Raw genomic sequence first — 142,950 nt, forward strand, 5'->3', positions numbered from 1 at the left:
CCCCTTTGGGGACTTGAATCTGCTATTGTCTGATCACAGACACAGCATCACTGCATATAGCAGAAATCACAGTCTCCTTTGAAACTCGGCCACAGCCAGGGTTTCAAAAGAGCTCTGTAAAGAAAGGCATGGGTGTCATCAGAAGACGCCTGGTTGTCAGGACAACCCATCGGCGAGCCGCGATCACGTCACGGGCGAGCCGATGGGCGGAGAGAATGACGCCCCCCCCGGTTCGTGTTAAATGCCATTGTCAGAGATTGACAGAAGCATGTAAGAGGTTAACAATCACCGCTCCACCAGCGTGTGTTAGTGACAGGTCCTGGCTGTAATACACAGCCATCACCTGCTGGGTATGGGGCGGGCTCTCTGCGGGAGCCTGCTGTATGCATACACCTGCTTCCGACTTGCGCCGTACATGTACGGTGGATATCGTGAAGGGGTTAAGTAGCTCTTAGGCCTGAAAATGCTGGTGTGTTTACTTTGAAAATCCATGTCAGTATAGCTACATAATCCTTTTTGAAAATTTCCCTGCCTAATAATAAAATAATGATTTACATTTTCTTTAATTGATATACATTTTTAAAGCTGCTGCTATTGGGGGTGGTGCACACACATTTCTATCTGTCTGAGCCTCATGCCTTTGGAATAACCTCAGACAGAAGTAATAAGAGCACAGCATCCCACTAGCAGACACTGATTGTGAGGTCTCGTGAACCCTGCAGCCAAAGTTGCATGAGCCCTGCAGCCAATGTCAGGTGAGCCCTGGGTGATAAGGAGCCAATATTACTGGAGCAGTGCCAGGCCGGGCGGTGAGTATATGGTGTTTATATTTTACAAGGCAGATTACTTCATTTGAAAAAGGGTTTTCTGGGTAGTGGATAATTGTGAATAATGGCACCAGAGAGATCCTGCAGAATCCCACCACTGCTACCACTTGTGATGAATGTACACCTCGCCACCCACCTGACATCACAGTTACGTCAGACGGAACACATGATACGGATCTGTCCTTTGCACCAAAGTGACGTTCCACATCTCTCGGGGACATGTAACGTCAGATTTGTACAGTTCTACACAGACACCCTCTGTCCACACGGGTACAGGAAGGCACCAGGAGTGAGAAGAGGTGGCCCACTCAGTCACTGACTTGGCACCACACTCGCTCACACCCCTGACAGGCTAAGAGGTCCCTTCAATAGCTCCAGTGAAGCAGAACCTTGTCAGCCTGGTAGAGCTGCCACCAGTTTCTATTAGATATAAGTCCCGGTCCGTTAACGGAAATTATATCGGGCCAGAAACCCACCCCGGTAGCATGAGGATTAAGCCGAGCAACGGACGTGTGGGTTCGTGGATCAAGGTAAAAGAGCAGCCCAAGGTTAAATTATATATTTAATTGCCTTAAGGGCACCCTAGAGAATACACTACATACATAAGGGTTATACATACATAATGGTCAGAGATGCAAACACAATAGTAGTGGTACGAACGATATAACCAGTTATTAAGAGTCAGTTACCAGTCAGATGGAAGGCCTGGCTTGCAGGGGAGGGGCTGCCACATGGGAGGCTTGTGGTCCCCTTTGTTGCGGGACTTCTCCCACACGATGTATCGTCGCGTCCTCCCAGGAAAAAGACACGGAGCTAGGGCCACTAAAACTCTTAACCCCTCTGGGTCACTACTCCTCCTGCCACCTGGCTAGACCTAAATCTCCACCCCTGGTCTCTCTCAGCTAAAAACTCCAAAAACTAAAATGGGCTATTCTTCCTTAATGGACGGTCCTAGGAAGCCAGTTCTGGTGTCATCGGTTCCAGCCAGGCCCCTGCTACGCATGGAGAGCAAACACAGTGCCCCTAGAGGTTTCCGAAAGGCTGTGCTGCATATCTCCCTATCCCTGCTTGCTAGACTGTGCTGGAAGTTAGGGTGACATTCTTTATGTTCGAGTGGTCCCAAAAATCTGTTTGGTGTATCACTGGGATGTATCGTATTCCCATAACTCGGTATTGAATTATAGTATCTGACACCAAGGGAGCTGCATGGCTGGGTTCCACAGGGGGTCTTACTGTGGCAGCTCCACAGCTGAGGGTGAGAGTTTTGCCACTCACTGTCCCTCAGCCACCTCCCTTATTCTTTAGCTGGAGAAGTATTGGATTACAGCTGTACATTGTAGATCTGTGTAATCCCCCCACCAAACAGGGCACAACAATTGACATGGGATAATATTTTGCATATTCTTCACACCTCCCCCTTTTAGAGGGCGCTAGGGGTCAGCACCACCCGGTGTTCCCCCACATGCCCGTCCGCAACTTCCCCTTGTCAGGATAAGCCGTCGGCATTGCCATGGTCACGGTCCTTTTTGTGGTGAATGGTGAAGGGGTACTGCTGGAGCGAAGGGAGGCTGCTACGCTGGAGCCTATTTGTTCCGGATACGGTGTGTAACTAGCTGAGGGGATTGTGGTCTGTTTCCACGGTGAATTGGCGTCCGTACAAGTATGGCTGCCGACGCTGCAGGGCCCACACAATTGCCAGACATTCCTTCTCCATCGTGGAATAGGCCACCTGCTTCGGCAGGAGCTTCCAGCTAAGGTACAAAACAGGGTGTCCATGGCCCATAGTGTCGACCTGGCTGAGCACAGCGTCGAAGCCAAAGCCACTGGTGTCGGTCTGCGCTACAAACGGTAGCATGAAGTCGGCTGCCTGTAGTACCAGATAAATCCCGCAGAATCCCACCGCTGCTACCACTTGTGACGAATCCACACCTTGCCATCCGCCTGACGTCACAGTTATGTCAGACGGAACACGTGATACGGATCTGCCCTTTGTTCCAATGTGATGTTCTGCACCCCTCGGGGCCACGTAAGGTCAGATTGGTAAAGTCCTACACAGACACTCCCTGTCCACACGGGTACAGGAAGGCACGGGGAGTGAGAAGAGGTGGCCCACTCAGTCACTGATGTAGCACCACACTCGTTCACACCCCTGACAGGCTGAGAGGCCCCTTCACTAGCTGCAGTGAAGCAGAACCTGGTCAGCCTGGTAGAGCTGCCACCAGGTTCTATCCGATATAAGTCCCCGGTCCGTTAACGGGAATTATATCAGAAATCCTCCCCGGTAACATGAGGATTAAGCCGAATAACGGACGTGTGGGTTCGTGGATCGAGTTAAAAGAGCAGCCCAAGGTTAAACTATATATTTAGTCAACCATCAAAACACCTGGTCCTAGTCTGATAAAAATGTCAGAGACCAAATTTAACAGCAAACAAACGTATTTATTAGTATAATACATAAACAAGAACATAATACGATAGAAAGTACCTCCAAACTGTGAGGGGTAGCAACTTAGGTACAGTGTCACAGTATCATAGTAGTATATAACAATACAGTATATGTACCGCCATATGGTGCTAAACTGCAAGTAGACACCCCCTGAGGAAGTCTGTATAGATGAAACGTGCGTAGGGGACTGAGGGGTCTTGCACTATAAGGTTACCCGTTATATGACCAGCCTCTAGGTATGTTTACCACCTTTTTTACTGTTTTGCATCTGCTATGTTAGAGTTGTTCATACTCACTACTTGCAGTTTAGCACCATATGGCGGTACATATACTGTATTGTTATATACTACTATGATACTGTGACACTGTACCTAAGTTGCTACCCCTCACAGTTTGGAGGTACTTTCTATCGTATTATGTTCTTGTTTATGTATTATACTAATAAATACGTTTGTTTGCTGTTAAATTTGGTCTCTGACATTTTTATCAGATTAGGACCAGGTGTTTTGATGGTTGATGATTATGAGTAACAGCAATTATTTATATCTATAGGACACTATCTTTCTTTTTTGATCCTAATTTATATATTTAGTCACCTTAAGGGCACATTAGACAATACACTATATACATAAGGGTTCTACAAACATAATGGTCAGAGATGTCAACACAATAGTAGTGGTACAAAATATATAAGCAGTTATTAAGAGTCAGTTACATGTCAGATGGATGGCCTGGCTTGCGGGGGAGGGGCTGCCACATGGAAGGCTTGTGGACCCCTTTGTTGCGGGACTTCTCCCACATGATGTATCATCGCGACTTGCCAGGAAAAAGACACGAAGCTAGGACTGCTGGAACTCTTAACTACTCTGGGTCACCCCTCCTGCCCCCTGGCTGGACCTAAATCTCCACCCCTGGTGTCTCTCAGCTAAAAACTCCAAAAACTAAAATGGGCTATACTTTCTTAATGGACGGTCCTAGTGAGCCGGTTCTGGTGTCATCGGATCCAGCCAGGCCCCTGCTGTTATGATCTGCAACATGTACTAAGGAAAGATAGTGGAAAGCTGTCCCTACAGTAAGACTAAGCTGAATCCCTATGATGTAGCGGGCTGCCTGTTCCTAGCAAACAGACCCACCTTAGTCCTCGGCTAGTCTGAATGAAGACCTATAGCATAAGGGGAGGGGTCCCTAAAAGAACTAAGGACTGGAACAAAAATGGGACACCTCCTAAACAGAGAAGTTGTTGCAGAACACAAAAAGGCAAACAGACGAAAAGGTACTAGAGGTCCCAGAAGGACCAAGCGAACTGACAGATATAGGCACCGAAGCACCTGGCTAGAAAGACAGTCAAACAACACTGAAGTCCAGCACAGCCAGAAGGGCGGAGCTGGAATATAAAGGCAGGTGGTCACGTGACCGCAAAACACAAGATGGAAAAAACAAACAGGAGGGTTCTAACAGTACCCCCTCTTTTATGAGGATCCTCCGGATCCTCCAGGCCCAGGCCTATTAGGCAACCTCCTGTGGAAAGCTCTAACAAGCCTAGGAGCAGAGACATCATCAGCCCTTACCCAGGAGTTATCTTCGGGACCGAAACCCTTCCAGGAGACAAGATACTGTAATCTCCCTCTATGCCATCTAGAATTCAAGATACGAGAAATTTCATATTCGCCGTCTTCCACCACAGTCATTTCTACAAGGAAACATGAAACACAGGATTAATCTTCTAGGAAGTAGGGACATCCAACCTAACCGCAGACGGGTTAACAACCTGAAGCACTTTAAATGGACCCAGAAACTTAGGACCCAGTTTTTTAGAGGGAATCCTCAACCGCAGGTTCTTTGAGGACAACCAAGCCATGTCACCCACAGTAAACAAAACCTCCTTACCTTTCCTGTCAAAATACTTCTTGGACTTCTTGTTAGCCTCTTGAAGGTTGCAAGGTACATTAGTCCAAAATCTCTCAAAATTACCGGAAAAAATTCTCCTCCTCCGGCACAGCCGACCCCAATTTGGAGAACGAACCAAAAGACGGATGTCTCCCAGTACAACAAAAAAAAGAACACCCAGCAGAGGAGGATGTATGATTGTTAAGATCAAATTCTGCGAGAGGCAGAAACTCAGATCACACCTCTTGATTGTCCGCCACAAAACAATGCAAAACTGTTCTACATCCTGGTTCTTTCTTTCAGTCTGTCCATTATACTCAGGATGATACCCAGATGAAAATGACAAATGGACTCCCAACCTGTCACAAAAAGCACGCCAAAAGCGAGCCACAAACTGAGGTCCTCTATCAGAAACAATATCCGTGGGAACGCCATGAAGCTTGACAATCTCCTTAACAAACGCCTTAGCGAGTGTCTTGGCGCAGGGCAACTTAATGAATGGAACCAAATGACACATCTTACTAAAACGGTCCATGACCACCCAGATGACAGTAAAACCCTCGGACACAGGAAGATCAGTAATAAAATACATTGTGAGATGCATCCAAGGCGCCCTAGGAACCTACAGAGGGCAAAGCAACCCCGCAGCAGGAGTTTGTGAAGCCTTTGACCTAGCACACACCGTACATTGACGCACCCACTTGATAACTTCCTTCTGCCATCCAGGCCACCAAAAACTGCGACTGATAAGTCTCTTAGTCTCCCAAATTCCTGGATGACCTTCCAACCGAGACTCATGACACTCCACAAACAAATCTCTCCTAAAGGTTTTAGGCACAAACAACCTCCCATGGGGAGTGTTAGATGGGGCATCATCTTGAGCTTTCAGAATCCCATTCTCCAAAACGGAGTCCAATGCCACAACCACAACTCCTTTCTGTAAAATGCTCTCCTCCTCCTCGGCACCGACCGTAGGAGAGAAGCTGCGAGATAAAGCATTGGCTTTAACATTCTTAGTACCAGGGATATAGGTAACAGAAAAATGAAACCGAGAAAAAAAAAAGTGCCCACCTAGCTTGACAGGCATTCAAGCGCTTGGCAGCATCCAGATAGATCAAATTCTTATGATCTGTGAACACCTGAATAGGAAATCTAGCACCTTCCAAAAAATGACGCCAATGTTCAAACGCGAGTTTAATAGCCAGCAACTTCCGATTTCCAACATCATAATTCAGTTCGGTTTCCGAAATTTTTTTCGAAAAGAAGGCACAAGGATGTACTCCATCCCTGTTCTCCTGAGACAAAACTGCTCCGACCCCCACCGATGAAGCATCGACCTCTACCAAAAAAGGCATGGTCTCATCAGGCTGCATAAGAATAGGGGCAGAACTGAACCTCTCATTGAGAAACTTTAAACTCTTCAATGGCCTCAGTAGTCCACTAGACTGTATTTGCACCTTTCCTGGTGAGATCGGTTAGAGGCTTAACAATTACAGAAAAATTCTTAATGAATTTCCTGTAATAATTGGCAAAACCCCAAAATCTCTGTATAGATTTCAAACCAATAGGCCTAGGCCATTCCTGCACAGCCTGAACCTTCACCGGGTCCATCTCAAAACCCTCGCTGGAGACCATGTAGCCCAAAAAACAAATTTTCTGCACAGCAAACTCACATTTCTCCAGCTTAGCAAAGAGTGAATTATCACTCAATAACTGCAAAATTTCACGTACACTCTGCCAATGGGACTCTAGATCTGGTGAATAAATCAAAATGTCATCCAAATACACAACCACATTCTTACCAATAAAAGGTCTCAGGATGTCATTAATAAGGTTCTGAAAAAATGCAGGTGCATTGGTAAGACCAAAAGGCATCACCAGATTCTCAAAATGACCTACCGGAGAGTTAAAAGCAGTTTTCCATTCATCACCCCCCTTCACTCGCAACAAATTGTATGCCCCCCAGAGATCAATTTTAGAGAACCACTTGGCCCCCACTAACTGGTTAAACAAGTCAGGAATTAACGGCAATGGGTAGGAATTGCGTACGGTAATCTTATTAATTTCACGAAAATCCAGACATGGACGTAAACCCCCGTCCTTTTTTTTTAACAAAGAAAAATCCAACTGCCAGAGGCGACTTAGAAGGTCTAATGTGACCAGCAGCCAGGCTAGTCTGTATGTACTCCTCCAAGGCCTTTCTTTCAGAGATCGTCAGATTAAACAAGCGACTCTTGGGAAGAGTAGCTCCCGGAACAAACTCAATGGCGCAATCATAATCCCTATGAGGAGGTAAAACTTGCGACTCCTCCTCCTAAAAAACCCTCCAAAAATCTTGAATAGGTACCGGTAATTCCCCTTTTTCCACAGCCGCAATGCGACAATTACAACATTTATCATAGCACTTCGGACTCCAAGACTTAATAACATTAGTAGACCTGTCCATTAAAGGATTGTGCAGTTTTAACCAAGGCAAACCTAGAACGACCGGAGAGGGTAAATTATCTAATACAACCAAGTCCAAAATTTCTTGGTGAACTCCATTGATAGTGGGGGAAAATGCAGCAACCTTGTGAGTAATACATTTCAAGGGAGTGTTATCAATTGCAATCACAGAAATAGGTGATGACAAAGGTTTGGATCTCAAATTTAAGTTTTTCCAAAAACCCTTTATCAATCACATTAAGTGTTGAACCCCAATCCACAAATACCTGAAATTCAATCAAATTTTCCTGCAAAGTAGTACTCCCTGAAAGAAATACTCCTGCAAAGCATAAACAAGCTATACGGGCGTACCTGACCTTTTTTTTTTCTTTACTTAAATGAAGCTCACAATATTTAATCAAATGGTCAGCTTTACCACAATAAAGACACACTCCCTCGGCGAACCTCCGGTCTCTTTCCTGAGAGGAGAGCGACTTCGCCCCAACCTCCATCGGCTCTCCACCATCAGAGAAGCTTTTATGGGGACTAGGAGCTGGCATTACAGGAGTCTTTACCTCATTCTGCCTATATCTAAGCCTCCTATCCACATGAACAGCTAATTGCATGGCATCCTGCAGAGTCTCAGGTGCGGGGAATGCAATCAGCAAATCCTTAACCCTTTCACTCAGACCAGCAAGAATAGACATTTCAGAGCAGGATCATTCCATTTGACTTCTGAAGCCCATCTTCTAAAGTGTGTGCAATAATTTTCAACATCACCTGACCCCTGATTCAAACGCCTGAGCTCTGCCTCAGCAGATGAGATTCGATCTGGATCGTCATATAATAGACCCATAGCCGAAAAAAATTCTTCTACAGACCTTAAGCATGGATCATTAGGTTGGAGAGAAAAGGCCCACCCCTGTGGTTCTTTGTGCAATAGTGACATAATAAACACAATGCGCTGTGATTCATTCCCAGAGGACCTTGGTCTCAATCGAAAATATAACAAACAAGCATTTTTAAAGGAAAAAAAATCTTGCTGTTTACCATAAAAAACATCAAGCAGTCCTACCTTGGGTTCCACAAAATGTGCTCCAGAACAGCTCTGCACGTGTTGCTGGAGTTCGGCCACCTCCAGAGACAATCCCTGCAAGCGTTGAGCCAAAACTTGGACGGAAGCCATACTGAGCCCCGAATTTCTTTCCTTTTAGTTTTTTTTGGGCTGGACTTACTGTTATGATCTGCAACATGTACTAAGGAAAGATAGGGGAAAGCTGTCACTACAGTAAGACTAAGCTGAATCCCTACAATGTAGCGGGCTGCCTGTTCCTAGCGAACAGACCCGCCATAGTCCTATAGCAAAAGGGGAGGGGTCCCTAAAAGAACTAAGGACTGGAACAAAAATGGGACACCTCCTAAACAGAGAAGTTGTTGCAGAACACAAAAAGACAAACAGACAAAAAGGTACTACAGGTCCCAGAAGGACCAAGCGAACTGACAGAGATAGGCACCGAAGCACCTGGCTAGAAAGACAGTCAAACAACACTGAAGTCCAGCACAGCCAGAAGGGCGGAGATGGAATATAAAGGCAGGTGGTCACGTGACCGCAAAACACAAGATGGAAAAAACAAACAGGAGGGTTCTAACACCTGCTACACGTGGAGACCGAACACAGTGGATCTAGAGGTTTCCAAAAGGCTGTGCCGTGTATCTACCTAACCCTTCGCGCTAGACTGTGCTGGAAGGTGGGGTGACATTCTTCATTTTCGGGTGGTCCCAAAAATCTGTTTGATGTATCACTTGGATGTATCGTATTCCCAGAACTCGGTATTGAATTATAGCACCTGACACAAAGGGAGCCGCATGGCTGGGGTCCACAGGGGTTCTTCCTGTGGCAGCTCCACAGCTGAGGGTGGGGTTTTGTCACTCACTGTCCCTCAGCCTCCTCCCTTCTTTTTTAGCTGGAGAAGTGTTGGATTACAGCTGTACATTGTAGATCTGTATAATCCCCCGCCAAACAGAGCACAATGATTGACATGGGATTATATTTTCAATATTCTTTACAACAACCCCTTTAAGTTTTTTTTAGACTTTCATCATTAACTTATGATAATAGATACTGTTCTGGACATTAGTTTATTTTAAGTTTTTTTTTGTACCCAGCAAGGAAAGATCTGTGAAGGAACCGTGATACTTTACGATTCCTTAGCATAGCTCGTCAATATCTGATTGATAAGCATCTGACTCCTTGCTCTCTTGCAGATCTATTAAAGAGCAATTGCAAGTGCCACATCCTCACCATTTACTAAGCAAGGCACCGTATATGTGATATTATCTGTGCCTGGTACTGCAAATTACTGCAGCTCATTCCTATGGAAGTGAATGGATTGCTTCAGTACCCGGCATAGCCGTGGTCAGATTTACAATGATCGCTGAGGTTGGGATCTATCCTGAGAATTGCCCATCAATATTCTAATTCCAGAAGGCCCCTTTCAATACCAATTCTGTCTTGTGACTTGGGTATATGGAGGGAAATAATGCAAATGAGAATGCTCATAAAGCGGAACTGAAATTTCATACATAAGAAAAGTGTAAAAACCCAGGTTATTAAGTGTGTAAAGTTTGTTTACGTTTGCCGCCGTATACTAATTTGTTGGCACAGTCTATACAGGTTTTGCGCTATTTTCAGCATTCTCATTTCCTTTTAATGAGCACGGCGAAGATTTATGCAGGGGAAATTTACTACAGAAATCTTTTTCGAGAAGAGAGGCTGTCAGGGAAATCCAGCCTCTTTGACAAGTTTTGACATTTGGTGATGCCTGAGATGTTCTTGTTGTTCATTTGTGAACAAGTTCTAGGCCATGTCAACCTGCCAAATTAAAACAAAATCGCCATATATTTGTATGTACGTCTTACTAGCAATCATAGCCACTGACCTCTTGTATCCTTTCCGAAAGACAAGATTTAAAGGTATCTTAGGTGTCTAAGAATTTCAGGAAATGTTATAAATACAGTACAGACCAAAAGTTTGGACACACCTTCTCATTTAAAGATTTTTCTGTATTTTCTCGACTATGAAAATTGTACATTCACACTGAAGGCATGAAAACTATGAATTAACACATGTGGAATTATATACTTAACAAAAAAGTGTGAAAGAACTGAAAATATGTCTTATATTCTTGGTTCTTCAAAGTAGCCACCTTTTGCTTTGACGACTGCTTTGCACATGTGGCACCCCAGGGGTCTGGTCTCCACAGTAATAGCAATGTTATGTCTGAGAGCAGGTGGGAGGTCTCTTGGTCAGGAATCCTATGCATGCCACACCTCCTGCCCAGTCCTGGGAGGGGAAGAACTTCCCCTATATAAAACTGGGGCTGAGGCAGGGTTAGTGAGAGTAGAGTAGAGAGAAGAAGAGGAGCAGCATAGGAAAGAAAGATCAGGAGCTCAGTGGGAGCAGTGCTAAAAGGAATCAGGGGCTGGCAGCTGAAGAGCTCGCCCTGATTGAAGAGTTACCACCGGACCCGGAGTCCGAGGCTGTGGGGATTAACCCAGACCCAGCAGCAGAAATCGCACGGCAGGGGATTTCAGGTCCTCTGGCCAAGAAACCCGAAGGCACGGTCACACGCGTGGGACCAGCACCGCCGTCGTAGAGCGGAAGCCACTAGAAGGCCCCGAGTCACCGGCCATACGGGTGAGCACCACACGGTACACTCAGGGACGTGGGCTACCTTTACCCGCCTCTAGCAAGGAAGCCAGAAGAGTACAATTAGTTGGGGAGGCCTACAACTCCGCCTGGCCACGGGGGATCCCATCTGCTCAAGGACTGACCAGGCCCCGACCGCTAGCCAGTACTCCGGGAGGGTCTATCTTTGTCACCAGTAAAGACCCTGAACTACACCGCATCATCTCTGAGTGGTTCCTACTACCCCCATCATCCACGTCGGCTTGCCTGAGGCCATACCCCTCCCGTTGGGGGTTATACCATCCACGCTGCACCATCCTCCCACCGGCCTCAGCGGTCTGCCCTGCAGCGGCAGCTCCATAGCTGCATTCAACGGGTGGCGTAGTCGTCCTACATCTACTGCTAATATTCCGCCACTCAGCTTGACTTCCTGGGCACGGACCGGGTCACCGCCACGAGACTACTACCCCTATCAGATCCGGCTCCGGGTAGGCTCCCGCGTGCGCAACGCTACTCAGCACAGGCCCAGGGGCGCGTCACACACTCTTGGCATTCTCGTGATGAGCTTCAAGAGGTAGTCACCAGAAATGGTCTTCCAACAATCTTGAAGGAGTTCCCAGAGATGCTTAGCACTTGTTGGCCCTTTTGCCTTCACTCTGCGGTCCAGCTCACCCCAAACCATCTCGATTGGGTTCAGGTCGGGTGACTGTGGAGGCGAGGTCATCTGGCGTACCACCCCATCACTCTCCTTCTTGGTCAAATAGCCCTTACACAGCCTAGAGGTGTGTTTGGGGTCATTGTCCTGTTGAAAAATAAATGATGGTCCAACTAAACGCATACCGGATGGAATAGCATGCCGCTGCAAGATGCTGTGGTAGCCATGCTGGTTCAGTATGCCTTCAATTTTGAATAAATCCCCAACAGTGTCACCAGCAAAGTCCCCCCACACCATCACACCTCCTCCTCCATGCTTCACAGTGGGAACCAGGCATGTAGAGTCCATCCGTTCACCTTTACTGCGTCACACAAAGACACAGTGTTTGGAACCAAAGATCTCAAATTTGGACTCATCAGACCAAAGCACAGATTTCCACTGGTTTAATGTCTATTCCTTGTGTTCTTTAGCCCAAACAAGTCTCTTCTGCCTGTTGCCTGTCCAATGTTTTGTCGGATCGCACTTGGACTTAAAATACGACAATGTGCACAAGCCCTAAGGTATTATAAAAAAAATAACAAACTGATGCCAGAGCTTCCTAAAAAAAAAGAGTGGTCCTATACCAAAACTGTACAGTATACAGTGCAGACCAAAAGTTTGGACACACCTCATTTAAAGATTTTTCTGTATTTTAATGACTATGAAAATTGTACATTCACACTGAAGACATCAAAACTATGAATTAACACATGTGGAATTATATACTTAACAAAAAAGTGTGAAACAACTGAAAATATGTCTTATATTCTAGGTTCTTCAAAGTAGCCACCTTTTGCTTTGATGACTGCTTTACACACTTTTGGCATTCTCTTGATGAGCTTCAAGAGGTAGTCACCGGAAATGGTTTTCACTTCACAGGTGTGCCCTGTCAGGTTTAATAAGTGGGATTTCTTGCCTTATAAATGGGGTTGGGACCATCAGTTGTGTTGTGCAGAAGTCAGGTGGATACACAGCTGATAGTCCTACTGAATAGACTGTTAGAATTTGTATTCTGGCAAGAAAAAAGCAACTAAGTAAAGAAAAATGAGTGGCCATCATTAAGAAATGAAGGTCAGTCAGTCCGAAAAATTGGAAAAAATTTGAAAGTGTCCCTAAGTGCAGTTGCAAAACCATCAAGCGCTACAAAGAAACTGGCTCACATGAGGACTGCCCCAGGAAAGGAAGACCAAGAGTCACCTCTGCTCTGAGGATAAGTTTATCCAAGTCACCAGCCTCAGAAATCGCAGGTTAACAGCAGCTCAGATTAGAGACCAGGTCAATGCCACACAGAGTTCTAGCAGCAGACACATCTCTTCAACAACTGTTAAGAGGAGACTTTGTGCAGCAGGCCTTCATGGTAAAATAGCTGCTAGGAAACCACTGCTAAGGACAGGCAACAAGCAGAAGAGACTTGTTTGGGCTAAAGAACACAAGGAATGGACATTAAACCAGTGGAAATCTGTTCTTTGGTCTGATGAGTCCAAATTTGAGATCTTTGGTTCCAACCACCGTGTCTTTGTGCGACGCAGAAAAGGTGAACGGATGGACTCTACATGCTTGGTTCCCACCGTGAAGCATGGAGGAGGAGGTGTGATGGTGTGGGGGTGCTTTGCTGGTGACACTGTTGGGGATTTATTCAAAATTGAAGGCATACTGAACCAGCATGGCTACCACAGCATCTTGCAGCGGCATGCTATTCCATCCGGTTTGCTTTTAGTTGGACCATCATTTATTTTTCAACAGGACAATGACCCCAAACACACCTCCAGGCTGTGTAAGGGCTATTTGACCTAGAAGGAGAGTGATGGGGTGCTACGCCAGATGACCTGACCTCCACAGTCACCAGACCTGAACCCAATCGAGATGGTTTGGGGTGAGCTGGACCACAGAGTGAAGGCAAAAGGGCCAACAAGTGCTAAGCATCTCTGGGAACTCCTTCAAGATTGTTGGAAGACCATTTCCGGTGACTACCTCTTGAAGTTCATCAAGAGAATGCCAAGAGTGTGCAAAGCAGTCATCAAAGCAAAAGGTGGCTACTTTGAAGAACCTAGAATATAAGACATATTTTCAGTTGTTTCACACTTTTTTCTTAAGTATATAATTCCACATGTGTTAATTCATAGTTTTGATGCCTTCAGTGTGAATGTACAATTTTCATAGTGATGAAAATACAGAAAAATCTTTAAATGAGAAGGTGTGTCCAAACTTTTGGTCTGTACTGTACATAGCCAGCAGCTTTTGTTTTGGCCAAAAGATTTTTTATGTCGCCACCAGGATAAGGTAGACTCTTCTGGCCGGGCCGTACTCTATTATAACCTATTAAACATTTCTTATAATATCCAATACTCTTTTTAAGTATATTTTTAGTTAAGGGAATGTGTCACATACATTTTTTATAATGACCAATAATATCACATAAAATTATATCCCTGATATAATTCAAACTGCAGCCCGTCCTAGTCATGTGTAAGTGCAGACTGAAGACTTACAGCTCTTTACACCTCTGTCTCAACTGACAGGTACTGTATCACACATAGCCCGTTGGTGGCCAGGTGCACGGCTGAAATCTGTGAATAAATATGTTTTAACTCACGCTGTGCTAGGCAAGATCTCCAGGGTTATCCTCAAACCCCCTCCCGTCCATCAGCCTGGCAGCTTTATAGCAGTGCACAGGAGACTGTGCCCAATTGGAAAAAGAATAAACATTGAGGAGGATTGTAAGGGTGTGGACTGCCCAGTCCCTGCCCCTGAAGACAGCGGTGTATTATAATAAAAGTGTTGTACAGTTTTACTGAATTTTATTGTGCCATGTGAACTGTCATGCGGTTTTTAGTAATGTATTGTAAATAATATGTAATGTTGTAAGGTACTGATGCTGCTGTGTAAATACTGTAAAGGTAATGCCTATTGTGAGTAACATGCACTCAACTCAGGTGTAGGGAAAGTATAGGATATAGTTTAGTGCTTAGGATAGAGTTAATGACTGTAGTTAGTAGGTGAAAGACTGACAGACTGCTGGGGCAGACAGAGTAAAGAGACAGTTAATGATTGGTCCAGCCCAAAGTGGGAGGGGTTAGAGCCAGTAAAAAGGGAACCGCTTCCTGGTTTAGTCAGTTAGTGAAAGCATAGTGAAAGTGTTAGTTGGGAGCAAGGTGAAGCACAGTGTTGTGAAACCGTTCTGGCGGTATGAGCTTGTACAAAACTCTCAGCGGACATTGCTGCAACATCTGGAGCCTAAGGCACGAGTCGGGGGCTATGGAGAGCACTGACAACCCTTCTGTACAAAGGAAGATGGACGTGGAACCGCGTGAGGGAAATGTACTGCGGTGCCGGATGGGGAATCCCTAGGGCTAACAGGATCTGTTAAAGTAGGGACAGTCTGAGTTGAACGTGAGCAATGGCTTGAAATGTACTGTCTTGATGGAACTGGAATTGAAGAGTTCTGTGCCCGATACTGGGTGTTAAAAACTGATGTACTTGAACTGTCCAGTAAAGTTAAACTTGTTAAAATTTGCTGCGTGTTCCCTGATGTGTGTGCGGCTGGTCCTGGAACTGAGGACGTGGAGACAGGGACTGCTCTGGGCACCGTACAGGATCAAACTGAAGATAATCCCCTTTATACACAATGAGGAAGAGATATATTTGTTCACATATCGCAGCCATGCTCCCAGTCGATGACTGAGATACCGAGTATGTGTGATACAGCTCTTCTCAGCTGACACAGAGGACTCGGAGGCTGCATGTTTTCAGTCTGCTGCCTATCCTGGTACGTGACTAGGACTGGCTGCAGTTTGAATTATATCAGGAGCGCTATTTTATCTCATTCTTGCAAATCCCCTTTAAAGGGGCACTGTTGCTTGTGCTACTGTGAGCACCCTTTGTGCCTGAACGCACTACCAGGGCCTGCAAAGTCTCCGGACTTGTCTCCCCTCTATCACATCTGAGGTGTCATTGGGCAGATCTTAATGATTTGCGCAAGTGCATTGATAAGCAGATGATTCATCAGTCAGCCATTAATAGCCTCACTGATAACAGCGAAGGCTGTAAGAGCCGGGATCTCTGCGCAAGACGCTCAGACTAAATACTGAATAAATCAAGATGTTTTGAAAATGTTATATCCATTTCTTCCTCATTTGCACATTATTAACATGGCTATTCATCCTGTGATTTCTAGAATTGCACGACTTTTCCTTGTTGGTGCTGTCATTTCAATGTTGAAAGTGTTTATAAATCTTATTACTATGAAATTAAGGGATAAAGGAAACCTACTTGTCACTGCCTGCAGCACAGTGCTAGTTTGGCTATAGTCCTATATAATCTGTACCGAATACACATTAGGTGAAAGTTGGATGAATTTGCCAATTATGAAAGTCAGCATAATCAGCTAATATGGCTGTCAAGTCCAACCTTATTACATACCTCCCAACTTTTGAAGAACAGAAACAGGGACAGATGGTGCGTCTCTCGGAATGTAAATTTTGGCCACACCCCAATCACGCCCATTTTGTCGCAGAGTGCATCTTCTTACAGTCACCACTGTACTTACGAGAGCTTCAATCAGCAAGATATCTTGAGTAAACAGTATTTACTTCATACTGGTTAAACATGAGATACAATTCAGTGTCACACAGTCCGTGTGCTGCTGACATAACACATTCAGGAAAAAAAAAAAAAACACACAGGAAGTAAAAACAACCACCATTGAGAGCTTTCCTCCCAGACATTACAGCAAGCATATAACTTTACACACTATCGCCATCTGCTGTCTGGTTAGTATAAAGTCCTCCTTTCACTTATAATTAGTCCTAATCTGTTGCATATGCCAACACCCTTTCTCAACAGTAAGGACTTATTCAATCAAACCCAACTTTTTTTTTAGTCTCTTGTGTTTATCAGCATTCAACGCCTTCGTGAAGATGTCTGCTGTCATTTCTTCAGTAGGACAATACTCTAAATTCAAGACTCCTTGTTCCTGATGATCTCTCAAGAAATAATATTTCAGATCAATATGCTTGGTTCTTGGATTGACTCTTTCCATCTGAGCAAGAACAAGACATCCTTGATTGTCCTCTTTCAGTTTTGTTGGTTCCAACTGTGGTTGTCCTAATTCTGTCAACAATTGTCTTAACCACAGTACTTCTTGACTCGCATGTGCTGCGGCAACATATTCTGCTTCTGTTGAAGCCAGTGTCACAATTGACTGTTTCTTACTTGTCCAACTTATTGGTCCACCTGAGAGAAAAAAAATATGTCCACTGGTAGATCTTCTGTCAGTTGGATCTCCAGCCCAATCAGCATCAACATATCCTGTTAAAATGCAATTATCACTTGTGGGTAATTTCAGCTTAACATTGCTAGTTCCTTTCAAATAACGCATTACTCTCTTCACGGCATTCCAATCAGCTTTATTTGGTTTTGATACCTTTCTACTCAGGATTCCTACTGCTGCTGCGATGTCTGGTCTTGTAACGGTCGCTAGATACAGTAGTTTTCCTATTGCTGTTCTGTATTCTTCATTATTTGGTAGCATATTTTTTTCACTGTTCATCTCTTTGAGATAATTAGTTTCCATTGGAGACTTTACTGTTTTTGCATCCTTTAATCCAAATTTTTCTGTTATGTCTTGAATCATGTGATTTTGATTCAGGAGGAAACTTCCGTCTTCTTCTCTTTCTACCTGTATTCCTAGGTACTGTTTTACATTTCCCAAGTCTTTGAGATAAATCCAGCTATTAATCAGCCTTTTTGTGTACAAGCATGGATCAGCTTTGCTTCTTTGAAATTTTTCATTTCTAAGTACTTCCGTGATTTTGTCATTCCACGCTTTAGCTGCTTGCTTTAAACCATATATGCTTTTCTGTAGTTTGCAAACTTTGTTTGGATTTCTTTCATCTTTAAATCCTGGAGGTTGTTCCATGTAAATGTCTTCTGTTAAATCTTCATTCAGAAAAGCTGTCTTTACATCCAGATGTCTCAGTTCCATCTGTTTCATTGCTGCAACTGTAAGTAAAGTTCTTATTGTAATGTGTTTGACAACTGGAGCAAATGTCTCATCATAGTCTTCTCCATATTTTTGAGAATACCCTTTAGCTACGAATCTTGCTCGGTATCTTTCAGCTGTGCCATCTGTTTGGTATTTTACTTTAAAAATCCATTTACATCCTATGGCTTTTCTTCCTTCTGGCAAACCTGTTAGTGTCCATGTATTTGAATCATGCATGGATTTAATTTCTGTTTCTGTTGCTTCTATCCATTTATTAGCTTTTTCTTCAGGAAGTTTAGATATGTCTTCCCAAGAGGTAGGCTCATAGATTTTTCTTATGCTCGTCTTGTATGAGAGACGTTTTGGTGGTTTTCCTTTGTTCTCTCTCATTGAACATCTTGGTTCTGTGTCTGTTTGTAGTTGTGATTCTTCACTTTCAGTATTTTGTTCTTCATTGATTTCTACTTCTTTCTCATCAGATATTTCTTCAGTTATGTCACTATTGTTTTTCTCATTTTTTGTTTCAACTGAAATCATAATGTCTTCATTTAAATCTTCAATGAATGTCACACTGTTACTCACCGTAACTCTGTCTGTTTTGGGATCTAGGATTCTATATCCTTTGCAATTTTCACTATATCCAACGAATATTCCTTCCATGGATCTGTTTTGAAGTTTGGAACGTTTTTCTGTTGGAATGAATATAAAAACTTTACATCCAAAAACTTTTAAATGATTGACACTTGGTTTCATACCTTGCCACAGTTCATATGGAGTTTTCGTCCGTTTTCTGGAAAAAACTCGGTTCTGTAGATATGTAGCGGTCATTGCCGCCTCACCCCAATATTTCTCTGGTAGTTTGGAATCTGTCAGCATACATCTTATCATTTCTGTTAGAGTTCTGTTTTTCCTTTCTGCTACTCCATTTTGTTCAGGTGTGTATGGAACAGTTTTCTGGTGTTCTATTCCATTTTGTCTTAAGTAGTCTTCTATTCTGTGACCTGTAAATTCACCTCCATTATCACTTCTGATGACAATTGGCTTCCTTTGAAATTTGTTACTTGATCTTGTTACATAGTCTACAAGTTTAGCAAAAACTTCACTTTTGTTCTTAATTAAGTATGTGACTGTGTATCTTGAGTAGTTGTCTATAAAAGTCAACATGTATCTATTGCCTCCTGATGTAGTCACTTTCATGGGTCCACATACGTCAGTATGCACCAAATCAAGTGGTCTTTTGCTTTTCATCTCACTTTCTTTTGGAATAGATATCCTTGTGGCTTTGGATTTTATACAACATTCACATCTTACGGTATTTGAGCAATCTGATATCTTTAAATCTTTTGTCAATTCTTTTCTCTGTAGTTCCCTTATACTGTCAGGGTGTCTATGTCCTAGACGTCTATTCCACATGTGAATACAGTTTTTGTGATCATGTGTACATACCTTCATCTGTTCCTTTGGTGTGTCAAAATGATATAATTGTTCATCTGCCTTGACTTTGGTTATCACTTTGTTTCCTACAATAATTGCACACTCATTGTCTTTGAATTTTACTGTAAGTCCTTTTGCTGTTAAATGTTTCACAGATAATAATCCGCCTTCCAATTTTGGAACATACAACACATCCTGTACAAGTATCTTTGAATCTTGTCCGAACTTGTTTGAACAATTTAGCATACCTTGTCCGATACCTTCTGGGGTTATTTTGCTTCCATCTGCAAGATAAATGGCTTCTTTCTTATCTAAATCAACATCAGTAAAGAAATTCTTGTCACTTGTCATATGACTCGTTGCTCCTGAATCAATAAACCAACCAAGTGATGATTTCTTGTCTGTTACTTTAAATGTACCATTCCAATTATTCTCACATGAATCGGAAATTGTGTTTTTTACTTTCTGTGTATGCTTTTTATGTTGTAATTTTTGTTGTTCTGCGTTCCATATGGTACAGTCTTTCTTTAAATGACCTTTTTTCTTACATCTGAAGCATTCTCTTGTCTCTTTCTTATAGGGTTTTTTAAATTCTGTAGCTTTAAGAGCATTTTCACTGTCTTTTTCAGTAGAAGAATCATTTCTTTGTTCTTTTCTTCTCTGATATTCATCTATTAGTCTTGTTTTCACAAAATCTAATGTAATGTCAGTTTCTGGTCTCATCTCAAGGGCATTTATCAAGGCTGTATATGAATCTGGTAAACTGCACAATAATATAGCTGCTACATGACTATCTTTAATGTCTTCACCAATAGATCTTAGCTGTGATATCACTTCCATCATTGAGAATATGTGCTTCTGCATGTCGTCATTTGCACTCAATCTCATACTGTAAAGCTTTCTTAATAAAAATAACTTGTGATTCAAGCTAGGTCTTTCATACAGTTTTCTTAATTCTTCCCACATTCCTTTAGCTGTTTCTTCATTTCTTATATGTATTAATTGAGCATCATCCACTAATAAGCTAATGGTGGCTCTCGCTTGCCTATTCTTCTTATCCCATGTCTGATTATCTTGATCTGGTCTTTCTGTAACAATTACTTCCCATAAATCATCCTTAGATAACAACATCTCTACTTTGAATTTCCATAACTGATAATTTTCACTATTCAGTTTAGCTACTGTGAATTTCAGTTCTGTGTTACTCATCATCTTTATGTAGTCTTACTTGTTTAGAGAGTTGTACTGAAGATATTCTCCTGTTTTTTTCTTCTTGCTGATAGTTCCTGTATGTCCTGCCTGTGTTGAATTCTTTGTAATTATATCTAGCTCCTGGGATCATGAATTCCTCTGTCACTCTGTATCTGGATTTATTTCCTTCTGTTTACAGAGCTTATCTGTGTGCTCCGTTATCTGGGGTTATAAACCAGGATCCTCTTGTAGTGCAGGCCTGTAGTGTCTGGGCTTTAGTGTCTGGGTTCCGGCCTGGGCCCAAAACCTGTCGCAGAGTGCATCTTCTTACAGTCACCACTGTACTTGAGAGCTTCAATCAGCAAGATATCTTGAGTAAACAGTATTTACTTCATACTGGTTAAACATGAGATACAATTCAGTGTCACACAGTCCGTGTGCTGCTGACATAACACATTCAGGAAAAGAAAAAAAAAACACACAGGAAGTAAAAACAACCAACCATTGAGAGCTTTCCTCCCACACATTACAGCAAGCATATAACTTTACACACTATCGCTATCTGCTGTCTGGTTAGTATAAAGTCCTCCTTTCACTTATAATTAGTCCTAATCTGTTGCATATGCCAACACATTTACCATTTCTTTCTCCCCTCACAGGAGAAGTTGTCAGAGGGGCGGTGGCAGTGAGGGACATTCAGCAGACGCCCGAGACTGCAAGGTGTAGACCCAAATCTGGGACAGTTGGGACTAGAGATAAGTTGACCAATTCACAGGACTCTGGTCCAGCGTCCAGGTTAGTGCTAACTGGCGGCTGGACAGGAGGCCGTGAATCTCTTACCTTCCAGCGTTCCCTGCGGCTTTTGATCACCCAGGGCCGGTGCGACATCATCTGTGCGCCCTGCTCATCTCTCGTTGGGACCTGTAGATTATTTTTTGTTCCTCATTCACATTTGGAGGCGCCAGAACTTTCTCATCTTTATGTAGCTTCACTGTACATCTGGATTTTTTTGTGTCTGTAAGCCCGTGTTCACACATAGCGTAAATACTGTGTTTTTTGTTTTCTGCAGGATCCGTAACAACCTACACAATAACAATCTTCTCTGGTTATTGCTGGCATTTTTTTTACGCCATCTCCCCCTTATTTTATGCGTTTTTGGTGCAGATGTGAAGCCGCGTTTTTAATGTGTTTTTTTTATAGTACAGAAAAGCTTTGATTCTGCACTTAACACATGTAAACTGCAGATTCAGCCGCGTCTTTAGACCATAGGGGGCGCAGTTCTCATGAAATCACATCCACATTGCTTGGACAGTTAAACAGCAGCATTTCTGTGAAAAAAGAAACCAGCAGAACATGGCCTCACCGTTACATTTTTAATACATTTTTTATGGATTTAATAGAGAAAAAATATATGATGTCTTTGTGGATTTTAATTTTTCTCTATGACACAGTGCATTTATGTCAAGAGAGGTGACCAGGAGAGGAGGCTGACAAGCGTACGCAGTGTGCAGTGCTGTAATGCAGTGACACAGGGGTGGTGTTAGAGTAAGCAGGAGGTCTGCTCAGACTGCAGTGTCACCAGTGCACAGTGCTGATGATTATGTCACTCATCTAACTCCGTTGTTGCCTCTTGTAGCCTCCAAGCACATTGCCTTTTAAAAGACTTTGCAACCATCAAGTTTGTTGCCTCTTTTTGAGTAACATTATCCTGAACTTTCTCCTGCGATTGTCTGCATTTCTTCTGTCAACCCTGACTAGGACACCACACCCCACTAATATCTTCATTTTATGTAAAGGGGCACATCACCACCCATATACCTGTCACGCACAGTGTGGGAAAGACTAAGTGCAACACGAAAGGATGAGTGGGAGGAAATCCAGACACTAGGGAAAGGGGAAGTGGAGACCCCTAGGCAGATCTAATAACACCCTAACTACCCTACCATCCCTATATTGGTTCCACGCCAATCGCCGAGCAGGAAACCTAAGCCCTGTATATCGTTAGAGCTAGGACCTGAATAGGGAGGGGATGAGCACCGGTCAGTCCCCACTATAAACTAAAGACAACAAGGGAGACAAACAAAGGGGGAGAAACTTAGCTTGAGCAGACTCCAGAGAGATAACCCCAAATGTCCTCCAAGTGCACCAGAGAGGAAGTAAGCAGACTACTATAGCTCCAAGCCTTCACAAGGGAACGTGTGAATATCACCAGCGAACTGCTGCAGCAAACTGACAGTTTTTAACTCCCATGCAAGGGTGTGTCAATTAACAACAGGAGGGAGGTAGCGGCTGGGTCCTAAAGGCAGAAAGGTTAAGAAGGCATCTGCAATGCCAGGTGCAGCGACCTTCTACAAACAGATCCAGAGCGACTGTCTGTTACACCAGACACACCCGTGACAATACCCCTGTACAATCTGTCTATCTATGCAAGGTGCCAACCTGATCATGTCACAAAGACTCACTGTGCTCTCTGCCATTGGTGTGAGTTTGTGGTTTTATATTAGGCATGGCCCTCTCCTGATTGTGTGTGCACAGTAGCAGTGGCATGCGTGCTTGTAACAATGTGGCTACTGCCTGCCACTTGTCTTGTTACATCAAAGTATTAAAGGGATGTCTAGCACTGGACAACTTCTTTAGAATGCTGGCAATGTGCAGCATAAAATAAAGAAAAGCATACTTGCCTCCTGGACTGGAGCCGCTACTCTACGCTTAGTGCTGTATCCACCAATAAATTAGGTTTTTGTTATGTAATCTGAGAGCACCATAATGTAACAGCCGAGACCCTGATTCCAGTGATGTGTTGCTTACTCGGCTGTATTTTGCTGTTTCAATACAATCAGTGTTTTATCATCAGGACATTATCACTACGGAACTAACAGCCTTGTACCTTCTAGTACAACCATGCCCCAGCAATGATTATCAGCTCTCTGTCACTACACAATGTACACAGAAAGCTGTGGTGTGGGCCCTGGGTATACAAGGCTCAACAACTGAGCTCTGCTGGATCTGCAGCTGAGAAAACTCTATCATCATTACTGCCCAAAGTAAACTAAGTGATACATCGCTGGAATCAAGGTCTCTGTCCCTACATCATGCTGCTGTCAGATCACATAGCAAAAAAACTGCTGACAGCTTCCCTTTAGAGTTCGCTCACACTGGCGAGTAGCCAGCGTATAAGTCGTATGAGGGCTGTGATGATTCCTTGGATAGCACGCTCGCCAATGTTATTCTATAGAGCAGTGCCGAGTCAGCATGAGAAAAAAATTACAGCATGCTTCAATTGGCAGCTTATATTTGACAGGGCGTACCCATACAAGTCTATAGGAGCATGCAAAGCATCGGACTGCACTTGGATGTCATCTGAGTGCAGTCCAATATACGCCGAGTCACAAGGTGGAGAAAATGGAGAAATTAAGTTCTCCACCTTCTCCGCACCTCCGATTTTTGCATGCGAGAGAAACAGAGCACAGAGAACTGACACTCGGCTCACTCTCGCAGCAGGGTTTGAGCAGAGAGTGATTTGCTAGTATGAGTGAGGCCTTAAGACAACACTCTGCCTGGTACTCCAGCTCCAATACTCCAAAAATATAACAAAAGGTTAAATGGGTTCTTATTAAATTGTCCCTAGTGTGTACCCTGAGAGATCAAGGAGATCAAATGTGAGCTCCTTTGAGGACAGGGACGAATGGGAGAACATGTTTGTAATATTTATGAAATGAGAGGAGAAAAAAATCTTATAGGGCTGAAAAATAGACTCTAAACTTTTATTTATTTTTCATATACCGGTATATGAAAATAGTAACATCAGCAAAGATATGGCAGCGAGTGATCCCGAGAGGGTGACAAGAGGGAAGTGAAACTCATGTAGTCAATCACATATATGAATTATGCAGTTACTTTATCTATTACAGTGTGAGAGATACAATGGTAGAAAGTAATTGTAGCTCTTTATTTAAAGATTTAGGCTATGTTCACACATTGCGTTTTTTCCAGGGGGTTTTCTGCAACAAAACCTGATCTCTTGGCAGGAAAGAAGCTGCATCAAAAACGCAGGTTTTGGTGAGTTTTTTGGTTCATTTTTGGTGTGTTTTTCAGAATCCCAAATTTCAGCTTTGCTTCTGCGACAGAAGCATGAACACAGGTCACCAATGCAGGACATATGTGAAACCATATTAACCAGAATTTCAAATGTAATAGTGGGGGAGGTGAATTGTTCAGGAATAGTTTAGACACTGGCAGAGCATTGAGTTTGTAGGACACTATTTACTTGCACACTATGGGGTCTGCCATTCAGTTGCACAGGCATTGTACAATTTCACACCTTCCTGGGCCACAGGTATTGTTCAATCTCACATGTAGCTCAGCTAATGTTTACACTCTACACATCACTAATTTAATTAAACTCTCTTAATACAAACAACCATCTCACAAAAATAAATGTGTTTCACATACTGCTGTACTTGCTTATTTTCACTAAAAACGCAGCACAATCTCATAGCAGAAATTCTTTTGTAACTTTGGTCAGAACCTTGCATTACTATGCAATGTAATGTTATGCTATGTTCACACTAGGCATTTTTCAGTATTTTTTGCACTACCCATTACTTCCAATAGGTAAAAAACGCTGAAAAAATGCTGAAAGGAGCAACATGCTGTATTCTGCAAAATAAACATGTAAAGCACAAAATCCTGATAAAAAAACCCAAAGCTGTGTGCATGAGATTTCTGGAATCTCTTAGACTTTGCTGGTACTGTAAAACGCAGCTGAAAATTTGCATAAAAAAATGATGAAAAAAACAAGATGTGTGAACATAGCCTTAATGCAAAGATTTCACGCCTTCTGATTTTCAGGGCCCATGCTGCCCTTACCGGTACCATTTCAAGCACCACTGACCGAAGCTCCAACTGATGATGCAAGCTGTAGGTAGAATCAATTTGCCTTTCTCCAAACACTGGTTTTGTGTTTAATGGGATCAGTATCTCATATCACCTACTAGGACTTGGTGGACATACTTTCTCAGGCTATGTGCCCACGTTGCATTTATGAAGCAGAAAATTTCTGCTGCATAAATGCAAGTCCTCTCCCGGAAAAACGCATGCGGAATTCCGCACGCGTTTATCGCGCATTTTTCGCGCGTTTATCACGCGTTTTCCACATGCGGAATTGCCTTGCGTTTTTTATGCATTGGACTAAGGCAATTCCGCTTGCGGAAACGCAAAATTAAATGACATGCTGCGGATTTTTGAACGCGGCATAAACGCTGCGGAAAAATCCGCAGCATGTGCATAGAACTTGCGGAATCCCATTGGGGACCATGGGGTGCGGATATACATGCGTTTTTCAAGCGTTTACGCTGCGGAAATTCCGCAGCATATACGCTTGAAAAATGCTACGGGGGCACACAGCCTCAGGCTTTGTGTGCCACAATGCGTTTTTGGTCCATTTTTTGGGGCAGATTTGCAGCGCGGAAACGCTCCAGAAACGCATTGCGTACCTTATCCCATGACTTCCTATGACATTCTGCAAGTTCTGTGCACATGGTCAGGATTTTTTCTGCGCGGATTTTACTCGCAGATAAAATCCGGACATGACCAATTCTTGTGCGTTTCTGCATGCAGATTTGCCTATACAATGCATTGGAAAAACGCATGGCAAATACGCATGCAAAAACGCATCAAAAACGCATGTAAAAACCGCATGCGTTTTTCTGCCAAGGAGATGCAGAAATGCTCAGGAAATTTTCTGCTTCATTTCTGCATAGTGGGCACTAAGCCTCAGGCTATGTTCACACGTTGGGTTTTTGCAGCATTTTTTTTGCTTCATTTTATTATACAAATTAAAAGCTGCCTTTTACATTACCAGGAAAAGCTATGAGATTTCAGAAATCTCATGCACACTATTGTTTGTTTTCCTGACTGAATTTAGGAGCTACAGCATTTGTGAAAACTGCACTATGTCAACTCTTTCAGTGTTTTTTCACTATAAAAAGCAATGAGAAAGTGAAAAATACGCAACAATGCACTATTGCTGCTTTTTTGGTGAATAAAAACCACTATCTTAAACATGGACTGCAGACAAATGACAAATTTGCAGCAAAAAACGCAGCAAAAATGCCCTAGAAAAAGCATCAAAACCTTCTTTTTGTAAGCCGTTTCTTTCTGCCAAAAGAACAGGATTTGTCTGCAGAAAGAAACGCAGCAAAAACACGAGTGAACATAGCCTGAGGGACATCTATCTTATAAAGAGTGCCCTGTAAAAGTCCATTATTAAATACCATTTAGTTTTTATTTTTAGCTCAAAATAGTTCCAAAATTATGGCTTGGGTAATTTCACAATATATCTCATTAATACGACGTTATACTATCCTAAGCGACCAGTAGTGGTGGCTGCAGGAAGCCCAAATTAAATCTCTAAAAACACCTTATGCCTCTAGTAAGTGTTTTAATATCTTCATCAGTGCTGGATTCACAGCAACTCTGCTAGTTGCTGGTGTCTGTGTGATCTCCTTATCTTTGTGTGTCCGGTGTGTCATAAACATCATAACAAAGAACAATTATAAATGTCTCACTTCCGTGCTGGATTCACAGCAACACTATGTATGTGTGTGTGATCTCCTCCTCATTGTGTGTGCTGTGTCTCAATGACAACATAACAAAAGACAATTGTAAATTGTCTGCAGGCTGTGTAAGGGCTATTTGACCAAGAATGAGAGTGATGAGGTGCTACGCCAGATGACCTGTCCTCCACTGTCACCAGACCTGAACCCAATCCAGATGGTTTGGGGTGAGCTGGACCGCCGAGTGAAGGCAAAAGGGCCAACAAGTGCTAAGCATCTCTGGGAACTCCTCCAAGATTGTTGGAAGACCATTTCCGGTGATTACCTCTTGAAGCTCATCAAGAGAATGCCAAGAGTGTGCAAAGCAGTTGTAGCACCCCGAGGACTCGGCTGCTACAGGGGTATTGCACCTCAGACCAGAGGTGTGATATTCCACTCCCGGGTAAGGATGGAGTGTGGAACTGGGCTCAGATAGCTGCATGCACCACACTCACCCCATTTCCGGGGGACAGATCAACGGTACTCCCACCAGATAGATGTGCAGGTACGACAGCTTCTGTCCCTGGCTGGAGTGGGGAGGGGGGAGGAACATCCTAGTGGTGTAGGAGCAGATAGGGGAGGGACTCTGGGCATAGGTAGGAGCCCATTGGTTGCTCGTCACCTGGGCTCGGGTGTCAGAGGGAGTATATAAGGGGGGCACCATCTTAGGACAGGGTCTTTTTGGTCTGCTCTGTGCAGAGAGGAGCTCAGCCAGAGAGGGCTGACAGGGAGCTGTGGCTCAGTCTGGGCCCAGCTCCAGAGTCAGGCCTGGAGTGGAGGCCTGAAGCAGAGAGAGAGAGAAAGGAGAAGAAGGAGGAACAGAAACACCAGGAGGGGCCCAGAGACGCAAGAGAAGAGGGAACCCTGAGATCCCACGAGTTAACGGGTGAAGGGTTGGCAGAACAGGGTACCGGATCCCAAACTGGTGGAGGCCAATTATCCTCAGCCAGGAACCGGAGGTCGTGGACAAGTTTTGGCGCGACCCCTCGCCATATCCACCAGGAAGGCATACCACGTATAGGGTCAGGGAAGCCGGGAGAGGTTTCACCACCAGAAGGCCCGAGGGAGCTGGACAAAGGTGGATCCTTGGTGGGGACGGCCAGTAGGAAGGAAGAGAGGGGAGCTCAGGACCACGCTCTGGAACTGCCTGGGAGTTGGCCGAGTCCCGCACCTGGTGGACGCAGCACGGCTCAGGTGGTCACTCTTGGCCGAAGTGATCTGAACACCAACTGTGAGTAAAGCTGTGAAAACTGCAATGCACGTCTCTGAGCTTCCTTGTCACACCACTACCACTATCATCTTTTCCTGCTTCATCAGCTGCCCTGAGGCTATACCCCTCCCGTTGGGGGTTATACCATCCACGCTGCACATCCGTACCACCGGCCTCAGCGGACTGCCCTGCAGCGGCGGCTTCATAACCGCATTCAACGGGTGGCGTAGTCGGACACTAATACCATCATATCAATAACGCCACTTAGTTTGACCACCCTGGGCACGGACCGGGTCACCGCCACACGAAGACTACTACCCCCATCGGATCCGGCTCCGGGTATTCCCCGCGCGCACGCGCGCCGCACTACAGCACTGGCCCAGGGGGGCGCGTCACAGTCATCAAAGCAAAAGGTGGCTACTTTGAAGAACCTAGAATATAAGACATATTTTCAGTTCTTTCACACTTTTTTGTTAAGTATATAATTCCACATGTGTTAATTCATAGTTTTGATGCCTTCAGTGTGAATGTACAATTTTAATAGTCATGAAAATACAGAAAAATCTTTAAATGAGGTGTGTCCAAACTTTTGGTCTGTACTGTACGTGTTTGATCTCCTCCTCCTTGGTGTGTGCTGTGTATCAATGACAACATAACAAAGGACAATTGTAAATGTCTCACTTCAGTGCTGGATTCACAGCAACACTATGTAAGTGTGTGTGATCTCCTCCTTATTGTGTATGCTGTGTATCAATGACAACATAACAAAAGAGAATTATAAATGGAGCCTACCGAGTGTGAAAATTACTAAAAAATGCAGAATATAATAATTAGACTTATCATCCATACACACGGATTACAGCTGATCTGAACATTCACCCAGAATGGTAGGTGCACTTTAACAAATTTGATTTTTTTTTCTAACCACACACATACACATTAGCCTGCACAGATACATCCTGTGTAAGAACTTCCTGTGTTAGCAACAACATAGAAAACTTATATCCCACGCACGTCTTTTGCATATTTGCAACAGTCCTATTAACTTATCTGAGACTATTGTCTTACCTGAGCCTAAAGGTGCCCACACATTTATTTCGCTGATAGTGAGCATACCGGAAAAAGGGGAATAAGCCACTGCAAGAAGCCTCTGGAAGAAGCTTATCTCTCACAGGAGAGAAGGATTGGGCATACTAAAATCTAATATGCCCGACCTTAATTTGCCCTGACATCAGGAGCGTCATTCTCATAAACATTTAATAGTTGATGAGTCTGGTTCATCACCTTAACATTACTGAAAGGTATTTTCTCTATTTTTTCCTTAAAAATTGTATCTCATTGGTAGATAAAAATAAAAACTTGCCCAAGCTTCCCAAGGAGCGATCAATGATAATTTGCTTTTTACTAAGTGGAGACAGACATTGAAAAAGTTAATTTCAATAAATTCTAGAGCAGTCTGTCTCATTTACTGGAATTTATTGCTTCCAGTGAATGTTACAAATTTGTGCATTTTCTAAATGTGTTTTACCCAATGGCTTTTCTCAAATAATTCTTGTTTACACAAGAATATTAGCCATATGGTGTTATTACATGGTAGAGACAGAGCAGGGGTGACTACTCACGGAGTCCCTTAATGGCTGTAATGCACTAGTATCAGGCGCAGCGTGGTAGGAGGACATATTTTTAGAGAATGTTGTGTATTATGTGGTGTGAGCTTGGCTAATGCATAGTTAATTTTTTAATTATTCCAAAAAGTGACAGTTCTAATCATAAAATAAGTTTAGCGTTGTGTCCTACAGAGTTTTACATTGTGACTAGTGATGAGCGAGCATGCTCGTTACTCGAGATTTTATGAGCATGCTCGGGTATTTTCTGAGTATCTTCAGCGTGCTCGGATGTTATGTTTGAGTCACTCCGTGCTCATGATTTCACAGCTTTAATACATGTGAAGAATGCCTGTTTCTTAGGCATTCCTCACATGTATTAAAGCTGTCAAACAGTCGCAAATCATGTGCACGAAGTGACTAAAACATAACGGCCGAGCATGCTGAAGATACTCGGCGAGCATCTGAGCATGCTTGCCGAAAGGGTTAACAGAACATACTCGCTCATCACCAATTGTGACCAAAGCAGAAATTTACCTACAGAAAGTCTGCTGTACTTTTTTATCTTTTAATTATAAAAGCCCATCTGCTACAGAGAAAGGGACTCTCTCCGAAACCTTTAAATGGCCCTCTGCACTATGACTATAATAAAAAATATTACACAGATGCCTCCGGCCACGTGATGTGAGCTCTACATGTATATCTATAAGTGAAACCTGCAAATCCACTCGCATTAGCCAAGCTGCAGCAATGTCTCTCCTTCCCCCACTTCTATTTTCCATTACCTTGTCTATCTTCTAGTGCACACTCAGGCTTGATTCATCATCACCTTTACGCCTATCGCTTCATCTAGTTTTGTGCTTTGCACTTTTTTTTAAGTCTATTTTATATGTACTCGTCTGTTCTTTCTCTCTTTGTGGTCAGATATTAGTAATTCCAGATGTTTTCATCTGATTTCTTTTTGCGACTTCATAAAAAGTTGCAAAACTTTGATCGAATCCAGTCCAGTACACCTCCCCCAAAACCCCTGCTTATGTTTTTGAGTACATTCGTTTTTTGGTGCATTTTTTTGCAACGTTTGACTTTTTGAGCTAAAAAGTTGTAAAAACAGTTCAAGACAGAAAAAAAAGACAATTTTTGACTTTGCACAAAATTTATGAGCCATATGTGCTATTTTGAAGAATTTGGCGCAAAAAAAAGGGCATCTAATACCACAAGACATAAAAGGAAAAAGGCTTTAAAAAACCCACGAATGATGAATCGGGGCTTCAATGTCTCTTGATCTCTTCATCAGTGATCACTAGCTGTACTTCAGCTTCAGGGCTCCTTTTACATTGCAGATGGGTCCATTCAGCAATTGGATTCTGTGTGTGGTAGTAGATCATTTATGGTCTTATTCATTCACAGTCTGGTTGTATTATTCAGTCACTGGATGGTAGTATTATTATATATATATATATATAGCTGCTAGTATTATACCATACCCGAGAATGTTGGCTCTGAAGAATATAATGTAAATGGAGCGGAGGTCGAGGTCGACCATGCGCTCTGCGGCTCCATTCATTAATATGGGAATGATGAGACAAAGACCAGCCGAGTTCTGAGCTTGGTTATCTCTGGTGGTCACTTTAAGAGTGCGTGGAGATGCCGTGCGCAAGATAGACAAACTCTCCATTCACATGGGGCCCTTCAAACCTGATTCTAGGAATCAGTGGTGGTCCCAGCAGTCAGACCCTCAGCTATTGGGAAGTTATTTGTGGGATAGGGTACAACTTCCAAACTTGAGAACATATCTTTAAAAGAAGACAAGAAAAAAATTAAAGCCAATTCATCATTAAAAATACAGCACATTATAAATTCAACTAAAATGTTGCAAAAATATATATAATTTTATTGTGACATTTGTGTAATACCTCACTTGAAAGAATACAGCAAATAAATGTTTATGAATTCTCCCCCTACTGCCCCTCCCCCTTTCCCCTGAGTGACAGCAGAAAGTCAGTAAGATGGCTAAATCTACCCCAAAGAAGTTGCAAGTCACTTTTTTTTTTTTCGCAGTGATGTTTTCAAAATCTCATTGGTAAGACAAACTCAAAAAACTCATTGTTTGAACAGCAAAGCGTTTTTTTTTCCATTGAAAGACAGTATTTAAAGGGTATTTGAAGTAAATTCTCCGCTTCAAAATCCTCCCCCAAAAAACTCATGAGCCTAGCCTAAAACTCTGTGTTACAGTAAGTAAGTAGATGAATGTGTATGAAAGTGTTCTCGTGGTCTATGCAAATATAAACCATGTTTCACACCTGAAACTTTCTCTTAACTCCTGTGCTGGATGAGTCAGAGAGGAACCGCTCTATACCAGGTTAGACACTGGCACTGGAAGAATTCACAAAAAAGTGAAGGAAATTAAACCTAAAGCAATAACTTTAGATTACCCAAATGTATTAAAGGGAAACTATTGGGCTATGTTCACACGCTGCTTTTTTTTCTGCAGCCAAAACCTGATCTCTTGGCAATAAAAAAGCTGCAGCCAAAACACAGATTTTTCTGCCTTTTTTGCTGTGTTATTCAGGATACCAAAGGAAGAACAATACAAGATGTTAGGCCTCCAAGGCAAGATGTATGAGATACCATGAAACATTTTTTGGAGAAAATAGCTATTTGATCAAATTATTTAAGAGAAAATGTTTTTTATGTCTGAAAAAAAATTGACTATTCTGAAAAAAAAAGCTGGATTTGTGTTTGCATTTTGCATAGAACTAAGGTTATATGAGTTCATGAAAAAAAAACAATTGCAAATGTAAAAACAGTGGGGAAGTTGAATTGGTCAGGCATTGTTTATGTAAAACATTTTGTGGGACATTCAACTGGTAGGACACTGTTTACTTTCACACACTGGGAGGGCATTGTATATTTGCACACATTGGTTGGGCATTGAGTTGGTCAGGCAGCTCGGGTGCTCCCCCAGTTTCTTCAGCGTGCTCGGGTGTTATGTTTGAGTTACTCCTTGCACATGATTTGCAACTGTTTGACAGCTTTAATACATGTGAGGAATGCCTGTTTCTTAGGCATTCTTCACATGTTTTATAGCTGTCAAAGAAACAGGCATTCCTCACATGTATTAAAGCAGTCAAACAGTCGCAAATCATGCGCACGGAGTGACTCAAACATAACACCCGAGCACGCTGAAGATACCCGGAAAACACCCAAGCATGCTCGTAAATCTTGAGTAATGAGCATGCTCACTCATCACTAGTTTTCACATCTTGGTGTGCCTGCGTTTTTTTTTTTCAGCAAAAACAATGCAAAAACTGATAGCAGCAGTTTTGCTGCTTTTTGCACTTACTCATTGCTTTCTATGGGTGAAAAGATGCTGCAAAAATCCAGCAATAACACTGATAGAATAAACATGCTGCCGTTTTTCAAAAACGCAGAAGTTTTCCAGTTCCGTCAAGAAAAAAAACTGTGTGTGCATGAGATTTCTGAAATGTTATAACATTTGTAAAAAGCAGCTTGTAATATGAATGGAAAAACGCAGCAAAAACGCAACGTGTGGACATAGGTTTTTTTTTTGCTAAGGTGTTTACATGCAGACATGAAAATCTGTAGGTAAATACTGTTTTACATACGTTTAGCCGTTTCGCTGGAAGAACGGCTACAAGAAGATTATAAAGTTATATTCTCCCCACAACCATTTGCTTCCAGTCATTTGGGGCATTGTAGGGAGCAGTTTAAGTCACCACTCATTAATACATAGTGAGAGTGCTGTAAGAGAGATTACAGCAACACTCACTGTGTGGTGAGCGGTGACTGACAGCCCCTGAAGCCCCCAATGACTGGAAGTGAGTGGCAAATATGAATATAACGTCATTTTCTTCCTGTCGTCACTCTTCCAATTAGACTTCCGAACAGAAGACACTCAAGAGAATGAACATATTCATTTCTATGTAAAAACCACTTGCACTTCATATGTTCAGTCTTTTATGCCTCCTTTATCCTGACCATTCTTTAAGGGTTTTCCGCTCTGAAGACCCTCCATACTTTACAATCCAGGTCAATGGGAAGGTTTCGAAGACTCCTGGGCATCTTTTTGAGTGTTTTGGCAGCGCTTTTACTAGTGTTTTTTTCATTATTGAATGGATCTATTACTACTAAAAAAGATGCCCACAAATTGCTGAAAAAATGCTCAAAAATCTGCCACCTGTCAAGAATATTGAAAAAGTACTGGCAATGACCAATAAAACCTCCAAAAATGGAAGGAGGTGTAGGTGTTGGCCACATTTCTCCTTGAAGACACATGTATTGTTACAATGTATTTGAATGTGTTTAGTGATGTGCGTTATTAGCAATAGAGTTGTGTATCAACAGGTAGTTGATAAGGGCAGGCCGATTTAATGGTTGGGACTAGTCAAGAGTGGGAGGGGCTAAAGAGAAGGGACAGAGAGAGCTTCCTGTCAAGAGGGCAGATAAGGCCTAGCCTGCAATGGAAGCAGACCTACGGTCTGACTAGTCAGCAGAGCCACATGAAGTGGGTGTCCTAAAGTGAGAGGAGACCGAGGTAACGGATAGTGTGATCCACAGTGGAGACCAGGATTAATGTTAGAAGGAGAGAGTGCCTCATGCGGTAGTTTCAAGGTGTCGGCAATCAGAGATGTTAAGTAACTGCCATAAAGGCACAAGTATCTCCCTTAAGGGGAAAAGGATGCCTACCCGCTTGTTGAACAATAAGACTCTCGCTTATTGGTTAGTGGTGCTGCTGTTGGAGACTGAAGTGTAATGCTAGGTGATGGTGAACCTAGAGAGAAAGGCTAATGGACAGAAAGAGAGGAGTGAGCACAGGAAGGAGCAGAATGTGTATGTGTATGAAAATGTCATATGTTCTAAGAGAACATCCACCAAGTGTTGTATCCGCTATCCACTGTACATACTTCTTCCTACGTTATTGTTCAGTAAAAGACAGTTTATTTTTGAGTGGTGGTCTCCCTCATTGAACTCTACAGCATATGGTCCTGGCCAGCCGAAGTCACCGGCATCATGCGGTCTGCAAGGGCGTAGCACCCCCATATCTAAAGTCCACACACCCAGCCAGGACCCCCACTTTCATGTAGCGTGCCGGGGCATGAAGCACGAGTACCTTGCCCACAGCTGCCTCCCTGCACCACATTATAAAAAGATGCTTCAGGAAAAGAAAACACAGGCGTTTCCTGAAGTGTCTTCCTCTGTAATACTCTGTGAAATCGCCTGCCTGAAAAAATATGCACATACCCTAAATTAACACAATGAAAACTGCAATGTATGAGACCTCATCAATGGATCAATGTCACACTTAAGGGGCATTTACTCTGCAAGATAATTGTGAACCATCGTGGTTAAAAACATGATTTTTTTCCCATTCCCCACGACAGCACCCAAGGAGAGAGGGATCCACCCCAAGGTCAGGAAACTCTACAGGTTTAAAGGGCGGAGCCCTCTGTCATGCCTCAGTGGTTTCCTGTCCCTGAGGGGACCCTACAGCTCCCAAGGCGCTGCTGGGGGAGTGAAGAAATTACCTGAGAAGCACTGCAGTGGCTCGCTTGCAGACCTGGTGTCGGGGTTCTCTCCACGGGAGGCAGGCGGCGCTGCTCCAGATGCCGGCAACCAGAGCGGTGAAGTCACTCGTGCGAAGGTCGCGCGCAAGGCATCTCTGGGCCGGCGTGAAGTCAGTTCCGGGGGCACGGCCTATCATGGCAAAATCCTTCCCCGGAATCCCCACCGGCATCTTGCGTCACATCCAGTGGCGCAATGCATCGCTGGGAGCCGGACAGCGATGGGTCCCGGGGGCACGGTCTAGATTAGTTGGTGCATTCCCCGGGGAAGACAGATGGGCGTGTTTCCGGGGGGGGAGCGGGAAGAGGATAAAAGCTCCCCCCTTCCTCCATCCAGTGCTGCACAGGTTTTCAAGATGGAGGACACAACTCAGCCCGGAAAACCCATGGAAGCAGCCCCTCCGACCTCGGTAGTCCTGCGTCAGGTGGAACAAGTAAGGGGTGAAACCCTGGAAAAACCTTATTAAAGGTGTCCACTTTCTTTCTATACATTGCTTAGGAAAGGCCTAAGAAAACTCAAGCCAAATTTAAGCACAAGGAATGTGTGCTATACAAATGTAAACTAGTCGCCGCCTACACTAAACTACTATGCAAGGATTGCATTGAGAGAACCTTGTCAGAAGAGTCCCCCTCGTTGATGGATAATATGCAATCCATGATTAGAAGCAAAATTAAAAAAAATAATTTAAAGCGTTAAAGGCCGGCACAGCAACAAGAGAAGCTAGCAGGAACTCTAGTTCAGAAGACGGCAGGGAGGAAGGCCAGCTAGGAAGTTTTGATACATATTCCACATCGTCATCATCCTCTACGGATAGCGACGAGGACCCTTCATGTTTTTCGCCTGAGGAAACTAGTAGGCTAGTGAATGAAAGCTGTTAGACCTACTATAAAAGTGGAAGAGGTGAAGGAGCCCAGGTCCGTACAGGATCAAATGTTTGGGGCTCTAGAAAGCAAGAAACATAAGTGTTTTCCAGTTCACAAAACCATTATCCAGTGTGAGGCAGTGACCGGGATCGTATACGAGGGACGTTATATCTCCCCCAGAATGTGTACAGAGACCTATTAAATCCATTGGAGTGCATTGCAGTCACACACACAGCTGCGGCTGCAATGCAGGAATGAAGGTGAGCAATGACCTGGTCAGACTACCTGGCTAAGGCAGATTAAGTAAAACCCGGCAGGGCCTTCATTTCTTGCAGGAGGTCACAGGAGGCAGTGGGGCGGCCTCCTCCCTCCAACCCGGGTTTTCCAGTGGCTCTTGCCCCAGGTCCTTTAAAACTCCTGCACTAACTATTAGTGTTGTTCTAGGTTGCAACCTGCTAGGAGCATAGCAGGAAAGCTCAGCAGGATTGAGTGTGGCTGAACCACTGCCTAGTAAGGCTCTGCACCTGTCAGGCTCTGAGCGGCCCGGCGCGGCCGTTGTTCCCGGCAACCGTTGTTTATGGACTCATGTTAACCCGGCTGCGAACCAGAGGACTTTCTGTTTACCCGTGAGTTGCTGAATAAAAGCTGTTTATGTTGGACTTGTTTTGGGTCACTGCCTCAGTTACTGCATGGTGTGAACACCACCGCCTTACACCAGCTAATCAAAAGGGAATAGAAATAAACAGACAGAAAGGCTTACATCCCCAAACTGATTAAGAGAAAATACCCTTTCGGAGCAGAGGACTCAGAAGTTTTGGACAAGGCGCCCAAAATAGATGTGGCAGTATGCAAAGTCTCCAGGAGCTCCTCCCTCCCATTTGATGATGCAGGACTCCTGAAGGGCCCTCTTGATAGGAAAGTAGAGAGTTTTCTGAAAAGAGCTTGGGAGACAGGAGCCACGGCTTTCAAGCCGAACATAGCAGCAACATGCACGGCGAGAACCCTCAGTGTATGGCTGGCTCAATTGCAAGACCAGATCCGGAATAAATGCCCTAGGGACGAGCTGCCAGCATGTCTACCCAATATAGCCAAAGCAGCAGACTTTCTTGCTGACACCTCAGCGGATGCCGCTCGCCTGACAGACCGAACCTGTGTCCTGTCAAATTAGGCCAGAAGAGCCCTCTGATTAAAGAACTGGAGAGGCGACTTCAATTCAAAGTCCAGGCTTTGTGGTATTCCCTTCGAGGGAAATTATCTCTTCGGATCCACTCTCGGCGAGATCCTGGATAAAGCAGTAGACTCCAAAAAAAGGGTTCCCCCAGTTGAGCATACCAAAATTCAAGAGGCCTTTCCGCCCGTTCAGGAAAGAAGGGGCGAAGCAGAAAGACTCAAAGTGAAAGGTACCAAGGAACAAGGGGAAAACCTCCCAGGGGGATCGTTTTTTGTCCGGGTTCCCAAAAAGATGAGGGAGACAATGACACCAGGTCCCAGGTCCCAGGTGGGTGGAAGATTATAACAGCCTCTGGGTTCTAGACACAGTACAGGAGGGATTGAAGTTAGAATTCCTTTCCCCTCCTCCAGACACCTATATCGTCACCAAAAACCAACCTTCTGGGTTAGTTCAGAATACCTTATGTCTCTAATCCAAAAGGGAGCACTAACCTATGTCCCAAAAGGGGAAGAGGGGAAAGGCTTTTACTGCCCCCTATTTCTAAGGAAAAACCGGATCAATCATACAGAACAATCATAAACCTAAAAAACCTCAACAAGTTTCTGGTACTAAAGCAGTTCAAGATGGAAAACATCGAATCAGTAATAAAACTCCTGTTTCCAAATTGTTTTATGGCCACTATAGATCTCAAAGACTTCTATTACCATGTTCCCATCTTTCGAGGTCATCAAAGATTCCTAAGAGTGGTGGTCAACATCAAGGGGCATTTAATACCTCTGCAATTCCAAGTCCTCCCCTTTGGACTATCCATGGCCCCAAGGGTCTTTACAAAAATAGTGGCAGAGATGTCAGCACACGCAAGGGAAGCTGACATGATTTTCATCCTATACCTGGACGACATTCTCGTAGTAGGAAAATCGGGGTCTGAATGCAATCTGGCAGTATCACAGGTCTCAAGAATCTTAGTCTCCTTAGGGTGGCTAATAAACTTAAAAATGTCCTGACTACAGCCAAGACAAAAACAAATCTTCTTGGGAATCTGGTTGGATTATAAAAAAGCAGATGTCTTTTCTTCCGGAAGAAAAAAAGAGGAAAATAAAGAGACTGGCTTTGGAACTGAAAAACAACCCAGAGACTACCCTAATAAGGGCTATGTCCATCCTAGGATCCCTGGCTGCATGCATCTCGGCAGTGACTTGGGCGAGAATCCACTTCAGATCTCTCCAATGGGATATCTTGAGAGTAGAGGAAAAAGCAGGAAGAAATTTAAAAGCAAAGATCGTGATATCAAAGGATGCTCAACTATCATTAACATGATGGACAAACGAAACAAATCTATCTCAAGGGTTTCCATGAGAAATAAAAAATCCCATGATACTCACCACAGATGCAATTCCCTGGGGGTGGGGGACCCACGCAGATGGAAGCATTCTGCAAGGGAGATGGCCACAAGATCTGATAGATGCGTCTTCCAACAGGAAAGAATTAGCAGCCTTAGGATTGGCCTTATGGGAGATCCTGCCAGTGGTCAAAAATCGACACCTAAGAATACTCTCAGACAACAAAACAGCAGTAGCCTACATAAACAAGCAGGGGGGAACAAGGTCAGGAGGTCTTATGGCAGAGACACAGAAAATTATGTTGTTAGCAGAAGGAAATCCAAGTTCCATCTCAGAAGGCTATTTAAAGGGGTCAGAAAACATAAAAGCAGATTTCCTGAGCCGTCACAGAGTAGATCAGGACGAATGGTCCTTGAACACAGAAATCTTCCAGAAAATAGATCTCTGGGGGGTTCCAAAAGTAGACCTCTTTGCGAACAAATTGAACAGGAAAGTTCAAAAATTCTTCTCAATGAATCCTCCCCTTGGGGGTAGATGCCCTTCTCCACGAGTGGCCAGGAGATCTACACTATGCTTTCCCCCCTCTACAACTGATTCCAGCAGTGCTCAGGAAAGTAGGTACACAGGGGGCCAAGTTAATTCTAATAGCACCCTTCTAGCCCAAAAGGTCGTGGTTCACCTGTCTACGTCACCTAACAGTAGCAACTCCGTGGGTACTTCCTGAAATTCTAAACCTCCTATCCCATGGGTCCCATACATCACCCCGACATAAAGAAGCTTCATTTAACGGCTTGCCGCTTGAGCGGCAGCTATTGAAAGCTAAGGGGTTGTTCGGAAAATGTAATATCCACCCTTATTAAATCGATGAAGAAAATGACATCGATCATATATTACAGGATATGGAGAAAATTCCTGTATTTTTCAGGGATAAATCCTTTAAAAAAACATGGGTCCCATATGTCGGAATTCTGGAATTCCTACAAAAGGGGTGGAAATGGGGTTAAAAAAGAGCACTCTTAAGGTCCACTCAGCGGCCTTGGGAGCCCTCTTTGGAGGGAAGGTCGTGGTCCACCCCTTGATAGTCAAATTTTTTAGAGCAGTCAGTCGCTCGGAGTCTGTTCCACAACCGAGAGTGGCTCCTTGGGACTTAAACCTGGTCCTTAACGCTCTTACTAAGCCTCCCTTTGAGGCCATATTAAATTGTTCTTTAAAAAATGTAACCTTTAAAATGGCCCTCTGGTGGCCCTTACATCAGCTAGACGGGTGGGGGAGATTCAGGCTCTGTCAATAAATCAGCCCTTTACTCGGTTCCTGTCAGATAGAGATATTCTTTATCCAGACCCTGCCTTTCTTCCAAAAGTAGTGTCCACTTTCCATAGATCACAGGATATAGTTTTGCCATCATTGTGCGACAACCCTAAAAATGAAGGGGAAAGGGAGTTCCATACTTTAGATGTCAAGAGATGTCTGTTGCAATATTTGGAGTCAACCAGGGGAATTAAGAAATCTACCTCCTTGTTTATTCTCTTCCAGGGTCCCAGGAAAGGCCAGGCAGCGTCCAAAGGATCCATAGCAAGATTGGTCAGGACGGGGATTGCTCTGGCATACACTTCAGGGGGGTTCTCCACTCCTGATAAGATTAAAGCACACTCCATGAGGGCTGTCTCTACTTCCTGAGTGGAAAGAGCAAATGCTTCTCTGGAGCAGATTTGTAGGGCTGCCACGTGGTCTTCACCCTCCACTTTTTTCAAGCACTACAGGGTGGATCTAGGTGTTGGAGATCTGTCTTTCGGAAGGAAAGTCTTACAAGCGGTGGTCCCTCCCTAGTGGATTCCTTTGCAATCTCTGCTTGGTTGCTGTCGTGGGGAATGGGAAAAATGATGATTACTTACTGGTAATTGGATTTTTCAGAACCCACGACAGCACCCTCACTTATTCCCTTCCTTCTCACCATCTTTATGGTGGAGGATGCACGTGTAAATCGCAGGGTGTCACAAAAAAAAGGGCATACATGTGTGATGTATATACAAATATATATTTATTCCTTTTCGTCTGGGGTCGCCACATTTTGATAAGGCTTCGCACTAAATTCTTAATGTTGGAGATTCCATGTATGTATGTATTGTCTAAACTAACCAAGCGGGGTTCCTCTGATGCTCGGCAAACCACTGAGGCATGACAGAGGGCTCCGCCTTTTAAACCTGCACCTCTCTCCTTGGGTGCTGTCGTGGGTTCTGGAAAATCCGCTTACCAGTAAGTAATCATCATTATCTTGCTATGTAAACAGTCTGCCGATAATCTGACGAACCAGCAAAATGCTTGTTCATGGGGTGAAATGATTTTTTACGCAGCACAAAAATCATCATTCTAAACAGTGCATCATCCTGTGTAAACAGGGCTCACACTACTAAGAACAATGGCAACCTTTATGCATTGTGACTGTGTAAACCGACATTAAAACCAGACATTCAAACGACCTCTTATTAGTAAAAATTTACTTGTGGTTATATCGTGCGACCAGTCCTTCAGTGTAAATGGTCCCTTACTGGGGCCCCGATGCATCCTAACATTTGCACCTGTTTTTGTCTAGTTTTGCCTAGTTTTTTGTTTTGTTTGCAGCTAACTCATTATTTTATTTGCACCCCTATTGAAGTTTATTTTATATGTGCCCTCCTAGTATTTTTATTTTTTTTCCACTTTTTGGTTGGAGTTTAGCGATTCCAGATGATTTCGCCTGATTCATCAATTGGGACTTTTTAACTCCTTTACCACCTTGGGTTTTTCCGTTTTTGCATTTTCGTTTTTTGCACCCCCTTCTTCCCAGAGCCATAACTTTTTTTTTTATTTTTCCGTCAATATGGTCATGTGAGGGATTGTCTTTTGCTGGACGAGTTGTACTTTTGAATGACACCATTAATTTTAACATATAGTCTACTGATACACCTAAAATAATCTAGAACTAGACAATAAAATCTAATATTTCATTCTTTAAAAAAAAAGTCCTTTAAGGAGAGTAATTTTCATACAGACATTTCATGTTGGTGGCATCATAGAATCCCACTTTTCCCTTTTCATAGTCCAGACAAACCCCTATTCGAAAAGGCAGAGGGAGAATGCGCTCTCCATAAGTGGTGGAAACATTAGATGCTTTGGGGATAAATAGCCATCTCATGCCTATTGTAGCCAAGGTGAAAGGCTGCGAGGAGTCAAAGGCAACATGAAATGTCTGTATGAAAGAGAAGTGGACTGCATCGGGACAATGTATCCCACGTTTGCCTTGATGGGCAGTGGAGCAATTCGTTTGGAGGGAATAATTACCGAAAAACACTTGGATTATTCTGAATAAATGTAACAACCTATAAATTGTTTGTTATTCTCTCGTTATGCGCAGAGTTCTCAAATACATCTGTGACGCTGTCCTCCATGCTTTCTTTGCACCTCATTCTCATAATTTTAAATGTCATTCCACCGTCTGTTTTAGCTGAAGGCCACTGGAATAAACCTTCATATTCGATATATATGTCTGTCCCTTAAAATGGCTCTCCTTAAAGGGCTTTTTTTTTAAAGAATGACATATCGTTTACTGGAAAACAGGAAAAAAAATTCTAAGTGTGGTGAAATTGCAAAAAAGTAACATTTTATTATTTTTTTTAACCATGTTCACTAAATGCTAAAACTGACCTGTCATTATGATTCTCCAGATCATTATGATTTCGTAGATACCAAATATGTATAGGTTCTTTTATATTTAGGTGGTGAAAAAAATATCCAACAGTTGTAAAAATAGAAAAGGCGCCATTTTCCAAGTCTTCATTTTTCGTGATCTGGGGCTGGAAGAGGTTATTGTTTGCGCGCCGAGCTGACGTTTTTATTGATTCCATTTTGGGGTAGATACGATGTTTTGATCATTTTATTGCAATGTTGCGGTGACCAAATGACCGCAATTCTGGCATTTTGATTTTTTTATCATTACGTCGTTTACTGATCGGATTAATTCTTTTTTTATATTGATAGATCGGGCGATTCTGAACGTGGCGATACAAATATGTGTATTTTTGATTGTTTTTTTTATTGTTTTATTTTGAATGGGGCGGAAGGGGGGTTATTTGAACTTTTATATATTTCTAATTTTTTAAAACTTTTTAACTGGCTTTAATAGTTTCCATGGGAGACTAGACTCTGCTATCTTCCAATCGCTTGTACTACACATACAGTACAGACCAAAAGTTTGGACACACCTTCTCATTTAAAGATTTTTCTGTATTTTCATGACTTTTGAAAATTGTACATTCACACTGAAGGCATCAAAACTATGAAATAACACATGTGGAATTATATACTTAACAAAAAAGTGTGAAACAACTGAAAATATGTCTTATATTCTAGGTTCTTCAAAGTAGCCACCTTTTGCTTTGATGACTGTGTGTCACCCTGGCCTGGATGCCACAAGTGTAATTAAAGCTGTGTCTGAGAGCAAGGGGGAGGTTCTCTAGTCAGGGGAACATTAGCATGCAATGCCTCCTGTCTCAGGCCAGTAGGGGGAGCTGGCTGCCCCTATAAAAGCTGGTACTGGGGGCAGGGTTAGGGAGAACTTGATGGCCTGTCTCAGCACTGAGACTTGTCCCAGAGCAGAGCAGGGACAGACAGTTGCACTGCACCTAAGAGGAAGTGTGGCAGGAGGAGAGCCACAAGCCAGAGACAAGAGGCGAAGAGAGCCTGTCTTGGCAGAGAAAGGACTTAATTTACCAGACTTTGGTGTCTGAGGCTGGGAGGATTCTACATCCTCCAGCAGAGAACCAGTCCGCAAGGGACTGTATATTCCTTGGCCTAAGAAGCCTGGAGGCCCTGCCACAACCGAAGGGACCAGTAAAGCCGTACAAGGCTGGGAGCAGAAAGGAACCCACGTCGCAGGTCATACAGGCGAGAATACACGGAAAGCTTGGAAACGTGGGCTGTTACCCTATAACGAGGAGATAGCCAGAAGGAGCGCAGAAAGCATGGTAGGCCTACACCCTCACCCTGACCAGGGCCAATTTCCCCGTTGCTCTCAGACATCCAGGTCCCCTCCTAGCTGGGACTGTTTATGGGTCAGTTTACCTGTTTCAGTAAAGACCCTGGACTGCAACCTATTGTCTGTGTGCTCCTTCGCGCCTCCAGCACTACCGGTACTGGGACTCTCACCACCATCACTCCCACCATCCACTACACTGCCCTGGGGCTGCACTCTTCCCGTGGGGAGTCACACCATCTCAGCTGCACACCTCATCAGCCCCAGCGGTCTGCCTTGCAGCGGCGGTACCTAATGACCGCAAATCCACGGGTGGCGTAGTCGGACATTATCAATAGCACATAACGGACTACCACTGGCCTGAACACTCTGAGCCACGGAACCGGGTTGCCACTACTACTCCCACCGTTTCCCTAATTGCCCGGATCCGAGTGCCCCACGGCCCAGGGGGCGAGTCAACTGCTTTGCACACTCTTGGCATTCTCTTGATGAGCTTCAAGAGGTAGTCACCGGAAATGGTTTTCACTTCACAGGTGTGCCCTGTCAGGTTTAATAAGTGGGATTTCTTGCCTTCTAAATGGGGTTGGGACCATCAGATGTGTTGTGCAGAAGTCTGGTGGATACACAGCTCATAGTCCAACTGAATAGACTGTTAGAATTTGTATTATGGCAAGAAAAAAGCAGCTAAGTAAAGAAAAACGAGTGGCCATCATTACTTTAAGAAATGAAGGTCAGTCAGTCTGAAAAATTGGGCAAACTTTGAAAGTGTCCCCAAGTGCAGTTGCAAAAACCATCAAGCGCTACAAAGAAACTGGCTCACATGAGGACCGCCCCAGGAAAGGAAGACCAAGAGTCACCTCTGCTTCTGAGGATAAGTTTATCAGAGTCACCAGCCTCAGAAATCGCAGGTTAACAGCAGCTCAGATTAGAGACCAGGTCAATGCCACACAGAGTTCTAGCAGCAGACACATCTCTTCAACAACTGTTAAGAGGAGACTTTGTGCAGCAGGCCTTCATGGTAAAATAGCTGCTAGGAAACCACTGCTAAGGACAGGCAACAAGCAGAAGAGACTTGTTTGGGCTAAAGAACACAAGGAATGGACATTAGACCAGTGGAAATCTGTTCTTTGGTCTGATGAGTCCAAATTTGAGATCTTTGGTTCCAACCACCGTGTCTTTGTGCGACGCAGAAAAGGTGAACGGATGGACTCTACATGCCTGGTTCCCACCGTGAATCATGGAGGTGGAGGTGTGATGGTGTGGAGCACTTTGCTGGTGACACTGTTTGGGATTTATTCAAAATTGAAGGCATACTGAACCAGCATGGCTACCATAGCATCTTGCAGCGGCATGCTATTCCATCCGGTATGCGTTTAGTTGGACCATCATTTATTTTTTAACAGGGCAGTGACCCCAAACACACCTCCAGACTGTGTAAGGGCTATTTGACCAAGAAGGAGAGTGATGGGGTGCTACGCCAGATGACCTGGCCTCCACAGTCACCAGACCTGAACCCAATCCAGATGGTTTGGGGTGAGCTGGACCGCAGAGTGAAGGCAAAAGGGCCAACAAGTGCTAAGCATCTCTGGGAACTCCTTCAAGATTGTTGGAAGACCATTTCCGGTGACTACCTCTTGAAGCTCATCAAGAGAATGCCAAGAGTGTGCAAAGCAGTCATCAAAGCAAAAGGTGGCTACTTTGAAGAACCAAGAATATAAGACATATTTTCAGATGTTTCACACTTTTTTGTTAAGTATATAATTCCACATGTGTTAATTCATAGTTTTGATGCCTTCAGTGTGAATGTGCAATTTTCATAGTCATGAAAATACAGAAAAATCTTAAAATGAGGTGTGTCCAAACTTTTGGTCTGTACTGTAACTTCAGCCCTGCTATGTGTAACAAAAATGCTCATCTGATATGAGCTCCGTCCACTGAGCTGCGCTCATAGCAGTTCGGCAATGACAACCGCAGGGCTCTCCTGCAGATCCCAGGTTGTCATGCCAACCCATCGGTGACTCGCGGTTATGTGACAGGTGCTCCAATGGGTGGAGCTAGTGATGTCCTTCCAGTGCGGCCATGTTAAATGCCGCTGTCTGAGTTTGACAGCGACATTTAACATGTTAACAGCCGTGGGTGCAATCGTAATTCCACCCACGGCTGTTAGGGGCACATGACAGCTAATCAGATCAGCTGTCATGGGCCGGAAAAGATGCAGGCTCAGCGCCAGAGCCCGTGCCAAAAAGGGGAAGGTGACCTATGACATACCTATACGTCATAGGTCATAAAGGGCAACTTCACTTCAGCCCCCCTTCCCCTCGGGTGTATTTCTGAGTACAGCCGTCATTTTTACAACTTTTGGTGCCAACATTTACAAAAACATTTCAAGACAGGAATAAAGGCCATTATTGATTTTGCGGCACATTCATGAATCGTGGGCGCCATTTAGATGAATTTGGCGTCGAAAACAGCAACTAATACCCGAAGATAAAAAAGGAAAGTGACAAAAAAGCATGCAAATGATGAATCAGGGCCTCTGTGTCTTGTGCCTCATAATTAACTGCTCTGTGTGTGAATACATAGCAAAAACCTGGTGACAGATCCCCTTGAAGTGTGTGCATGCAGAACTGCCACTGTCTCCCGCACTCAAGTATCTCTGAATAAGCGCAATAAAGCACGCGTGCTCAAAGATTAAGACTGTGCAGCACGTGCTGATGAATGTTCCTGTCCCCATATTCTGGACTTTGCTTCATGCATTTTGCCCAAAGCTGATCTTATCAATTTCACTGGAACAAGAAGTTACAGAACCTTCTTATAGTGTGAGGGAGTGTGTCAGATTGTCAATCATCTACAATGTGTGGCTTCTGGGTCATTTTGGCATAAAAAAAAATACTTATAAAATCATATTTGTGGCTGAAGGTGTGAACCGGGCAGGAAATATTACACAATAGCTTCTAAGAGTATGCAGAGTTCATACATAATACTCTTGCCAAGATCTACATTCACACATCTGCATGAATTAAAAAGAACTAACTAAATAAATAAATACTAAATTTGGTTTAAAGGGCATCTGTCCATAGGATCATCCCTCCTAAGTTGTCTATATGGGCATGTAGGCCATAGGAAGCCGAATAAAATGATACCTTGATATCTGCGATCTGATGTCTTATACCAGAGAAATCCACATTTTTCGTAATATATAAAGATCTATAGGCCGGACATTGATCTCCCTGAGAATCTGCCTCCAGGGTATATTTTAAATAAAAGGGGCGTTACTAGCATGAGACATGTAGGTCAGGAGAGCAGACTGTCAGTCATTACATGTCTCACGCTGGTATCGCCCCTTTCATGCAAAATAAACTCTGGAAGCAGATTCTCAGTGAGATCTATTTCAGGCCCATAGATCTTAATAGATCATTTACATTTTAAGAAAAACATGGATTTCTCTGGAATAAGACATTGGATCACAGATATCAAGGTATCATTGTATTCGGCTTCCTATGTCCTACATACCCATATAGTATAATGCACCCCATAGTCCTCCATATAGTCCTCCATGGGCAGCACAGTGGCTCAGTGGTTAGCACTGTAGCCTTGCAGAGCTTTGGTCTTGGGTTCATATCCCATCAAGGACAACATCTGCAAGGAGTTTGTATGTTCTCCGGTTTCCTCCCACACTCCAAAGACATACTGATAGGGAATGTAGATTGTGAGCCTCAATGGGGACAGTGATGATAATGTCTGTAAAGTGCTGCGGAATTAATGGCACTATATAAGTGAGTAAAATAATTAATAATATCTTAATCCAGATTCTGAAGTGAATTAAACCAGGTAAAATCTCTCATTATTACTGTAAATTAGGAGTCTAGTCTTCTTGTGTGACTTACAGGCGCTGGCAGTGTTACCCACACACTTTGCATACAAGAAATATCTGAGAAGGATAGTAGCTCAGAAGTATCATTTACCTAAGTTCCCTAAACGGTTCATGTTTGACAGCCAAGTGCGAGTATATTAGAAAATCTTCTTCTCCGGCTGAACAAGCCGTTTGTACAGTTTTAAGCCTTTCAGCTGCAATTTTATCGCTCACTTCTTCCGCTTACTTTCTGTGCCGAGCCTCCGTATTGACCATGAATTCAGATGTTTTTGGAGTCCTGTATTTCAATGAAGTAAGTATCATAAATTTCAAATATAATTGATAGTTTTTTATTACACATGTAGTGAGGATGACTTTATATCTCACTGACTGTATCATTTATACATAGCGATTGTCGTTGGTTCTTTTTTTCCCAGATTTACTATTTAAAATGTTTTTACCCTCTGACCTCAGTGTTAAATGTTTCCCTATCTTTAGCAATGGTCCCATGGCTTTCCAGCTGTTGCAGAACTACAACTCCCAGCATGCCCTGACAGCTGACGTCTGCCAGGTTATGCTGGGAGTTGTACTTTCACAGCTTGGGAACCACAGGTTGCAGACTATTGATTGAGTAATGCTGCGCACGGACATTTCATATGTGACAAATCATTTTTTTTTATTGTACTACTATTCTATTTATATACAACACATTTCCTTTGAATGTGGTTTAGACGTCTTCGTATGATTTTTTAAATTTTTTTATTTTAGAAAATCTGCTCTTGCCTTACTGGGTAAATTGGTTTGAGGCTTCGGTGTTTCTGTGTAGATGTGTGCAGACATATATAATGCCCTCTGCTTACATGAACAATGTGCAGAGTGCTCTCAGTAATGCCCTTATTAGTAGTGTCATTCTTATTATTCTAATGGTTTTTATTATTGTTGTTATTATTATTAACATTATCAGTGTTATTACTATTAGTGTTATACTTATTATAAGAGTTATTATTAGTACTATTATTATTATTAATAATAATAAGTAACAATATTTTTAACAGGAATCTCCTTTTGTTCCCTGTAATGCACTCATTGACTTTTATACTCTAACTGGTTAGCAGATTCATAGACTGCAAAAAGGAAAATTATTTATTTATCGCAGTGGACATATATTCTCTCTCAAGTTAGGGGAATGCACTTCATCCTCACCATCCTTGATTCTGAAATTTCAGCATGAGCACTGTTGTTTAGACTATTCACTTGATTGCCCCACGCGCCCTCCTCCACCAAACCTAAGTTTTGCAACTTCTAATTTAACTTTTACAAACTCATGATTTCCTCCCAGCCCGATCCACTCTGTGCTTACTCATAATACAGTCGTATAATTGTATTTATATTTTTTCTTTTTAATTAATTTTTAATGCAGCCACTGGGGGCTGCAATTTTACTTTGCAGGTCTGTAAGGGTCGCTGCACGACACTTACAGTCTGCAAATACAGCAGCCCCTGGCCAAAGGAGACATTGCTGCCCAATCCATAGCTGTAGGTGTGGCCGGGCTCAATTTTATGATAGCCCAGCGCTATCCGCTGAGCTCCACTTACCCTCTGTCACGAGGACCTGTAACCGGAAGCTGTACTGTTCACTTCTGGCATAACAGGTCCTGGGTTACTTGGAGGGCAAGCTGCGGAGACCAGAGGAGCTGCAGAGACCGGAGGAGCTGCGGACAGCAGTGAGGATCGTGGACCGGAGGAGCATGGCGGTAACTTCATCCATTGATAAGTATCAGGGCTGCGGCAGGGGGGATATCAGGGCCAGTCAATATCAGGGCTACGGCGGTGAAGGGTCAGTCATGGTGCTTTTGTGCAGAGGCCAAAATATGAGGTGGGAGAGACATGGAATATGAGCGGGGAAAAGCATGAAATATGAGCAGGGAGAAGCATGAAATATGAGCGGAGAGAAGCATGAAATATGAGTGGGGGAGAAGCATGGAATATGAGCGGAGAGAAGCATGAAATATGAGTGGGGGAGAAGCATGGAATATGAGCAGGGAGAAGCATGAAATATGAGCGGAGAGAAGCATGAAATATGAGTGGGGGAGAAGCATGGAATATGAGCAGGGAGAAGCATGAAATATGAGCGGGGGAGAAGCATGGAATATGAGCGGGGGAGAAGCATGAAATATGAGCAGGGGAGAAGCATGAAATATGAGCGGGGGAGAAGCATGGAATATGAGCGGGGAAAAGCATGAAATATGAGCAGGGGAGAAGCATGAAATATGAGCAGGGAGAAGCATGAAATATGAGTGGGGGAGAAGCATGGAATATGAGCGGGGAGAAGCATGAAATATGAGCGGAGAGAAGCATGAAATATGAGTGGGGGAGAAGCATAGAATATGAGTGGGGGAGAAGCATGGAATATGAGCGGAGAGAAGCATGGAATATGAGCGGGGAGAAGCATGAAATATGAGTGGGGGAGAAGCATGGAATATGAGTGGGGGAGAAGCATGGAATATGAGCAGGGAGAAGCATGGAATATGAGCGGGGAGAAGCATGGAATATGAGCGGGGAGAAGAATAGAATATGACGGGGAAAGACATGGAATATGATGGGGAGAGAAATGGAATGTGAGGGGTAGAGAGACATGGAATATGACGGGGAGGGACGTGATGAGGAGAGACATGGAATGTGATTGGGGAAAGATATGGAATGCGATTGGAGAGAGTCATGGAATGTGATTGGGGAGAGACATGGAATGTGATTGGGGAGAAGCATGGAATATGAGTGGGAGAGACATGGAATATGAGGGGAAGAGACATGGCATATGAGGAGGAGAAGCATGGAATGTGATGGGGAGAAGCATTGAATGTGATGGAGAGAGACATCTAATCTCAGGGGGAGAGACATGGAATATGATGGGGAGAGACATGGAATGTGATGGGGAGAAGCATGGAATATGAGCAGGGGAGAAGGCATGGAATATGAGGGGGAAAGGGCATGGAATATGAGGGGGAGAAGCATGGAATGTGATATGGGAGACATAGAATATGAGGGGGAGAAGCATAGAATATGAGGGGGAGAGACATGGAATATGATGGGGAGAGAAATGGAATGTGAGGAGGTGAGACATGGAATATGAGGGGGAGACAAATGGAATTTGATGAGGGGAGAGACATGGAATATGAGGGGGAGAGACGTGATGGGGGAGAGACATGGAATATGAGGGGGACAGACATGGAATATGAGGGGGAGAGACATGGAATATGAGGGGGACAGACATGGAATATGAGGGGGAGAGACATGGAATGTAAGGGGGAGAGAGACATGGAATGTGATTGGGGAAAGACATGGAATGCGATTGGGGAGAGTTATGGAATGTGATGGATGAGAGACATGGGATGTGATGGATGAGAGACATGGTTTGTGATGGGGAGAGACATGGAAAATGATGGGGATAGACATGGAATATAAGGAGAGACATGGAATGTGAGGGGGAGAGAGACATGGAATGTGGTTGGGGAGAGACATGGAATGTGATGAGGATGAGACGTGGAATATAAGGGGGGAGAAGGATGGAATGTGATGGGGAGAAAAATGGAACGTGATGGGGGAGACATGGAATATGAGGGGGAGAAGAATAGAATATGACGGGGAAAGACATGGAATATGATGGGGAGAGAAATGGAATGTGAGTGGGAGAGAGACAAGGAATGTGATTGGGGAAAGATATGGAATGTGATTGGGGAGAGACATGGAATGTGATTGGGAAGAGACATGGAATGTGATTGGGGAGAAGCATGGAATATGAGTGGGAGAGACATGGAATATGATGGGGAGAGACATGGAATATGAGGGGGAGAGACGTGATGGGGAGAGACATGGAATATGAGGGGAAGAGACATGGCATATGAGGAGGAGAAGAATGGAATGTGATGGGGAGAAGCATGGAATGTGATGGAGAGAGACCTCTAATATGAGGGTGAGAGACATGGAATATGAGGGGGAGAGACATGGAATATGAGGGGGAGAGACATGGAATATGAGGGGGAGAGACATGGAATATGAGGGGGAGAGACATGGAATATGAGGGGGAAAGACATGGAATATGAGGAGAGACATGGAATGTGAGGGGGAGAGAGGCATGGAATGTGATTTGGGAGAAACATGGAATATGATGGGAGAGACATGGAATGTGAGGGGGGAGAGACATAGAATATGAGCGAGGGAGAAGTATGAAATGTGATGGGGAGAAGGCATGGAATATGAGTGGGGAGAAGCAGGGGATATGAGCGGGGGGATAAGCATGGAACATGAGCGGGTAGAAGCATGGAATATTAGTAGAGGGAAGCATGAAATATGAGTGGGCGAGAAGCATGAAATATGAGCGGGGAGAAACATTGAATATGAGCGGGGAGAAACATTGAATATGAGGGGGAGAAACATTGAATATGAGGGGGAGAAGCATGCAGTATGAGGGGGAAAAGGCATGGAATATGAGAGGTAGAGACATGGAATATGATGGGTAGAGACATGGAATGTGATGGGGAAAAGGCATGGAATATGAGGGGGTAGAGACATGAAATGTGATGGGGGAGAGACATGGAATATGAGGGGAAGAGACATGGAATGTGATGGGGAGAGACAAGGAATATGAGGGGGAGAAGCATGGAATGTGATATGGGAGACATAGAATATGACTGGGAGAAGCATAGAATATGAGGGGGAGAGACATGGAATATGATGGGGAGAGAAATGGAATGTGAGGAGGTGAGACATGGAATATGAGGGGGAGACAAATGGAATTTGATGAGGGGAGAGACATGGAATATGAGGGGGAGAGACGTGATGGGGGAGAGACATGGAATATGAGGGGGACAGACATGGAATATGAGGGGGAGAGACATGGAATGTGAGGGGGAGAAAGACATGGAATGTGATTGCGGAAAGACATGGAATGCGATTGGGGAGAGTCATGGAATGTAGTTGGGGAGAGTCATGGAATGTAATTGGGGAGAAACATGAAATATGAGGGGGAGAGACAGGGAATATGATGGGCACAGACATGGAATGTGAAGGGAAGAGACATGGGAGAGACATGGAATATGAGGGGGAGAGACATGATGGGGAGAGACATGGAATATGAGGGGAGAGACTTGGAATATGAGGGGAGAGACTTGGAATATGAGGGGGAGAGACGTGATGAGGAGAGACATGGAATATGAGGGGAAGAGACATGGCATATGAGGAGGAGAAGCATGGAATATGATGGGGAGAAGCATGGAATATGAGCAGGGGAGAAGGCATGGAATATGAGGGGGACAGGGCATGGAATATGAGGGGGTGGAGACATGGAATGTGATGGAGGAGAGACATGGAATGTGATGGAGGAGAGACATGGAATGTGATGGATGAGAGACATGGAATGTGATGGATGAGAGACATGGAATGTGATGGATGAGAGACATGGAATATGAGGGGAGATACGTGATGGAGGCACAGACATGGAATATGAGGGGAAGAGACATGGAAAAAGAGGGGGAGAAGCATGGAATTTGATGGGGAGAACCATGGAATATGAGGTGGAGAGACATGCAATGTGATGGGGGAGAGTCATGGAATATGAGGGTGAGAGACATGGAATATGAGGGGGAGAGACATGGAACATGAGGAGAGACATGGAGTGTGAGGGGGAGAGAGGCATGGAATGTAATTGGGGAGAGTCATGGAATTTGATTGGGGAGAAACATGGAATATGATGGGGAGAGACATGGAATGTGCAGGGGAGAGACATGAAATATGAGCGAGGGAGAAGTATGAAATGTGATGGGGAGAAGGCATGGAATATGAGTGGGGGAGAAGCATGGAATATGAGCGGGGGGTAAGCATGGAACATGAGCGGGTAGAAGCATGGAATATTAGTAGGGGGGAAGCATGAAATATGAGTGGGCGAGAAGCAAGAAATATGAGCGGGGGAGAAACATGGAATATGAGCGGGGGAAGCATAGAATATGAGGGGGAGAAGCATGGAATATGAGAGGGAAAAGGCATGGAATATGAGGAGGAGAAGGCATGGAATATGAGAGGGAGAGACATGAAATGTGACTGGGAGAAGCATGGAATATGAACAGGGGAGAAGGCATGGAATATGAGGAGGGAGAGACATGAAATGTGATGGGGGAGAGACATGGAATGTGATGAAGGAGAGACATGGAATGTGATGGATGAGAGACATGGAATGTGATGGATGAGAGACATGGAATATGAGGGGAGATACGTGATGGAGGCACAGACATGGAATATGAGGGGAAGAGACATGGAAAAAGAGGGGGAGAAGCATGGAATTTGATGGGGAGAACCATGGAATATGAGGTGGAGAGACATGCAATGTGATGGGGGAGAGTCATGGAATATGAGGGTGAGAGACATGGAATATGAGGGGGAGAGACATGGAACATGAGGAGAGACATGGAGTGTGAGGGGGAGAGAGGCATGGAATGTAATTGGGGAGAGTCATGGAATTTGATTGGGGAGAAACATGGAATATGATGGGGAGAGACATGGAATGTGCAGGGGAGAGACATGAAATATGAGCGAGGGAGAAGTATGAAATGTGATGGGGAGAAGGCATGGAATATGAGTGGGGGAGAAGCATGGAATATGAGCGGGGGGTAAGCATGGAACATGAGCGGGTAGAAGCATGGAATATTAGTAGGGGGGAAGCATGAAATATGAGTGGGCGAGAAGCAAGAAATATGAGCGGGGGAGAAATATGGAATATGAGCGGGGGAAGCATGGAATATGAGAGGGAAAAGGCATGGAATATGAGGAGGAGAAGGCATGGAATATGAGAGGGAGAGACATGAAATGTGACGGGGAGAAGCATGGAATATGAACAGGGGAGAAGGCATGGAATATGAGGAGGGAGAGACATGAAATGTGATGGGGGAGAGACATGGAATATGAGGAGAGATACGTGATGGAGGGAGAGACATGGAATATGAAGGGGAGACACATGGAATGTGATGGGGAGAGACATGGAATATCAGGGGGAGAAGCATGGAATGTGATGGGGGAGACATGGAATATGAGGGGGAGAAGCATAGAATATGAGGGTGAGAAGCATAGAATATGAGGGGGAGAAGCATAGAATATGAGGGGGAGAAGCATAGAATATGAGGGGGAGAAGCATAGAATATGAGGGGAGAAGCATAAAATATGAAGGGAAGAGAAATGGAATCTGAGGAGGTGAGACATGGAATATGATGGGGAGACACATGGAATGTGATGAGGGGAGAGACATGGAATATGAGGGGGAGAGACATGGAATGTGAGGGGGAGAGAGACATGGAATGTGAGGGGGAGAGAGACATGGAATGTGAGGGGGAGAGAGACATGGAATGTGAGGGGGAGAGAGACATGGAATGTGAGGGGGAGAGAGACATGGAATGTGAGGGGGAGAGAGACATGGAATGCGATTGGGGAGAGTAATGGATTGTAATTGGGGAGAGACATGGAATGTGATGGGGAGAAACATGGAATATGAGGGGGAGAGACATGGAATATAATGGGGACAGACATGGAATGTGAGGGGAAGAGACATGGAATATGAGCGAGAGAAGCATGGAATATGAGAGGGAGAGACATGGAATGTGATGGGGAGAATCATGGAATATGAGGGGGAAAATGCATGGGCTATGAGGGGGGAAGACATGGAATGTGATGGGGAGAGACAGAATGTGATGGGGGACAGACATGGATTATGATGGGAGATACGTGATGGAGGAAGAGACATGGAATATGAGGGGGAGAAGCATGGAATGTGATGGGGAGAAGCATGGAATGTGAGGGGGAGAGACATGCAATGTGATGGGGGAGAGACATGGAATGTGAGGGGGTAAAGCATGAAATGTGGTGGGTCGAGACATGAAATATGACAGGGAGAAGCAGGGAATATGAGGGGGGAGGCATGTAATATGAGGGGGAGAGACGTTCAGTGTTATGGGGAGAGACATGGAATATGAGAGGGAGAGACATGGAATATGAGGGTGAGAGAGACATGCAGTGTGATGGGGAGAGAAACATGGAATGTGATGGGGAGAGAGACATGGAATATGAGGGGGTGTCATGATACTGTTGCCTGATAACCCTGGACTAGGGGCTCCTACCTTGTCCCTAACGCTAGGGGCATCCAGCCATCCCTCCTCCCCAGGTTTCTTCTGCTGGTGAAGATGCTGGGGCCACGTACCTTGCTGTTCTGCTGAATCAGCCCTTATCTGTCCCCTCCCCCACCCAGGGAAGTGGAGAGAAATAGGGTATGTAAATACACAAACCAGACAAACAAGGGAAGGACGTACAGGGATAAATGAAAATACCAAACATACAAAATATGCACTCACAAACAACAGAGGAAAACACCGAAGGGATTAGGAGGGTAAACAAAAATATAAGAGGCTGGGACTATGCACACAGTCAAAACACCAAGTAACAGTCACAGAACAACTCTCCTTAAACGCCTCTACCAAACGCCGAATTCTCCACTCCACACCAGGCAGTACAAGACTTAACATTGGCAAGCCAGATTGCCAGAGCAGAGATTATATAGGAGAGGGGAGTGCACAGCTGAGAACTTCCAAGAAGGAATCTACAGAGACTCAAAGCTGAGCAGTTTAACTCCTGCACTGCTGAAAGAAACCAGCACCATTTAATAAGAGGGAGAAGTGCTTCTATTCAAAGCAGGAGTACGTGAACTCAGAAGCTGCAGTCTTCTAGCTCCTCTCTGTTGCGGTAAACCCGTGACTGGGGGAGACACATGGAATGATATGGGGGAGAGAGAAGGCATATTATGGGGAGAAGAGATATGGCATATGATGGGGGGAGACATGGAATGTAATGGGGGAGAGACATATTGTCATATTCCATGTCCCCCCCCCCATCAATTTCCATCTATTTCTCCCCCATCATATTCCATGTCTCTCCCCCCCTCTCATATTCCATGCATCCCCCGCTCATATTGTTGCCTCTGCACAAAAGCACTATGCCTGGCCCTTCACCTCCTCAGCCCTGATGCTGACACCGCCACAGCCCTGATGCTTACCAATGGATAAAGCCACTGCCACGCCCATGTCATCTCTGCTCCTCTGATCCATGCTGATCCACTGTCCATGTCGCCCTATATGGGGTGCATTATACTGTGGAGCACTATGTGGGTCCTATTGTACTATATGGAAAGCAATGTGGGGCCAATTGGACTATATGGAGAACTATATGGGAATGTAGGGGGATCAATAGGATGAAAATTACTTTGTAAGGGCTGCAAAGTTACCAGATATGCTGTTCCGTGAACCCGCAGAATATTTTTTTTTTGAGGGGTGGTGTCAATTAATGCGTGACCCTGCTCTGTCTACTTCTATGAAAGCAGTAGTGTAATGTGTGACCCCGCTCTGTCTCCTTATATGGTAGTAGTAATGTAATGGACGGAGTGAAGTCACACATTATACCACTACTCCCATAGAAGTGGACGAAGCAGTGTCACACATTACACCACTGCTCCAGTAGAAGTGGACAGAGAGGGGTCACATATTAATTGACCCCCCCACCTTCCCAAAAAAAATTATATTCAGTGTAGTCACACATTACGCTACTGCTACCTTAGAAGTGTATGACCCTGCTCTGTCCACTTCTATGGGATCAGTGGTGTAATGTGTGACCCCCACTCCATGCACTTCTATGGGAGCAGTGGTGTAATGTGCGGCCTCGCACTGTCTACTTCTATGGGAGTAGTAATATAGTAGATTGAGCAGAGTCACACATTACACCACTGGTCCCATAGAAGTGGACGGAGCAGGGTCACACATTACATACATTAGATACTGCATATCTAATCACATTCTGTGTGATACACTGCTGAACTCAATATCTAATCCCATCATGTAATAAAATACACTTAGCCCTGTACCGAATCCCAGCATGTGTTACTCTAAGCGTATTGAATTGCAGAACATGATACAGTTCACGTATCTAACCCCAGTTTATGATACAAGCAGCACCAACTAACAGAACCGATGCTGCCGGCTGTCCTCGGTGACACTGTCTACTTGTCAATATGACTTTGCAGTCACCAACAAAATGTCTCTGCACTGTGATCCTAAACTTCATCCTTTCTTATCCTTTAGCACAGGATTCCCCAACTCCAGTCCTCCAGGCCCACCAGCAGGTCATGTTTTCAGGATTTCCTTAGTATTGCACAGGGGATAATTCCATCACCTGCACAGGCAATAATTCCATCACCTGTGCAATATTAAGGAAATCCTGAAATCATGACATGTTGGTGGGCCTTGAGGATTGGAGTTGGGGAACCCTGCTTTAGCAAACACCCAGAAGGGGAGGAGAGGAGTGACATCACACACGTGATCAGACCCCACCCACATTTACTACAGTCGTAATGTGAGATAGTTGTACACAAGGTTTTCATGGCAAATTTCAGCAGCTGCTCTCCCAAGTGTTAAAATATGAAAAATCATTTAAAAGGGTTTGGTATTTCCATTTTTAACTTCATTAAAAACAAATGATAATATATATTTTTTAAATTAAAACAATAATACTTTACATTTTTTCAACTGTTGGAAAAAAAAAATTTGTATGGCACCTTCCCTTTAAGGAATGTACGGATCCGGGAAATATTTTGGAGTAGGCAGGAGGTGGAAAAGGCTTGGATATGTGGCTTGAATGAGAGAGCAGAGTCAAGGGGGAGCTTGTGGGACTGGGGAGAGTGAGCAGCCATTGACTTTGATGGATAGGTCTTTTGGGGGGGGTTGAGTGAGATGGGGGAAAGATGATGAATTCTGTTTTGTCATTGTTCAGTTTTAGAAATCGAGCAGAGAAGAAGGATGAAATAGCAGACATATATTGTGGAATTCTGATTAGTAAGGAGATGAAATCAGGTCCAGAGAGGTAGATCTGTGTGTAGTCAGCACAGAGATGATATTGAAAGCCGTGAGACTCTATGAGCTGTCCCAGGCCAAAGGTGTAGATGGAGAAGAGCAGGGGTCATAGAACTGAACCTTGGGGGACACTGACAAAAAAGGGGGTTGAGATGAGGAGGTGGTGTGTGAGTTGGAGACGCTGAATGTCCAGTCGGTTAGTTATGAAGAGATCCAAGATAGGGCCAAGTCTGTGATGCCAAGACATGAGAGAATTTATAGTAAGAGGGAATGGTTCACTGTGTCGAAGGCAGAGGATAGGTCAAGGAGACGGAGCACAGAGTAGTGATGCTTGGCTTTGGCAGTTAGTAGGTCATTGATGACTTAACAAGTGAGGGCAGTTTCGGTTGAATGAAGCGATCGGAAGCCAGATTGTAATCTGTCAAAGAGGGAGCAGGAGGTGAGGGAGGTGGAAGGACAGTTCAAGATGGACATGCTGTTCCAGTCATTTTCAGGCCTAGGGGAGAAGTGATATGGGGCAATAGCTAGACACAGAGGATAGGTTATGGGAGGGCTTTTTGAGGATGGGTGTGATCAAGGCATGTTTAAAGCATGAGGAGAAGACACCAGTTGTTAGTGATAAGTTGAAGAGATAGGTTAGGGTTGGAATGAAGACTGTGGTGTAGTTTAGGATGAGGTGGGATGGGATTGAGTCAAGTGCACAGGTGGTGAGATGTGATCTGGAGAGAAGAGAGGAAAGTTGATTTTCTGTAATGGCAGAGAAGCTGGTTTTGCAGAAAGAGTTTATGAGGAGGGAATGTGGGGACTTTAGGCCAAAGCTTTCTCTGATGGTGTAAATCTTCTGCTTGAAGAATGAGGCAAAGTCTTCAGCTGACATGAGAGGGAGGAGGTGCTGGGGGACGGAGGAAAGTATTGAAAGTGTTGAATAGTTGTTTAGGGTTGTGAGACAGGGAGGATATGAGAGATGAGGAGTAGGTTTGTGTGATGAAGTGCTCGTTGGAGTGGGATCTTTTCCATCTCCACTCAACAACCCAGTTCCAGTTCCATGCGTTGAAGAAACTATGCACATTAAACCGGTTACTGGACTAAATTCCTATGCTGCGCCATACTCTCCTGCATTCCTAGGTCAAGACGCCACTGACCATATAAATAACACTACTCAACCAACAGTTGTCTTTCCAAAATCAGAGAGACTGACATATCTGACTTTGCAAGGTACATGGTTAGCCGCAAACTTACTAAAACCAGCCTCACAAGGTTCCATGATCAGCCCAAAAACTACAGAGATTGGAAATGTGCCTTTAGAACCATACTTAGTGACTTTGGCATCACTGCTGCTGAAGAGCTAGATCTGCAGATCAGGTGGCTTGGGCCACAATATGCAGAGCAGATCAGGAGACTCAGATCTGTCCACATCAGTTGAGTGGCTGGTCTCATGGCTGCATGGGAGAGACTAAAACAAAGCTTTGGCAGTCCTGAAACCATAGAAAATTTGCTGTTCAAGGGACTACAGGATTTTCCAAAACTATCCAGTAAGAACAGATCATAGAAAATTCCAAGAGTTCAGCGACCTACTGTTAGAGCTCCAGCTGGCCAAGGCAGACACGCACCTACCTGGCTTCAGCTACCTGGAAACTGCTCATGGGGTAAACCCAATAGTCTCTAACCTGCCATTCAATATTCAAGAAAAGTGGACCACACTTGGGTTAACATACAAAAGAGGAAACCAATTCATTTTTCCTCCGTTTTCCTACTTCTGTGAGTTTATCAAATATATTGCAGTGTGTAAGACTGACCCAAGCTTTTCCTATGGAGAACCCAGCGGCCCTGGTTTATCTTCTACTAAGTATGAGAGTCCACGTTCTAATAACAGAAACCACAGTGGTCCAGTGTCAATGAAAAAGACTGATATTCTTCCCACACCTACATCAGCTCCAGTTAAGAGCAACAAAGGTGAAAAGGTTGAAATCCCTAATCAACTGTGTCTCATTCCTAAAAAAGTCACATTCGCTAAAGAAGTGCATCAGTTTCAAAAAGAAACCACTCCAGGAACACAAGGAGCTTCTGAAAAAGATTGGGTATGTTACAGATGTTTTGTTTTTACTGAACACTTTGCTAAAGACTGTAATGTTGCTATTAAGTGATTGGAATGTGACAGTGAGGACCACTGACAAACGCTCTATCCATCCCAACTTAACTCTGCACAGCTTATACCTTTCTTATCTACCACAAGCCATGGCAGGGAGAATGCAGAGCAAGCAGCAAGTCCTACCACAGTATCTTCTTCATACACAGAAGTCTGCGGAAAAGGGTGTACACGACCATGGCCAATCAAAGCAATTGGTCACTTGCAAGGTCAAAACTCTTTGTTCTGTTCAACTTAAAGGGAAATTCTTACTCTTATACCTTGGGTACCTGTAGTGGTGTTACAGAGTTCTCTTGGAGAAGAGCCAGTGGAATTATAGTAGCTTCTCTTGAGAACACTGTGGAGATACATCTACCCACACTCGTTAAGTGCAACCAGATACCATCCAATAGGGAAGAGATCCCAACCCCAGAGGCTGCTCTTCATCAGCCTCATCTAATGACTATAGCAAACAAGATATCAACCATTGACAACAGTGTTGATATTCTGATTATGTCACATGATGCTGCATTTGCCCAACACTTTGATCTAGGCTGGGTTATCATAGGAAATGTCTGCACAGATAAGATGAAGAGGCCAACAAAGATTTCCTCATTTAAGACTTGTATCCTGCCAAATGGTCCCATCACTTACTTTCAGCCATACCCAAATCATTACTGGGTGAAGGAGAAGCTGAGTGACAGTAAGTGGCAACAAGAAACCCCTGACAACATGAACACGTTCTTGTCCTGTGATGACAGCCTCGGGTCAACAGTGTTCAATTCTACAAGTGAAGACAACAAGCTGGTGTGGCGCCCCTGAGGGTTCAGTCGCCACAGAGTTACTGCACCTCACCCCGAGGTGTGGTGTCTCCCTTCTCTCAGGTAAGATGGGAGTGCTGCCCGGAACCCCAACACCTACATCCATCACTACACTGCTCCAGGCCGGCTGGAGGGGCAACATGCAGAGCGCAGCTGCTGAGCCCTGTCCCTGGCTGGAGTGGGGGGAACCCGAAGGTAGGGGGAACCAATGGTGGGTGTGAGTGGAGGAAGAAGATACAGTAAGCACTTATACAGAAGATATATAAAAGGGTAGACAACTTAACAGGAGAGAGAGTTTTTCAGTGAGGGCTGTTCAGAGGAACAGTCCGGGAGCAGAGGCTCATTAGGAGCTCTGCTTCATAGGTTAGGGCCCAGGATAGAGGCCCCGGAGGGGAGCAGAGAGTAGGCTCCGTTCTAAGGAAAGGATCCCAGGGGGTACGGTGCGTGCAGGATGGCACCCGTACGCCCCGCTCCTGCCAGGTGTCAGGAGGGATCGGTTGCTTCATTCTATTCTCCAGGGGGTCAGGTTGGTCCCGGATCCGACGTACAGGAAGGACTTCAGCATACCCGAGCGGGATTGAGAGTGGGCAGCGTAGGGCAGAGGCGAGAAGGACCAAGTGTAAAGACGGTCAAAGTAGGAGCACGAGAAAGTGGGGTTCCGCCAGGCATTCCTAAGCTGCTTGAAGAAGGATTGAACCCCTGTCCGGTGGACGCGGCGCGACGAGGGAGGCCTTCACCTGTAAAGTGCACTTGTGAATTGCCTAAGAAATGTAAGTAAAATCTTGGACGACTGCATCGAACTGCCTCTGACTGTTTCTTCACCGGCGCCATTCCTCCTCCCCCGCACTACAATGCCCAGCGCACTACTTAACATTCTGTCTATTGCAATCCCCATTAGGAAATGAGCTCCATTATTGACAATGCTATCCAGTGTACATCTTGCCACATGTATGCATTCCTTGAACAGCCGGTCGGGGTTGCTTACTGCTGCGTGAGATGTGTGCACGTTGTGCGTTTGGAAGCCCAGATACTGGATCTAAATGAGCAGCTGGCAACCCTGAGATCCATTGACAACATGGAAAGGAGTCTGCTGCTCACTGAGCAGCAGCTCACTGGGGTAGATGTGGGGGAGGGTGGTAGTCGGGAGCTGCAGGACAGTGAGGTCGCTAGTTGGGTGACAGTTAGAAGGGGGGTAGAGGGAAGAGTGCCAGGGAGGCTAGTCCTGATCTGGCACACCCCAATAAGTTTGCAAAGTTGGCAGATGAGGGGAGTGACGGTACAGGGGTAGCACTACTGCAGCAAGGCATGTCCCCTGAAAGCCGGAGGAGTGTCAGCTCCAGTAAAGAGGGAAATAGGAGAGTAGGGCAGGCCAGGCAGGTGCTGGTAGTGGGGGACTCAATTATTAGGGGAACAGATAGGGTAATCTGTCACAAAGACAGGGATCGTCGAACAGTGTGCTGCCTACCTGGCGCTCGAGTCCGGCACATCGCTGATCGGGTTGACAGATTACTGGGAGGGGCTGGTGAGGACCCAGCGGTCATGGTGCACATTGGCACAAATGACAAAGTTAAAGGTAGGTGGAAGGTCCTTAAAGATGATTTCAGGGAATTAGGCTGCAAGCTGAAAGCAAGGACCTCCAAGGTGGTATTCTCTGAAATACTACCGGTACCACGTGCCACGCCAGAGAGGGAACGGGAGATTAGGGAGATAAATAAGTGGCTCAAGAACTGGTGTAGGAAGGAGGGATTTGGGTTCCTGGAGAACTGGGCCGACTTCTCAGTTGGTTACAGACTCTACGCTAGGGACCGGCTGCACCTTAATGGGGAGGGTGCAGCTGTGCTGGGGGAGAAAATGGCTAGAAGATTGGAGGAGTGTTTAAACTAGGGATTGGGGGGGAGGATATTCATTTTATAGGTGGGGAAGATAGTGCAGATAGTGACCTAGGCACAAATAAAGAAATTGGGGGGGGGGTTAGAACAGTCAATAAAGTAAGAAGGAATAGAGGTACAGAGAGATACATAAAATGCATTTACACTAATGCCAGAAGCCTCACCAACAAAATGGAGGAATTAGAATTAATTTTGTTGGAAAATATTTATGACATGGTAGGGATATCTGAGACGTGGCTGGACGAGAGCCATGACTGGGCAGTTAATTTACAGGGCTATAGTCTGTTCTGAAATGACCGTACAAACAAGCGAGGGTGGGGTGTGTGTTTATATGTAAAATCATCCTTAAAACCTGTCTTGCGGGAGGATATAGGTGAATCTAATGAAAATGTAGAGTCCATGTGGGTGGAGATAAGGGGAGGGGGAAAAAATAATAAATTACTGATAGGGGTTTGTTATAAGTCTCCAAAAATAATGGAAGTAGCGGAGAATATCCTCGTAAAGCAAATAGATGAAGCAGTGACTCAAGGAGAAGTCATTATTATGGGAGACTTCAACTACCCTGAAATACATTGGGGGACAGAAACATGTAGTTCAAGCAAAGGTAATAGGTTTTTGACAACTATGAGAGACAATTACCTTTCACAACTGGTTCAGGACCCAACAAGAAGGGGGGCACTGCTAGACCTAATATTAACCAATAGGCCAGACCCCATATCAAATATACGAGTTGGGGGTCACTTGGGTAATAGTGATCACAAAATAATACGTTTTCATGTAACCTTTAATAAGATGTGTAGTAGAGGGGTTACAAGGACACTAAACTTCAGGAAGGCAAATTTCCAACGGTTGAGAGATGATCTTAGTGCAATAAACTGGGACGATATCCTGAGACATAAAGCTACACAAAGCAAATGGGAGACATTTATTAACATCCTGAATAGGACCTGTGCACAATATATACCCTTTGGGAATAAACATGCTAGAAATAGGAGGAAACCACTATGGCTAAATAGAGCTGTAAGGGGCGCAATAAGTGACAAAAAGAAAGCATTTAGAGAACTAAAGCAAGTAGGTAGTGATGAGGCATTAAATAAATATAGAAAATTAAATAAATTATGTAAAAACCAAATCAAGGCAGCAAAGATTGAGGCAGAGAGAATCATTGCCAGAGAAAGTAAAAATAACCCCAAAATATTCTTTAACTACATAAATAGTAAAAAACTAAAAAAATGATAGTGTTGGCCTCCTTAAAAATAGTCTGGGTGAAATGGTGGATGAGGATGAGGAAAAAGCCAATATGCTAAATGATTTTTTTTCAACCGTATTTACACAAGAAAAGCGCATGACAGACAACATGATTAGTGATAACAAAAATTCTCCATTAAATGTCACTTGCTTAACCCAGCAGGAAGTATGGCGGCGTCTAAAAATCACTAAAGTTGACAAATCCTCGGGCCCGGATGGGATACACCCGCGAGTACTGCAGGAGTTAAGTAACGTCATAGATAGACCATTATTTTTAATCTTTAAAGATTCCATAATAACAGGGTTTGTACCACAGGACTGGCGTATAGCAAATGTGGTGCCAATATTCAAAAAGGGGACAAAAACTGAACTTGGAAATTATAGGCCGGTAAGCTTAACCTCTACTGTGGGTAAAATCCTGGAGGGTTTCCTAAGAGATGCTATGATAAAGTATCTGAAGAAGAATAACCTCATGACCCAATATCAACATGGGTTTACGAGGGACCGTTCCTGTCAAACTAATCTGATCAGTTTTTATGAGGGGGCAAGTTCTGGACTGGACCAAGGAAATGCAGTGGATGTTGTGTATATGGACTTTTCAAAAGCTTTTGATACGGTTCCACACAAAAGATTGATACATAAAATGAGAACAATGGGGATAGGGGAAAATATATGTATGTGGGTTAAGAATTGGCTCAGTGATAGGAAACAAAGGGTGGTTATTAATGGAAAACGCTCAGACTGGGTCTCAGTTAACAGTGGGGTACCACAGGGGTCAGTATTGGGCCCCCTTCTTTTTAACATATTTATTAATGACCTTGTAGGGGACATACAGAGTAATATTTCAATATTTGCAGATGACACTAAACTCTGCAGGGTAATCAATACAGAGGAGGACAATTTAATATTACAGGAGGATCTATGTAAACTAGAAGCTTGGGCTGATAAATGGCAAATGAGCTTTAATGGGGATAAATGTAAGGTAATGCACTTGGGCAGAGGAAATAAAATGTATAATTATATGCTTAATTGTAAATCCCTGGGCAAAACTGTGACTGAAAAAGACCTGGGCGTATTGGTGGACGACAAGCTCATGTTTAGTGGCCAGTGTCAGGCTGCTGCTGCAAAGGCAAATAAAATAATGGGATGCATTAAAAGAGGCATAGATGCTCATGAGGTGAACATAATTTTACCTCTATACAAGTCATTAGTGCGACCACACTTAGAATACTGTGTACAGTTCTGGTCTCTGGTGTATAAGAAAGACATAGCTGAACTAGAGCGGGTGCAGAGAAGAGCGACCAAGGTTATTAGGGGACTGGGGGGTCTGCAATACCAAGACAGGTAATTACACTTGGGGTTATTTACTGTGGAGAAAAGAAGGCTTAGGGGTGATCTTATTACTATGTACAAGTATATGAGGGGACAGTACAAAGACCTTTCTACTGATCTTTTTACTCTGAGGCCTGAGACGGGGACAAGGGGGCATCTTCTACATCTGGAGGAAAGAAGGTTTAATCATAATCACAGACGGGGATTCTTTACTGTAAGAGCAGTGAGACTATGGAACTCTCTGCCGCATGATGTTGTAATGAGTGATTCACTAACATTTAAGAAGGGCCTAGATGCCTTTCTTGAAAAGTAAAATATTACAGGTTATATATACTAGATTCCTTGATAGGGCGTTGATCCAGGGAACTAGTCTGATTGTCGTATGGAGTCAGGAAGGAATTTTTTTCCCCAATGTGGAGCTTAGTGTTTGCCACATGGTTTTTTTTTGCCTTCCTCTGGATCAACATGTTAGGCTATGGGTTGAACTAGATGGACTTAGTCTTCCTTCAACCTTAAAAACTATGTTACTATGTTACTCTTCTCCTTCATACTGCCCTGAGGCCTGCTACACCTGTGGGGAGCCGTTCCATCATAGCTGCCCCTAACATCAGCCTCAGTGGACTGCCGCAGCGCTGGTGATCCTCACCAGACACCACAGGTGGCGTTACAAACTCTCTGAACTTTTTACTAATAAGTGATACCCCTTTGTGCACTGACCGCCCTGGGCCAGAAACCGTGATTTCTCCCAAAGAGTGCCCCGAGGCCCTGGGGACCCGTCACTGGCACCTGCAAGAGAGAACAAAGAATTCATAAAGGTTATGGAAAAGGAATTCTCCCAGGATGATTTCTACAGCTGGATAGTACCATTACCTTTTCGTTCTCCGAGAACAAAGTTGACAAGCAATCTGCAGCAAGCAACTGCAAGGTTTTCATCTTTAAAACACACCCTAAAGAGATTTGGAAACATTTCATCAACTACATGCAGAATAACTTTGACAGAGATTATGCAGAGCCTGCACCACTACTAAAAGAAAGAGAATAATGCTGGTACCTTCCATCCTTTGATGTCTATCACCCAAGCAAACCTAGCCAAATCAGAGTGATGTTTGACTCCAGTGCTCAGTATGAAGGCATCTATCTCAATAGCCTGCTCCTCACTAGGCCTAGCCTAAATATCATAGATGAAGGAGAAAGACCAGCAACATTGTCCTTTTAAGTATAATGTGCTTGAGGAAGGTACTCGTCGTCCAGACTAATTGAAGTAGAAACCTCAGCACCACAAAAAAAGAAAATGGGAATATAGGTCATGCTGCAGTGTTATTTATTTTGATCCAACAAGGAGTTAAAACAGATATGGTCCAAACTGAGACCATATCTGTTTTGACTCCTTGCTGGATCAAAATAAATAACACTGCAACAAGTCCTATAGTCCCTTTTTTTGTGGTGCTGAGATTTCTACTTCAATTAACCTAAGCAACAGCCTTATAGGAGTACTTATTCACTTCAGACAAGAACCTTTTGCAGTAATGGCTGACATCTAGCAAATTTTTAATTGTTTTATCGTGAGGGAAGACAGTAGAAGCTACCTCAGGTTCCTATGACACAAGGTCAGTGACATCCACAACAAGATCATAGATTACCGGATAAAGGTACATGTCTTCGGCAACAGCCCCTCACCTGCTGTGGCAATATATGGACTGAGACGAACAGCCCAGGAAGATGAGAGAGAGTACGGACCTGATGCTTGTTTATTTAGTGAGAAGAACTTCTGCATATATGATGGATTTAAGTCTTTGCCCACAAGTGAAAAGGCAATTGATCTGCTCTCTAGGACATAGGAAATGTCTGCAGCAAACCTCAGACTTCATAAGACTATCTCCAACAACCAGGAGGCAATCAAAGAATTCCCGTCTGAGGACCATGCAATGAGCTTAAAGAACCTAGATCTGTGCTCTGATGTTTCTCCCATGCAATGCAGCCTTGGTCTGCTGTGGGACATTAAACAGGACACATTCACATTCCAAGTGTCTACCTGTGAAATAAATCCTTCACCAAACAATAAGTCTCATCTGTTATAAACAGCATCTATGATCCTCTCGAATTTATAACACCCATTACCATTCAAGGCAAGATACGGCTGAGACAGTTGACTGCTGAGAACACTAATTTGGACACTCCGTCAACGTCCCAGAAACAATAATGGTGGGAGACGTGGAGGCAATCTCCGAAGGTCATAGAACATCTCCAAGTCCCACGTTGTTATTCCTTAAAGTACTTTTCAGCTGTCGTCAAAAGAGAAGATCACATTCTCTCTGATTCATCTACAGAGGCCATAGCTGCAGTGGCCTGTCTGAGGACCTCTGAGGCAAGCAACAAGGTATATTGCAAATTTGTCCTAGGTAAGATCAAGCTAACCCTAAAACCTGCTCACTCCGTTCCAAGACTAGAACTTTGTACTGCTGTACCAGCAATGGAAATTGCCAAAGTGACTCCTGAGCAGTGCTATCACATCTCCCCTGGCCTGTGCCCAACTGATCATGAAACAGGACTCTTGGCTGCATCTAGCCTTAGCAACAACACTTGGCTGTCGCCTCCAAGCCTTCTATATAAGGTTCCTTGTTCTCTTGATGCCAGCAAAGCATATGAACTTGAGGAGCTAGACGCCGACGGGGAGATTAGATTAGCCGTCTCTATATGCCACATGTCTATGGTACCAAGGTTGAAGCTGAGGCCTTATAGCTTGGGATGCTTTTAGAGCTGGTCATCTGTTGTGCAGGCTGTAGGACGTCTGATGTATATCGCTCAGTGCCTCATAAGAGAAGGAATCGCATGAAGCACTACTGCTGGACACAGCTTTCGGTGTGGAGCATACCTCTGCTTATCTAAAGCTGTGTTAGAACTTAGAACACTCACCATTGGATTGTTAGGCTGGGGAAGTATTTACAAGTTGTGGCTTCCCCAATCCGAAATTGGGTTTCCAATTGGACTTGGATTATCCTACTACTGTTGTGGACTACATGTCACCAACTGTAAATTGGACTTTACAGTTGTTTGCAGTTTATAGTTGCATGTTTGTTTCTTTTTTGTCTTTCAGGTTCCTAGAACAGTAGTGGACATCAAGTCGATCTGGAATTATCGTGAAATCTAAAGATTTCAGATGAGAAGTGTCATGTCCCATGATTTAAGAATCATGCAGACAGTATTGTATTATCATTATGCTGCTGGATATGCCTCTTTTAGAAGTCTGTCCTGCTCTACCAGTAGTTCTGATGCAACTAAAAAGAGGGGGAGACACCAAGCATAATAGGGTCTTATCTGGTGGAGAAATAGGTCTAGATGAGAGGTATAGGAATTGCTCACCTTTTGGGGTTGCTTAATTCACCACTGAGGAATCAAGGTGTGACAGCTGCTGAAGTACACTCAGGTTGGCAAATGCGGCCGTGTAGAACAATTGGTGGGAGGATAGGAGTAGTAGTCTGTGCTGCTGTGCTAGATTCAATTAATCCAGAGGACTTGATGAGGGATATCTCATGCGGTTTAGTGTCAACGCATTTTGAAGTTGAACCAACTTGTTCATCAGGAGAACCACAATACCAATTGTAGTTCTGATGTAGCTCTAATGCCAGTGACCTCTCCCTTCTTCTTCCTCATTCTGTATGCCATTCATGTTAAGAAACACATGTGTCTGCATCTCTGGTTCAGTGTAAGTTCTTTTTACCTACTGAAATGGTGCTTATCTACAAGAATTCAGCTGGAAAATAAACCTTCTTCTGGAATCTTCACACGTGCCTCTGCAGTCGAGTCATGTTATCTGATGAAATCATTTCGTGAGTAACGGTACATAAGAGCCACAAAAATGGTCTCTCATGCGCCCCACACACTCAGCCTAGTTATGGAGTTAGGATACTTATTATTCAATTTGAGTTTCTCTTTTTTTCTGTATTGGAAATATTTTTGTAAACTTGTTTGTTTTGCATGTAACCATTCAGCTTGTAAGACCGTTATGTGATCTGTTCTTAATATATAATTAGCTACTTATTTTTTTTATAAAAACAATAGTACCAAAATAAAATATTAGATTTCATGAAGCCTTTGGTGGGTGTGGGGCGCATTCTGAGTTCTAATTTTTGGGCATCCGTAATCGGTTGGCTACTGATGCAGAAAAACAAGAACTTTCATTTTCAGTAAACATTTATGTAAAGTGTTGTTACAGTGTAGGCGTATGAAGAAGTAGTGTACCCCACACTTGTAATAAACAGATAGTGAATATAAACTTTACTTAAAATGAAAACATAAGGGACACATTGGTAAAATGATGATACAGATTGTGAGCAATTTATAAAATCTATCATTTATTTTACAGGTGCTTCTCACAAAATTAGATCATCAAAAAATTACCAGTAATTTATTTCAGTTCGTCAATATAAAAAGTGAAACTCATATATTATATAGAGTCATTACAGACAGAGTGATCTATTTCAAGTGTTTATTTCTGTTAATGTTGATGATTATGGCTTACAGACAATGGAAACACAAAAGTCGTTATCTCAGTAAATTAGAATACTTTATAACAACAGCTTGAAAAATGTTTTTAAAATCCGAAATGTTGGCCTACTGAAATGTATGTTCAGTAAATTCACTCAATACTTGGTCGGGGCTCCTTTTGCATCAATTACTGCATCAATGCGGCGTGGCATGGAGGCGATCAGCCTGTGGCACTGCTGAGGTGTTATGGAAGCCCAGGTTGCTTTGATAGCAGCCTTCAGCTCGTCTGCATTGTTGGGTCTGATGTCTCTCATCTTCCTCTTGACAATACCCCATAGATTCTCTATGGGGTTAAGGTCAGGCGAGTTTGCTGGCCAATCAAGCACAGTGATACTGTTGTTTGTAAACCAGGTATTGGTACTTTTGGCAGTGTGGACAGGCGCCAAGTCCTGCTGGAGAATGACATTTCCATCTCCAAAAAGCTTGTCGGCAGAGGGAAGCATGAAGTGCTCTAAAATTTCCTGGTAGACGGCTGCGCTGACTTTGGTCTTGATAAAACACAGTAGTCCTACACCAGTAGATGACATGGCTCCCCAAACCATCACGGATTGTGGAAACTTCACACTAGACCTCAAGCAGCTTGGATTGTGGCCTCTCCACTCTTCCTCCAGACTCTGGGACCTCGATTTCCAAATGAAATGCACAATTTACTTTCAACTGAAAATAACACCTTGGACCACTGAGCAACAGTCCAGGTCTTTTCCTCCTTGGCCCAGGTAAGACTCTTCTGGCGTTGTCTATCGGTCATGAGTGGCTTGACACAAGGAATGTGACACGTGTAGCCCATGTCCTGGATATGTCTGTGTGTGGTGGCTCTTGAAGCAATGACTCCAGCAGCAGTCCACTCCTTGTGAATCTCCCCCAAATTTTTGAATGCCCTTTTTTTAACAATCCTTTCTAGGCTGCGGTTACCCCGGTTGCTTGTGCACCTTTTTCTAACACACTTTTTCCTTCCACTCAACTTTCCATTAATATGCTTGGATACAGCACTCTGAACAGCCAGCTTCTTTAGCAATGACCTTTTGCGGCTTACCCTCCTTGTGCAGTGTGTCAATGACTGCCTTCTGGACATCTGTCAAGTCAGCAGTCTTCCCCATGATTGTGGGGCCTACTGAAACAGACTAAGGGACCTTTTTAAACTCTTAGAAAGCCTTTGCAGGTGTTTTTGTTAATTATTCTAATTTACTGAGATAATGACTATTGTGTTTTTATTGGCTGTAAGCCATAATCATCAACATTAACAGAAATAGATCACTCTGCTTGTAACAACTCTATATAATATGAGTTTCACTTTTTGTATTGAAGAACTGAAATAAATGAACTTTTTGATGATATTCTAATTTTGTGAGAAGCACCTGTATTATACACTGCTCAAAAAAATAAAGGGAACACTTAAACAACAGAATATAACTCCAAGTAAATCAAACTTCTGTGAAATCAAACTGTCCACTTAGGAAGCAACACTGATTGACAATCAATTTCACATGCTGTTGTGCAAATGGAATAGATGGAAATGATTGGCAATTATCAAGACACACTCAATAAAGGAGTGGTTCTGCAGGTGGGGACCACAGACCACATCTCAGTACCAATGCTTTCTGGCTGATGTTTTCGTCAATTTTGAATGTTGGTTGTGCTTTCACACTAGTGGTAGCATGAGACAGACTCTACAACCCTCTACAACCCACAGAAGTTGCTCAGGTAGTGCAGCTCATCCAGGATGGCACATCAATGCGAGCTGTGGCAAGAAGGTTTGGTGTGTCTGTCAGTGTAGTGTCCAGAGGCTGGAGGCGCTATCAGGAGACAGGCTAGTACACCAGGAGACGTGGAGGGGGCCATAGGAGGGCAACAACCCAGCAGCAGGACCACTACCTCCGCCTTTGTGCAAGGAGGAACAGGAAGAGCACTGCCAGAGCCCTCCAAAATGACCTCCAGCAGGCCACAAATGTGCATGTGTCTGCACAAACAGTTAGAAACCGACTCCATGATGGTGGTATGAGGGCCCGACATCCACAGATGGGGGTTGTGCGCACAGCCCAACACCATGCAGGACACTTGGCCATTTGCCACAGAACACCAGGATTGGCAAAGTCGCCACTGGCGCCCTGTGCTCTTCACAGATAAAAGCAGGTTCACACTGAGCACATGTGACAGAGTCTGGAGACGCCGTGGAGAGCGATCTGCTGCCTGCAACATCCTTCAGCATGACCGGTTTGGCAGTGGGTCAGTAATGGTGTGGGGTGGCATTTCTTTGGAGGGCCGCACAGCCCTCCATGTGCTCGCCAGAGGTAGCCTGACTGCCATTAGGTACCGAGATGAGATCCACAGACCCCTTGTGAGACCATATGCTGGTGCTGTTGGCCCTGGGTTCCTCCTAATGCAGGACAATGCCAGACCTCATGTGGCTGGAGTGTGTCAGCAGTTCCTGCAAGATGAAGGCATTGAAGATATGGACTGGCCCGCCCGTTCCCCAGACCTGAATCCGATTCAGCACATCTGGGACATCATGTCTCACTCCATCCACCAACGTCACGTTGCACCACAGACTGTCCAGGAGTTGGCGGATGCCTTAGTCCAGGTCTGGGAGGAGATCCCACAGGGGACCATCCGCAACCTCATCAGGAGCATGCGCAGGCATTGTAGGGAGGTCATACAGGCACGTGGAGGCCACACACAATACTGAGCCTCATTTTGACTTGTTTTAAGGACATTACATCAAAGTTGGATCAGCCTGTAGTGTGTTTTTCCACTTTAATTTTGGGGGTGACTCCAAATCCAGGCCTCCATTGGTTAATAAATTTGATTTCCATTGATGATTTTTGTATGATTTTGTTGTCAGCACATTCAACTTTGTGCAGAACAAAGTATTCAATGAGAATATTTCATTCAGATCTAGGATGTGTTATTTGAGTGTTCCCTTTATTTTTTTGAGCAGTGTATATGAAGCTTCATTAGTGCACGATTTTGTGTAAAACTAGCTTTTAATCTGACTGTTTTATAAATTACATATTTTTTTTGTAAATTAAACATTCGTATATAAATCAAATTTGATTGATGGTAATCTCTTCCAATGGCCCCATAAACAGTTCATGAGCTTTTAATGGTGAGTGGAGAGAAAGTGCCTCAGAAAGCAAAAGGATCGGCTTAATTTGAACTCCCTTACCCTCCTTTTTACCCCTGACGTGTCATCAGAGAGTTTGGAGGCCCCCATACACATAAAAATGGTGAAAATCTGCAGGTTTGAACGATATCTGTCTAATGGGTATGAAGAGCTTTATGCTGCTTTTACAAGAGCCGTTAATTAGGGAAATTATTAACGTTCCCAAACATCAGCTTGTCTATACTGGATGGCAATCATTCGATGAACAAGCCAAACAAAACATTTGTTTCTCGGGTGTGATGGTTATTTAGCAGGTTTAAAAATCATTGTTCTCCTAGTATTGCTAGAGTAGCAATTCCCAAAGGGATAAAGGAATCACACACAAAACAGCTGAAACCAACATAAACTATCACAAAGTGAATAAATCAAACAAAGACTATCCCCAGCAGGAAACATCAGTAGGGAAAGATATATAAAGCTGCACCCGAAAGGTGATAGGGCAGACAAACAGAGTAAATGAAGAACACCTGTTACCCAAAACCAACAGAAACAAAGATAACAGAACTAAAACCCTAAGAAAAGGTGTATCTGCTGTGTCTCAGCAGAGAGAGATGCCGACCACAGAACACAGAATCAAGGGTTTGAATCCAGACGCATGACAATTGCTCTGTGCACATGGATGTGTAGTTGGCCGGTTTAAGCAAGCTATTAAATGACCGCCGATTAGCTTGTATGTAGATCATTGGCTGTTCTTTAACAACTGCAGTCCAGACGTGGAAACCCAGCATTAGTTGTGAGCAAGATATGTGTTTTGAGATACAATTTGTGATAGTTTACAGCAGTGAGAAGAGATCATGCAAACATCACTTCTTAGTTATCTCCATTGTTACATTGTGAAAAGCTTTGTTCTTACTTCTGGGAATTGGGAATGAAGAAAGCTACTTTTAACTCTCCACCAGTGTTTTGCTCAGTGATGTTTGTGAGTCAGTGCAGACACAGAATGAATAGCTCTGTCTGCCGCCCTCACAGCAGGATGTCACAGCAGGATGTAACAGGACAGTCTGAATCCCCATTCAGCAGCTGAATCATGCAGCATGCACCCAAACAGACCCATGTAATGAAAAACATGCATCTCTTCCTGTCAGACCATAAGGAAACCCCCTCAAGCTTCTGTAATAATGGTAGAAGATTCCAGTTGACTTTTAAAGCACCACTCCATTATATTTGTGGTATCTCCGTTCCTGAGTGGTGCCACTAATGTAAGGTCCCTGACCCTAATATTATATTTATCAGCCGCCATCTTCAGTTGTTCCTGGCTCCACTCCGGTCCTGAGCCACCATCTTGTGACCACAGCCTCTGACAGGCCAGAAGTCAGAGGTAACGGTCACAAGCTCTCTTTAAGTCTATGACAGCCTCGTTCTGGCAACGTTCTGGCTCTCATAGACTTACACTGAGAGGTGTCCTCCAGCCCGCCCAGAAAATACTGGAGCCATCCAGCAGGTCACAACCTGTAGAAGACCACCAGAGTGCACTGATAACAGATGAAGATGGAGGCTGGTAAGTATGAGACTAGGGGCAGGAAACTTAGATTAGTGACACCACTCCAGTGGTAAATTAAAAAATAATGCTGGAGTGGTGCTTTACAAAAGTGATTTTCAGTGCAGTATGTCCAATTAGTACTAATACTGCCATGCTCCCTGGGTGGGAACAGTAACTCTTAGTTACGAAATATTTTTTTCTGAAAGAGGATCTGTTACTACCTCAAAAACTTGAGTTAAATACCTTATAAAAATCCTTGAGCTCCGCTAATTCCGCCACTTTTGTAACTGTCTTGCACTAAATCACTGCAGTTTTTCTTCTGGCAGCTTGTCCTTTCACCCCTCCCAGAGGCTGGCAATCACAACATTATCAGTTTCAGACACTGCCGAACTGTCATTACCAGCGTTTAGGAGGAAGGGGTGATTTGCGTACACCAGCCACATTCCAACTAGACGTATCTGGCCTAGCTCACTACACTTGCATTGAGTGAGGCCATGCACGTCTAGTTGGCACATGACCGGACATGTGCAAATCACATACTTGCTGTCACGCGCCCACTGCTCCCGGCACCAACACTAGAGAATCCTTGCTTAACCCATCTTAAAAAGACATTTTTAAACCAAGGCTACCGCCCCACCTCCATTGATGACCAGATCATTAGAGCCACAAGGATCCCTAGAAGTCAATTACTTCAGTACGGAGAAAAAGAGGAAAATAATTGTGTACCTCTGGTGGTGACCTACAATCCACAGCTTGAGGTTCTGAGAAAAACTGCTAAAACACTTCACCACATCCAACACAAGGATGACCAGCTAATAACAATATTCAAAGACCCTCCCTTGCTGTGCTACAGGCAACCTCCAAATTTAAGAAAAATCATGATCCGAAGTTCAATGCCCTCAGATACACCAAGAGGAACTTTTCCTTGCAATGTGAAGAGCTGCAAAACCTGCACTCATGTAGAAACCAAAGACAGGATACAGATTCCCAACACACAGCAGGAATATAATATTCCTGGGACATTCACATGTTCCTCTTCCAATGTGGTGTACTTATTTCTGTGCACTATATGTCCTATTGGGGGTCTCTATGTGGGAGAAACAGGACAGAAACTGAGAGCAAGGATGATGTCTCATCGCCACACAATTACAGATAAAAAAAACTCAGCTACCGGTGGCCAAACATTTCTGTGGTCCAGGACACAACATCTGTAAGGTGCCCCAGCGAGGTAGTCGTGGGCGAGCTGTAGCCCCTTCTCGCTCTGGAACCCTACAGACAATTCGTGTCCTCCCTCTGATGTGTGGCTGTGTATGTGGTGCTCTCCACTTACTTCAAACCATCCGATCGCGGCTGTCTCCAGGCATTTCTCTTCTGGGACCAGGGCAGCAATAAATTCAGAGGACATGAGGTTCTTAACCAGAACTTGGACTTTACTTGGGGAAGAAGAATATGTACAATATTTACAGGCAGATATAATGGATAAGGCCCGACAGGTTATTATCTCTCGCGCTGTCAACATCTTCAGCCCTGGTTCCCTCTTTAAGTGCAGCATCTCTGTGACTCTGATCTCTAGCCCAAGAGACTCTTCTGCAATACCAACAGTGATCTGGATCCAATATCTCCCCCACGTCTTAACCTGGCGTCCTATTTATCTTCCTCTGCTTCCTGCAGACTAGAGGTGCCCCGGGTCCTCAACACCTCCTTTGAGTTTCTCCAGCCGGCTAACAGGACTCTTGCTCTTCCGTAGGGAGACTTTCACACTAGTGATCCCACTGTCTGAGGGTATGGAGCTCCCGTCTACCCTAGCAGCCACCATATATTCAGGCTGCCCGTACGGTTCATTGTCCTATCTCTTACTGAATATATCTTCCTGCTTCTGGAAACTAAGCAGGGATTTTCCTAAAGTGCCCACCCTCTGTGAGCTGTCATCACTCAGCATTAACCCATCACTGTCTATAACACTGCTAGCAGACCCAACCTGACATCCGCACCCAGGACAGTGGCATCTTGTGGCTGGTTACAGGTACTGCAGCCCACAAGGAATTATGCCAGGAACAAGCTCTACAACACTCAAGGCTTGATGAGGGCACTAAGTTCCCCCTCTACTCTACTGACTGGACCACTGAAGCTAACCCCTTAGCTTGGCCTACCAACAGTTCAGAGAGGTCTAACTACAGGAACACTTCCTTTAACTACTTCAGTGCCAAGGGAAGGCTACGTCCTTCCCCACTATTACACATCAACAATATGAAAGTTGTTATATTAAAAGGCAACTTTAAATCGCAAAAACGTCGAAGGGTCTGGGAATACAAACTGATTAGAGTCTTTCACACCCTCCACAGAGGAATAAATCTGTCAGGAGGATTTATGTCTCACTACAAAATCTGAGGAATCTGCTCCAGAGACAGTGAGGGCACCAGGCCTATGATCTTACATGGATATTTGGACCATAACCATTCACACCACTAATCCAATTAAGGACTCATTCTCCAAGCTCAGTTTGTTTGTTTATTTAAATGTCAATTTATTATGCCATACATCTGCTTTTCTTTTCTTTTTTTTTCCTTTGTGTGCATATATTTGTGTTTCTTCATATATCATGTTATACGATACCATGCCTGAGGAAGGAACCTAAGTTGTCCTGAAAGCCTGCCTTGTAACATCATTTATTTTATTTTTGTTAGCCATTAAAAGGTGTCATAACTACAAGATTATCTTGTTTTCCCACTGAGAACAATCTGTTAGGGCTCTTTCACACGTCAGTGTTTCCATTGCGTGTGGTGATAGTTTTCACACGTACCGGAGACACTGACACATGCAGACCCATTCAAATGAATGGGTCTGTGCACACCTCAGTGTGTTTTCACGGACCGTGTGTCCATGTGCTCCACACATAGACATGTCCATTTTTTTGCGGATGCACGATTCGCAAAATGTCCTACACGGATGACATCCGTGTGTCATCAGTGTGACACGAACAGGCGCCTGGGAATCAGCATTACAGTTAGCGCTGTTCCCAAGCGCCGGTTGCTGAACGCTGCCCTCATCATGGTTCCTGCCGGTGCTGCAATCAGCACCAGCAGGGACAATTATGAGGGTAGTAGTGTCTGCTCTCGCAGTGTCCCTGTGTAAAAATAAGAATAAAATAATAAAATCCTTATACTCACCTGTCCGGAGATGTACCTCGCTGTAATCCTCTGACCTTGATTTCCTCCACTCAGGAATAAATCTGTCAGGAGGATTTATGTCTCACTACTATGCAAATTGCCTCTTCAGAGAAAAAGAGGACTTGTACTCTGTAGCGCCACCTATTGGTGTCTCACTACTAAATCTGAGGAATCTGCTCCAGAGACAGTGAGGGCACCAGGCCTATGATCTTACATGGATATTGGGACCAACTTTCACACCACGAATCTAATCCAATTAAGGACTCACTCTACAAGCTCAGTTTATTTCTTTAAATGTCAATTTATTATACCATGCTTTTCTTTTTTTCGCTTTGTGTGCATATATTTGTGTTTCTTCACATATCATGTTATACCATACCATGCCTGAGGAAGGGACCTAAGTTGTCCCGAAACCTTGCCTTGTAACATATGCATGTTATCCATTAAAAGGTATCATAACTACAAGGTAATCTTGTTTTTCCCACTGAGAGCAATCTTTTTCCAACTGGCTAACACAGTACCAAACCACTTTTATTCTTGGAGAGAAGTGGCTTCTTTGCTGCCCTTCTTCACACCTCCACAAATCTATGCTACCATGAAATCTGTGTCATCCCAACAGTAAAGCATCCTGAGACCATTCATGTGCGGGGTCTTTTCGTCCATGGAGGGGGCTCACTCAATTTTGCCTAAGATCACTGCCGTATATAAAGAATGGGATCTAATCATCCTCCAAGAGCAACTTCTCCCAAGGATCCGAGAGCAATTTGGCGATGAACATATACTTTTTCCAGCATGATGGGGAACAAGACAAAAAGTGATAACTAAGTGACTCAGTGAATAAAATACTGACATTTTGGGTCCATGGCCACTCCCCAGATCTCAATCCCAAAAATCAGGAGGACAAACAAAACACAGAAATTGTGATAAACTCCAAGCACTGATCAGATAGAATGGACGGTCATCAGTATGGTTTTGGCCCAGAAGCTGACATCCAGCTGTCAGGGGAACGACAGAAGTGTGGAAAAATAATTGTCAACACTGTGAATATTGAGTCTTTGCATAAACTTGATGGATTTGTCCTATGTGAAATACTGAGAATTGTACTTCAGTAACCAGAGAAACATCCGATTAAAAATTTAAAAACACTGAAGCAGCAAACTATGGGAAAAAAAAACAAAATTTGTGTGAGTCTCAAAACTTATGGTTACAGTTGCATTTGCGGTCACGTTATGTGACAACTGTTCGAACTGACTAGCAGAGCCAAATCCTAATAGTGTGTATATTACACAATGTTAGTATTCGGCAAGTTTGCCTTGGAGTAAAAACCCCTTTGACTTCTTTTCTTTCTGACTCCATTGCCCTTGATCTATCTAAGTGTTCCTCATTTTTTATCCTCATTTCTTTCCACCAACTAATCAATAACAATCTATTAGAACCCGTATATTTTAGGTGTTTTGTTATATCATGGTGTAGGCACACTACAGAGAGCCGTCAGTGTATGTTGAGAGTGGTAATTCTGTAACATTGGAAAAGGCAAAAGTACTGCAGATGACGACTCCATTACAACTTTCTATTAGTGGTTGAGAAACTCTACAACTTGCAGTTCATGTATTGGAAAAAGTTAATATGCTGTAACTGGTTCATTACTGAGATTTTATCCATTAGCTTCATCATAGCAATTATTACCTTATCTAAATGCAAAAGAAGACCGATGATAAACTATAACCAATATTTTTATGATTTATTAAAATTAAGGATGTCTTGGAGGTGGGAATATCTCTGCAAAACAGTGTAGTGTGAAGACACCATATGGCAGCACTCGGAGTGACAAGAGTGCTGCAGTGCTGAGCTGTAGGGTCTCCTTGCACATCATTGCAGGCTACATTCACACAGTTCTGCCATGTTCATCATGTTCTGGTAAGAAAAATGATTTACATATAACAATATACAACTGTGGACAAAAGTTGAGACTGGCAGAAATTAGGGTTTTCACATGGTTTTCCCATAGTTTGCTGCGTCGGTGTTTTTAGATTTTTGATGTTTCTCTGGTTATTGAAGTACAATTATAAGCATTTCATAAGTTTTTTTACACTTTTCCTGACAAATCCATCAAGTTTATGTAAAGATTTAATATTTACAGTGTTGTTCCTTATTTTTCAAGACTTCTGCCCTTTGCCTTGCAGTTGGATATCAAATCCTGACTGATGACCACCCATTTTTTTCTGATCAGTGCTTGGAGTTTATCACAATTTCTGTGTTTTGTTTGTCCATCTGCTTTTTTAGGATTGACCACAGGTTCACAATGTGACTGAGATCTGGGGACTTTCCAGGCCATGGACTCAAAATTGTAATGTTTTGTTCCCCGAACCACTTAGTTATCACTTTTCTGTTATGACATCATGCTGGAAAAAGCATTGTTCATTGTCAAATTACTCCTGGATGGTTGGGAGAAGCTGCTCTTGGAGGATAATTAGATCCCATTCTGTATTCATGGCTTTATTCTATGGCAAAATTGCAATTGAGCCCCCTCAGTGGATGAGAAACCCCCACAAATGAGGGATGCTCTACTAAAAGTTGTAAAAACACGGATGCCTTTGAGAAAACCAAAATTAGTGTCAGTCTCAAAACTTTTGGTCATGACTAGTGTTGAGCGATACCTTCCGATATCGGGAAATATCGGATCGGATTGGATCGGACCGATACCGAAAAAGTATCGGATATCGCCGATTCCGATACCGGAAACCAATGCAAGTCAATGGGACATAAATATCGGAATTAAAATAAACCCTTTCTTTCCTTGTAGGTCAATTCTACATGAAGGAAAACAACTAAGAATAATGTAGAATGTATTGGGGGAGGTGGGGGAGACAATAAAGGCATAGAGGTTTAGCCCAATCAAATGGAATAGCAGGAATTACTATTTTTTTAAGATGTTCTGAGTTACGGAAATATTAACTATGTTAAGTATTTTTATATTTTGTCAGATATTTATGTTTCACTACTTCCATGCTCTTCACCTTCTTTTTTACTTCTCCCACACTTTCTCCTTCATCATCCTCAGCATCTTTTTCATCCACTTCTTCTTCACCTTCTTCTTCTTCACCTTCTTCGTATTATTCTTTTTTTTACATTCTTCATATTCTACTTCTTCATCTTCTTCATATTCTTCTTCTTCATCATATTCTTATTAGTGACAGGCATTCCTGTAGTTGTTATCTATAAAAGGTTGGACATTACACCTTTCGTTCTGCTTGTCACAAAAGATTCACAACAGGATTTGTCCGCGTTCAGTTTGGCCTGCAGCAGCAGGTCTTTTCCAGGGGCACCACGAGGAGGAACGGACTCACCCCCATACACTGCTTAGTCATATTCTGCTTATAATTTAGATATTATCTTTTGCTCTGAATTTTAATCTTATGCTTAATGTTCTTCCGCTTTTTGTTCTGCAGCTTCTTGTATTTCTGCTTCTTGGTTTTCTGTCTCTTGTTCTTCTGTATCTTGGTACTTGTCTTCTCTTCTTTGTCCTCTTGGTCAACTTCTTCAGGGTCATCTTCTTGGTCTTCTTCAGGGTGGTCTTCAGGGTAGTCGTCTTCCGGGTCCTCGTCTTCGGGGTCCTCGTCTTCTTCGGGTTGGTCTTCTGGGTCCTCGTCTTCGGGGTCCTCGTCTTCTTCGGGGTGGTCTTCAGGGTCCTCGTCTTCTTCGGGGTGGTCTTCGTCTTCTTCGGGGTGGTCTTCAGGGTCCTCGTCTTCAGGGTCCTCGTCTTCTTCGGGGTGGTCTTCAGGGTCCTCGTCTTCAGGGTCGTCTTCTTCGGGTTGGTCTTCAGGGTCCTCGTCTTCAGGGTCCTCGTCAGGGAGATCCAGAGTGATTACCAAGAACCATTTCAAAAAGCTTGAACTTGGAAATGTAGCAGAAAGTACAAGAAGGCTGAGGAACTACCGAGGACCAGCTGACGGTACTGGAACCCGGATGGGTAGCAGAAGGTACAAGAGCCAATGGAACTACCGAGGACCAGCTGATGTTACTGGAACTCGGTTACTAAGCAGGAGGTACCTGTGCCAGAAAGCACTACCAAGGACCAGCAGACGTTGGTGGAACTTGGATACCGAGAAGGAGGCACCTAATCCAAAGGCACTGCCGAGAACCAGCTGACGGTACTGGAACCCGGATGGGTAGCAGAAGGTACTCATGTAAAAAAAAGTTCAAGTCCGCGAGCCGGCCGCAGTTACCAAAACCCACAGTCCTACAGGGGGTGCTTGTCCTATTGGCACTATGGAACCAGCCTTCATTGCCAGATCCCGCAGCCCACATAGGAGTCACCTAAACTGCAGGCACCATAGAGTCGGCTAACCCGACCGCAACACGAGAGGACAACGCATTGGAGGCAAACTGACGTTGACACTACCCGGAAACAGCTGGCGTGCTGGAACCAGGCTGGGCAGGAGGGAGTACCCGTGCCAAAGACACTGCCGAGAACCAGCTGGCTGTGCTGGAACCCAGGGTAAATAATAAAAACAGAGTGGAGTCAGAGGCCTAATTGGAGCAAGTTTTAAATAAGTAGCACAGTGAATGTGGACAGAGCAGGAGAAATTGCCGTGAACACAGCAGGGGAACAGCTGACGTTACTGAACCCCAATAACACCGCAGAAAGTGTTGACTGTGCAGACGGCACTTCTGAGCGCGAACTGGCGGTGCTGGAGCCCAGGGATAAGAATAAAAACAGAGGAGCCAGAGGTGTAATTGGAGCAACTTTAAAATGTGTAGTACAGTGGATGTGGACAAAGCAGGAGAAATTGCCGTGAACACAGCAGGGGAACAGCTGACGTTACTGAACCCCAATAACACGGCAGCAAGTGTTGACTGTGCAGACGGCACTTCCAAGCGCCAACTGGCGGTGTTGTAGCTCAGGGATAATACTGAAAACAGAGGAGCCAGAGGTGTAATTGGAGAAACTTTCAAATCTGTAGTAGTGAGAATGTGGACAGAGCAGGAGAAATTGCCGTCCGCACAGCAGGGGAACAGCTGACGTTACTGAACCCCAATAACACGGCAGCAAGTGTTGACTGTGCAGACGGCACTTCCGAGCGCCAACTGGCGGTGTTGGAGCTCAGGGATAATACTGAAAACAGAGGAGCCAGAGGTGTAATTGGAGAAACTTTCAAATCAGTAGTAGTGAGAATGTGGACAGAGCAGGAGAAATTGTCGTCCGCACAGCAGGGGAACAGCTGACGTTACTGAACCCCAATAACACGGCAGCAAGTGTTGACTGTGCAGACGGCACTTCCGAGCGCCAACTGGCGGTGTTGTAGCTCAGGGATAATACTGAAAACAGAGGAGCCAGAGGTGTAATTGGAGAAACTTTCAAATCTGTAGTAGTGAGAATGTGGACAGAGCAGGAGAAATTGCCGTCCGCACAGCAGGGGAACAGCTGACGTTACTGAACCCCAATAACACGGCAGCAAGTGTTGACTGTGCAGACGGCACTTCCGAGCGCCAACTGGCGGTGTTGGAGCTCAGGGATTACAGTTCAGGTGGTAGAAACATGAACAGAACAGGAGACCTGGATACTGTTGCCAACCAATTATTTATTCTGGAAGAGGACTGGCAAATTCATGAGAGATCCAGGCCTTGTTCATTTTGAGAAAAGTAAGCCGGTCAACGTTATCGGAGGATAGTCGCATGCGACGGTCTGTTAGTACACCACCTGCGGCACTAAAGACGCGTTCCGATAATACACTAGCAGCAGGGCAAGCTAGCACCTCCAATGCATACTGGCTAAGCTCTGGCCATGTATCCAGCTTACAGACCCAAAACTTGAAGGGAGAAGAGCCGTCTGGGAGTACACTAAGAGGGCAAGACATGTAGTCTGTCACCATCTGACGGAAACGTTGCCTCCTGCTGACTGGAGCCGTCTGTGATGGTGTAGACATTTGTGGCGGCGGGGACACAAAACTTTGCCACATTTCGGCCATACTGGTCTTGCCTTGTGCTGAGGCGCTGCTTCTGCTCCCTATTTGTGCAGAGCTTCCTCCACTGCCTCGACGCACTGAGCTGCTTTTAAAGCACTAGCAGCACTGCTCTCGGTTGGAATGGAGAACATGATGGAATGCACCAGTGCGTCTTGGTACTCCCGCATTTTACGCTCCCGGTTCAACGGTGTTATGAGGCTTTGTAAGTTGTCTCGGTATCGAGGATCTAGGAGGGTGGACACCCAATAATCAGCCGTGTTGAGAATGTGGGCGATGCGGCGGTCGTTTCTCAGGCACTGCAGCATGAAATCAACCATGTGCTGCAGACTGCCAACTGGCCAAGAAACGCTGTCCCCTGCTTGAGGCGTGATCTCTGCCTGCTCTGCATCACCCCACCCTCGCTCTAGATACTGACTACTAGAGCATTGTGTACCTCCCTCCTCTGGACAGATGTGTTCCTCATCCATTGACTCCTCCTCATCCTCCTCACAAAGTGTCCCCTGCCTAGGCCTTTGTGAGGAACCACGTTGCGCAGACTGTAGGGAAGCAGATGGCATTTGTGACTCCTCATCCTCCACCTCTTCCAAAACCTCGTCCCTTAGTGCTTGCAGTGTTTTTTCAAGCAGGCAGATAAGGGGGATAGTCATGCTGACTAGTGCATCATCTGCACTCGCCATCCGCGTGGAATAATCTAAGGCACGCAAAACGTGGCAAATGTCCTTCAAAGAGGCCCACTCAGTGGTGGTGAAGTGTGAACGGCGCGCACTGCGACTTGTTTGCGCCTGCTGCAGCTGGTACTCCATTACTGCTGCCTGCTGCTCACACAACCTCTCCAACATATGTAACGTTGAATTCCACCTGGTGGGTAGGTCACATATGATGCGATGTTCCGGAAGACATAATCGGCGCTGCAGAGCTGCAATGCGTGATCTTGCATTGCTGGAACGCCGCAAGTGAGCGCACTCTATGCGGACCTTGTGAAGCAGTGCATCAAGATCCGGATAGTCCCTCAAAAAACTCTGCACGACCAAGTTGAGCACATGTGCCAGACATGGGATGTGAGTGAGGTTGCCTAGGCCCAGAGCTGCCACCAGATTTCGGCCATTGTCACACACTACCATGCCTGGCTGGAGATTCGCTGGCACAAACCACACGTCGCTCTGCTGCTTGATGGCATTCCAGAGCTCCTGCGCTGTGTGGCTTCGATTCCCCAAAGAAATTAATTTTAATACGGCCTGTTGACGTTTGGCCACGGCTGTGCTCATATCGGTCATCATAACAGGTAACCGTTCACGGGTCGATGTGGAGGTAGACCGTGACGGCTCCTGCAGCGCTGATTCAGAGGAACTGGAGCATGAGGAGGAGTCAATGTGTACAGACTGGATTCCTGCAATCCTTGGAGTTGGCAGAACACGTACAGCGCCACTCTCAAGATTTGTACCCGGCTCCACAACATTTACCCAATGGGCAGTGAGGGAAAGGTATCGTCCCTGTCCATGCTTACTGGTCCACGCATCGGTGGTCAGGTGGACCTTGCTACTAACGGCGTTTTGTAGCGCATGTTTAATTTTTCCCTCCACATGATGTTGCAGGGCAGGGACGGCTTGCCTGCTGAAATAAAAGCGGCTGGGCACGTTGTATTGTGGGACTGTCAATGCCATAAAGTTACGGAATGTGTCAGTCTCCACCAGCCTGAATGATAGCATTTCAAGGGCCAGTAGTTTAGCAATGCCAGCATTCAGAGCCTGTGCTCGGGGGTGGTTTGCCGAGTATGGGCGCCTTTTCTCCCATGCCTGTGCTAACGATGGCTGTAGACTGGCCTGGGAGTGTGAGGATGACTGGGAAAGTGGTGCTGTGGGTGGAATTACACTGTGTCTCTGTACAACAGTGCCAGAGATTCTTCCATGGCGATCCTGTGAGGAAGCCGAACCAGCTGTGTGTGAGCTGGAGGAAGAGGCTACAACACGAGCTGAAGAGGTGGTAGGTGGCGCTGTAGGTTGGCCTAGGTCTTCAGTGTGTTTTAGTAACTCCACCACGTGCTTGGTCCGCACCTGTTTCCACATATTTGTGGTATTGAGGTTGCTGACACTTTTCCCTCTTTTCACCTTCTGATTACACAGCTTGCATTTGACAAAGCAAATGTCATCTGCAACTGTGTCAAAAAAGGACCAGGCACTGCAAGTCTTGGGAGCGCCCGCTTTGGATTTTGGAAGAGCCATGCTCCTAATGGGTGCCGAAGTGGAGGCTACAGGCAACCAAGTCTGCCCCCTCCCTCTCCCTCCTTTTTGGGCCGTTCGGGGAATCTCTTCCTCAGAGCTGCTCCCACCACCTTCCTGTCCCTCACGCCATGATGGGTCAAGGACCTCATCATCTACACCACCCTCTTCAAACAACTGCTTCTCCTGGGTAGTCTCGACAGCACAGTACGCACCAGAAAGTGGCACCTGAGTCTCATCATCAGATGCGTACTGAGGTGTGCTGCTGACCATAGGCACTGGCCCACCCGCCTCTTCAGATTCAGAGAGACAAAACGGTTGCGCATCACTGCATACTACCGCTTCTTCAAATTCTAGAATTCTGCTTGGCTGGCCCCCTCTTTCCAAGCCAAGAGATTCAGAGAACAGAAGTAGAGATGGCTCCTGTCCAGGGCTCTCTGACTGCCTGGGCAATTTGGCAGGTGGTGAAGAGACAGATGGGTGCTCTTCAGTGCTCAAGACCTGAGAGGATCTGGAACTAATTGAAGTCGATGCGTTAGCTGCCATCCATCCGACAACGGCTTCAATTTGGTCCTCGCGCAGCAGTGGGGTACGGCTAGCTCCTACAAAGCTGCGCATAAAGGACTGTTCCCTGGTAAAACTGGGGGATGCTGAGTCACTGGTGCCCGCAGCAGGCACAGAATCCCCACGTCCTCTCCCTGCAGCAACTCCACGCCCACAACCACGACCACATGCCTTACTCCCTGCCTTCTTCATCTTGGTAGACTGATAAAGATAGGCAGAAAAGTACTAAGGGCTTAGTGTGCTTATTCCTGAACAGCTGCTAACAGGTATAAGAAACACTAATTTTATAAAGTGTGGATTAGACTTTAATATGAGCTAATGTGGCCTACACAACTGTAAAGTGGAATGTTTGGTGAACTTTATTTAGGGGGTTTTTTGTCACAAAAAGACACTGGATGTGCCTAAAGATGTAATAACGATAGTATCACAAACTTTTTGTAGCTATTACAATGTAGGAAGGTAACCTACAATGCAATAGATGAGGCTGCAAAAAATAGGCTAATACTAATCTGGCTGGGGCTGCAGGGCACAATGCTGCAGAAAAGCTCCTCTAACTACTCCTATATAGTGTGTTTGGAACCAATTTAGCTGAATACGGATGGAACCACCACACTAATAGGAGATATCAGGAAAAATTATGAATTAGCAATAAAGGACAATGTATGAGGCAGTGACACACACTGAGTGCACTACAACCAGACGTGGTTGAAGCACACACTACAGGGTGAGCTGCACTCACACACACAGACCTTGCAGACAGCGGTGAACAGTACAGATGCAGAGCACTGTGCACTAGTGCTGCAAGACGGAAAAAAATTTCTCTATCTACTCCTATATAGTGTGTTTGGAACCAATTTAGCTGAATACAGATGGAACCACCACACTAATAGGAGATATCAGGAAAAATTATGAATTGGCAAAAAAGGACAATGTATGAGGCAGTGACACACACTGAGTGCACTACAACCAGACTTGGCTGAAGCACACACTACAGGGTGAGCTGCACTCACACACACAGACCTTGCAGACAGCGGTGAACAGCACAGGGAACTGTGCACTAGCGCTGCAAGGCACAGTGATTTAGAAAGTAGCTTGGGTAAAGCAGAATAGAGCAAATAGGTAGCTAAAACTGTCCCTCAGAACAACAGCGTCCTATCCCTAACTGAATTCACAGCAGAGTGAGCTCAAAATGGCGGCGGCGGCTTTTATAGTGCATCATGACATCATTTCAGCAGCCAATCACAGCCATGCCATTAGTTAAGATGCCTACATGCCTAACAGGATGTGCCCACACTTCTTAGGATCCTCATTGGCTGAATAAAATGAAAATGGCTCATTGCATTATGGGAACTTCCGATTCCGGTATACGATATTGCAAAAGTATCGGAATTAAGTGTCGGAATTTCGATACCGCGAATATCGGCCAATACCCGATATTTCAGTATCGGAATGCTCAACACTAGTCATGACTGTACAGCTCATGCATAAAAATACAGAAGAAAAACTCAACGTCAGCAAGCAGCGCATTACCAAATAACGTTTTATTGGTGTCGGTGATGTATTTTACTATGCAAGGTTAGTTACAGTACAATGCATATGGCACCAACTATGTGTTATAAGAAATGGAGTCCTCCGGTTCTATGTAAATAAAGCTTCATTACTAAATACATTTCAATTTCTCATCACTTTCAAGATGTTTTTTTCATCAGTGTAAGAAAATGTTATTGTAGCACCCTGAGGATTCGGCTGCTACAGGGGTATTGCACCTCAACCCAGAGGTGTGATATTCCACTCCCGGGTAAGGAAGGAGTGTGGATCTGAGCTCGGTAGGCTGCATGCACTACACACATCCCATTTCCGAGGAGCAGACCGACGGTACTCCCACTTAGAAATGTGCAGGTACGACCGAGTCTGTTCCTGGCTGGAGTGGGAGGGGGGTGGTACATCCCAAGTAGTGTAGGGGCAGATAGGGGGAGCAGCCTGGGTAAAGATAGGAGCTCATTGGGTGCTGGTCACCTGAGCTCACACATAGAGGGTGTATATAAGGTGGGCACCAACTAAGAACAGGGTCAGATGCAGAGAGAAAGTCAGGAGCAGAGGAGAAGAAAGACCCAGAGTGAGAGAGGAGAAGAAAGAGAGACCCAGAGGGGGAAACAGCAGAAAAGGACTCCAAGATCCCAACTTAAATCCCCGGGTGAAGAGTCGGCATCAGGGTACCGGAACCCAAGCTGGTGGGGGTAAAAACATTCCCCAGCCAGAGACCGGGGGCCGTGGGCAGCGTTTGCCACGGTCACCCACCACATCCACCCCGAAGGCACACCACATGAAGGGTCAGGGAACCCAAGGCCAAGGGTGTCCCAACAGAAGGCCCGAGGGAGCTGGACCTAGGTGGATCACTGGTGGGGACGGCCAGAGAACGGGACAGAAGGAGAGCTCAGGGCCACGCTCCGGACTTATTTGGGGGTTGGCTGGATCCAGGACCTGGTGGACGCAGCACGGCTCGGGTGGTCACTCGAAGCTGGAGTGACCAGTACAACATCTGCAGTAAGTAAACACCCTTAACTGCACAACCCGACTCTGTCTTCACTGCCGTCTGCACTGCACCACCACAACCCCCATCCTCTGCACCTGTCCCCCCTGAGGCTATACCCCTCCCGTTGGGGGTTATCCCACCAAGCTGCGCACCCACCATCAGCCTCAGCGGACCCTGCTGCAGCGGCGGCCACAGTGACCGCATCACAACGGGTGGCGTAGTCGACACAAAAGAACTCTTAATAACATCTGTAGGACTGCCACATAACACTGAGTTTGACGCCCTGGGCACGGGCCGGGTCGCAGCCGCTCGGAGACTACAACCCCCCATCTGATCCGGTGCCGGGTATTCCCCTCAAAAAGGAATATGTCCCAGGGGGCGCGTCAACTTTGGCGTAGTCGGCAGGATTACGTGCCCGCAACACCCGGGTACTGCGTGCCTGAAGAAAAGTGCAAGTTTACCTCAGAAAGAAGTCTCCCGCCGGTTCCGGAGGGTCCACGCCATCGGACCCCATCACAGGTCGTTTCCCGCCGATTGTCCGCCATTTCCAGCTTGTTCCCGCCATCTGCAGAGTTTCCCGCCACTGGGCGACGCTTCCCGCCAAATCCGAAGATTTCCCGCCTTGGAAGAGCAGCGGACGCCATTATGGGCGTGCCAAAGGAGGGCAAGAGGCCGCCTCCCATCGTGGGCCAGGACAGAAAATGGCGCCAAAAGTGGAAACCGCCCCCACCAACAGAGACTGTGATGCTGGAGGTGTCTGTCAGCGTGAAAGAACTACCCCTGGAGCTGACAGTCACCGAGTTGCCCCGGGACCGCCCTCGAAGTGGGAGGAGACGAAAGAAAAGAACGAAGATGGGTGCCGCCTGGAGGAGTCTGGAGCGAGCGCACCCGGAGGCAAGAAGCCTGGAGAGGAGTAGCGGAGGAGCTTACCCGGAGATGGAGAGAAAGCAGAACAGCACCGGCCCGCTGGCCAGGAGTCTGCTAGAGACCGAGGAAGGAGAGCAGAGCAGCACCGGCCCGCTGGCCAGGAGCCTGCTGGAAGAAGAGCAGAGCAGCACCGACCCGTTGGTCAGGAGCCTGCTGGAAACCACGACCCCACTAGGCCTAGTGGAGGTCCTCGCACAGCTCCCCCGAGACCGGGAGTGTGCACAGACTGCCCTGGAGGGCCTCGCAAGGAGGATGGCCCGGGTACAGCGAGAGACATTGGCGGAGTGGAGCCGAGAGATGGCTCAGCAAACCAAGACCCGGAGCACGCCAGCCAAGATGAGGAGACAGACCGCCTCTGAGGATGGCGCGGGAGGACCCAAGGCCGGAGACGGCGCTGAGAAGGGAGCCGAACGCATGGAGGCAGGTAAAGGGGACGTCTATACCCCAAGCCGGGACACCGCTTACCTGCCCCAGCTCCCCGTCGCAGAGCCCGAAAGTCCCCCTGCTGTGCCCGAAAACGCCATGTCACCGACGCAGACTAGGCCCCAACCGGAAGCCGCCGCCGCGACCCCTGTGACGTCACACGCCTCGACCCCGAGCGTGACCAAGCAGGAAGTACCACCAGCCTGGTCGCAAGGCCTAGTACCCCCGGGCGCCGCAATACCAACAGCGCCCCCTACCTCCGCGGAGCCTCCGGCCTGGCCGCAAGGCCAGGTAGCCCAGGGTGCCGCCGTCCTAACGGTGCCCTTCACCTTCCAGGTGCCCCAGGCCTGGCCGCAAGGCCTGGGCAACCCGGGCGCCACCACCACCGCGCCAGCGCCCGTAAAACCAAGGGTGCCACACCTGGGGGAGGACTTGTTCAGCCAGCTCACATGGCCGGACGGGCGGCCCTTCATCTGGCCCGAAGAATTCCATGAGCTGGAACGGCAGCAGAGACTAGGGCCCTTGTGTGAGCCCCTGATTCCGGCTCCGAAGCCCGTGGCACGGGTCTCGCCTCCTCTGGAAGAAGCCCAATTTGCGTGGGACCCCACGGGAGAAGACCTAATGGGGTTCACTCAGGAAACCAGGGCAGCTGCAGCGGAGCGTGCTGAGTGTTGCCGACAGCAGCTCGAAGAGTTTGCAAGGGAGCGGAGAGAGAGGCGGGTCCGGGAGCAACAGGCCCAAGTACGGAGCGCCGAGCAGAAGAGCCGGACCAGGAGGGACCCCCGTGCAGCGCATTGTCCCCGCACCATCGGGACAGTGGTCAAGTTCAACCAGCAGCATGGGTGGGGCTTCATCCGAGACAACAACACCCCCGGCGACGTCTTTGTCACGCGCAGAGATGTGGAGTCCCATCTGCCGGAGGGTCACAGAGGTCGTGACCTCTACATCGGAGACGAGGTCACCTTCACCCGGCACAAGTGTGCCAAAGGACCTTACGCCCTCCACGTACACCGCCTGACGGAGGAGGAGTTGCGGTGCGAGGAGGAGGAGCAAGAGGACCCGGACGGGTCTGAAGTTACAACCAGCTACAAGCAAAGAGCAGGAGGAAGACGCCGTTGAGTGTGGCAGAGCAGTAGATGTAAATAGTTACCCAACCGGGTACTAAAGAAACTGTTGCTACATATATATAGTCCCCGTTGGGACCAGCATGAGTGAACTGTTTACCCTTAATCCCACAGGCTGAGGACTGTGAGCAGCCATTCCCTTCCCTTTACCTGGCCGAGGACTGAGAGCGGCCAACTTCCCCTGTATATAGTTGCGCTTCCTAAAGCGCCCCCTACCGGTTTTATAGGAAAGCCAGTTTTCCAGAGAGACTGTCGCACTTTACCCGGTCACACGTTGCACAGTGACCGGAGGAGGAGCCAGAGGCGACGAGAATGTTTTATCTGAAAAGTTTTATGCTAATATATGTTGTTTTATATGTTTTATATGTTTATGAAAAAAATTTGTATGTTTTGGTGTTTTTGTCTTACAGCCCGAGGACGTGCTGTGATTTACCAGGGGGGAATGTAGCACCCTGAGGATTCGGCTGCTACAGGGGTATTGCACCTCAACCCAGAGGTGTGATATTCCACTCCCGGGTAAGGAAGGAGTGTGGATCTGAGCTCGGTAGGCTGCATGCACTACACACATCCCATTTCCGAGGAGCAGACCGACGGTACTCCCACTTAGAAATGTGCAGGTACGACCGAGTCTGTTCCTGGCTGGAGTGGGAGGGGGGTGGTACATCCCAAGTAGTGTAGGGGCAGATAGGGGGAGCAGCCTGGGTAAAGATAGGAGCTCATTGGGTGCTGGTCACCTGAGCTCACACATAGAGGGTGTATATAAGGTGGGCACCAACTAAGAACAGGGTCAGATGCAGAGAGAAAGTCAGGAGCAGAGGAGAAGAAAGACCCAGAGTGAGAGAGGAGAAGAAAGAGAGACCCAGAGGGGGAAACAGCAGAAAAGGACTCCAAGATCCCAACTTAAATCCCCGGGTGAAGAGTCGGCATCAGGGTACCGGAACCCAAGCTGGTGGGGGTAAAAACATTCCCCAGCCAGAGACCGGAGGCCGTGGGCAGCGTTTGCCACGGTCACCCACCACATCCACCCCGAAGGCACACCACATGAAGGGTCAGGGAACCCAAGGCCAAGGGTGTCCCAACAGAAGGCCCGAGGGAGCTGGACCTAGGTGGATCACTGGTGGGGACGGCCAGAGAACGGGACAGAAGGAGAGCTCAGGGCCACGCTCCGGACTTATTTGGGGGTTGGCTGGATCCAGGACCTGGTGGACGCAGCACGGCTCGGGTGGTCACTCGAAGCTGGAGTGACCAGTACAACATCTGCAGTAAGTAAACACCCTTAACTGCACAACCCGACTCTGTCTTCACTGCCGTCTGCACTGCACCACCACAACCCCCATCCTCTGCACCTGTCCCCCCTGAGGCTATACCCCTCCCGTTGGGGGTTATCCCACCAAGCTGCGCACCCACCATCAGCCTCAGCGGACCCTGCTGCAGCGGCGGCCACAGTGACCGCATCACAACGGGTGGCGTAGTCGACACAAAAGAACTCTTAATAACATCTGTAGGACTGCCACATAACACTGAGTTTGACGCCCTGGGCACGGGCCGGGTCGCAGCCGCTCGGAGACTACAACCCCCCATCTGATCCGGTGCCGGGTATTCCCCTCAAAAAGGAATATGTCCCAGGGGGCGCGTCATTATTTCTTACAATTATAGATGTTCTCTCAGCTAAGAAGTATATACAATTGTCTTGAGTGAGGCGGTGCTCTGTGGGTTGTGTTTCCCTGGTACTGGAGGCTTCTTTGGAAGCCTTCATTGTAGATCCTGCCCAAAGAAGTGGCCAAATTAAAAATGAGCTATAATTGGATTTTTTATTTAAACTGAGTTCTTCCTCCAATTGCTGCTGCTCCAATGATTCTGGAACAGTTTTTCTTTTTCTCGTTGGCTCCTGCGTTCCAAAGTTATGCACCTCGATAACAAAGGTGCAACCAACTGGGTGTAGACCACAGAACATCTCTGTGGGTGACTGATATTTCTCCCACCCACATACAAGTCTGTGGTATACACCCAGTTGGTTGAAGAGAAAATTAGCATCATTATTGCTGGGGTATATAACTTTGGAACAGAGGGGCACAGAAGAAAATCTGTTCCAGAATCAGTGAGGATGTAGCAACCGAAGGAGGGACTTAGTTGATGAAATCAATTGAAAGGTCCTCTTTAAGCAGCATGTGCCGTGACATCAATGCTGTTCATCAAGCGCCATAGGTATCATTCCCTCATATGTACTTTATATTGAAGAAAACTAAGGGGCTGCCTCATTTTTCAAGAAAATATTTTCTAATAACATTTTAGGAAACAGAAAGTGGATACAAAAAGTGTCCCTCACTCTTGTGGGCTCAGCACATTCATTTTTCCTGCAGTAGGGTTGAAAGTAAACTCTACATGTCCCAGATAATTCCTTGGCTTACAAATGACCGCAAGTAGGACAACCTGCTGCTGACGCGCCCCCTTGGCCGTCTGGTACTCGGTGCCGGGCCGGTCGTTGCTAGGGAAGATGTCACAGTGGCGATGACCCGGTCCGTGACCCAGGGCGGTCAATAAAAGGGATTATTTACAGGGGATTTATAGTTTTTATATAATGTTTGTCACGCCACCTGTGGTATGCGGCTATATGGAGCCGCCGCTGCGGAGCAGGTCCTCTGGAGCTGATATTAGTGCAGCAGAGTTGGTTCAGCTCTCTACAGGCAGAGCTTAGCTCCAGGGCAGGAAATGGTGATGTTATAGATGTTGCTGTGCAGTGTAGTGCAGGGGATGATGGCACAGCAGTAATAATTCACAGAGACAGTGGGGTGCAGTCTTCCGGATTTACTCACAGTTCTCACTTTGCTCCTGGTTACAACTGCAGATCATAACTTCCCATGTTGTCCTGTGCTTACTCAGGGAGGGGTTCAGCCAACCCTCAGGTACCTCCGGAGTACATAACGGGACCCCCTTCTGTGTGTTCCTTCTGGCCGTCTCTCTGCACCTCACACCCAGTGTCCCAATCCAGTGACTGCAGACCTTGTCGGGCGACGTCTTCTCTGTCCCCTGGGTTCTCTATGGCCAGCTTCTCGGTGAGATAGATGTGGCTTGTGGCTGCAGCACCTGAAATGCTGCACCCTCCGGTTACCTAGTTGAATATTGCAATTCCCCCCCCCCCCCCCCCCCCCACACACACACACACACACACACACACACACACACACACACACACACACCTGATGTATCACGTGACATGTCACATGATCCCCTGTGATAGATCATGTGATAGTTCACATGAAATTAATTTGGCGCAATATTAATTATAATAATTTTTTTAGGCTGTGTGCCCGCTATGCGTTTTTTAAGCAATTCCGCTGCAGAAACGCTTAAAAACGCTTGGTAGAAGGTCTGCCATATTCTCCAATGATAATCCGCATGTGCTGTGCACATGCTGCGCAAATTTCCGCTGCGGATTATCATTGCGGGAAAATCCGCAGCACTACCAATTATTTTGCGGAAGCGCGGCGCTTTCGCCACCATTGACTTGCATTGGAACACATGGAATCCGCATCACTGCATCTGTACATGCAGAATCCATTCGTTTCAATGTGCGGATGGTACCCGGGTTTGGAGAAGAGGAGACTCTCCTCCGGACCCGGGTACCATAGAACCTGTAAAAAAAGAATAAAATAAAAAATAAATATTATACATACCTTCTGATGGCCCCCGGTATCTTTATCCGATACGTCCTGGCTTGCCGGCAGCTCGCGATGGTCTGAAAAGGACCTGCCGTGACGTCATTTAGTTATGTGACGGGTCACGCGACCGCTGACGTCGGCAGGCCATCAGAAAGTAATTATATATTTATTTTTTACCATTCTTTTACGGTCACACTATATAAATCCATGCCGGTTGCATGGATTTATATAGTGTGACCAAGTTGTCAAGCACTTTCCAAGTGATGCTAAAATCGCCTGGAAAGCGCTTGACACCCGCATGCGGAAATGCAGTGAAGAACGCTTCACATCCGCTTGTCCATGGCAGGAAAAACGCATGTACAATCCGCATGCGTTTTTTCTGCCAGGGAGATGCAGAAACGCTCAAAAAAAATCCGGAGCATTTCTTCATCTTGGGCACATAGCCTTACATTAATTGTAGGACTCAATATTGAGCACACGTAACCATCTATACATGACGCGCCCCCTGGGACATATTCCTTTTTGAGGGGAATACCCGGCACCGGATCAGATGGGGGGGGTTTGTAGTCTCCGAGCGGCTGTGACCCGGCCCGTGCCCAGGGCGTCAAGCTCAGTTGTATGTGGCAGTCCTACAGATGTTATTAAGTTCTTAATGTCGACTACGCCACCCGTTGTGTTGCGGTCACTATGGCCGCCGCTGCAGCAGGGTCCGCTGAGGCTGATGGTGTAGGTGCAGCTTGTGATGGTATAACCCCCAACGGGTGGGGTATAGCCTCAGGGGGTCAGGTGCAGAGGATGGGGGTTGTAGTGGTGCAGCATAGATGTTAAAGGAAGACAGAGTCGGGTTGTGCAGTTTAGGGTATTTACTCACTGCTGATGTTCCGGTCACTCCAGCTTCAAGTGACCACCCGAGCCGTGCTGCGTCCACCAGGTCCTGGATCCAGCCAACCCCCAAGCAAGTCCGGAGCGTGGCCCTGAGCTCTCTTTCTGTCCCGTTCTCTGGCCGTCCCCACCAGTAATCCACCTAGGTCCAGCTCCCTCGGGCCTTCTGTTGGGACACCCTTGGCCCTGGGTTCCCTGACCCTTCATGTGGTGTGCCTTCGGGGTGGATGTGATGGGTGGCCGTGGCAGACGCTGCCCACGGCCTCCGGTCTCTGGCTGGGGTGTGTTTTTGCCCCCACCAGCTTGGGTTCCGGTACCCTGATGCCGACTCTTCACCCGGGGATTTAATTTGGGGTCTTAGAGTCCTTTCTTCTGTTTCCCCCTCTGGGTCTCACTTTCTTTCTCCTCTCTCTCTCTGGATCTGCTCTGCTCCTCTTCCTGTGACTCCTCTGCAAAGGCTGACAGACTGACCCTGATCTTAGTTGGTGCCCACCTTATATACACCCTCTATGTGTGAGCTCAGGTGACCAGCACCCAATGAGCTCCTATCTTTACCCAGGCTGCTCCCCCTATCTGCCCCTACACTACATGGGATGTACCACCCCCCTCCCACTCCAGCCAGGAACAGACTCGGTCGTACCTGCACATTTCTAAGTGGGAGTACCGTCGGCCTGTTCCCCGGAAATGGGATGTGTGTAGTGCATGCAGCCTACCGAGCTCAGATCCACACTCCATCCTTACCCGGGAGTGGAATATCACACCTCTGGATTGAGGTGCAATACCCCTGTAGCAGCCGAATCCTCAGGGTGCTACATTCCCCCCTGGTAAATCACAGCACGTCCTCGGGCTGTAAAGACAAAAACACCAAAACATACAAAAATTTTTTTTTTTTTCATATAAACATAATAAAACATATAAAACATTATATATATAAAACTTTTCATATAAACATTCTCGTAGTCGTTTCTTGTTTCAGGTTCCTCCTCCGGACACTGTGCAACGTGTGTCCGGGAAAAGTGCAACAGTCTCTTAGAAAAACTGGTTTTCCTATAAAACCGGTAGGGGGCGCTTTAGGAAGCGCAACTATATACAGGGGAAGTTGGCCGCTCTCAGTCCTCGGCCAGGTAGAGGGAAGGGAATGGCTGCTCACAGTCCTCAGCCTGTGGGATTAAGGGGTTAACGGGTAAACAGTTCACTCAGCTGGTCCCAACGGGGACTATATATATATGTATCAACAGTTTCTTTGGTACCCGGTCGGGTAACTATTTACATCACTTGCTCTGCCTCACTCAACGGCGTCTTCCTCCTGCTCTTTGCTTACAGCTGGTTGTTACTTCAGACCCGTCCGGGTCCTCTTGCTCCTCCTCCTCGCACCGCAACTCCTCCTCCGTCAGGCGGTGTACGTGGAGGGCATAAGGTCCTTTGGCACACTTGTGCCGGGTAAAGGTGACCTCGTCTCCGATGTAGAGGTCACGACCTCTGTGCCCCTCCGGCAGATGGGACTCCACGTCTCTGCGCGTGACAAAGACGTCGCCGGGGGTGTTGTTGTCTCGAATGAAGCCCCACCCATGCTGCTGGTTGAACTTGATTACAGTCCCGGTGGTACGGGGACTGTGCGCTGCACGGGGGTCCCTCCTGGTCCGGCTCTTTTGCTCGGCGCTCCTTATTTGGGCCTGTTGTTCCCGGACCCGCCTCTCTCTCCGCTCCCTCGCAAACTCCTCGAGCTGTTGGCGGCAGCACTCCGCACGCTCTGCTGCAGCTGCCCTAGTTTCCTGAGTGAACCCCATTAGATCTTCTCCGGTGGGGTCCCACTCAAACTGTGCTTCCGCTAGCGGGGGCGAGATCCTTATTACGGGCTTCGGAGCCGGAATCAGGGGTGCACACATGGCCCCAACCCTCCTCTGGTGCTCCAGTTCGTAATACTTCTGGGGCCAGACGAAAGGCTGCCCGTCCGGCCACGTGTGCTGGGCAAACAAGTCCTCTCCCAGACGCGGCACCCTTGGTTTTACGGGTGCGGGCGCGGTGGTGGTGGCGCCCGGGTTGCCCAGGCCTTGCGGCCAGGCCTGGGGCACCTGGAAGGTGAAGGGCACCGTTAATACGGCGGCGCCCTGGGCTACCTGGCCTTGCGACCAGGCCGGAGGCTCCGCAGAGGTAGGGGGCGCTGTTGGTGTTGCGGCGCCCGGGAATTCTAGGCCCTGCGACCAGGCTGGTGGTACTTCCTGCTTGGTCACGCTCGGGGTCGAGGCGTGTGACGTCACAGGGGTCGCGGCGGCGGCTTCCGGTTGGGGCCTAGTCTGCGTCGGTGACATGGCGTTTTCGGGCACAGCAGGGGGACTTTCGGGCTCTGCGACGGGGAGCTGGGGCAGGTAAGCGGTGTCACGGCTTGGGGTATAGGCGTCCCCTTTACCTGCCTCCATGCGTTCGGCTCCCTCTTCGGCGCCGTCTCCGGCCTTGGGTCCTCCCGCGCCATCCTCAGAGGCGGTCTCCTTCCTCATCTCGGCTGGCGTGCTCCAGGTCTTGGTTTCAGCTTGCGTCTTGGTTTCAGCTTGCTGGGCCATCTCCCGGCTCCATTCCGCCAATATCTCGCGCTGTACCCGGGCCATCCTCCGTGCGAGGCCCTCCAGGGCAGTCTGCGCACACTCCCGGTCTCGGGGGAGCTGTGCAAGGACCTCCACTAGGCCTAGTGGGGTCGTGGTGTCCAGCAGGCTCCTGACCAACGGGTCGGTGCTGCTCTGCTCTTCTTCCAGCAGGCTCCTGGCCAGCGGGCCGGTGCTGCTCTGCTCTTCTTCCAGCAGGCTCCTGGCCAGCGGGCCGGTGCTGCTCTGCTCTCTGGACATCTCCGGGTGAGCTTCTCTGCTACTCCTCTCCAGACTTCTTGTCTCCGGGTGCGCTCGCTCCAGACTGCTCCAGGCGGCACCCATCTTCGCTCTTTTCTTTCGTCTCCTCCCACTTCGAGGGCGGTCCCGGGGCAACTCGGTGACTGTCAGCTCCAGGGGTAGTTCTTTCACGCTGACAGACACCTCCAGCATCACAGTCTCTGTTGGTGGGGGCGGTTTCCACTTTTGGCGCCATTTTCTGTCCTGGCCCACGATGGGAGGTGGCCTCTTGCCCTCCTTTGGCACGCCCATAATGGCGTCCGCTGCTCTTCCAAGGCGGGAAATCTGCGGTTTCGGCGGGAAGCGTCGCCCAGTGGCGGGAAACTCTGCAGATGGCGGGAACAAGTTGGAAATGGCGGACAATCGGCGGGAAACGACTGGTGATGGAGTCCGATGGCGTGGACCCTCCGGAACCGGCGGGAGACTTCTTTCTGAGGTAAACTTGCACTTTTCTTCAGGCACGCAGTACCCGGGTGTTGCGGGCACGTAATCCTGCCGACTACGCCAAAGTTGACGCGCCCCCTGGGACATATTCCTTTTTGAGGGGAATACCCGGCACCGGATCAGATGGGGGGGGTTTGTAGTCTCCGAGCGGCTGTGACCCGGCCCGTGCCCAGGGCGTCAAGCTCAGTTGTATGTGGCAGTCCTACAGATGTTATTAAGTTCTTAATGTCGACTACGCCACCCGTTGTGTTGCGGTCACTATGGCCGCCGCTGCAGCAGGGTCCGCTGAGGCTGATGGTGTAGGTGCAGCTTGTGATGGTATAACCCCCAACGGGTGGGGTATAGCCTCAGGGGGTCAGGTGCAGAGGATGGGGGTTGTAGTGGTGCAGCATAGATGTTAAAGGAAGACAGAGTCGGGTTGTGCAGTTTAGGGTATTTACTCACTGCTGATGTTCCGGTCACTCCAGCTTCAAGTGACCACCCGAGCCGTGCTGCGTCCACCAGGTCCTGGATCCAGCCAACCCCCAAGCAAGTCCGGAGCGTGGCCCTGAGCTCTCTTTCTGTCCCGTTCTCTGGCCGTCCCCACCAGTAATCCACCTAGGTCCAGCTCCCTCGGGCCTTCTGTTGGGACACCCTTGGCCCTGGGTTCCCTGACCCTTCATGTGGTGTGCCTTCGGGGTGGATGTGATGGGTGGCCGTGGCAGACGCTGCCCACGGCCTCCGGTCTCTGGCTGGGGTGTGTTTTTGCCCCCACCAGCTTGGGTTCCGGTACCCTGATGCCGACTCTTCACCCGGGGATTTAATTTGGGGTCTTAGAGTCCTTTCTTCTGTTTCCCCCTCTGGGTCTCACTTTCTTTCTCCTCTCTCTCTCTGGATCTGCTCTGCTCCTCTTCCTGTGACTCCTCTGCAAAGGCTGACAGATTGACCCTGATCTTAGTTGGTGCCCACCTTATATACACCCTCTATGTGTGAGCTCAGGTGACCAGCACCCAATGAGCTCCTATCTTTACCCAGGCTGCTCCCCCTATCTGCCCCTACACTACATGGGATGTACCACCCCCCTCCCACTCCAGCCAGGAACAGACTCGGTCGTACCTGCACATTTCTAAGTGGGAGTACCGTCGGCCTGTTCCCCGGAAATGGGATGTGTGTAGTGCATGCAGCCTACCGAGCTCAGATCCACACTCCATCCTTACCCGGGAGTGGAATATCACACCTCTGGATTGAGGTGCAATACCCCTGTAGCAGCCGAATCCTCAGGGTGCTACATACACAGCAGGAGGCCGCACGTATCCATCTATGCACAGCAGGAGGCCGCACGTAGCCATCTATACACAGCAGGAGGCCGCACCTAGCCATCTATACACAGTGGGAGGCCGCATGACACCATCTATACACAGCGGGAGGCCGCACGGCGCCATCTATACACAGCGGGAGGCCGCACGGTGCCATCTATACACAGCGGGAGGCCGCACGGCGCCACCTATACACAGCGGGAGGCCGCACGGCGGCACCTATACACAGCGGGAGGCCGCACGGCGCCACCTATACACAGCGGGAGGCCGCACGGCGCCATCAATATACAGCGGGAGGCCGCACGATGCCATCTATACACAGCAGGGGGGCGCACGATGCCATCTATACACAGCGTTAGGCTGCACGGCGCCATCTATACACAGCGGGAGGCCGCACGGCGCCCCCCCCCCGGGACAGCAGGAGGCCGCACGGCGCCATCTATACTCAGCAGGAGGCCGCACGCAGTCACACACGCACACAAACATATACAGACATATGCATACACGCATAAACACATTTGAAACACAAAAATACATATAAACAGACATCACAATGATATCTGCCTGCACACACACACACACACACACACACACTCACCATCCCCCGGCTCGGCTCCAGTGGTCCTGCTCCCGGCTCCAGTGGTCCTGTCCTTTCCCGTGCAGCACTGCAGGCCGGGTGCGCACTGCGTGACGTCACAGCTAGGAGACACGGCCGCGCACAGGGCCGTGTCTCCTAGCAGTGACACGGCCGGGCCAGCACAGGGAAGGTAACTGCTGCAGTGCTGGCCCGGCCGAAGAAGAAGCAGCGGCCGTGCGCCGCTGCTGGGGGAGCGGTCCGGGGGCCCCCCTCGCCACTGTCTGCCGGACAATAACGAGGACAATCTGGCCATAGACACCCCGGAGCCCCAGGCCCCCTGGAGGTTCGGGGCCCCGGGCGGTAGCCCAGATCGTCCTCATCATAATCCGCCTATGGCCGGTCCCCTCTGCGACCCGATCCCTCCACCGCCTTGTAGATTCGGGCGTACGGGTGGCCTCCAGCACTGCCCGTACCCCTGGGATCCTTTCTTCACTCCTGGAGCCTTCTCTCTGCTCCCGTTCCTTCCTCCTCTCCTTCTCCTGGGCCTCCTCACTCAGGCCCACGCTTCCCTGAGCAGAGCTCCTGCTCCCAACTCCTCTTCTGACTCTCTCTCACTTCTTCTTCTGACTGGAACTGCTCCACTAGAATGTTCCACCCTCTCTTTTATATCACTTTTTACTGAGCTCTCCTGAACTTCTTCCTCCACCCAGACCCACTACATGGTCCCCCCTACTTTGGTTTCCCCCACTCCAGCCAGGGACAAGGCTCAGCAGAGGAGCAGCGCATCTTGCCCCTCCTGCCGGTCTGGAGTAGTGTAGTGTTGGATGCAGGTGTTAGGGTCCCGGGCTGTACTCCTTTCTTACCTGATACCACACCTCTGGGTGAGATGCAGTACCTCTGTGGTGACTGAACCCGCAGGGGCGCCACAATAACACCTCCTTGTACCTTTGTAGTAGACAAAAGTAGTCCAAAAGGCACAACCCCTGTATTGCAAATATTCCCATTTCATATGTGCACTATTGCAGCATATTGGATATCATGTATTTGGGGTTTTAATTTAGAAGCTTATGTCCTGTTCAGCATCAAATGATAAAATAGTTCATGGGGTAAGGTTTTTGCCATCCAAATCTAATGTGTCACTTACTGTTTTATCAGCAGGTGATTATCATTAGAGCACTAGTAAACCTGCTACTATGTAGTCCACCATATTGATGAATTGTGTATAACCCGCCACCACCAATGATTGGCAGTTTTCTGCCTATGCACAATGAACACAGAAAGCTGCCAGTCAGTGATGTGGGCGGAGTTATACAGAGCTCAGCATTCAGAGAACTGGGAGATAAGCAGCAGAAAAAACTGTGATTCTATCATAATTGCTGCATCCAGTAAACTAAGTGATACATCACTGGAATTAGGGTCTCTGTTCCTACATTGTGCTGCTGTCAGTTTCCATTGCCAAAAAAAAGCTAATAGGTTCCCTTTAATATCAGGACTGGTATGCAGTTTGTATTGTGAAATATAGGAGAACATAATTTTTAACAAGATACTGCAATGTAGTGTTTCAAAGTCAAACATATCTTGCTGAAATCAAGCACAACTAGCGTCTGATACATGCAGCCCGTGGATCGGGTATCACCTATCCACGGTCAGGTCCCTTTAATGAAAAATAGTCTAACACGCAGACCAATGTGTCTCCACACTTACAGACTAAAAATCAGTACCGGTGAGATCCAGGGTCTGTGTCCGTGTGCCATCAGTGTCTCAGTGTGACAAGTACTGGAGTAGAATGAAGAATACAAATGACAAATGTTTAGTTGTTAGATGTGCAAAGATAGAGATAGATAGAAAAATGTGAGGGATATTATATATATACACTGCTCAAAAAAATTAAGGGAACACTTAAACAACAGAATATAACTCCAAGTAAATCAAACTTCTGTGAAATCAAACTGTCCACTTAGGAAGCAACACTGATTGACAAGCAATTTCACATGCTGTTGTGCAAATGGAATAGACAATAGATGGAAATTATTGGCAATTATCAAGACACACTCAATAAAGGAGTGGTTCTGCAGGTGGGGACCACAGACCACATCTCAGTACCAATGCTTTCTGGCTGATGTTTTGGTCACTTTTGAATGTTGGTTGTGCTTTCACACTCGTGGTAGCATGAGTCAGACTCTACAACCCACAGAAGTTGCTCAGGTAGTGCAGCTCATCCAGGATGGCACATGAATGCGAGCTGAGGCAAGAAGGTTTGCTGTGTCTGTCAGCGTAGTGTCCAGAGGCTGGAGGTGATACCAGGAGACAGGCCAGTACACCAGGAGACATGGAGGGGGCCGTGGGAGGGCAACAACCCAGCAGCAAGACCGCTACCTCCGCCTTTGTGCAAGGAGGAACACATGAGAAACCGACTACATGAGGGTGGTATGAGGGCCCGACGTCCACAGATGGGGGTTGTGCTCACAGCCCAACACCGTGCAGACGCTTGGCATTTGCCACAGAACACCAGGATTGGCAAAGTCGCCACTAGCGCCCTGTGCATTGAAGCTATGGACTGGCCCGCCCGTTCCTCAGACCTGAATCCGTTTTTTATATATGTATATATATGTATATATCCTGTGCTTTGCTTGTTGACTTTTCTGTACTTGTATTTATCTAATGATTAAATAAAAAAAATGGCGTGGGGTCCCCCTTATTTTTAAAACCAGCTGAGGGGAAGCCAACAGCTGGGGGCTACTGTTATTATTCTGGGAAAGGGCCAATAGCTATAAAGTTTCCTAGCCTATTAATAACAGCTCACAGCTGTCTGTGTAGCCTTTACTGGTTAGTAAAAAGTGGGGACCGAAACATTTATTTGACTACGAGTTTAGTAATGGGGGTGACTGATAGACACCTCTCCATTACTAACCCCTGGGCTTGATGTCAGCGGATATAAAGCAGCTGACATCAACCCCAAAACTCTTATCCCACTTGGCAACGTACCAGGGCAAGTGGGAAGAGCCAAGGCTAAGCGCCAGAATTGGCGCATCTAATGGATGTGCCATTTCTGGGGTGGCTGAGGGCTGCTGTTCCAAGTCTGGGAGGGGGGCAATATCCATGGCCCTTTCCCAGCCTATTAATATCAGCCCGTAGCTGTCTGTTTAGACTTTGCTGGTTAGTAAGTATGGGGGGGACCCCACGTCATTATTTTGGGCTACTCCTTTTTACTAACCAGTAAAGGCTAAGCAAACAGCTGTGAGCTGTTATTAATAGGCTGGGAACATATATGGCTACTGGCCCCTACCCAGAATATTAACAACAGCCCCCAGCTGGTTAGGAAAATGAAGGGGGACCCCCATGATATTTTTTTTAAATGATTTAATACGTATGATACACAGTTGGCCGGTGCTGACTACAATTGTCATCAGCGTCGCCTGGTCTCGCTGTTCGCCAGAGCATTTAATTCTGGGACGTGTCACACGGATGTCATCCATGTGTCATAAGTGTGCACGTTAAAGGCATGCATTTTGTTTGTGGTGCCAGAAAAAAAAAAGGACATGTCTGTGTTTTTTTTTACATGGACACACATGCATGTGCACATTCATTTGCGCACCACCATTGAATACAATGGGTGTGCGTGTGTCTGTATTTGCGATCCTTAAAAAAATGGACCGCATATGGACATGAAAAACGGACATGTGAAGAAGGCCTAAGGGCCATGTTCAGTTTTTGGTCAGCATTTTACATCAGTATTTGTAGCCAAAACCAGGAGTGGAACAATCAGAGGAAAAGTATAATAGAAACAGGTCACCACTTCTGCATTTTTCACCCACTCCTGGTTTTGGCTTACACATACTGATGTAAAATGCTGACCAAATATTGAACGTGTAAATGTGGCCTAAGAAACAAATGTAGCGCCCCGTGGGTTTGGTTGCTACAGGGGTATTGCACCTCAACCAGAGGTGTGATATTCCACTCCCAGGTAAGGATGGAGTATGGACCAGGGCTCAGTTAGCTGCATACACACACTCACCCCATTTCCGGGGGACAGCTCGACGGTGCTCCCATTTATGCAGGCACAACTGACCATGTCCCTGGCTGGAGTGGGGAGGGGGGGGGGAGAGAACCCAGTGATGTAGGAGCAGAAGGGGACGGTTTCTGGAGCATAGGAAGGAGCTCATTGGGTTCAGGTCACCTGAGCTCAGACACAGAGGTAGATAAAAGGGGGGAGCCATCTTTAGTCAGTGTTCAGCAAAGAGAAGTAGTTCAGCCAGAGAGGGCTGACAGGGAGCTGTGGCTCAGCCTGAGCTCAGCTCCACGAGGCAGGCCAGGGGAGAAGGCCGGGGCCCGAGAGGAGAAGAGAGAAGAAGGAGAAGGAAGGAAAGAGGAGAGACAGAGGAGTAGGAAGGCTCCAGAAACAAGAAGGCAGAAGGGACCCTAAGAGAGCAGAACGGACAGCAACCGTTGCAAACCCGCGTTATATCGGGTGAAGGGTCAGGTCGTGGAAAGGTACCGGATTCCCAAGTTGGTGGAGGTAAATTATCCCTCAGCCAAGAACCGGAGGTCGTGATCATTTATTGGTGCGACCGCTTGCTACACCCGCTAGGAAGGCACCACATAGGGTCAGGGAAACTGGCGCCAAGTTTTACCAAAGAAGGCCCGAGGCAGCTGGACAGAAGCGTGGTCACTGGTGGGGCACGAGAGGCCAGAGAAAGGATAGAAGGGGGTCCTGTGCCATGCTCCTGAATTGCCTGGGGGTTGACCGAGCCCCTCACCTGGTGGACGCAGCACGGCTTGGGCAGTCATTGCTGACAGAAGTGACTTGGATATCAACTGTGAGTAAAAGGCCTGAACTGCACCATTGGACTCTGTGTGATTTATGCTACGCCTGCACCATCACCCCCAGCATCCACCTACATTGCCCTGAGGCTACACTCTTCCCGTGGGGAGTTATCCTATCCCTGTGCTGCACACCAACATCAGCCTCAGTGGTCTGCCTTGCAGCGGCGGTCATCCCTGACCGCAATCCACGGGTGGCGTAGTCGGACATTCCATAACTCTACAAATAGACTGCCACACAATTTGGTCTGACCACCCTGAGCCACGGGATCGGGTTGCCACTACTACCCCCATCATCGCACTGAAGCCCGGTTCCGGGCCCAGGGGGCGAGTCAGCTTTGGCGTAGTCGGCAGGATTCTGACCAACCCTCCACTAACTGGTATTGCATGCCTGACAAGAGACTGTTTCACTGTATTGAAGATGGTGCCCGCCCCGGCAGAACGGACACCATAATGTTCGCGCCAAAAGACAACAGGAAGCCACCTCCCATCGTGGGCCAGGTCCCAGAATGGCGCCAAAGAAGGAGCCCATCCCCAACAGCCATGAGTGCAGCTGTGGAGATGTCCATCAACGTGGGGGGGCTGCCCCTGAGAGTGATTGTCAGCAGGTCGCCCCGGGACCACCCCCAACAGGGGCGGAAAGAGAAGAAAATCGCGGGGCAGGGTGTGGTTTGGATCAGTCTCGCCAGACCACACCCGGAGATGGAGAGGAGCGTCAACTCCAGCACCCTGGCAAGCGGCCTGCTGCGGGCCGAGGCGTCCCCGTACAGCCTCACGGAGCTGATGGCTCAGCTCCCCGCAGAAGACCCTAAGTTCCTGCGGACTGCACTGGAGGAGCTGCACCGGAGGATGGTCCGAGCGCAGAGGGACGTTATCGCCGGGTGGAGAGAGGAGATGGCCCGGCGGGTGGCGACCCGGCAGCAATAGATGCTGCCAGCACCCGGCAGCGCGCCTGCCCCCGAGGACGGAGAGAGGAGACCGGAGGCCGAGGACGACGCTGCAGAGGAGGCAAGTGAGGTGGACGCCCCTGCCCTGGGTCCTGACGCCGTAGCCTTACCCCTAGATGCCGCCGCGGAGCCAGAAGTCCCGGGAGCCGCTGCAGCTTCCACGCTCCCGCTGCAAACACCGGGGCCGCAAGCCACGAAGACCACCGCTGAACCACGCCCCCCGTCGTGCCCCCTGACCCAGGGCGCGGTAGGAAGCGGCCCGCTCCAGGCCCGGTCGCAAGGCCTGACCACCCCAGGCGCCTCCCAACCGCGTGCGCCCCCGGTCTCGAAACCACCACCCCTGGGCGCGGACCTGTATGCCCAACTGTCCGGTCCGGATGGAGAGCCAGTCCCCGTACCAGAGGGATGGGTGCACCCCAGTCTGCGGAAAAGCCTGCCCGCGGAGGCCGGAGCTCCTCTGCTTTCACTCCCACCTGACCCACGGCCCGTTGAAGTTCCCCACCCCCCCCCATGTCGAGGAGGTCCAATATGAGTGGGACCCGACACGAGAGGACCTCATGGGGTTCTCGCAGGAGACGCAGGCGGCCGCAGCCCGCAGACGGGAGTTCTGTCACCGACAGGTGGTGCAGTTCGAGCAGGAGAGGCGGACACGGCGACAGAGGCAGGAACAGCTGCAGGCCCGGAGCGCGGAGCAGAAGATGAGTGTCCAGCGAGACCCCCAAGCTGCGCGAAGTCCCAGAATCATCGGGATCGTAGTCAAGTTCCAGCAGGAGCAGGGATGGGGTTTCATCCGAGACCCGACCACGGACACGGATGTGTTCGTTACCCAGAGAGATGTGGAGAGCCACCTGCCAGAAGGCCACCCGGAACGGGATCTGTTCCCGGGAGACTTGGTGTCCTACACCCGACACCGAGGCCTGAAAGGATGGTATGCCCTTCATGTCCAGAGGATAAGAGAGGAGCAGCACCCTGAACCAGAACCTGGATACCAAGAGGACCCGGACGGGTCTGAAGATCAGTATGAGGAGGAAGGAGGAGCATCGGGGGGATATCGCTACTGATGAGCAAGTGTGAGTAGTTACCCGACAGGGTACAAGGAACTGTTTTTGTTGCCCCCGTTGGGACTGTTGCCTGTTCAAAGTTAATCCCCAAGTCACCTGGCTGAGGACTGAGAGCAGCCATCCCTCTTCCCCACCTGGCTGAGGACTGAGAGCAGCCATCCCTCTTCCCCACCTGGCTGAGGACTGAGAGCAGCCATTCCCCTTTCCCATCCGGCCGAGAACTGGGAGCGGCCAACCCCTGTAAATAGTTGCGCTTCTTAAAGCGCCCCCTATTGGTTTTATAAAAGTACTGCAACGTCTACCTCTGGACAAAAACTCATTTGGCGTGGCCGAAGGTGTGGTCCAATCACCGGATCACCTATGCCCTGCAGCCACGCCCAGGGCCTACGTTGAGGGTTTACGAGCGAGTCCCTCATGTTTGAAAGTTTGCTGAAGTTTTGCACTTAATAGAAAAATGGACACCTGGTCGCAAGTTGCACAGTGGCCAGTGAAGAAGAGAATTTAAATGTTTTACCTGAAAAGTTTTATATGCTGCTAAAAGAGTTACATAATAGTGAAAATGTTGTTGGTAAAAGAAGTTCCGGTAATATTAAAAATGCCTTATAATGTCATAATAAAGAAAAGTATTGGAAAAGAGAAAAGTTGCCTCCCATAAAGGGATGAATAATAATGGTTTATGGTTTTGTATATGGATACATAAAATTGCATGTTCTTGAATTGTCTTTTGCTTTGTTCCAGCCCGAGGACGTGCTGTGGTTTACCAGGGGGGGAATGTAGCGCCCCGAGGGTTCGGTTGCTACAGGGGTATTGCACCTCAACCAGAGGTGTGATATTCCACTCCCAGGTAAGGATGGAGTATGGACCAGGGCTCAGTTAGCTGCATACACACACTCACCCCATTTCCGGGGGACAGCTCGACGGTGCTCCCATTTATGCAGGCACAACTGACCATGTCCCTGGCTGGAGTGGGGAGGGGGGGGGGGGAGAACCCAGTGATGTAGGAGCAGAAGGGGACAGTTTCTGGAGCATAGGAAGGAGCTCATTGGGTGCAGGTCACCTGAGCTCAGACACAGAGGTAGATAAAAGGGGGGAGCCATCTTTAGTCAGTGTTCAGTAAAGAGAAGTAGTTCAGCCAGAGAGGGCTGACAGGGAGCTGTGGCTCAGCCTGAGCTCAGCTCCACGAGTCAGGCCTGGGGAGAAGGCCGGGGCCCGAGAGGAGAAGAGAGAAGGAGAAGGAAGGAAAGAGGAGAGACAGAGGAGTAGGAAGGCTCCAGAAACAAGAAGGCAGAAGGGACCCTAAGAGAGCAGAACGGACAGCAACCGTTGCAAACCAGCGTTATATCGGGAGAAGGGTCAGGTCGTGGAAGGGTACCGGATTCCCAAGTTGGTGGAGGTAAATTATCCCTCAGCCAAGAACCGGAGGTCGTGATTATTTATTGGTGCGACCCCTTGCTACACCCGCTAGGAAGGCACCATATAGGGTCAGGGAAACTTGCGCCAAGTTTTACCAAAGAAGGCCCGAGGCAGCTGGACAGAAGCGTGGTCACTGGTGGGGCACGAGAGGCCAGAGAAAGGATAGAAGGGGGTCCTGTGCCATGCTCCTGAATTGCCTGGGGGTTCACCGAGCCTCTCACCTGGTGGACGCAGCACGGCTTGGGCAGTCATTGCTGACAGAAGTGACTTGGATATCAACTGTGAGTAAAAGGCCTGAACTGCACCATTGGACTCTGTGTGATTTATGCTACGCCTGCACCATCACCCCCAGCATCCACCTACATTGCCCTGAGGCTACACTCTTCCCGTGGGGAGTTATCCTATCCCTGTGCTGCACACCAACATCAGCCTCAGCGGTCTGCCTTGCAGCGGCGGTCATCCCTGACCGCAATCCACGGGTGGCGTAGTCGGACATTCCATAACTCTACAAATAGACTGCCACACAATTTGGTCTGACCACCCTGAGCCACGGGATCGGGTTGCCACTACTACCCCCATCATCGCACTGAAGCCCGGTTCCGGGTACCCCACGGCCCAGGGGGCGAGTCACAAACTCTGTGTAGTCTGATCCAGCAGTCATCCTCCATCCATCAGTGTACCCTACTGCTTGCTAATCTTTTGATTAACAAGAAGTCGGGGGCCAGCTTTTGCCTCAATCACTGCTTTGTTATTTATTTCTTGTCCTTTCACATTTTATACTGAACACGAATGTTTCTCTTTTTTTGTGTTTTACAAACAGGTAATTAATTATTCTGACGCTACATATAATTTTAGCGAGAACTACATCGACTTTGCATGTGAGAGTTCCTTGGATGAAGACCTACAAGAACACGAGAAACACAACAAACTCTATCTTGTCGTAATCCCAGTACTCTACAGCCTGGTTTTTGTGGTTGGAGCGGTGGGAAATATCCTCGTCCTCTTCATTCTATTGACAAAACATCGCTCGCGATCCAGTACTGACTATTTCCTTTTGCACTTGGCAATTGCAGATTTGCTGATGCTCGTTACTTTCCCTTTTGCGATTACAGAATCTATAGTTGGGTGGAAATTTGGGGATTTCCTCTGTAAGGTTGTTGGAGCCATCAGTCGTCTAAATTTCTATTGCAGTAGTCTTCTCCTGGGGTGTATCAGTATTGATCGCTACCTATCTATAGTCTATGCTATTCACACCTTCAAGAACCGAAGCATTAAGACAATTCACTTCTATTGCATTTTTGTGTGGATTTTTTGCTTTTTGCTTTCAGTGCCAAATATGTTTATTTTGGGAACCCACCAACTAGATAATTATACATGGTGCACGTACAACCAAAACTATTTTCCCAGCAATATTTGGTGGCAAATCGGAAGATTTATTAATCACATCGTGGGATTTTTACTTCCAATGATCATCATGATCATATGCTATTCCCGCATAATAGTTACCCTATGTAGATCCCCGAGACGAGAGAAGAAAAAAGCCGTCAGAGTTGCTCTGGTGATCACGGGCGTCTTCTTCTTGTGCTGGACCCCGTTTAATGTGGCGGTATTTCTGGATACTTTGGATCAATATGGATGGATAAAGAGTTGCGCGGTTAAGAATAATTTGCCTATAACGATAACGGTCACAGAACTATTTGGATATCTGCACAGTTGTTTGAATCCGTTGCTCTACGCATTTGTGGGGGCCAAGTTCAGGAACGATGCTCTGAAAGTTTTAAAACACTTCGGATGTTTCAAGCCAGAGATGTTTGGCCGCGTCACGTCAGTCAGTAGAAAGAGCAGCACCACAGATTCGGAACTTCGGACCGTTATTTCCAGCATCTAGGTGATTACACGTGATGTCTACTGTGATCTTCAAGCATCATTGATCCTAGCAAATAAATACAATGTGCTGAAGAACAGACAATGATGTATCAATAATAGACTAACACTGTAAAACATTTCCACTGCCACTTCCATTATTTACTATATAATGTATCCCATCTCAACTTCATCTCACTAATTTTCATTGCTGTAATACATTATACAGGTAACAATATTATTTTCAGTAAATACCAAAATCTAGGGTCACATCAGTGTTAGGAAATTCTGTGCTTCTACTCCGATCTTGAGAAAAGAATTCATGCAGGGGAAGGAGCTGTAAGCTACGTACCCAAAAGCCACCTATTGCCAAACATGGTCCATTGACTTTCCATCAAGGTCTCTGGCATTTAAAAAGTCTAGTGAAGACCTCAGCATCGAAGAAGATAGAAACGGTAAAGCTTGCTACAAATATGTATTTTATTTGTATCCGGCGCAAAAGGAAAGACAGATACCGTCCAACGTTTCAAACAACAGATGATACATACGGCTCCTTACCTATGCACCACCTTCCTGATGCCCTTGACAAAGACCATCCATTGGTCAATCGTTGGATGGTATCTGTCTTTCCTTTTGCGGCGGATCCAAATAAGATATATATTTGCAGCAAGATTTACCAATTTCGTCTTCTTCAGTTTTGGCTGAGGTCTTCGCTACAATATTATAGGACTACTGTCCTTTTCTCAAGCATATGTATTTCTACAGCAGTGTTGCCAGCTTTTCTAGGGGGTATCCGGGACTATTTTATTTTTTACTATAGACCTAAGAACAAACAAGGAGGAAGCCTGCCTGGCGCCGATCTCTGCCGGCTCATAGTGGTTATAGACTGCTCCTGCCGACTATTCTGTGGCTTCCGGTGATGTCACGTCAGAGCAGTGGCTTCTCTTCCGCTCTGCTTTGTTGACGGGACATCATTGCCGATGCCATGCTGATAGGCAGGGGGAAGTCTGCTGTCAAACTACACAAACCATCTGTCAGTCACCATGACCTCAGCAACCTCATCATGTCGACAGAGCAGCCTGGAAAAGGAAGAGCTGCTCTGTGGACATGAAGCAGCAGAATCGCCGGCATGAGCGGTCCGTGACTGTTCGGACTTGGCGTCGGATAGAACAATCAGGTAGTTGGAAAGTACCTGCCTATCACTTCTAAATCCCATAGCGAAAAATAAATAAATAGTCCCAGATAACCCCTTTTAACTTAAAAACAACAAAAAACAGAATAGCACACAGTGCTATTTATTTTGATTAAATGATGGAGAACATGACGGGAATGGAACAGACCTCATTATAATTAATGGGGTTTTCCACTTTTTGAATAGTGGACCGAACTGACTTGATTGGATTTTGAATACGAATACAGATAGTACTCACCCTCCCTTGGTCCAGTGCCGGCTCTCTACAATTTCTCCCGTGTCTCTGTTTTGGCTGCAGTGGTGATGTCACGTTGAGAGTGACACATCACAGCTGCATCCAATCACTGGCCTCATTCACGCCGCCAGCAACAGCAGAACTGCTGCGTTCAGTGATTGGCTGCAGTGGTAATGTTTATTGTAATCATAATGTCAGTGCTACAGTCACAACACAGATATCAGAGCAGTGGTGGGAAGACGGCGCTGGCCCAAGACAGGGTGAGTACTATCTGTATTTGTTCTTTTACTACTATCTGGTCGACTGATGATCCACTTTTCTAAAAGTGGAAAACACTTTTAATGGAGTCCGTTGGGATTCTTTTGCGGAATTTGTCAAATCAATCCCCTGAATTTATTTTGTTTTTCTGTTCCTAGGAGAGAAGAAGAAGAAAATGTGAAGTTAGCAATAACGGTGTAGAGTCTCAGGGCTGACGTAACAAGCCCCATACAAGATCCTGGTTAAATGGAGCCATAATAGTCACATGGGGAAATCTACGAACCCATACTATATGCTTTCAATTTTATGGGGGACATTGTGGCATTGCTTCTAGAGAATATCTCCATGATAACAACATGTTATACAGAGGAACCACATGGCAGAGTGCCTATGGCTCCAAAATACAGGATCATAAGGCCCCCATGTACAAGACACTGTCATGTGCGAGAGGTCTTAAATTAACCTTGTATTTTAGAAATGAATCATTGTACATTTAATATAGCAAGACTAGCAATCAATGTATATTAAGACTGTCAAAGCGTATACTGCCTTAATAAACTAAAATGCTGACAATTGTTATTTTATGTATTTTTGCATTATCCAATTTCCTCATACAATAGAACATGTTTGAAAAGTTTCTTATCTGATATTAAACACTTAATAAGGAAAGTGATTATCATCGTCCTTTGTTATGGATCTCAATAGTTGGAGGAGTCTAGGGGCTATGATGTTTCCCATACGCAGCACACACAGACCTGGAGGGTTCCTGCTCTCCTATCCCTATGTAGCACTTGTTCAGAAGCAACATGGAAGACATTATACTGCTGTACTGAGTTACAGCTGTTAATACTGTCAATTACTTCAGTACGGAGAAAAAGAGGAGAATAATTGTGTACCTCTGGTGGTGACCTACAAACCACAGCTTGCGATACTGAGAAAAACTGCTAAAAAACTTCACCACATCCTACACAAGGATGACCGGCTAAAAACAGTATTCAAAGACCCTCCCTTGCTGTTCTACAGGCTACCAACAAATTTAAGAAACATCATGATCCAAAGTTCAATGCCCTCAGATACACCAAGAGGAAGCTATCCTTGCAATGAGAAAAACCTGCACCCATGTAGACACCAAAGACAGGATACAGATTCCCAACACACAGCAGGACTATTAGATTCCTGGGATATTCACATGTTCCTCTTCCAATGTGGTGTACTTAATTCTCTGCGCTATATGTCCTATTGGGGGTCTCTATGTGGAAGAAACAAGACAGAAACTGAGAGCAAGGATGAGGTCTCATCGCCACACATTTACAGATAAAAAAAAACAGGTACCGGTGGCCAAACATTTCTGTGGTCCAGGACACATCATCAACAATATGAAAGTTGTCATATTAAAAGGAAACTTTAAATCGCAAAAACATCGAAGGGTTTGGGAATACAAACTGATTAGGGTCTTTGGCACCCTCCACACAGGAATAAATCTGTCAGGAGGATTTATGTCTCACTACACAATCTGAGGAATCTGCCCCAGGGACAGTGAGGGCACCAGGCCTATGATCTTACATGGATACTGGGTCAATAAAACTTTCACACCACTAATCTAATCCAATTAAGGAACCACCGCTGCGGAACAGTCCTCTGAAGCTGGTGGTATAGCAGCTAAGGTAGTGTAACTCCCCACAGGAAGAGAGTAGCTTCAGGGCAGCGTGCGTGGATGTTGGTGGTTATAGTGCAGGGAGTCAGTAATGAACACAGAGTCCGTATGATGCAGTCTCAGGTCTTTTACTCACAATTGTAGCAGTTCCAGATACAGGCGCCAGTGCAAGGCCCACGGTGTCCTGTGTTCACGCAGTGAGGGGTTCAGCCGACCCTCAGGTAACTCCGGAGCATTTAACAGGACCCCCTTCTGTGTGTCCTCTCTCTGGCCTGCTCCCTGCACCTCACACCCAGTGGCACTTCTATCCGGTATCCTCGGGCCTTGGCGGGCGACGTGTGTTCCGTCCCCTGGGTTCTATGTGGCTACCTTCTTAGTGTACTGGTGTGGACTTGTGGACTGCGGTACTTGAAGTGCTACAGCCTCCGGTTTCCTAGTTGGGCCTTGTAGCTCCGTGCTAGTTGAGGGACCGGTTCCCTTTATCTGGCCTGACCCCCCTCTACCTCCTGGTAGCAGCGGGCGTACGGGTGGCTTGCTGCACGGCCCGTGCCCCTAGGGTCCCTTCTCTTCTCGTTCCTGGAGCCTACCGCTCCCTCTCCTCCTCAGGCTCAGGCCTCCTGACTAGGCCCGCCTGTGGAGCAGAGCTCATGCAGAGCCTCTGCTCCTGTCACTTCTCCTCAGACTGAACTCTGTCTGGACTGAACTGAACACTGATCTAAGATGGCTCCTCCCTCTTATAGTCCTACTCCAGTGCTCCCAGGATCTACGTCCTCCACCCATGCACTACATAGTTCCCCCTCTCTAAGTGGTTCCTCCCCACTCCAGGCAGGGATCAGGGACTGTGCTCTCCCGTAGGAGCAATCTCGCCCTGTTCCCCGGAAATATGGTGCAGTGGATGTAGTGTTAGGGTCCTGAGCTGTACTCCTTCCTTACCTGAGAGTGAGGTACCACATCTCTGGATGAGATGCAATAACTCTGTGGCGACCGAACCCTCAGGGGCGCCACACATATATTTGGTGTTTCTTTATATATCATGTTATATGACACCATGCCTGAGGAAGGGACCTAAGTTGTCCCGAAACCTTGCCTTGTAACATCATTTATTTTATTTTTGTTAGCCATTAAAAGGTGTCATAACTGCAAGTTATCTTGTTTTTCCCACTGAGAGCAATCTTTTTTCAACTGGCTAACATGGTACCAAATCCCTTTTTTTCTTTTAGCTGTTAATACAGCGCTGAGGAGAAAATGAGGATTTTTTACTCACCGTAAAAACCCTTTCACGCAGTCCCATTGGGTGACACGAACCGTGGAATAGTCTGCTGCCACCTGGAGGCTGACACTATTAATGCAACTAATTGAAAATTTGCTCCTTGCCAGTAGATTATACCTTGCCTGCTGGCACCAGGCTCTTCAGTTTAGTCTAAAAGCTATGAAAGAAAGCCAAAAGGAATTAAAGCACGAAAAGGAAAATAATGCACACCCAACCGGGCAAGGAAGGGTGGGAGCGGAGTCCCCCAATGAAGACTACAAGAAAGAGATTTTATGGTGAGCAAAAAAAAAAAATCCTCATTTCTCGTTTGTTTTATTGGGGGACACAGTAACCGTGGGATGTCCCAAAGCTGTCCAAGGGGTGGGAATAACAAAAATTATACAGTTACAAGAGAATGTTTTCCACCATTGCTTAAGCAGGTGCCTGGGCAACTGCTGTCTGCAGTATTGTCCTCCCCAGATTTGCATCTGCCGAAGGAAAAGTGTGAAACATGTAAAACTTGGAAAAGGTATGCACTGATGAGCAAGTAGCTGCTTTACGGAGCTGCAGGGTTGGTACCTGGTGAAGAACTGCCCGGAAAGCTCTTGAAGTCCACGCAGAGTGCACCCTAAGCCTGAATGGGGGAGCACTGGCACCTGCCCTATAAGCCTTGCTAATGTCTGATCTAATCCAGCATACCAGAACGACCCTAATGCAGGGTTGCCCAACTTTGGTCCTCAAGGCCCACCAACAAATCATGTTTTCAGGATTTCGTTAGTATTGCACAGGTGATGGAATTATTGCCTTTTCAGGTGATGAAATTATCACCTGTGCAATACTAAGGAAATCCTGAAAACATGACCTGCTGGTGGGCCTTGAGGACTAGAGTTTGGGAACATTGCCATAAGGCATCTGAACGAAGCTTTGAGAGACAGGCAGAGCTGCCCAGCTTCTGACTACATCCAACTACCTGAGAATCTCTCAGGGAGACGAGAGGAAAAGTACCTAAAGAAGAGAGAGTAATCTCCTCATTAAAATGAAAAGGCGGAGAGTTCTGCTAAGGCGAAAGGAGGGAGCCAAACATCCGAATGCTGTCCCGGAGAAGGAGAGAGAAAAATCACAAAAAACAAACAAACTGGAGAGATTTCTCCGATTGGTACAAAAGGGGGAGGATTGAAGGACAGATGGACCCCTAGAGGTCTCCCGAATCTCAGGGACTAATATGGTGGCTGCGAATTATCCCTGCTCAGGCAGGCAGTCCTGACTCCTGGCCTATAAGATAAATTCCCCTGGACTAGGATAGCCAAGGCAGGAACTTGGCTTTTGGAAGTCTACCCTAGTTCAATTTAGACCTGCAAGAAATAAAAAGAAGGATATTGCCAAGCGCTGCCGATAATTTCTCAACCTATGAAACAGATGCTAAATTAAATGGCAGAAAAGTGACCTTTTAGGGCCCTTGTTCCTTAATCTTATTTAGACAACCCTAATCCGAAAGGACAGGAGCCTTCCAAATAGTGATACCAATAGTCCTGCCAATAAACTAAATGACCAAAAAGAAATTGGGTACAAGAGGACAACCTTAGGAAATGTCTGTCAAGATACTATGGGAGATGTCTGAGGGCATCTTCCATGATGAACGAGAGGTCTGGACTCAAGCAGAGAATCCTAAGCAAACTGACATTCAAAATACTTCGCCCAAGCTGGGACAGGAGTATCCTGCCCTAATAAGGAAAGACCAAGATTCCTTTGGAAAGTCGGAGAGTCCAGACGTCTGCCATGACCTGTCATCACCTACCAGTGGAAGCTCTATTGTAGGCGGTAGGCTACTTGGGAAACCCTCAGAGGCCTAAGATCTCCGCGCATCATGGAAGTCTAGGCAATGTATAAGAAGTAGACTGTCTGAACGACCTGATTTAACTCCCATATGATACGAACTGGGCCAGCTCTCCCATAGTAGGTGAAAATGATGGAAGCATTGCTAGTACTCTGCAACCCAGATCTAAAAAACTGTATGTGAAAAGGACTGATATAAGGTAGAAACCGAAACAGCATAAAGGATGAAACCAAGCACTTAACTAGCTGCCTCCAAGAGAGGCCCCAATAGCCACTCAATGTATCTAAAAAGTATCACTCTACTCCGGTAGCATCCATCCTGGTGTATCCTGATCAAGGGTCTTCTATCAGCCGAAGAAGTCTAGATGAGTGTATGCCACCTGCATCCCACCCTGTTCAAGAAAAAACATCTGCTGGGTAAGTCAGTAACCCCTGCCTCTAGAATTAGAGGCAATGTTCCCACTAAAGGCTGGAATCGTCAATCAAAAGGGAGACCTCATCCTTCAGTGGAAAGACTGGAGCAGGGCTACTTGGACTGCTAAAGGGATGCACTAAGCTGAGAGGTCTCTTCCGAAGACAAAAATACCATCTGGAAGTTGAAGAAGTGCACAGAGGTCCTGCAACTCCGCCAAAACGAATGGTCATAGAACTGTTGTTCACCCGAAATGCCCCCTATCGAGGGGTCTGAATTAGATGGACAAACTCACCTAGGACGAGGCCAAAGGTACCCCCTGGTCCGTGTGTGCAAGCTGACCTACCAAGTGGTCCCCACTAGATGGTGACTCATATTGGATAGTGGTCCGGGTGCCAACCGGATTACCTGCACGTTAAGCCATAGGCCTCGCTTGTGGTGATGGCCTGCTGAGTAAAAATAAATGGTCAGAATAATGCCTGTGCAACATGCAAAACTGACGGACTATCTCAGTTTGCCTGACTGACTCCTCCGTGATGAGGCATTTGCCCTGGGAAGTAGTCAGGGTCCCCTCAGGACTGATCACACACTACCCTCACCGAAGGAGTCTGAGTCCGATGGTGTGACTATTCAAAGGAAGAGATCAGAGTGCTGACTGATCTATTAGGATACCTCCTGCGAGGGATCTCACTTAGTTGAACCGGCTAAAGTAAGTGGAAAGAGCACCTCCTGGTTTGCGTCCATGCCATGAATCTCACTTGTGCGATAAGACCTACAAATGAGAGAAGACACTGGTTAAAAGGTCAGGCTCACTCTGCGTACAATCAGGTTCTCTTGCGGAGCTCTGCCTGATAATCCGACCCCTCTGGGAGAGAGCGGATAGAGTGACCTGAGTGATCTGACAGTGGCAAAACGGAACTAACGGTCCAACACCTAGTGAAGTGTTCCGGCTATCATCTGGCATGGTACCGAAAACTCCCCCTAAATGGAGAGCACAGCATAGCTGCCCTCCACATGAGGGCCTAGACAGGCTACAGTGTCTCACCTGAACAGTACACCCTCCTGAGCACCATCTGTTTGTAGGTCTGACCAACCATGGAAAGTAGTCAGAGCACAGTAAGGTACCATTCACACTGTCTGGGTCGTCTGCACAACCTTCTTCCTTCAAAACGACTCTGCTGGGGGTTCAGAGCCACTGAGGAAGGAGGTTGGAGCACCTGTAGATTGCTAAATATGAGATGCGCTCTATAGAGAGAACCCCTAGCAAGTCTAAACAGGAAAGAGGTAGAGTGCCATCTGAATCACATCTGTGACGCACCTCCTTAGCTGCTGTGGAAGGTGGTCCACCTAGTGTCTGAGTTATAGGTTCACGTGTGGAATCTGCAAGGCTGTGAGGTCTCATCTGGAGAGTTTGACTCACTCAGAAAGGCTGTCTGAATAACCTCTGGGTTGCAGGGACATCTGCTGGATTTGCCTGGCTGTAAGGCCTCAGCTGGTAGATCTGATTCACTCTATAAGGTGGTCAGAATAACCTCTAGATTGCAGGGTCACCTGCAGGATTCTTCCAATTAGCCAATTGGGAAGTCTCAGCTGGAGGGTCTATCCTTCCAGGACAGTAGACAGAGTAGCATCTCAGCTGCAGGGTTCTCTGTTAGGCTCGCCCGCCTGCATGGCCTCAGTTGGTAGGTTTGACTTTCTTAGGAAGGTGGTTAGTGCACCAAGGACCTTGAGAAAACAGCTGCTTTACAACCGCAAACCAGGACAATGACCCCCTGGCAAAATTGACCCCCACTGAGACAAAGCTATTGCCTATTTAGAAGTAGAGTGCGTGAGTGACGACAACAGTGCTGACAGTGGCAGAAGTGTAAATCGCTATATGGATTGAACTTCTGAAAAACCTGCGCCTACCGAAGAGTAACCAGGCTGCGGGGTTCCCCTGAGCAGCAATTGGCAGAGGAGGAAGGGGATATCACTGCTTGCACATTCGCATACGAACATATTATATTTATATTATTATATATATTATCTTTTTGTGCAATTTGTTTGGAGACTCGCATGTCCTTCATTTTACAATCATAAACAAGATCTGTATAGATCCGTATACTCTTTATAATTTATCTATATTTGAATCATAATATTGCATATTACTCCTCAATGCACTGTAACACTTTATTTAAAATCTGCCGTTTGTCTAAAACAAATTAGAGTCTTTAGACATTCATATGTACAGTCATGGTCAAAAGTATTGAGAATGAGACAAATAGTAATTTTTCCAAAGTTTACTGCTTCATTTTTTGTAATGGCAATTTGCATATACTCCTAAATGTCAAAGAGTGATCAGCTTAACAGCAATTACTGTACTTGCAAAGTCAATATTTGCCCAGAAAATGAACTTTAACCCCCAAAACACATTTCAACATCATTGCAGTCCTGCCTTAAAAGAAGCAGCTAACATCGTTTTAGTGATTGATCCATTAACACAGGTGTGGGTGTTGATGAGGACAGGGCTGGCGATCAATCAGTCATGATTGAGTAAGAATGACATCACTGGACACTTTAAAAGGAGGCTGGTTCTTGGTATCATTGTTTCTCTTCAGTTAACCATGGTTATCTCAAAAGAAACACGTGCAGCCATCATTGCACTGCACAAAAATGGCCTAACAGGGAAGAGTATCGCAGCTACAAAGATTGCACCTCAGTCAACAATCTATCGCATCATTAAGAACTTCAAGGAGAGAGCTTCCATTGTTGTCAAAAAGGCTCCAGGGCGCCCAAGAAGGACCAGCAAGCGCCAGGACCGTATCTTAAAACTGTTTCAGCTGCGGGATCGGACTACCAGCAGTGCCGAGCTTGCTCAGGAATGGCAGCAGGCTGGTGTGAGTGCTTCTGCACGCACTGTGAGGCGGAGACTCTTTGAGCAAGGGTTGGTTTCAAGGAGGGCTGCAAAGAAGCCACTTCTCTCCAGAAAAAACATCAGGGACCGACTGATATTCTGCAAAAGGTACAGGGAGTGGACTGCTGAGGACTGGGGCAAAGTCATTTTCTCTGATGAATCCCCTTTTCGATTGTTTGGGACATCTGGAAAACAGCTTATTCGGAGAAGAAGAGGTGAGCGCTACCACCAGTCTTGTCTCATGCCAACTGTAAAGCATCCTGAAACCATTCATGTGTGGGGTTGCTTCTCAGCCAAGGGAATCGGCTCACTCACAGTCTTGCCTAAAAACACAGCCATGAATAAAGAATGGTACCAGAATGTCCTCCAAGAGCAACTTCTCCTAACCATCCAAGAGCAGTTTGGCGCCCAACAATGCCTTTTCCAGCATGATGGAGCACCTTGCCATAAAGCAAAGGTGATAACTAAATGGCTCATGGAACAAAACATAGAGATTTTGGGTCCATGGCCTGGAAACTCCCCAGATCTTAATCCCATTGAGAACTTGTGGTCAATCATCAAAAGACAGGTGGACAAACAAAAACCAACAAATTCTGGCAAAATGCAAGCATTGATTATGCAAGAATGGACTGCTATCAGTCAGGATTTGGTCCAAAAGTTGATTGAGAGCATGCCAGGGAGAATTACAGAGGTCTTGAAGAAGAAGGGGCAACACTGCAAATATTGACTTGCTGCATTAACTCATTCTAACTGTCAATATAACCTATTGGTACTCATAATATGATTGCAATTATATTTCTGTATGTGATATAAACATCAGACAAACACTAATAAAAACCAGAGGCCAGCAGATCATGTGAAAATATAATTTTGGTGTCATTCTCAAAACTTTTGGCCATGACTGTATATTGAACACCAGGCTATGCTGGCAATAGGCTCACCTGCATAAAATACAGACCGATAGTTTAGGAAGCCAGCACTACCGTGCTTTTGTCTCGCTAATTGTTATGGCCTTATTTTGCCTTTTTAGTGTTTTTAACTTGTCAAGGTTGGTTTGTTAACATGTCAATAAAATCATTTATTTTATTTATGGTGATCCTTGTAGTGTGCATACCTCTTTCGTTCTTGACCCCCATCATACACATGCAGGCCTGACCAACATGGTTTGTGTTTTCAACTCAGAGCAGAGAAATAAGTTGAGAATTTGAGTATGAGCTACCGCTAGCAAATAGAGATGATAATCAGGTAGGCCACCCCACCAGCATACTTAGGTCTGATGAACACTTCTCGGGAATCCTCTGGCAACAAGATGACCACAGAAAAGAGCCAAAACATCTGAGTCCAAGAAGTATGTGAATGGGCAGCACGGTGGCTCAATGGTTCGCACTGTAGCCTTGCAGCGCTGGGGTCCTGGGTTCAAATCCCACCAAGGATAATATCTGCAAGGAGTTTGTATGTTGTGTGGGTTTCCTCCGGATTCCCCGGTTTCCTCCCACACTCCAAAGACATACTCATAGGGAAACTAGATTGTGAGCCCCAATGGGGACAGTACTGTTAATGTCTGTAAAGCGCTGGGGAATTAATGGCGCTATATAAGTGAGTAAAATAAATAAATAAATGTGTTGGTTTGTAGCAAGTACAGCAATCTGTGCAGTAAAGTCATTTTCAGGATGATCGTTGTGCCAAACTAAGATCTCTTTACAGTTTCTGGAGTCCAGACCTCTGATGAACATGGATAATAGTGAGAAAATTCATGGCAAATTGCTTGGAAAGAGCTGAGAAAATAGTAATCACAAAAACTGTAATCCCGTTAGTGGACAGATGGAAAAATTTGATTTGAAATTCTCTACTGATTGATAGGTGCGATATTTAAAATATAGTATATGCCTGCAGCTATAGTGCTAATCTGCAGGAAAATGTCATTCTAAACATATCTGGTAATCTAACTAGATGATTGGCTGCAGGGAGACATGCAGGTGCTCAGTACCAGTCAAGTGGGCGGCGCCAGTGCACTCAGTGCTTTCTATACAGTGTGAGCATTGTGATAACGCCCACCGATCCTTGAAGGACATCCAGCTCAGCATACCCTACACTAAACAGAATGTCACTCAAGGAGCAGACTGAGTGATTACAGCTCAATGACTGTGCAGGCAGAGAACACAGACGCCTCACAGTCCCTGGCACCGCCCACTTGACTGCAACAGAGTGGCTGCAGGGAGAATATAGCTTCATTATCTCCCAACATCCAAACATTCAATTAGATCTACAAATTTGCTTAGAATGGTATTTACCTGCAGATTGTCATGCCCTTAAATCAGAGAGATATGTCACACAAAATAGTTAATAAATAACATTTCCCACATGTCTACTTTACATCAGCACAATTTTGGAACCAAACATTTTTTTTGTTAGGAAACTATAAGGGTTAAAAGTTGACCAGCGATTTCTCATTTTTCCCAAAAAATTTACAAAATCTTTTTATTTTTTTTTTATTTTTTTTAGGGACATCACATTTGAAGTGACTTTGAGGGGCCTTTATGAAAGAAAATACCCAAAAGTGACACCATTCTGAAAACTGCACCCCTCAAGGTGTTCAAAACCACATTCAAGAAGTTTATTAACCCTTCAGGTGCTTCACAGGAATTTTTGGAATGTGGAAGAAAAAAAGAGATTAGTTACTTACCGGTAACGGGATTTCTCGGAGACCATGACAGCACCACGAGAGAGGGAATCCGCCCACCAAGGACAGGAAACCTACAGGCTTAAAAGCGGGCGGCCCTCCCTCTCGCCTCAGTTTGCGCCTCAGTTTGGATTACAGAGCATTGAGAGGACCGCCCGGTTAGTAGACATAGCAACATAATCATGAAACAAACAGTATATACATTTTCTTACAACACCAATGTGTGAGAATAAAGAATGAAAACAGATAAGAAGTGCTCCCAAAAAGGGGTGAAGGGAGGGAATATAAGGGTGCTGTCATGGTCTCCGAGAAATCCCGTTACCGGTATGTAACTAATCTCTTTATCGGTCGACCATGACAGCACCACGAGAGAATTGCAGAGATGAAGATTCTAGGGAGGGACCACCACTTGGAGCACCCTTCTCCCAAATGTGAGGTCAGACGAAGCACCCAGATCTAGTCTATAGTGCTTATAGAAGGTAGATGGAGAAGACCAGGTAGCTGCCTTACATATGTCCTCCATTGAGACGCCAGACCTCTCTGCCCATGAGGTTGCCACCGCCCGGGTAGAGTAAGCTTTCAGGCCACGCGGTGCTTCCTCTCCGCTGGATACATAGGCTAGCGTAATGGCCTCCCTAATCCATCTAGCTATGGTGGATCTAGAGACCTTAAGCCCCTTCCTAACCCCCTGATTAGGAGATAAACAAGGAACTCTCTCTCCTAAAGGGCTGAGTGACAGCAAGGTACCTAACCACACACCTTATCACATCTGCCTTTGAATTTTTCTTTCCCTTTGATGTGGAGGGCTGTCAAAGAGAGGAGATGGCGTTCCGAGATCTGAAAGAGATGATCCGCCACTCTCATTAGCGATCCAGCACAAGTACCCCCCTGCTGGTTAATATAAGCTACTGCTATATTATTATCGGACAGGATCCTAATGTTCTTATTGTGAAGGAATGGTAAGAAATGATTAACAGCCCTATCAACTGCCAGTAGTTCCCTGGTATTAGAGGAAAGAGCTCTCTCAGCGTCCGACCAGAACCCCTGGGCAATCATATCCCCCAAGTGAGCTCCCCATCCATGTAGACTTGCGTCAGTTGTAATTATTTCAGATATTCTGACCACCCAGGGAACTCCTTGAGATAAGTTTCTAAATTCACCCACCACTGTAGAGAGTCAATAGACCGAGGAGATAAGAACATCCGTCTCACCAAGCGCCCACGTAACGAGACCTCATTCTGTAGGACGTCCCACTGTAAAACTCTGGAGTGGTATTGTGCCCACATTACCCCCGGCAGACAAGATATTAGGGTATCAAGTAAGGAAATTGCAGCCCTAAGGGACATGACCGGATTCGCAAGAGCTCCTTCCACCAGCCTTTTGACCTTCTGTTTTTTGGCTTCTGGAAGGAAACACATCTGGAGGTCTGAGTCTAGATACCTAGGAACTGCTGTACTCTCGAAGGGACTACCCTGGATTTCTCCAGATTTAGAATCCAGCCCAGGCCTTCCAGAATAGAGGAGACCAATTTAAGATGGGAGACACATTGAGAGGCTGAGTCCCCAATGATCAAAAAATCATCTAAGTAAGGGATAATTAACACATTATGTTCCTGTACATGAGCCATCACCTCCGCTATCACCTTCGTAAATACCCTAGGGGCTATAGCGAGACCGAATGGCAAGGCCGCAAATTGGAAATGTTTGATTTCATCCCCTATGACCAAGGCCACTCTAAGGTATTTTTGGAAGCTTCTGAGTGTAGGTATATGGTAATATGCATCCTTTAGATCCAAAACTACCATGTGACAGCCTGAAAACAATAGTTTTATAGTAGACTTAATGGACTCCATTTTAAAGGTGGGAATTAACAAAAATGTATTCAGGGCCTTAAGGTTAATAATACACCTAAAGAATCCGTCAGGTTTAGTGACCAAAAATAACGGTGAGTAGAACCCCAGTCCCTTTTCTGCTATCGGGACCTCCACTAAGACGGCCTTATGGACTAGATTCAGGACCTCCACTTGTAGGGCCATCTGCTCCCGTGTTGAGGACCGGTTTGGGGTCAGGACGAACCTCCCACGAGGGACTCGCTGAAAGTCGAGTCTCAGGCCGGAACCTACCAGACCAAGGAATCAATTATTAGAAGAAATATTTGTCCAGGCAGATAAGAAGCCCAATAACCTCCCCCCTACCTGGGCTGCGAGTCATTGGCTCGGTTTTCGGGGGCCTTGGCTAGCAGAAGAGGATCCGAACAGGAGCCCTTTACCTTTCGGTCTACGGTCTTCCCATTTATCCTGACCCTTCTGGCGCTTATTACGTAGAAACCTTCTTTTCTGAAAAAGACGTTTGTACGTGGGGGCAGATAGGTTAGGAAAGCCTCTTTTTGTGTCACTTGCTTTATCCAGTAGCTCATCCAGAACCGACCCAAAAAGATGTCCCCCTTCACAAGGGATAGCGCAGAGTCTTGTCCTCGCATGAATGTCCCCCGGCCAACATTTTAGCCACAAGGCTCTCCGGGCCGAGTTAGACATGGCGGCCGACCTTGCTGCTAATCTGACAGAATCTGCCGATGCGTCCGCTAGAAAGGCTGCCGCCCCCTGAAGAAGAGACATGTCCACCAAGATTTCCTTTCTGGGGGTATTGTTTTTAAGATGGGCTTCAAGCTGGTCCAGCCAGGTCATTAGGGACCTGGCGGTACAGGTAGCTGCCACCGCGGGTTTTAGGGCTTCCGCCGAAGTCTCCCAGGTCCCTCTAAGGAAAGAATCAGCCTTTCTATCCAGGGGGTCTTTAAGAGCTCCCATATCATCAAACGGAAGAGAGGAACTCTTAGAGGCTTTGGAAATGGCCACATCTATCTTGGGGGCTTTTTCCCAGGAGGAAGAGGCCGATTCCTCAAAGGGGTACTCTTCCTTTTGAAGAATGGAAGTAGAGCGCCCTTCCTTTCCGTTTTTTTCCATTCACTAAAGGATTAAGCCCTGAATCTTTTCATTCAACGGAAAACTCCTTCAATTCCTTTGACCCAGCCCCCCGAACATAACGTCCTGGACTGACTTCTCCTGCCTGACCTCTGTGATACCCATAGTGGACCGAACCATTTTAATCAATCCGTTCACTTCACCAAGGGGGAAGCAATTTTGTCCCACACCACTATCAGAGGAGGAAGCTGAGGAAAAGGCTGCACTATCTGAATCCGACTCATAGGGAGAGGATAGGGGGTCATCCAAAACTAAGGGGATCTCACAGTCCGAGTTCACTTTATCTTTAACTCTCTTGGAGAGGACCTTGTGAATCTCTGTTTTAACTAAGGTTTTTAAACCAGAAGTTAGAGCGGGACCCTCTTCTGCCAGTGTCTGGTTTATGCATAACTGACATAACTTTTTAGGGTATCCGTCAGGAAGAAGAGACTTGCATAGTGCACACTGTATATGCTTTGCCTTGGCGGTACATTTCTTCCCCTGTTAAAATTTAGAAGGGGAGAAGGGATACCATATTACTAAGTGAACTTACTCTAAGATCACTTACCCAAGCGGCTCAAGAAGGAAAAACAGCTGGTACCGGATTGGAGGAAGGACCCTTCTCAGCCGTGGGACCTTCCCTAGAGGCTGCAGATTCGTCCGTTCTACCGGAGGTATGGTGACCAGACCTAGACCCCGAGCTCCGCTTTCCTGAGGACCGGCTACCAGAACCACGTGCGCGATGCGTTTTTTGGGGCTCCCCAGACAGCCGCTGAGATGGTGAAGATGGCGGCTGCTCCACCTGCTGCTGCTGCAACTGGACACCTTCAGACTCCATAATGAAAGAATGAAGCTTTGGGAAGCACTGAGCCATGTTACCTGATAGTTTAAATAGGTATTGACTCCTCCCCTCTAGCAGCGCATCAGCACACTTTTTCCATTCTTTTTTTTTGAATTTCACGCTCTTTTGACACCGGCACATGATCGCCGAGTCGCGGTGACGTCATCGGGTCGCGACTTACCGAAACCCGGAAGTACGCGCCGCACGAGATTCACGCGAGGACGCATGCTGTCAGCGCTCCCTCAGGTAAGCCGCGCTTTAGCGATGCACAGCGCTGCGTTCACCCAGGGCAGGGCGAGGGGACACAATCACCTTGGCCCTCGCCCCCCCCTCCCCATACTTACGGAGGGTGATGGTGGGCTGTCACCCCCACTCGGGAAGCAGACCCCACCGCACTTTTGGGGCTCAGCCAGGGCCTACACTCCCACGGGAGGCGCACCTGGCTTGAGGCAGAAAAGGGGATGCCACCCCAGACAGGGGCGCAGCCCCACTGCAAAAAGGAACCCCCAGTGCTCAGGATGCTGTGCCTCTCCCATATAGGGGCCAACGCTGGAGCTGCCGTCCCCAGACAGGGGCGCAGGATCGACAGCCGTCGCCATCCACGTTCTTTCGCCTGTGACCGGCTTCCTCCATCAAGGACAGGAAACCAAACTGAGGCGAGAGGGATGGCCGCCCCCTTTTAAGCCTGTAGGTTTCCTGTCCTTGGTGGGCGGATTCCTGCTCTCGTGGTGCTGTCATGGTCGACCGATAAAATGAACATTTAACTTTTTTCGCAAAAATGTTATTTTAGACCCCAATTTTTTTATTTTCGCAAGGGTAACAAGAAAAAATGGACCCCAAAATTTGTTGTGCAATCTCTCCTGAGCACGCCAATACCCCATATGTGGGAAAAAAACACTGTTTGGGCACACGGCAGGGTTCGGAAGGGAAGGAGCGCCATTTGACTTTTTTAATGTAAAATTTGCTTCAATAATTGCCATGCTGCATTTGGAGAGCCCCTGATGTGCCTAAACATTGGAAACCCCCCACAAGTGACACCATTTTGGAAACTAGACCCCTCAGGGAACTTATCTAGATGTGTGGTGAGCACCGTGAACCCCCAGGTGCTTCACAGAAGTTTATAACATTGAGCCGTAAAAATAAAATTTTCACATTTTTCCCACAAAAATGTTTTTCAGCCCCCAATCTTGCATTTTCATAAGGTTAACAGGAGAAATTGCACCATACCATTTGTTGTGCAATTTCTCCTGAGTACACCGATACCCCATATGTGGGAGAAAACCACAGTTTGGGCGCACAGCAGGGTTTGGAAGGGAAGGAGCGCCATTTGACTTTTTTAATGTAAAATTTGCTTGCATAATTAGCGGACGCCATGTTGCATTTGGGGAGCCCCTGATGTGCCTAAACAGTGGAAACCCCCACAAGTGACACCATTTTGGAAACTAGACCCCTCAGGGAACTTATCTAGATGTGGATGAGTACCCTGAACCCCCAGGTGCTTCACAGAAGTTTATAATATGGAGCCGTGAAAATGAAAACTTTTTCCACAAAAAAATGATGTTTTAGCCTCAATTTTTTTTATTTTCACACCAGTAAGAGGAGAAAATGGACCCCAAAAACTTTTGTGCAATTTCTCCTGAGTACGCCGATACTCGATATGTGGGGAAAATACAATGTTTGGGCGCACGGCAGGGTTCAGAAGGGAAGGAACACTGTGTGATTTTCTGAACACAAAATTGGCTGAGATTGAGAGCAGACATGATGTCGCGTTTGGAGAGCCCCTGATGCGCCTAAATAGTGGAAATCCCCCACAAGTGACAACATTTTGGAAACTAGACCCTTCAAGGATTTTATTAAGGGGTATAGTGAACATTTTGAACCCAGAGGTACGACACAGAATTTGATAACATTAGGTCATCATATTGAATAAGTTGTCATCAGTCTTGAACGCAAGTGCTCGCTACTTGAGTTTGCATCGGGTACTCAGGTATGCACCAAGTATCGTGGGTGCTCGAGTGACATGCTTGAGTCTCTACCCGCATGTTTTACGGTTATTAGACACCCAAAAAAAAAAAAAACATGCTGGGATCGCTCGTGCATGGCAGGCAATCCATGCAACTTTTTTCGGCCACGAAGCATATGGGGCAGAGACTCAAGCACCCGTGATACTCGGTGCATACCCAAGCACCCGATGCAAACTCAAGTAGCGAGCACTTGCGCGCAACACTGGTCTCCATATCGTCATCATTTTTTTTTCTTTACTTGTGAAAAAATTCCAACCCCAACCCTAGCACAACCCTAACCCTAGAGTTTATTTCCAACGCCGTTTCTCGTGCGGTATAAGTAATTAGACGACTTTATTCTTCGGGTCGGTGCAATTACAGCGATGTCAGATTCATATCGGGTTTTTATGATTGACAGCTGTCACACACTAAAAGCTTTTTTTTGCAAAGACTAGTTTTTGCATCCCCATATTTTGAAAGCTATAATTTTTCCATATTTCGGCCGACAGAGTCATGTGACGGCTTGTTTTTTGCAGGACGAGTTGGCGTTTTTATTGGTATCATTTTCGGGCATGTGACATTTTTGATCGCTTTCTATTCTGATTTTTGGGAGGCAGAATAAACAAAAACCAACAATTCAGGATTTTTTTTTTTTTTTTAATGCCGTTCCGCGAGTGGTAAAATTGATAAGGCAGCGTTATTCTTCGGGTCAGTACATTTACAGCGGTACCACATTTATATTGTTTTTCTATGTTTTGGCGCTTTTACAGAATAAAAACTATTTTATAGAAAAAATAATTTTTTTGGATCGCTTTATTCTGAGAGCTATAACTTTTTTATTTTTCGGCTGATGGAGCTGTATGGCGGCTTGTTTTTTGTGGGACAAGATGACGTTTTCAGTGGTTCCATTTTTATTTACATTTGTCTTTTTGATGGCGTTTTATTCAATTTTTTGTTTAGCAGTATGATGATAAAGCATCGTGTTTTGCTTTTTTTTTTTTTTTTTACCGTGTTCACTAAAGGGGTTAACTAGTGGGACAGTTTTATAGGTCAGGTTGTTATGGATGCGAAGATGGCAAATGTGTACTTTTATTGGTTTATTTTTTTTTCATAATATTTATTTATGGGTACAGTTATATATATATATATATATATATATTTTTTTATTATTTATTTTTCTTTGGGGGGGGGGGGGGATTATTTTTTTTTCCATTTCATTTTTTTTTTTATTTTGTTTTTCCACTACTACTGTTTGGAGAACTCTGGTCAGAAGTGGTCGTTATGGAAGAATTGCGGCCAAAAATCATGCCTTCCACATGGAAAGAAGTACAAAAGACTAAACTATGCACAGAAACATAGAACAGTGTTGAAAAAATGGCAGAAGCTCTGGGCTGATGTAAAAATGTTAACTAGCTGTAACAGAAGGTCAGTTTATTTGTCAAAGGGCTGGAGATCGGTACAAACAATGAATGTCTGAAAACAACAGTGAAGCATGGTGGAAGCTGCTAGCTAGTTTGGGGCTGCATTTCAGCAAATGGAGTTGAGGATTTGCTCAGGGTAAATGGTCTCCACAGTGCTGAGAGATACAGATACTTATGCATCATTCAATAACATCAGGGAGGCGTCTGATTGGTTGTATGTTTGGGGTCGTTGTCCTGTAGCAGAATAAATTTGGAGCCAATGTCAGTAAGAACTATCTTCTGTGTGAAGAACATGGAGACCTGGAAGTTATGATATGTTACCACAGAGCCCTGATCTCATCATCTTGGAGTCTGTCTGGGATTACATAAAGACACAAGGATTTGCACAAGCGACATCCACAAAAGATCTGTGGTTAGTTCTCCATGATGTTTGGAACAACCTCCCTGCCAAATTCTTTCAAAACCTGTGTATAAGTGTACTTAGAAGAATTGGTCCTTTGATGCCGTTTTGAAGGCAAATTATGGTCACTCCAAATATTGATGTGATTTAGATTTCTCCTTTGTTCATTCACTTTGCATTTTGTTAATTAATAAGAATAAACTATTAACACTTCTATTTTTGAAAGTGTTCTTACCTTGCAACATTTTTTCCACATCTGCCTAAATCTTTTGCACAGTACTGCATAACTGAAAGGAAAGGTTAGGGTCCCATGACAAATCAAGTTGCAGCAAGTAGAAATACATGAATTGGCCAATTTATGAGTAAACTACTTTTATTTCATATTTTTTCTATATAGCAGTATTACATTTCCTATAAATTATTGTTTGTCTTACCTTGGCACACACAGTGCGCTGCTGAACATTTAGGTATATATGCAAGTAAAACATGGCATAGGCGACTGTATGTGACATGCGAGGTGGAAACCGAATCTTTCTCTGAGCAATGTTGAACTCTCCAGGTGTTGCACAGTTGCACATGTGGGAGCATTGGCTTGTCATACTTGTTAGTGGCATAAGAAAGATTAGATAGACAAGTAATTTTGTCAAGAGTCAGATCCAAAGTTAGATTTTAGCCCCTATTCAGCTACATTGACCTCCAGACCAGGGGTAGGGTAGTCAATAGCAAATTAAGTATGAAGACAGCTTGCCTGATTTCGGACATAGGTGATAATTGAAGTGTAGATCTAGGCACTGGTAACAAAAAAAAAAAAGAATATGGTATCGTATTTCAAAAGCAATGGTACAATCCAGAATACGAAGCATTAGGGATATGCCGATGGCTATTGCTACCACACAAGATCAGGACTGTTGGTTGTTGGCAAAGTGGCACTTTACATGGCTTCTTAAGCGCAGGAACTATCGTATCTTGGGTTGGGCCCAAAGTGTCAACTCTTGATGTACGTGAAGGGAAGATTCTTGTTTACTTTCATCCAACATCTTTCTGGCCAATGTGGAGATATAATCTGATTGAAGAAGCTAAGAAAGGTCAGCAAGGGTAGCTGGTCTGATGTCACGCAAGGACTAGGAAGCTGCAGGAAGTGGTAAAAGGGCGCATCTCGTCACCAATGCCAGAAAAATGGTGCATTATGTTAATTCAGGGTGGGTGTATTTGAGGTTCTTCCAAAACAAAAAGGCGCACATGATAAAGAAATGAGATCCACAGTAGCTGGTTAGGCAAGATCTGGGAACGTGATAGCAGTAGTCATCTTGAGGTCTCTCTTCGCTCTGCTCCTCTGATCCCAGATGATACTGGCACTAGGCACGATTTCAGCTGGGGTGAGGTGTCGGAGTGCACTTTGGTGGGATGTTGAGTCTCTTTAGTTGCTGTGACTCTGGATCAGCAGGGAAGGATGGAGCCGGGTAGCAGTCTTCCATGGTGGGAGTCAACACATATATAAAATAAAAATGTAATAAGGCATTTCATTGCTCCTGTGAGTTGGGAAGGAATTTCCTCTTAATATAGGGCAATGAGCATCTGGCTCACGTTTTTTTTTGCCTTCCTCTGAATCAACAAGTTAGGTTATAGGTTGAACTCGGACTTAGGTCTACCTTCAACCTTCAAACTATATTGATCGTAAAATTGCATGGAATGGTCTCTTGAATACACTCCTCTAATGAGGACTCTCTTTGTATTAAAGGGTTATATGGGACTGTTGTTTCTTAATCATTTTATATACTAATGTTATCTATTTTTATAAGATACCTAACCAATTATATCATCTACAGGTCATGTGATGCTTGGCCCACTCCTCTGGCAACATGCCCAGTCACATGCCGTACACCATGCATGCATCTCAGATTGTAAGCTTGTGAGCAGGGCCCTCACTCCTCTTGGTATCTGTTGAGTTATGAGTTATTCGGTTATATCTTTATTGTCTGTACAAGTCCCCCCTGAAATAGAAAGTGCTGCAGAATATGTTGGCGCTATAGAAATAAAAATTATGATTGGGCATGTTGAAGCAGGGCTGTACAGTCGGAGTCAGAGCCCATTTTGGTGGAGTCGGTATAAAATGGACCAACTCCTATAATAAATTGGGTACAGTAGGTCAATGCAGTTTGTGGGGAATATTTTTTCATAAGAATTTGGGAAAGTTATTGTGATGAACCTGTAGCCGCCATCTTGGTAATGATAAATCATATCCAGGGATGGCCACACTTCAGCAGCCCCCACCCTTGGGACCTTCTGTTAAAACGTCAACTAGATAGTTTCCCCCCATCCAGGCTCCTGTAAGATAAGAAGCCCCGGGGCCTACTTAACACTTGAATGCTAGGAGCTTCAAAGACTTCGAGAGGAAACACAGCCAGCAGGGGGGGGTGCTTCGTCCATCTGTAACTGACCATTTGTCCCATAGGACTAGTTTCTTTGTCTGTCACAAGCATGGAGGCATAAGATATAGAAACATGAAAAGTACACGCATGTTGCGTGGGATGGGCCAATAAAAAAATATCACGGTGTCCCGGAGCCATTGCGCACACAAGCCTCCGCGGTAGACGTTTGTACGTGCTCTGGAAGCCAAGATATAGCGCTGAGCCATTCCTGAGGACCGTATGGTATCATAATTGATATCAAAAGGTCGGTTACGGCGGCCCGAATCCGTGGGAACCCCTGTGGGTATCCTGAGACCATCCCAGAAGAAGTTATTGGGTTCCTTAGAATTTGGGCTTCTGATCGAAGTTAGACCTGAGGGTGGAGACTGAGTCAGCTGACCTCACCAGCAGTGGGCGGGACAGGGCAGGTAAGATAGCAGGACAGACAAGAGACAAGTCAGTCTTGACCCAAGAGTGGGGTGCTGAACATCTGAGCACCAGCTGAGGCCACCAAGGGGAGGAGCAGTTTGACCATGCGGTGGTAGGCCTCAGCCTGTAACAAAGAACCGTGCCTGCGACCGCAGAATCCTCTCCCTGCGTCACAAGAAAATCAAGAAACCGGTAACTGATATGCTGTGGTGATTCTGTGTGTTGTATTCCATTGTTGTATAGTTTAGCCTGACCTTATACCTGTGTATATTTAGTTGTATATCGTGTATCTAGTGTATTATTATAATCAATTACCTCAAGTAATTGTGGGCCTGCCTTTTATTCTGCATAACGAACGCACGTCCGTGTGAGCTCGGCTCAAGCCAAAAACGCTACCCAGGGTTGGTTCCTGACCCGATATAGGCCCATTCACGGACTGGGCGTATATCTAAAATAGGGACTGGTGGCAGCATACCAACTGGGGATTGGGGAAGGCTGGTAGTGACGGTCGGAGGTTCAGATATATATATTCCTGGCGCGGCCAAGGAAGATATATATACCGCCCTCACTACAGAGGGCCCCGATACCCAGTAGGTTACAGGACAGTCTCTCTGGCGACCGCTTATCCTAGGTGCAGTTCCTTGACTGACCTGAGGCTAAGAGGGAGCTAGCGAGTTGTGCTGTGTAGTGACGTTGAAGGGATAACACACTACCGTGTTCCCTGCGCTGGTTGCAGCTTCCTGGCACTACTTTCTCTAGGTGCAGTACCTTGACTGACCTGAGAGGTAAGGGGGCGCCAGAGAGCTGCACCCACCGGCCGGCTTTCATCACATTGGTGGCAGAGCGGTGGGATTGCAGAATAATAGTGTTGTGGGACCCCTACTCCCAGGCACTAAAGACTGCCAGTGGTAACTTCCACTGCTGGAGTCTTAAGGTCAGCCCAACGTTAGACGGTCAGGCTAAAAGTATAACAAGGTGTGTGCAAACTCAGGGTTGCAGCGGTGTCGGTTACCAAGATGGCAGACGGCACCAGGAGCAAGACCCTGCAAGAGGCTAATGCTACGGTCCGTGTGGCAGGAGGGGAGGACATTGTTACTCATGGCGAGGAGGAGTCCAGCCCAGGCACCTCAGGGAGCCAGTCCCCAGTATACGGTCCCGCAGTGGGCTGCCCACCACCTACCCAGCCCAGCCTGTCCAGATCACAAGCCCTTTTACAAGCGGCTATGGCAAGTCTCCAGTCTCATGGCGATGCCGTCTACAAAACCCTCCTGGCAGCATCAGAGAAGGCAGCGGAGGAGGAGCGTGCAGAGCGGGCTGCGGAGCGGGCTGCGGAGCGGGCTGCGGAGCGTGAAGCTGCAGAGCGCCGGGAGGCTGCGGAGCGTGAAGCTGCAGAGCGCCGGGAGGTTGCGGAGCGTGCAGAGCGAGCTGCGGAGCGCCAGCACCAACTGGACCTGGCCCAGCGGGGGCTTCCGCTAGAGCAACCAACCCATCAGGAGACCAAGTCGTCCAAAGTCCGAGCTGAGGACTTCCCTCTACTGGAGAAGGATGGGGACCTGGACTCCTTTCTGGTGGCATTTGAACGGACCTGTCTTCAGCACCATCTGGCCCGGGATCAGTGGGCCAGATACCTGACCCCCCGTTTGAGGGGTAAGTCCCTGGATGCCTTGGGGGACTTACCTGCCGGGGAGGTACAGAACTACGACTGCATCAAGCGGGCCCTGATCCGGCAGTACAACCTCACTCCCGAGTCGTACCGCCAGAAGTTCCGGAGCCTGCTGCGTGGCCCCAAGGACACCTGGACCGATCATATGCGGGCGCTGTTGAGAGCCGCAGAGCACTGGACCTCGGGTCTAGCGCTTACTACCCGCCAGGAGGTCCAGGAACTGTTCGTCACGGAGCAGTTCTTGTGGAACTGCCCAGAGGACCTCCGACAGTTCCTCCGTGACCGAAAACCAACAGGGGCTTCTGCTACAGCCGCCCTGGCAGACGAGTATGCCAATAACAGGGCGCCTGAGCTGAAGAAGTCTGCCAGCAGCACCTGGAGAGGGGGTAAGCCCAGTCATGCCCCTGTTTCCCCGGCCCCTAGAACACAAGGGGTGTATCCCCCTGTTGCCCTCTCCAGGCAAGGACCAGACGTAAGACATTGTCATCTATGCAACAAACCAGGACACTTTAGGGCTGAGTGTCCCCAGCGCCAAAAGACCCCATCCCAGTCCCAGAGAGCGCCCAATGTTTTGTGTGTGGGAGGGGGTGGTGGTAGGTCCCTGGACAACATCCAACCCGTCACCATAGGCCGTTCTGCGGTCATGGGACTGCGGGACACTGGCGCTGAACGAACACTGGTACGGCCTGAGGTGGTGTCCCCCCAGGACTTGGTACCAGGAAAGACTCTTTCCGTCTCCGGGGTTGGAGGCGTGGAGCCGGCACTTCCCGTTGCCATGGTGTATTTGGACTGGGGTGCCGGGAGGGGGATGCGGGAGGTGGGAGTAACGCCAAATATTCCCGCAAATGTTTTATTAGGGACCGACTTGGGGCGTCTAGTATCGCAGTATGTACCCTCTGAACCCCCAAGTTCGGCCCCCCAAGAGTGTATTGATTTGTCTGCTGCTAATGCCAACCATGTTGTATGTAGTGTGCGTCCTGCTGAGGAGGAGGGAGTGAAACCTGAGGGTAACACCTGCACAGACACAACACAAACAGGGTTAGTGAAAGCAGGTGGGGAGTGTGGGGATGCCCGCAGAGGTGCTCAGCCAGCGTGCCGTGACCTCTTGTCCTCCGGTGAGGGAGGGGGCGGGCAGGATTCTGTAGAGGGAAGCTCAGGGATGGAGAGGGGGGCAGCTACCGGCAGTGTAGGGCTCCCAGGGGTATCCAGGCTGCTGAGTATAGGCCCACTGCAGGGGGAGGAACAGGCCATGGGGGGTGGGGGTGTCCCAAGAGAGGAGCCGCCAGGTAAGACCCCAGGGCAGGAGTTCCCCACATCCGAGATGTCCAAAGGCCTAGGAAGCCTGCCTGATCGGGCGGCTTGGTCAGAAACAGAGGGGAAGCGGGCACTACCCACGGTCACAGCGGTCATAGCCGCTGTCACCAGGAGTGGGAGCGCCGGAGCCCAAGGAGCCTTGCAGAGGTCCGACGGCTTCCCCACTTCTGACCAAGTGTCTGCCGGGTCAGACAGCGGCCAGGTGACATGCCCGGAGGGGCTGACAGAGGATGTGGCAGTTTCGTCGATTCTGGCCACATCAAGTCAGGAATTTCAGGCTGCGTTGGAAGCAGACGACAGCCTGAAAGCTCTCAAGGAACAGGCGGCACAGCCTCCCATGGAGTCAGACTGCGAGCGTGTGGTCTGGGACCAGGGACGGCTGTACCGGGTAACGGTCCAGCAGGGTTCACCGGAGGCGTGGCCCAGGGACCGACAGTTAGTGGTACCCTATCCGTTCAGGGCGGAATTGTTGCGGATCGCACACGAGATTCCGATGGCCGGACACCTAGGGATCGCTAAAACCAAGGCCAGGATAGCTCAGCATTTCTACTGGCCTGGGATGGGAGCCGCGGTGGGTGCCTACTGCCGTTCGTGTGACACCTGTCAGAGGGTGGGGAAGGCGGGGCCGCGCCCCAAAGCCCCACTGGTAACTCTGCCAATCATCGAAGAGCCTTTCTCGAGGGTCGCTGTGGATCTTATTGGACCTCTGTCCACTCCCAGCCACTCCGGGAAATGCTTCATACTCACGGTAGTGGACTATGCCACCCGGTACCCGGAAGCGGTAGCTTTGTCGTCCATTCGGGCCGACAAGGTGGCTACCGCCTTACTGGAGATCTTCTCCAGAGTGGGTTTCCCCCAAGAAATGCTCACCGACCGAGGGACCCAGTTCATGTCGCGGCTGATGGAGTCCCTCTGTAAGCAAATGCAGGTGCAACATCTGGTGGCCAGCCCGTATCACCCACAGACTAATGGCCTGTGTGAGCGGTTCAATGGCACCTTAAAGCAGATGCTTAAGATGTTGGTCGACTCCCACGGGAGAGACTGGGAGCGTTACCTCCCACACCTCCTATTTGCTTACCGGGAGGTTCCGCAGGCCTCAACGGGGTTCTCCCCCTTTGAGCTCCTGTACGGGCGACGGGTACGGGGCCCCCTGGCTCTGGTGAAGGAAGCATGGGAAGGGGATTTGGCCACCCCCGAGGTGTCGGTCATCGAGTATGTCGTGCGCCACCGGGACAGGATGATGGCCTTGGCAAAGCTGGTGCAGGACAATATGGCCCAGGCCCAGGCCGACCAGAAGCGGTGGTACGACCAGAATGCTTGTGAGAGGACCTACCAGGTGGGTCAAAAGGTGTGGGTACTGGTCCCCGTACCACAGAACAAGCTTCAGGCAGCCTGGGAAGGTCCCTACTTCGTGCACCAGAAACTCAATGCCGTCACCTATCTGGTCACCCTGGATCACGCCCGTGGAAGGAGGAAGGCCTTCCACGTGAACATGATGAAGGCTCATCATGAGCGGGAAGCGACTGCCCACCCAGTGTGCAACCTTCCCGAGGAAGGAGAGGTAGAAACCCTCCTGGATCTGCTCACCCAAGCCAAGGCGGGTGGGTCCATCGAGGATGTGGGGGTTGGCCACCAGCTCACGGAGGACCAACGGTCCCAGCTGGGGACCACCCTGCACCCCTTCCGGGGGCTGTTCAGCAGCCTGCCCGGAAGGACTGAGATGGCTGTCCACGACGTGGACACTGGCGATCACCCGCCGATCCGGCGTTCAGCATATCGGGTCTCTTTCGAGGTGCAGGGAAACATGCGCCAAGAGATAGACGAGATGCTGAAGCTGGGGGTGATCCAGGCATCCAGCAGCGCGTGGGCCTCGCCTGTAGTCCTCGTACCAAAGAAGGACCGAACTACACGGTTCTGCGTGGACTACCGGGGGCTCAACGCTGTAACGGCCACCGATGCGTTCCCCATACCACGCATCGATGACCTGCTCGATCGGATGGCCGGGGCTAAGTACCTGACCATCATGGATCTGAGCCGGGGGTACTGGCAGATTCCTCTGACCCCCGCGGCAAGGGAACGCTCTGCCTTTATCACCCCTTTTGGACTGTACGAGTCCACAGTGATGCCATTCGGCATGAAGAATGCCCCTGCCACTTTTCAGCGGATGGTCAATACGCTGCTTGAGGGACTTGAAGGGTACGCGGCTGCGTACTTGGACGATATTGCAGTCTTCAGTCCCACTTGGGAGGATCACCTAGAGCACCTGCGGCAGGTGCTCGGTCGGATCCACCGGGCAGGCTTGACCATCAAGCCGGAAAAGTGCCAGCTGGGCATGAGTGAGGTCCTCTACCTGGGTCACCGGGTAGGCGGGGGGGTTCTGAAGCCAGAACCGGGGAAAGTGGATGCCATCGCATCCTGGCCCACTCCTAGGACCAAAAAGCAGGTGATGTCCTTCTTGGGGACCGCCGGGTACTATAGGAGGTTCGTCCCACACTATAGCACCCTGGCCAAGCCCCTGACGGACCTCACCAAGAAGAAGCTGCCCGTCGCAGTCGACTGGACAGTCGCCTGCGAGACAGCTTTCGGGGCACTCAAGGCCGCCCTAAGTAGCTCCCCTGTACTGCAAGCTGCCGACTTCGACCGGCCGTTTGTGGTACAGACCGACGCCAGTGACTTTGGCCTCGGTGCTGTGCTAAGTCAGGTCAACACGACAGGCCAGGAACATCCTGTCTTGTACCTGAGCAGGAAGCTACTGCCCCGGGAGGTGGCTTACTCCACGGTGGAAAAAGAATGCCTGGCAATTGTATGGGCCCTGCAGCGTCTGCAGCCCTACTTGTACGGGAGCCATTTCACCGTGGAGACGGACCACAACCCCCTCAGCTGGTTACACACGGTCTCTGGGTCGAATGGCAGGTTGCTACGCTGGAGCCTCGCTCTCCAGCAGTACCACTTCTCCATTCGCCACAGAAGAGGCCGTGACCACGGTAACGCTGACGGGTTATCCCGGCAAGGGGAGGGTGCAGAAGGACGCACGGGGGAACACAGGAATGTGCTACCCCCTCGCGCCCTCGTATAGGGGGAGGTGTGATGAACCTGTAGCCGCCATCTTGGTAATGATAAATCATATCCAGGGATGGCCACACTTCAGCAGCCCCCACCCTTGGGACCTTCTGTTAAAACGTCAACTAGATAGTTTCCCCCCATCCAGGCTCCTGTAAGATAAGAAGCCCCGGGGCCTACTTAACACTTGAATGCTAGGAGCTTCAAAGACTTCGAGAGGAAACACAGCCAGCAGGGGGGGGTGCTTCGTCCATCTGTAACTGACCATTTGTCCCATAGGACTAGTTTCTTTGTCTGTCACAAGCATGGAGGCATAAGATATAGAAACATGAAAAGTACACGCATGTTGCGTGGGATGGGCCAATAAAAAAATATCACGGTGTCCCGGAGCCATTGCGCACACAAGCCTCCGCGGTAGACGTTTGTACGTGCTCTGGAAGCCAAGATATAGCGCTGAGCCATTCCTGAGGACCGTATGGTATCATAATTGATATCAAAAGGTCGGTTACGGCGGCCCGAATCCGTGGGAACCCCTGTGGGTATCCTGAGACCATCCCAGAAGAAGTTATTGGGTTCCTTAGAATTTGGGCTTCTGATCGAAGTTAGACCTGAGGGTGGAGACTGAGTCAGCTGACCTCACCAGCAGTGGGCGGGACAGGGCAGGTAAGATAGCAGGACAGACAAGAGACAAGTCAGTCTTGACCCAAGAGTGGGGTGCTGAACATCTGAGCACCAGCTGAGGCCACCAAGGGGAGGAGCAGTTTGACCATGCGGTGGTAGGCCTCAGCCTGTAACAAAGAACCGTGCCTGCGACCGCAGAATCCTCTCCCTGCGTCACAAGAAAATCAAGAAACCGGTAACTGATATGCTGTGGTGATTCTGTGTGTTGTATTCCATTGTTGTATAGTTTAGCCTGACCTTATACCTGTGTATATTTAGTTGTATATCGTGTATCTAGTGTATTATTATAATCAATTACCTCAAGTAATTGTGGGCCTGCCTTTTATTCTGCATAACGAACGCACGTCCGTGTGAGCTCGGCTCAAGCCAAAAACGCTACCCAGGGTTGGTTCCTGACCCGATATAGGCCCATTCACGGACTGGGCGTATATCTAAAATAGGGACTGGTGGCAGCATACCAACTGGGGATTGGGGAAGGCTGGTAGTGACGGTCGGAGGTTCAGATATATATATTCCTGGCGCAGCCAAGGAAGATATATATACCGCCCTCACTACAGAGGGCCCCGATACCCAGTAGGTTACAGGACAGTCTCTCTGGCGACCGCTTATCCTAGGTGCAGTTCCTTGACTGACCTGAGGCTAAGAGGGAGCTAGCGAGTTGTGCTGTGTAGTGACGTTGAAGGGATAACACACTACCGTGTTCCCTGCGCTGGTTGCAGCTTCCTGGCACTACTTTCTCTAGGTGCAGTACCTTGACTGACCTGAGAGGTAAGGGGGCGCCAGAGAGCTGCACCCACCGGCCGGCTTTCATCACATTCTGAGGCTAAGAGGGCGCTAGCGAGTTGTGCTGTGTAGTGACGTTACGGTTTAGTGACGTTGAAGGGATAACACACTACCGTGTTCCCTGCGCTGGTTGCAGCTACCTGGCACTACTTTCTCTAGGTGCAGTACCTTGACTGACCTGAGAGGTAAGGGGGCGCCAGAGAGCTGCACCCACCGGCCGGCTTTCATCACAGTTATGAAATGTCCTATAAATGTCTGTCCTATTCCTGATCTAAGGGTCCGGACTTTTAGCTGAGATGAATCTGTGCTGCAGTAAACTTATCACTTAAACATGAGCCATGTATGAGGGAGTCGGAGTTGGTGTCATGGAAATTAAGGAGTTGGAGGTTTGACTTACCGACTCCACAGCTCTGTGTTGAAGAGAGATCTGAGGAGCAAGTGACCTATACTGATAGTGGTGGTTTTGTGTGGATGGGGGATTAATTTAGGCTACAA

The 142,950-nt window shown here is 46.7% G+C and overlaps 1 protein-coding gene and 1 long non-coding RNA gene across 2 annotated transcripts; one reads left to right on the forward strand and one right to left on the reverse strand.

The window, feature by feature from the left end:
* Nucleotides 1-47,911: 47,911 nt before the first annotated feature.
* On the forward strand, nt 47,912-114,245 carry CXCR5 (C-X-C motif chemokine receptor 5). Its single transcript, XM_073657850.1, has 3 exons — nt 47,912-48,115; nt 111,048-112,115; nt 113,934-114,245. Exons 1-2 carry the CDS (start codon nt 48,077-48,079, stop codon nt 112,113-112,115), a joined length of 1,107 nt encoding a protein of 368 aa, XP_073513951.1. The 5' UTR covers nt 47,912-48,076; the 3' UTR covers nt 113,934-114,245.
* LOC141173217 (uncharacterized) lies at nt 111,640-116,135 on the reverse strand. The gene is made up of 2 exons (XR_012252614.1): nt 115,566-116,135; nt 111,640-112,160 (listed from the first exon to the last, which is right to left on the reverse strand). It is a non-coding gene; the product is annotated as an uncharacterized lncRNA (long non-coding RNA).
* Between the last annotated feature and the right edge of the window lie 26,815 nt (nt 116,136-142,950).

Source organism: Phyllobates terribilis, unplaced genomic scaffold (genome assembly GCF_046119375.1).
Source record: "Phyllobates terribilis strain yellow unplaced genomic scaffold, ASM4611937v1 Scaffold_12__6_contigs__length_324123572, whole genome shotgun sequence".
In the NCBI taxonomy this organism is placed as follows: domain Eukaryota; kingdom Metazoa; phylum Chordata; class Amphibia; order Anura; family Dendrobatidae; genus Phyllobates; species Phyllobates terribilis.

What these genes read in the sequence shown, in the direction of transcription:
- CXCR5 (XM_073657850.1), top strand. Translation starts at nt 48,077, where the DNA reads ATGAATTCAGATGTTTTTGGAGTCCTGTATTTCAATGAA. An exon ending in GAGTCCTGTATTTCAATGAA is followed by an intron (nt 48,116 to 111,047) that starts GTAAGTATCATA and finishes TTTTACAAACAG; the next exon opens with GTAATTAATTATTCTGACGC.